This window comes from Heloderma suspectum, chromosome 2 (assembly GCF_057233095.1).
Source record: "Heloderma suspectum isolate Gila_16-S chromosome 2, 16-S_ref, whole genome shotgun sequence".
Classification (NCBI taxonomy): Eukaryota; Metazoa; Chordata; class Lepidosauria; order Squamata; family Helodermatidae; genus Heloderma; species Heloderma suspectum.
Genome location: NC_139459.1, coordinates 103,049,225 through 103,193,403, shown reverse-complemented (window position 1 = coordinate 103,193,403; position 144,179 = coordinate 103,049,225). Strand labels below are relative to the sequence as shown.

General features: G+C 44.8%; 2 protein-coding genes across 7 annotated transcripts; both read right to left on the bottom strand.

Annotated features, from left to right (window-relative positions):
• Positions 1–28,314: 28,314 nt before the first annotated feature.
• On the bottom strand, positions 28,315–45,780 carry DMRT3 (doublesex and mab-3 related transcription factor 3). The gene is made up of 2 exons (XM_084834396.1): positions 45,140–45,780; positions 28,315–29,999 (listed from the first exon to the last, which is right to left on the bottom strand). The coding sequence occupies exons 1-2, from the start codon at positions 45,612–45,614 to the stop codon at positions 29,035–29,037; spliced, it is 1,440 nt and encodes a 479-aa protein (XP_084690522.1). The 5' UTR covers positions 45,615–45,780; the 3' UTR covers positions 28,315–29,034.
• An 11,923-nt stretch (positions 45,781–57,703) lies between these two features.
• DMRT1 (doublesex and mab-3 related transcription factor 1) lies at positions 57,704–141,331 on the bottom strand. Of its 6 annotated transcripts, none has more exons than XM_084834392.1 (6): positions 141,099–141,331; positions 139,798–140,146; positions 131,774–131,960; positions 99,630–99,913; positions 88,444–88,606; positions 57,704–59,184 (listed from the first exon to the last, which is right to left on the bottom strand). In XM_084834392.1, exons 2-6 carry the CDS (start codon positions 140,122–140,124, stop codon positions 59,030–59,032), a joined length of 1,116 nt encoding a protein of 371 aa, XP_084690518.1. In that variant the 5' UTR covers positions 140,125–140,146; positions 141,099–141,331; the 3' UTR covers positions 57,704–59,029. The 6 variants fall into 6 exon arrangements, with proteins under 6 accessions (XP_084690518.1, XP_084690516.1, XP_084690517.1 ...); XM_084834390.1 differs by lacking the exon at positions 141,099–141,331 and adding an exon at positions 140,854–141,000; XM_084834391.1 differs by lacking the exon at positions 141,099–141,331 and adding an exon at positions 140,749–140,923.
• Positions 141,332–144,179: the final 2,848 nt, after the last annotated feature.

Here is a 144,179-nt window from a genome sequence, read left to right as displayed (position 1 = left end):
GAGTCTTCTCCAGCACCACAGTTCGAAAGCATCAATTCTTCGGGCCTCAGCCTTCCTTATAGTCCAGCTCTCACAGCCATACGTTACTACTGGGAAAACCATAGCTTTGATTAGACGGACCTTTGTCGGCAAGGTGATGTCTCTGCTTCTTAGTATGCTGTCTAGGTTGGCCATAGCTTTCCTCCCAAGGAGCAAGCGTCTTTTAATTTCATGGCTACAGTCACCGTCTGCGGTGATCTTGGAGCCCAAGAAAATAAAATCTGTCACTGCTTCTATTTCTTCCCCTTCTATATGCCAGGAAGTGATGGGGCCAGATGCCATGATCTTCGTTTTTTTAATGTTGAGTTTCAAACCAGCTCTGGCATTCCCATACTCTGGCGTTCCCCAATGTGGTGCCATCCAGACGTTTTGGACTACAAGTCCCATAACCCCCAGCCAACGTGGTCAGGGGCTATCAGAGTTGTAGTCCAAAGCATCTGGAGGGCACTGGGTTGGAGAAAGCTGGTTTACTTCCAATTATTTGCTCCATAGTCAGTGGCCACAGAAGGACTACATCCATACTTGAGAATATGAAATTACTGGACTCTATGCCCCCTCCCTGCTTCAGTTTGTCTCCTGCCAGCTTTTAACTTCAAACCACTTTTAATGTGTAGTGTAAACAAGTCCCTAAAAATGGAATGTGAATTTAGTTTTCCAGAAAATAAATTATTGCCTATTCTATGAAACACAGCTACAGTCATTAAATTGCTATAAAATATTATCAAATTGAGAGCCAGTGATAGATGATTGATAGAGGTAGAGGAAGGAAGGAAGGAAGGAAGGAAGGAGGGAGGGAGGGAGGGAAGGAAGGAAGGAAGGAAGGAAATTATGCTACTGTTTGAAAATAAGGCATATAGTCTATATAACAGCCCTCATCTGACACATTGTAATCTGCCTCCTGTAATATCTCCATGTAAACCATATGTTATTAAAACTGCTTATATAGCAGGCTTCCAAATAAAATTAAATACACATGCCACACACTTTGTGGGAGTTCATGTCTTTGTATTGCAAACAGCAAATGACATTTCATTGCAGCATAGAAACTGGAGGCTGAGAACCAGCTGAATTATCATTCTTATGAGTCCTATGCTTAAACCTTTGGAGGGGATGGTTGTTGCAGGGGTGGGGGAATAGACTGGGACTGCGGGAATCAGGGATGTGGTCTCAGTTTTCTATATCTTTTCAGCTATTTGGGAAATGGAGCCTAGGTAATTTCAACTCCCCCCGCCCCCCTGACAGGCTCAGAAACTAGCTGAGCTTTTGTCCAGAATAGGTCCCCAAGGAAAAGGCTACAGGAACAGTCTTGGAGTTCACACACACACACACACACATTCATAGCATTATGGAGTTCTGAAGATATGACTGACAACTACACAGGTGATGAATCACCATCCACTACCCAACAAGCTTTCTGGATTCCAGTACCGACAGTGAGCATGTTATTGCAGGCCAAGGTAAGAAGGCTGAGTGAGCATGTTGGCACTGTGGAATTTTGAAGGGTGACATTACCCTGACGAGAAAACAGTGCCAGCTTCAGGTTTATGAAGGCCCTTGGGCAAGACACCCTCACTGGTCCCTCTCCCTCGGTGAGTCTCATTGCCATGGTCACACATGGCTATTCCTCTTCATCCTCTTTCTCATCCCTAGCTTGCTTAAGCCAGTAAGCAAGTGGGCAGTGGCTTCTGCTGCTCCTTCTCCTTACCACCCCCATTGTTTGGGCCAGACTAAGAGGCAGGTGAACAAGCAGGTTGCAATGGTGAAAAGGAGAAGCAACTCCAGGGGGCTTTTATCAGTGGGCCCTTGCTGGGCTACAGGACCTCGGCAGGTGCCCAACCGTGCCTACCCAGAAAAGATGAGCAAGAATTATTGTCATTGTCCTCTGCGTCTTCAATCTCCCTGTTGCTTGCTCCTCTGACCTACATTGGTGAAACAAAGGCCAGTTTAACTTGGCTAGAAGAAGCAGGGGAGGTTATAAGCGAGGAGCCGAGAAGCAGCCAAATGGCTCTACTTTTACCATTTGTAGCTGTGTTTGGGAAAGGGATGAGCCAAGGAGTTCCTCAAAGATAAAAGAGCTGCATCTCTTTCAAATGGCCCAGTGGGAAAAGTCCACTTTGAAAATGTTGACCCTGGCATGTCACAGTCCAGGCCGGTAAAGAGTGGGGCAGAGATGACCCGCTCCACATTGATTTAACATGTGGCAAGACTGGCAGGCCTGCAGGTGCAGGGGCCACTGCTGCCGTCCCCATCTTCAACTGGCCTTCCCTCAACCCCCCTCCCCCTTTCCTGGAAAATTTATTAGAAAGGTTAACTAAACGGCAACCCCGGGTGCAATTTCCAGAGGAAGAATGCTTTGATCCCGTCCTCTCTTCTCGCTGTGGGAGGGAGATTACATTGCCAAACGCTGGCCTTCCCCCTGCCGCTTGTTTTGGCAGAGATGTTACCAGTTAATCTGAAACAAACCTTTCCCAGGTCCTCACACCTGGGGTGTATTTCTGCCTCTCCCGCTCCTCTCATTATGGATTGTGCAGGGGGATGCAACTCCCCAAGGCCTCCCTGCCTGACAGAGCCAGGTGGGAGCATCAAGCAGATTTGGAGAAACAGGGAGCATCATCAGTTCTCCACACATTACTTCAGTCCGTGGAATGGCTAAAGCTGGCCTCTCTCTCCTATGCGTTTGCATGGGTGATTCAAAGGCAGCAGGAAGTGTAGTTACTGGAACGCCATCTCAGGGTCAAGGTAAAAATTGCCTTGCTGGAGCAGGCCTATATAAGACCAGCATCCTGGGTTGAATCCAGTGTTCCTCCTACTTAGAGTAGGCCCATTGAAATGAATTGGATTTAACACCCGATGCAGCCCATTGGATACAAGGACACAGCTAGCTAGATGCCTCTGAGCACTTCCCCTGTTGTCCATCCTTAGCCTCTATGGTATTCAAAGGCATACTGCCCCTATATATTGAAGTTCCATTAATTTATCATGGTTAATGGCCCATTGATAGATCTTTCCTCCATGACTTCCTTCTCCTTTCAAAAAACCATTAAACTAATGATTATCACCACATCTTGTTATAATGAATTCCATAGGTCAGGGGTGAGGAAGCTTTTCCTATCAAGATGCCTATTACCTCCTTCAAGATCTATCAGGATCTGCATTCCAGAAGTGGTGTGGCCAGATCCCCGAGAGGGAGGGGTCACAGATGTGATTCTTACATTGTTCAGTATGCAAATGGGGGGGGACTCATCCAGGCAATCTCCTTCCCCAGCTTGTGCAAGGTTCCTTCCATCAGCTTTGCAACTGAGGGACAGAGCAGGACACAGTAAAGGACATCCATAACCCAGAGTGGGACTGATGAGGAGGGGCATGGCCTGGGGGAAGTCTGGAGGTCCAGAATGAGAGGTCTGGAGGCCAGCATTTGGCCCACCTCTGCCACAAGTTAATACATGTTGGAGTTAATGCTAAGTTGGAGATGGCAGTCTATGAGCAGGACCAGTTAATGTGCCTGCCCCCTAAGAGCCATTCCCAGTGTCCCTTTTTTGTTTCCTGTGGGACCTCACCATCTTTGGGGCCCAGTTACTTCCTCCTCTGGAAGCAACATCCCTCCCTTCAAACCCTGGTGCCCCCATCCCTGACCCACAAGGCCTACAGGCTGCCCCAAAGCTCTGGAACTCCCTTCCCAGGGAGGCGAGACTGGCACCCTCCTTGATATGTTTTCGCAGGCATGCAAAAACTTTTTTGTTCCAGTAGGCCTTTGGGGATAACTAGTCTGGACCTGGGAAAATGCGACGTAGGGATACAATTTTTGTTGTTTTGGTTGTCTTATAATGTTTTAATATCTTTACAATTTTAATATTGATGATTTAATTATATTTTTTAACTTTTATACAGTTGTATTATATTTCTATTTATAGGTTTTAATTGTAGCAGTTTTAACATTGTAAGGCCGCCTTGAGTCCCAGTATTGGGAAAAAGGCGGGATATAATAATAATAATAATAATAATAATAATAATAATAATAATACAGGCAATGGAGGCTGGTGGCTCTGATTTGGTGGGGCTGCGAATCCCTTCTGTGTTTCAGCCAGAACTCTACAGGAGCTATCCAAGGTGCTGGATCATATCCCCAAAATAGCTTCAGCACCTTGGATAGCTCCTTTGGAGTTCTGGCTAGTTCTGACTGAACCGTGGAGTGGATTCACAGCCCCACCAGAATCAGAGCCACCAGCCTCCACTGCCTACAGGCTATTAAACTTGAACAACTTCCCTCCCGCAGGACACTATGACAGTTTGTCCTTGTGGAGGGCATGAAAGAAGTGCCCCCCCCCCCCGCCCGCAGTTAACTGCTAAAAGCTACTGCCTGCCCCAGCGGCTTATGGAGCTGGCTGTTCTTCCTGTCTGGAAAGGCCCAGGTCAAACCGGGCATTTAGAACCCCACACTGTTCAAGACATGTCAATTGTCCTCTTATCATATGACAGGGAAGCCGTTGTTTGCATAGTTCTTAATGGTAGTGCAATCCCACTACTGGCACCCCACCAAGGGTGAAGGAGCAGCGTGGCCTTTCCTTCACTGCGCAGCGCCAAGGAATACTAAGCACTTTATAAATAAAATATAATGGTGATGGTGGTGGCAGTGCTGATGGATGACTGTGCCTGCTCTACCAAGGGTAGGATTAGTGGGGTGAAAGAAGAGTGGCGGAAGGATAGCCTGGAATCTTTCTGAATGTAGGCGCGAGAGGACATGTGGACCTGTGGAACCCAAGAGTGCGCATGAACACAAGACATCCATGTCCAGCATTGCTATGCACAGAGAAAGTTGAAACCCATCTCCACTTTAATGCAGGGAAATACTCCAAACAATCAGTAACGGAATATATGAATATGTGTACTGTACCATTGCAGCACGGCCTGCTCTACCGTTAGGCAGAGTGAGGTGGTCACAGATGATGGGTGTTGTGGAGGCGGCAGCAGTGGCAGCCTCCTGACCATTCCCCTCTGTTGGAGCACAGAGCTGTGTGTATTGCACAGCCTTCCCTGCACCCCCATCCCTAAGCTAGTCTGCTATTCTGCCTTTTATGTGTTCAGAGATTTATCTATTTTTTAATCTAGGGAAGCATTCAAACATGCGATCTCTCGCCCACCACCTGAAATTGAATCATCCAGCAAGAGCAGCAGCACATGATTCTTCTGGTCATGTAGCTCTGCTCCAACGGTTGACTCAGTTCCACTGTCATCAACGAAACCAATCTTTTATTTGCTCACATTTAATGTCAGCTGATCCTTTGCCAACCTCTCACCAAGGCCCAGTCAGCTCTCAATGTGAGTATCAAAACTCCAGTATCCAAGCAGTGAACCGAGCAATATGTAAAGTCAGCAATAAATGTAGTTCTCCATAATCTCCACAAATGTTTTAAGTAGTTTGGCAAGTCTCTGGTGCAATAAATTTTAGCGAAGCCATTTGGCTTTTAAAGGTGACTCTGTCGAGCGTATTTGTAGAGACTGTGCTGAGTTTGTTCAACATGTAGCCTTAAGAACTCTGGACAAGATGAGGTAAAGGTTGCAAAGCCATTACATGGTGTGTTTAAGGCACAGTCCACTGAGAAGTTCTGCCACAGAAGCATCCGTGAAGTGAACAGGAGCTGTACAATAACATAGTCATTCGTTCGTTCGTTCATTCATTCATCATGCATTCATTCATTCATTCATTCATCATGCATGCATGCATTCAAAACATTTGTATCCTGCCTCTCCCTGTGCTTGAGGTGGCTTAGAGCAGTCCAAATCATAAAATGAATGGACCTTGGCTCTATTATTCATGCTTCAGTTACATCCAGACTGGACTATTGTAACATGCTCTATGTGGGGCTGTCTTTAAAAATGGTTCAGAAGCTGGTACAAAATGCAATGGCCCAGATGCTTGTTGAGGCCAGATATTTGGAACACATTACATCAATTTTATATCAGCTACACTGGTTACTGATTTACATATTTCCAGACCCAGTTTAAAGTGCTAGCATTGACCTTTAGAGCTCTAAATACTTTGGGTTCCGGTTGTCTGAAGGACCACCTTCAAACATATAAACCTGCCTGGGCCTTAAGAATGGCCATAGAGGCTCTGCTCAGAAGCACACCATTAAGATCAGTTAGGCTGGCGGGCACAAGAAATGGGGTCTTCAGTGGTGGCCCCACATTTATGGAATTCCCTCCCAGAAGAGATATATTTGACTCCCTCTGTGTCTGCTTTTAAGTGAGATTTAAATACCTTTTTATTATTTCAATCCCCTTTTAACTGAAATAATGAGCTGGATTTTCAGTGTTATTCATTTCTCTTTTTAATGTTAATATGGCTTTGGTCTGATTAGAAATTGTCTAATGCTGTTGCTTTTTGTTAAATGTTCTCAGATACTGATTTTAAATGTTTCTGTGATATTAACTGCATGCTGCCTTGAGAAAACATTTGTTTTGAAAGGTGCCATATGAATGCCTAAATAAAATAAAATCTAAATAATTCACATTTTAAAAAAACAAACAAACAAACCTGTAACAACCTGGTTTTGGTTCCAGTATGTTTTCCACTGTGGGGGGTAATACCATCTTTGAGGTGAGGTTGAAAGGGGCGGGATGGTTAAACGAAACCTCACCTCAATGTAACACTGTTGGTCCAATCAAATTCAAAGCCCCCACTAAATGAAAACATTGGGATATTCAGGGTGCAATCCTATGCATGTTTAGACAGAAGACAGTCCTACAACACCCGGCCTTCCCCAGCCAGCTGTCTAAACATGCATAGGATTGCACCCTCAATCGCAGATTTCCAGTACCTGGAAAGAAAAGTTGAAGTGCAGCAGCAAAAAAAATGCCAATGCTCACTGATGCGTGCATTCACCGCGGGCATTTAAACTATGTATAGGTGTGCAATGCAAAGCCGGTCACTAGAGTGCAGAAAACAAACTGGAGCAACCCGCTCCGAACGAACCTTTCCACAATGTCTGCCCACGGGGCTCGGTGATCCGGATTCTGCAGGCTGGTCTGGGGGCGGGGCGGGGAATGGCAGGTGGGTGGACAATTCTGCTTCGCAGCGGGGGCTGCGGGGGGGTGCGGATGAGATGGCCTTCTGGTTCTTTCCCATTTGACGGTGGGTTGGATGACCGTGTTTTATGGGTGCCCATGAGGGAGGGAGGCTACACTCAGGCCCAGCAGGCGTGTAGACCGAGGGTGTCCTGCTGATGGCTCTTGAAAGGTGGCTTCGATCAACAGGAAACCAATCGCGTATTAACGGCGGTACGAAGATTTCTTTTGCGTCTTCCTCCCAATGGCGCGGGGAGGCCGGGGAGGCGCCGGCGCCCGCTGCCCTGGTGGACTTTCTGTTGCGGTCAGCCGAGCTGCATCCAGCAGCGGCCTCCCCTGCTCCTTTCTTGCGCCCCTGCTATGCTAATCAGTCGCGGGAGCTTGACGGACGGCCAACACGTGCAGCTTCGGAGGCTCAAAGCAGGCCGGAGAGCGCGCATCCCACTCGTTACGCTGGCCCAGGAGCCCGCGGGGGGCGTTTATTCGAAAAAATGTATCACTTGCCTGGAAGGGAACACTCCCACTGCAGCCCCGCGCCCGCCCGGGATGCCCCGCGGGGAAGGCGGCGGCTGCCGCGCCGCGCAAAAGGCCGAGCGGAGGCGTGTGCGAGACTCCCAGGCTAGAGGGTGAAAACAGATGAGCTCGACAGTGGGCTCCCGTCCCGCCGCTCTAGAATAACCATTGGCCTGTGGCGGCCTTCCCCAAGCGGGCGCCCTCCAGATGTATTGGGCAACTCCCAGCTGGCCGGGGGTGGTGGGAGTTGTAGTCCCACACATCTGGAGGGCGCCCGGTTGGGGAAGGCGCGATTAAGCTGTCTGTGCTGTGCTCCTGCCGTGGTCGTATTCACGAAAAGGGAAGGCAACGTTTCGCCTGCAAGCAACGCCCGGTGCGGTGATGAAAGGCACAGCCCTGTAATGCGCCAGCCCTTCCTGGCATTGCCGACTTGTTTTACTGGCCCTGCTCCTGTGTCTTTAACAATGTGCTGAGATGAAGAAATTAAGCCCATGATTTTTCTTCTCCCCACCAGTTTAGGCCAAGAGAAGCTTCAGCTGTCCAATTTCTGCACGTCAAGGCGAAGTTAAAAAAAAAAAAAAAAAAAAAAAAGTCAAAAGGCCAGCAGAAAAGGCTTACAACTCCATTCCTAGCTCTTTTATTTATATGTCCAGGTATTTCTTTTTACTCCACCTTTTGGCCTAAACCTCCAGGGTGGCTTACAGCCTTTAAAATACAACAATAAAAATGTCTGTATTCCCCAGTCCCTCTGTCCTGTCCTGCATTGCATCCTCCGTACTTCCCACACTCCAGCAGCATCACTACAATTCCCAGCTCTCCACTGCTTGTGGGCTCTTAACATTGGAAGTGTCAGCCATTCCTAACTAAACAATACCTCCTATTATTTGGATTGCATTTTAGTATGGCTGTTCACTGCTTTAAGACAGTTAAAGATTGTTGTCGATCACAAGCTGAATATGAGTCAACAATGTGATGTGGCTGCAAAAAAGGCAAATGCTATTTTGGGCTGCATTAATAGAAGCATAGCTTCCAAATCCCGGGAAGTACTCGTTCCCCTCTACTCAGCACTGGTTAGGCCTCATCTGGAGTACTGTGTCCAGTTCTGGGCACCACACTTTAAGAAGGATGCAGACAAACTGGAGAGGGTTCAGAGGAGGGCAACAAAGATGATCAGAGGACTGGAAACAAAGCCCTATGAGGAGAGACTGAAAGAACTGGGCATGTTTAGCCTTGAGAAGAGAAGACTGAGGGGAGATATGATAGCACTCTTCAAGTATTTGAAAGGTTGTCACAGAGAAGAAGGCTAGGATCTCTTCTCGATCATCCCAGAGTGCAGGACACGGAAAAATGGGCTCAAGTTACAGGAAGCCAGATTCCAGCTGAACATCAGGAAAAACTTCCTGACTGTTAGAGCAATACGACAATGGAACCAATGACCTAGGAAGGTGGTGGGCTCTCCCACACTGGAGGCGTTCAAGACGAGGCTGGACAGCCATCTGTCAGGGATGCTCTGACTTGGATTCCTGCATTGAGCAGGGGATTGGACTAGATGGCCTTGTAGGACCCTTCCAACCCTACTATACTATTCTATGATTCTATAAGAACCCTTTGGGTCAAAAAGCAGCCTATGCATTTTAATATCAATAAAACAAATGCAAGGGACCTACCTTAAGTAATGGCAAGTGTGTTTTTTTGGCAATGTCTCTGGGCCTTTAACAGCTGCCCAAGAGGCAGAAACATATTTATTTATTTATTTTCTATCCCACTTCCTGCCCAAAAAATGGTGTTCAAGTTGGGAACAATAACATCCAGATTAAAAACAAAATCTAAATTAAACACAGCATAAAAACAAATAAATTAGGTTAAAACCACAACAATAAAATAAATAAACAGCACCAACCAATTAAAAACCCCTTCTGCAACAGACTAGCTTATATGCCAAAAGATTGCCTGAATAAAAACATCTCTGCCTGCCAGTGGAAGAGCAACAAAGACGGGGCCAACCACCCCACCCCCACTCCACCCTTGGCAGGGAGTTCCAGAGCCCAGGAGCAGCCCACAAGAAGAAATCCAGCAGAGGGAACATTTTCCATCATTGCATCTCCATGTTGGGAAGCTGCATCTCTTAAGGCTGATAGGAAAACAAAAAATGTGGCAAACCTAGTAACTTCGACCTTGCCTGGTTTGGTAATTCAGGGGTGGGCAACCTATGGCCCTAGAGCTACACCAGGCACTCGGCCTGAGTTCATGTTGTCCTGGAGCCAATTTCAGGAGCCCTCTGCAAGCAACCAGTGTAGACCTCTAGCAAGAGTGATCTGTCCTTCCCTCAGCTGCCTGCTGGGTGGGGAAGGAGGGGGACACGGGAGGGGGGGCAGAAACACAGAGAGAGAGAGAGAGAGGGTGTCAGAAAGAGAAACGAGGTGGTCCTGCCCACTTTTGGCTCTGGCCACACCTACCACCAGCTTTGGTCCACCACTGCTGGCATGCAGCCCTCAAGAAATTACCTCTGAGTAGTGGAGGCTGGTGGCTTCGATGTCAGTGCGGTGGTGAATCTGTTCTGGGTTTCAGTCAGAACTCTAAAGGAGCCTCCACTGCCCCTGAGGAAATGTAGCCCTTTACACTCCCCCTGTGCCAATAGATAATACAAGCCCGATCTTGCAAAAATGAACCACATTCTATGGCTCTTGCTATTTGAGCTTCCCTTTTCATTCCATCACCTTGCCAAAAACCCAGTCCCTAAGGAGGGACTCTTATTATCCCCCCCCCCATTTTGCAGGTGCTGGTGGGTTTTGCAGCCCTTCTTAAAGATGGCTCAAGAGGAAGAGGGGAGAACCCAGACTCACGAAGAATACACTTGAGCATCTATTTTATTGTCATGTTGAAGGAAAGAAAATAACAAATGAACGAGTCATCAAAAGATGTCTCCTGTGAGGAACAGGTTCTCGAAAGCCGAGAGAGAACTATGGATGGCGTCACTGCACCAGTGGTATATGGCAAAGAACTGAGGCTAACTCTCACGGCCATGACTCAAAGAGACAGGCTACCTGTGATCATTCAAAAGAAATGGCTTTTAAAGGCATATCCACTGACAGAACCTGCAGTATATTACTCACCATGTGGCACATCTACCTCCCTCAGCTGTTGCACTGAGTCAACATCTGAGCTGTCATAAATAACACATAGGCAAAACCAGATGTGATCCTATGTGCATTTCATGGGGGACACATTTTTTATTGCTACAGAGATGATGGGTCAGCAAGTGACTGTGATAAACTGCAAGCTGGTGTATCTCCTCAAGCTATGATGGGGTCTCAGCTGAAAAAGGAGTCAAGATGAAGAGTTACAATGGAAGACTCACTTCTCCGTCCCACGGCAACCCCCCACCTCACCACTATGTTGCATATAGGTAGGAATGTGAGAATCAGCAAAACCTGCGCTGTGAGGTTCTCTGAATTCCACCTTGAAGCTCATTCTGACTCATGTCTATATCAGATGGTGAGCTTTGTTTTTTTGTCTTTTCATACAAAAATTCATGCTTATTTTGGGGTGTATTCTTTCAAATGTACATAACAATTTGACTCATTTTTGAAATGTGCACCCTTTTTCTCCCATTGATTAAAGTGTGTTTGTGCACATTTTTCAAAAGTACATATTTTTCAAATGCTTTTTGCCGGGGGTGGGTGGGGTGTACAAACTGCATCACAAGGTCAGAAATGTATGGACTTCATCCACAGATTGTATCCAGGTCTGAGTTTGGTTCCGGGAGGTGCACACTGGATAAATTGCCCTCAAAAATGGACCAAAATGAATTTTTCATTCAACCCTAGATAAATGCTACTTACTTATTTCCAGAGAGCAACAGTGACATCAAGTGTTCAGTTTTCTTTTGCCTTTAAGGGGTATCCATTTGCACTGCCAGTGGTGTAAAGGCAGAAAATGAAGTTCTGCTGCTGAAAGTAAGGAAGGGTGTCCCTATAAACTATATGGATTGGAGACTGAGACCTGGTCTCCATGTGCAGCAGAATAGGGGTGGTTGAGGGGGCTGGAAGACCGAGCTGGTAGAATGAACTGCACCACTTCAGACAGTAGGTAGCGGGGATCACATTTGTGAATGCTTCCCCACATATAGGGATGTACGAAAGTCACTTACCTTTTCGCAGCTTGGCTTCGCGGTGGGGGGAGGCACTTCGCTTTTCCCCCCGAAGTTCAGGTGAAGGGGGGGAGGCTTCCTGCCTCGCCCGGCCAAAATTCAGGCCGGGGAGAAGTGCCCTGTCTCCCCGGCCGCGAAACAAAAAGTAAAAAAAAGAAAAGACCCCGTGATAGACTACGTGATGATTTACGTAGCCTATCACGGCTAGATTCCCAAAGTCAGCCGTGATAGGCTACGTAAATCGTCACGTAGCCTATCACGGGTGACTTTGAAAAAAAAAAAGTGCGTACGCAAATGGCGGCGGCCCATGGGTGCTGCCATTTGCGTTCCTTATTTTGGCACATCTAGTCTACGTAAAGATTTACGTAGACTACGGCGAAAATAAGGGCAACGCAAATAGCGTGCCCTTATTTTCGCCATGGTCTACGTAAATCTTTACGTAGACTAGACGTGCCAAAATAAGGAATGCAAATGGCGGCGCCCATGGGCCGCCGCCATTTGCGTACGCACTTTTTTTTTTTCAAAGTCACCCGTGATAGGCTACGTGACGATTAATGTAGCCTATCATGGCTGACTTTGGGAATCTAGCCGTGATAGGCTACGTAAATCGTTATGTAGCCTATCACGGGTGGTTTGTGTTTTTTTACTTGTTTTTTTTTTGCAATGGCGGCAGCCGGTCGGGAGACCGGCCGCTGCCCCTGCCCACGACGAAATGCCACCGAACTGCCGCCAGGACCCGCCACCCAGAGGGACATTCACTGAAGGTAAGTCCCGTCCCGGGGGGGGCGGGGGGCCAGCAGAGAATTTCCCAACCAGCTTCGGGGGGCCGAATGCGTCGGCGCTCGGCCTCCCGAAGATTCAGGGAGAAATTCTCCACCATCCCTACCCACATAATGCCTTACAAATAGAAGACCAGCACTGCAGGCAAAGGCCTAGGCTAGAATCATTCTCCCTGGTGTGCTAGTTTTCTACTGGCAACAAGCTTTTTATCTGAGGGAGCATTCAGAAGTGGCATTCTCCACCTGTGGTCAGAAGTGGTATAGCCCATTTTACCACCTCAGGACTCCTCCATCTTGTTCTGCTGCATGAAGAGACCAGGTCTAGGAAAGGCATCCTTAACCATGTACAACAAATAACCTTGTGACAACTTAAACACTTGTTATGGCTATAATCTTTCATGGACTTGAACCCCCTTCATTAGATGCATGGAGTGTTAAGCTTTAGCCATATTTAAGGCAGTCTTAGGTTGCAATCCTTTGCACACTTTCCTGCGAGAAATTCCCATTGAACACAGTGGGTCTTACTTGTGTAGGGTTGCACTGTTAGGGATACTAGGTTGCAACCCAGAGACTTTACCTCTGATGCTGCTGAGCCAATGGCAATAACACAGAACTGCACGTGTTGAAGGTCAAACTTTGGCAGGCCACCTATGGCCTGCAGACCGTACTGCTGCCTGTCCTTGGAAGATCAGGATTCAATAGGGCAGAGTGTAAATGGGCAAGGAAAAAGGCAGCTGGTGGGCAGAGCGCCCTCTTGTTCCAGGCCTACAGTTACACAGATGGGGCAGGGGCGGGGCAGGAACACTGGCATGTTTTGAAGTCCCCAAGAGACCCAGGAAGAGAGAATGGTTCCATTCCTACTCAGCCCTGTCCATCATACACAGCCACTCAAGTTACACCAGCAGGGTTAGAGGTCGTGGTCTGTACCTGGTCTTCTGGCTGATTTCAAATGTGCACTGTCACCCAGATATTTAATTGGGAGTTCTGGTTCCAGAAAGTTTCCCCCCATTTTTACTACAGACTTCTTGGGTCTTACTGCATCTATTCACATGATACCAACTACTGAGGCATATGCCCACTAACAGCACTATATTAATCATGAGAGCAACCCAATGGGATAGCCTCCTGCATAGGCCCTGCTGGAATGAATGGGAGTAGGAGAACAGTGCTTGAGCAGAAGAGCACTCTGGGGGATTATGCCCTTGGTCACAAATCTTACGTATGCGGCCTGGCTTATGACACCTCTATGGCTATAACAGCATCACCATTATACCTAGCATTTATTTAGGACTTTTGAACATTCAAAGCACATCACATACATTAGTTTAATCATCCTCAATGAACGCCTGTAAGGTAGGCCAGTGTTATCATCCCCAACTTGCAGTCGAGGGTCTGAGGCTAAGAGAAAGTGGCTTGCCTAAGGGTGCCTAATGGATTAATGGCAGAGGTGAGATTTGAATCAGGGACCTCCCAGTCACATTGATAACTACTACATTATAGATGCTATTGGCATAACAATTGCAATTATTATTATATCTAATCACTTCATCTAATGGCTGCAACTACTGCTAGATCTTCTGCATACACTCAAGTTTTATATTTTTATTTTTATTTCTCTGGATACTGCAAATGGTTTTTAAACTAACAAATGAAACTGAATATTTGCATGTGCATAATTCTGTCACATGCATATTATTTGCATGTGTGTAATTCTATTATGTGCATAATAAGATATACAATTACTCAAAGTTTTAGCAATGTGGATAAAGCTAAAAGCTCAGCTTAGCAGAATTGGTTCTGTAAACAGAAATAGTATTCCAAGACATCTATTGAGTTAAGTTATAATATTATGCAAAGAGAGATTGTTTCTGGAGGAAGAAAATGTACCAACTATTTAAAAGTACTATTTTACATTTCATCTAGTTACTTTAAAATGTTGGCTTAAAAGATCCTTTCTCATTTCCTTTCATTTGATTTTTAATATACATACCACCTTTCTACATTGTTGTACTCCACGAGCTTAACAACCCATAAAAATGACAAAAGATACATCAGAATCATATCCTATAACAATTTGATCAAATGAAAATAAACTACAATGAACAGCATAACTAAAAAAAACTATTAAAATGTATTAAAATAAAATATCAAAAAAATTGTAATGGGTATCACTGGGAGGAGTAGAGTTGCCATTGTTCGAACTGACCCCTATAGCTATCCCTTTTAGCAGGAAAGGCACCCTTTTATGCCCTTTTAGCAGGGCATATGAGCAACAACAATGACAAAGGACAATACATTCTCTGGAACGCCTTCCAGACATATACAGATAAAACATCCAAAGACCTCAAACCCACCAAGGCATTAACATTTAAGGCGAGGTTGGGAGCCCTCCATCCCTGCTTGCTTGTATGGGTAAGCAAGAAAGAGGGGAGAGAATCCACTTTTCTCCCACTAGATGGAGTTTGAAATTCAACATTTACTATTCTAAAGGATAGGAGCAGCAGGAGAAGGAAGGGAGCTGGACTATAATTCCTTCAGTGTCCAGTTGTCCTGTGAAATGCTAGATCAGGGGAGGGCAACTTCCTTTGACTCAAGGACCTCATGCGGTGTTGGGTGGGTGGGCGTTGTGCACACACTGTTTAGCAGCTAGATGGCAAGCAGAGCACAAGAACCAAAATTTTGTTAATAAATTGCTCCTATGCTATGGCACCCTTTGTTTTAAGGCAGGCTTTCCCAACCTGGTGCCTTCCAGATGTTTTTGGACTTCAACTCCCATTTGGAGTTGTAGTCCAAATGGTCAGGAATGCTGGGAGTTATAGTCCAAAACATCTGGAGGGCACCAGGTTGGGAAAGGCTGTTTTAAGGTAATATCACTGATTAGGTCTGTCAACCCTGTTATGATTGCCCCGTGCACTGCCCATTCCCCTTGGCATCCCCTGCCACTGGCTGTCCTGCCCTCCTTCCCGCCAGCCACAACAGACACCAGCTGTGACCGAGTGTTCCTGTACCTTTAAGAGCTGCATGTCAGGTGGAAATGTACCAACTGATACTTGTCCCAGTACAGGATGGCCACCTGCAAGAGAGCACAGGACTCCTGCATCTTTAACAATTGTGTGGAAGATCAATTGTATCAGCAATTGTTGCTGGCCTGGCTGAAATTCTCCATTCTGCACTACTATTACAGATGCAGGACTCAGAGCCTTGTCCTCTTTTGCATCTGGCCACCCTAGGTGAGAGTCAACTTCACTGATGAATTGCTGCAAGTCACTCAGCTGTTAAGGGCACAGGAGCCCTGTCACAAAAGAAGGTGGCGACTCTAGAAGCTACAGTTCCAGAGAGTATATTGCATTTCCCTTTTTTCAGAATGACACCTCCACTTCAGAGTATTGCACAAAATAAAACTGAGAGGAGGAGCAATTTATGTCCTATGGAGTAAGTGTGAAAATACGGAACATGCTTCTCTTAAGTAGGATGGCCAGATACAAAAGAGTACAAGGCTCCTGCGCCATTGATAGCTGGGCCATGCAAGCTACACCTGCTGAAATTCCGTCTTCTACACAATTATTAAAGGTGCAGGGGTCCTGCCCGCTTTTGCATCTGGCCACCCTACAGAGAGATGCAGAGAACAAGATGCCTGGGTCCCTTGAACTTCCTGTCCCCCTCCAAACATCTAAAGATAGTGTCCATCTGAAAACACTCCCAGAACATTCCAACTTCTCTATCAATCTCTCTCATTTACAGGGTGAAGGGTAACAGGTTCCAGATGAGCTGAATAACTTCTGTTGTACTTTCTTTGAATGAGAATTTCCCTTCTGGAAAGCTGGCCTGTGACATTTCAAAAGAACCTCCTCAGATTTATGTCTGATTTTCCCAGAGGTTCTCTAGGACAGCAGTATACCTTTCCATAAAACAGCTTCTCCTTTTGCCTGGTTCAGGAGAGGAGGGCAGAGAGATTATTTCAAATTGCTCTTAGCCTTTAAGGAAAAGGATAGGTGTGCTTTTTTAAGTTGGGAAAGACAGTATTGAGAGATGCTATTAACAAAGACATCAGAAAAGAGCCATAATATACTGGATCTGCTTCTATGACTTTCATAGCCACCAATAATATCATCCTTTAGGAGGGGAAACTTTTCTTGTCACTTTATCTCCATGCCAGAAAAAGCTTCACCTGATAAATTCCTGCATATAAGGCAGTTGTTAAGGGCACTGCGGTAGTGCTAGTACAAAACATTGGCAACCCTTCCAATATATACTTGGAACAATCACAGCCTTTAAGTATCTTGCTAGCAATGGACAGTGATGGGCTTGATCCCAGATGAGAGCAGATGCCAAAGTTAGCTTTACCAGAACAGTAGTCTATATCCAATCTTTCATCCATGATGGAACACAAGGGGGCATACATAGGATGCTTAAGTTGTCCCCCAAGCTGGGTACTGACTGCATTTCATTCTCCTCTCTTTCTTCTGTTGCCTCCCTTGAGCCATTTTTAGACAGACAGACAGACAGATCTTATAGGACTTCTCAACACCACATGCTCTTCTGAGGATCTCACTCTGCTAGAACATATCTTTAGAGAGAAAGTAGAGTGTCGAGGTTTTTATTCTGTCCCTGCTTCTCTCACTGTAACAGCAGCCTGGCACGCAGGCATTTCACAGGTGATGCTTTTCTGGCAAACAGATAAGCGAGGGGGAAAGCGTCACAGGCTTCATTTCAGCACGTTAGTCCATGAGGAGCCTGGCCTGTAGAGAAGGAAAGGAAAGGTTCCTCCTGTGCAAGCACCAGGTCATTACTGACCCCTAGAGGGATGCTGCTTTCGCTGGCGTTTTCATGGCAGACTATAGCGGGGTGGTTTGCCATTGCCTTCCCCAGTCGCGACTACCTTTCCCCCAGCAAGCTGGGTACTCATTTTACCGACCTCGGAAGGATGGAAGGCTGAGTCGACCTGAGCCGGCTACCCGAGACCCGGCTTCCGCTGGGATCGAACTCAGGTCATGGGGAGAGTTTGGGTTGCAATACTGCCGCCTACCACTCTGCGCCACACGAGGCTCGTAGAGAAGGAATCAGACCCTATACAGTTGGGTCCGCCTGACATTTTCCCCATCCACAGTTGCACGCTGATTGATAAGTCATCAACCTGCTACAGGGAAGACATTGGTCTGGACTGCAGAAACTGAAACCAAGATCAAAATTCTAAACATCTCAACTGTGTATGATTTGCAGACATATCATGCAGATGGCTACAGATCACCTCTTAAGCTGAGACTACTCCTAGGAGCTTCAGTGAAATTAGCAGAATGATATGCCACCCCACATCCAAATCATCACCTTGCCCATTTTGTCACACTGTGGTTACATGTCACTTTATCCTATAAGGAAAACGCCAGGGTCCCAGGAATACACAGATGACTTCATAGAATCATGGAATAGTAGGGTTGGAAGGGGCCTACAAGGCCATCGAGTCCAACCCCCTGCTCAAAGCAGGAATCCAAGTCAGAGCATCCCTAGCAGATGGCTGTGCAGCCTCGTCTTGAACGCCTCCAGTGTGGGAGAGCCCACCACCTTCCTAGGTCATTGGTTCCATTGTCGTATTGCTCTAACAGTCAGGAAGTTTTTCCTGATGTTCAGCTGGAATCTGGCTTCCTGTAACTTGAGCCCATTTTTCCGTGTCCTGCACTCTGGGATGATCGAGAAGAGATGCTGGCCTTCCTCTCTGTGACAACCTTTCCAGTACTTGAAGAGTGCTATCATATCTCCCCTCAGTCTTCTCTTCTCAAGGCTAAACATGCCCAGTTCTTTCAGTCTCTCCTCATAGGGCTTTGTTTCCAGTCCCCTGATCATCTTTGTTGCCCTCCTCTGAACCTTCTCCAGTTTGTCTGCATCCTTCTTGAAATGTGGTGCCCAGAACTGGACACAGTACTCCAGATGAGGCCTAACCAGTGCTGAGTAGAGGGGAACAAGTACTTCCCGGGATTTGGAAGCTATGCTTCTATTAATGCAGCCCAAAACAGCATTTGCCTTTTTTGCAGCCACATCACATTGTTGGCTCCTGAGCATTGTTGTCTCCTTGCTTCTGAGCAATCCATTTGGAAGGTTGTGATTGTTCTTTTACAATTCCACAGAGATATTCAAGGACTTTTCCAGAAATCAGTTTGTGGGCTCCACATTTGCATATAAAAAGCAAGGCATGCAAGTTGTGTCCAACGTATCTGTGAAGCTGTTTCCTCTTACCAAACAGCCTTCCCTTCTTTGTGACTGCAGTGGCGCTCATGAAATCATTGCAGAGAAATCCATGCTGTATTTATACGATCACTAGGTGGAGCCATTGTCTCAACATTATTCCTATGCAATTATGCTCTGGTTTCTCTCGCTTGCTCTCTCTCTCTCAAAGAACAAAATGTTGCCATTCCCAGGCCTTTTTAGCCTGTTGCTGAAGGCTTTTCAGTTTGCCACCACTCTTGCCCATGCCAAGGTGATTTAATCTACCCAAGCTGGAATGTATTTTAGATCCATGTTAAACCATGTTGCATTCATTTGTGGTCATTACTTCATTAAACTTAATCAGGGACAGAGTGGTAGTCGATCATTGCTATTCCAGAAAGGAAATGCCTAACCAAATTTTACCAGACGTTCTCTAACACACTAACTCAGCCTGTATTTTTCAGTGTCAAAAAGAGTTTTAAACTTTTCAATCTTACATCGTATTTTATGCTGTATTTTGTGGTTTTAATTGTAGTGAACTGCCCAGTGATCTCCAGCTATTAGGCAGTATAGAACTGTAATAAATAAATAAAGCCAGTTTGGGGGCACTAAATCATCTCAATACTGCACATTTGCGGGGGGGTTAAAAAAAACTTTTAAAAAATCTAACATAAATTGTGAAACAAGGATTGTATCAGGCACATCTTTAAGGATAGCACTCATAAGGATCTCAAAGCGATTTGTTCTTGATAATCACCCATGCCTAATTTTGGGGTGTGGAGGGATATGTCTGGAAATAGCATCCTCTGGTCTAGAAAACCATCCTCCTAATCCCTGCTATGTGTGAAGTTTCACTGTAGTTATCCAAGGGTGAAGGAAATTGAATTCTGCACCTGCTCTCATCTTTCCTAACTTGTTATGATCCAGGTTCAGCCCTGACCTGGTAAACAAAGTCTAGTACTTCTCCACATCACGTGTCATAGGTTCTCCTGGTGAGCCCTGGCACAAATTCAGCCCCGCTAATCATAAAAATGTGCCTGATCCACAAGGGCAACATCTCCCTAGAGGCAGGCTTCTACCCATGGACTGCTTTCCTGGAGGAGATTCTGAGGGTTAAAGAACCTGCATGCAGAAGACAAGGCTGCTCATGTTATGCTCCCAACTTGACATATTCTAGCACATGCACCCCCTAACACTGGGGTCTCCAACGTGGTGCCCGCAGCCATCTCTCTTGGCACCCTCCAGGCTCCTTGCCCAACTCAATTCTTATTTCATTTCTTAAGTTTTTTTTTTAAAGCACGTTGTTTTTAACTTGGAAGGAGGCATGCTGCAAAGCAACATGCTGCCCGCCATACCATCCTCATTTGGGTCCAAAAGAGTGGTTTTGTGTTTTTGTGCCCAGCAACTCAAAAACATTGGGGACCCCTTTGAGAGCATCTGTCAGCTTTCAGTGGGTGGGGGACCTTAACCCAGGTTTTCCCTTCTCTCCCAAATTGGTGATCTGCTGTAACCATGACGTTGGCTATTATTGCTAAGCATGGTGATTTCGTGATCAGGGACACTACCCAGAAAAGCAGAATTAGAAAGAAAGGTGTCTACATATCTGCACTAAATAATATCCAGATCCTAGAAAGTTAAGGCTATAAACAGAATAAATATATTTCAGTCCTATCTACCTAACAGTGAACTGATTCTCCTAGTGTAGATCCTTGTGTAACCCAGAAAGCACCCTCCATACACAAGGAGCTGGTATCAGTAGGCTTAGGGAACCCAAGGTTTGCAGAAGTGTATACACACACACACACACACTTTAGAAAAAATCCTAAGGGGGCACCAAAAACATCCCTGTGAGGACTTGAACATGCTCAGTAGCCACAGAATGCTGGCTGACAGTTGGGGGCTGAAAACTGTTGCGGGGGAGGGAGGAGGATAATCCTGGTGGAGGGTGTAGCTGGCTGACTAGAAACTTGAACAAGAGGTTCCACACAGCAACATTATCATTTTTTGCAGCATCTACTGATTAGACCTAGCTGCATTTCTCTAATTTGTCTTGGTTATAAAAACTGGGTTTCTCCATATATTTTAGGATTTTTAATTATTTCACCTTATTTATCTTGCAGGACGTGGTGTAGTAAATGGCCCAAGTGAAGTGGGAGTTGGTGGAAGGGGATATAATTTTCAGAGGCACAGAAAAGAAGCTAAAAAGGCCCTGTTTATCGGCAACTACAAAAAGCAATTTTTAGTGCAATTAATGGAGTACGTTAGAAAAAGATGCACTAGGGGGCATCATCATTATATGCATAACAGACTTTGAGAGGGGAGCTGCCCAACACCGAGAGACACAACTGAGCCCCAGCCCACCAGAGGCGGGTGTAACCTCGTCTTACTTATCAGAGAGTTCTCCTGCCATCAAATGTCTGCTTATGTAAAGATGGACAAAGGACAGTGATGGGCATTCCTCCCACTCCCCAGCAGAAGTGGAAAGGAGGAGGAGACCATACTGAACTGGTTTTGCGAGGGCTTAGCAGCAGAAAGAAAGGGGCAAAGAATCATATTGTAAGGCTCAGCGAGACGGTGGAACAGAGCTTATAATTCAGTGTGCCCACCAACTTGGGAGCAAGTCCAGCTGAAGTCTAAGGTGACTTACTGCTGAGTAAGATGGCACAAGTTCGTGCTGCTGGTGGAGGTAGAATAGCAAATGGCTCCTCTCTCCCCAAGTCAAGGTGTTTGGTAACCAAGGCTGGCCAAATTATTTTGCCAACTGAGGCAGAAAATCCTATAAGCGCCTCTCCATGGGAGTCAAAGTACAATCATAGTAAATTAAGGGCCCAATCTTATGCCTGTTTAGACAGAAAGAAGTCCTACAACTCCCAGCATGCCCCAGCTAGCCATGGCTGACTGAGGCATGCTGGGAGTTGTAGGACTTTTCTCTATCTAAACAGGCATAGGATTGTGTCCTAAATACCTAACCATTTGCTGCCTTTACATGTCACCCCAAATGGGCTGCCTGAGGCAGCTGCTCTCACTCTGGCTAATGCTGGGGCCAGCCCTGAATGTGGAACTTTCTCAGGTTTGTTGCTGTTTCCATCTTGGATAATCATAAGGCAAGGGCTCAGATCAAAAGGGAGAAGAACCCAACTCTCCAGGAACAGACACACCACAACTTATCCCTCTACATTAGTCGTACCCTGGAAGCTTGACATTCCAGTTCTTTTTACTGTGTAATTCTTTTCCATGTTCTTCCTTTAGCTTTGACTGTTCTGTCTTTGATTCATTATAACTGGTCATGATAAGATGTTGTGTCCTTAAAGAGGAGCTGAGGTGAACTTGGAAGGCAGTAGCCCCATTATGTCATTTCTTCATAATTTAATTTAACTCTAGTCCTTCTTTTCAATGGGTCTACTCTAAGTAGGACTAACATTGGATACAACTCTTCATATTTACTCTGGGGCAAGGGAAGGCAAGGAACTGAGGTATTTTCTGAGCAACTCAAAGGCCAGGGTAGTCAAAATCTGAGAGGAGCTCATTCACTTCTCCTTTGCTGCTAGGATCATAGTGATGATGCATGGAAGGAAGCAAATGGAAGTTCATCTCACCTGGACCCAGGATAACGAAGTCATATGTATGGTATGTTTGCATCTATCCGAAAGAGACAAGAGGAGTGGGATTTAGAAGGATAAAAAGTATGACGTGTTTTATGGACCAGTTAGTGGTCCACCAACCAGTTAACATAGACTAAACTGAACACAAAGAAACTGGGTTCCATCCATTCAAAGTTCCCTGCAAACTGTTTTGTGGATTGCGCTCTTGAACTGTAGCCCAAGGGCACTCTTCACTGACAGGCTCTCCCACTGAAACGAACAGGAGTGCTCTTTTGTGTTCATTTCAGGGTGGTTGTGCAAAAGAACTCCCCAACGGATGGTGTGCCAAGAAAACACAAATCCATATACTGCAGGGTTGATCCAGTTAGAATAAGTAGGACATTTACATAGAAGCCATAAGACCCAGCTCCTGTTATGTTGAGAGTAGAATAAGGCACAGACAGAAGCAAAGACAATGGTGTTCTGCAGCCAGCAAGGATAAATAAGAGGAATCTTCTAGCTGCTCAGACCAGAAAGCAATCTTGACTTGGAAGACTCTAGTCCCCTGCCAGCCCAGTCTCCACTATTATCTCAGATCAGAGATAACAGTGGGGATTCCCCTGCATACTGCTCCCTTTCCCAATTAGGAGGGAGAGTAGCACACAAGGGAATACCCACTGTTATCTTCAGTCTCAGACTGGAGATAACAGCAGGGATTTCCTCCAGGGGAGGGATTCTTCCAGGGGCTAGGGCATGGAAGCCAAGCCCCACCCCCTGGAGGAACCCAGGAGGTTCCTCAGGCCAGATTGGGAGCCCAGCAGGCTGTATTAGGCCTGCAGACTGGGGGTTCTGCACCCCTGCTTTAGGTGGGTCAGACAGTACCACCTGACTCACTCTGGACTATTGGCATAAAGAGGCTTCCTTGCGGGTATGGCTGATCCCCCTGCAGTTCCCTCCTTTGATTAGAGTTGGATAGTGGCACAAAAGCCGAATCCCCACCTGACATCCCTCAGACCACCAGTTTGACCCATTGCCAATTTGAGGCTTGACTGTATATGTCTTCAGAATGGAAGGGTGCCAGAAAGGGAGCTGTAGGCCACCTGTAACCTTAGGCCATGTTGGCCATCAACCATATATACATTCAAGTAAACATTCGACCGATGTCTAGAAAAATGTCACTCTGCTGAACAATAAGAAGAACCAAGCACTCACAACTCAAGATCAAGGCATAAAACTTTCAGGGCCAAGCAATAAGCACATCAGTTTGTGGATATAGCTTCTAGGCTCCATGGCTATTCTGAAAACAATTGACATTCATTTCTAATAGCATTTGGCAGTGACTCTTAACCCAGGATTGCTGTTCCACTGCCTTTGGTCTGCAATCCTTCAAGCAGGTGTCAAGTCCTCATGGCCCTTGCCAAGCCACATGCAACAAACTTCTTCCCCAAAAAGAAATTAACAAATAAGTAATATGCCATTATAAAGATCGAAGTACCAAACACAATAAATTCCAGTGGCCATGAGTCCTGGGATAATGTTAACAGGCCATATCAAGTGAGCTCCTTATAAGGAAGGGGAATGAATGATGTTCAGGGAAGTTATATGTCCACTAGAATTGGAGTTTGGGATGGTGTGCATTCAGAAATAATTTTATTTCCCCGTAATGACAATCTCCAGCACCCCATAAGGAATGAAGTTGAAGAATTGATCTTATTTTTCAAACACAGGATAGCTTCAATATTAAAATTAACATATAAATTTAACATCAATCTTATTTCTCTACTTGCGTCTGCCAAGCAAAGGCACATAAGGTATGAATCACTGAAACAGTATAACGGGATGGAGGAATCAAACTCATTTTTCAGCTCTGTCGAGGCAAATGTGAACTGAACCTGTTTACCATGCACCCAACAGATGTTCTGGAGGTGCCCGTGCAGACCTTTGGCGAGGACCAGCTTAGAGGCTCGGTCAAATACAAAAGCAGAAGGGGCCGTAGCTCAGTGGTGGAGTGCCTGCTTTGCATGCAGAGGGTCCCAGGTTCAATCCCCAGCATCTCCAGGTAGGGTTGGAAAAATGACTGCCTGAATCCCTGGACAGCTGCTGCCAGTCAGTGTCGACAATGCAGGGCTAGACGGACCAATGGTCTCAGTTTAAGGCAGCTTCCTATGTTCCTATATTAGAATCCATCTAGTATGAGGTGACAGATGCTGAACCATGAGGCATAACTCTTGTCAGCAACTAGGGATGTAGGAAGGTGCCTTAGTCCAGGTCAGATTATTTCTCCATCTCAGTTTTGTCTACTGGGAGTAGCTCTTCGAGGTCTCATGCCCCAGAGGTTTGCCACATCAATGGCTACCTGGTCCTTTTAAAGTGAAGATGCTGAGGGGAGAATCTGAGATCTGTAAAGTGTGTGCTCTGCCAAGCGAACTTTTAAAGGGCTTATCCTGAACTGAGCAAGGGCTCTGACTTTGCCGACGCACTCCCATCAGAGCTGAGAAACAAGCAAAGGGCTGTTTAGACTCTGCCTCCCCAGTGTTGAGCATCTCAGCCACTCAGCTACAAGACAATAGGAAAGAGCTCTTTTATTTCCTTCCCCTGGGTGAGAATGGCAACAGAGGCTCTCCCTGCAACCCTGTATGCACCTGGTAGTAAGTGCTATTGAACTCCAGGGGGCTCACTTCTGAATAAGCATGTATTGGATTGCAGTGTCCACCAGCGCTGCTTGAGCAGCTCTCATGCATGAGGCACATGAGAGGGAGGAGCTGAGATGCATAAGGGAAGGACTCAGAGTACGGCCAGCCCTATCATTAGGCAGAGTGAGGCAATCACACCAGGTGGCAGATGCTGGGAGGTGGAAACAAGGTATTGGAGTAGAGAGCTATGGGCCAAGGAGCTTTCCCTGTGCCCCCTAAGCCAGCCTGCTGATGTAAGTGTGGTAGAAGATCACCAGTGTTGAAGAAAGATTCCGCTGCCAGTCCAGTCAGCTTTTGTGCATGGAATGGGAAACATCTTGTTCTTCACTTCAGGTGGCAAAAAGTCTTGTGTCAGCCCTGACTCTGAAAGCCAAACATATTATTATAAACACACTTTTTAAAAGTATGCTTAAGCTGGACACTTTTTATTGGAAGTGCAGGGGGTGGGGGACAATACGACAATGGAACCAATGACCTAGGGAACTAGCAGGCTCTCCCACACTGGAGGTATCCAAGATGAAGCTGGACAGCCATCTGTCTGGGATGCTTTGACTTAGATTCCTGCACTGAGCAGGGGGTTGGACTTAATGGTCTTGTAGGCCTCTTCCAACCCTGCTATTCTCTGATTCTATTGTTCTGGTTTCAAGGTGTCCCATACAGGAGTTGAGCATGTGCTACTGTAGGATATCAGCATTTAGGCTGTGATCCTGTCCATCAGGATAAATCTATGGAAAGGAATTGGACTCTTTTTTTGTATGCAACTGTAGGAAGGGTTATAGCACAGATGGGGAATGTGTGGCCTTTCAGATGTAGTTGGATTGCAACTCCCATCTTCCCTCACCATTAGCTATGTTGGCTAGAGCTGATAGGAGATGCAGTCCAAAAAGGTTTTCCGTCCCTGAGTTATAGCCTTAGGACCTGGTTCATTACTCTGCTGTGGCAGACAGTGTTGCAGGGCACTGCACTATTTTTTCCTGGAAAATGCCAGGCATATCTGGAGTCCAGACCATATAGCCCAGCTAATCTGCTCCTTACAGCAGCACGTCTGTATCTCTTGCCAAAAAGGTGGTCCACACTGGTCTCCTGCAGCAAAATCGCAGCATCCTGGTGCAGTAGGCTTTTGCCGACAGAAGCTCAGCTGCAACGGTCACAAGCTAGGACCTGCTGGAGCCTAATCCTGCCTGTGCTCACCACTTGCAATAGTGCCAGTGGCACAGACTGCAGGCCACAGAAGCACAGGCCACTGTGCCCTGCAGTCTCCAGGCACAAGGGAAGGGGACTGCCTGCCAGCAACAGCATGGGAGTTTTAGGGCTTGTGCCCTTCAAATAAAAAAAAAAGGAAAGCTGGCAAAGTCAAATCTTCCCCCAGCTATGTAACACCTAAAGGTTTTTGACAGCTTTTGAATGTGCACATTTGTTGGATGCTATGCAAAGGATTTTGTTGAATCGCAGACAAACATTTTCAGTTATATTTTGCATCATCAATCAAGGGTGGTTCCTGAGGAATTTGCCATCAGCCAGACGCTCCCAAGAAGCAAACATCCAATGGAAAATAGGGGGTTATTTCTAGGGCTGTGCCAAAAATTTATCCCACCATTCTCATTCAATTTCACAGAAAATAAACTGCTTTTGAAAAGAAATTCAAAGGAGGAGAAATTTTGGACAAATTCTCATGGGTTGGGTTTGGGGTTCTTGGGCTTTACCTTACTTATGAAGTGGCTACAACTGTGCATGAATGTCCTGTCTGTCATTGTACAGTAATCTCTGTGGCAGCCTGTAGCCTCCTCCTTTTCCCGCACTTCAGTTAAAGCCATCATGAGGAAGACATAATGAGGCAATTCTTCCCATGGGGCTTTTTCAGGAAGGGCAGGTGGCCTGGGAGGCTGCAGAACAATGGAAAGATGTGTAAGAGAGAGAGAAAACACACACAGCACCCTTGCGCACCTCGCAATGATTAGGTAAGCTCAAAAATACCACCAAAAGAAATTCAAAATTCTGCCTCAGAAAAGTGGAAGCCTCAACACAGTTGATGCTGTTGCCACCTACAGAAGCAGTGCAATAAACCAAAAACCCTTAGGAAAAAGGAAAGAACCTGTGCTAAACCCCTGCCAGTTGTGAGCCCTTTCTGTTAGAAACTGTTGGAGAATTTCTCATCCCCTAGGACAAATTCGGTGAAATTGTCCCCACAATTTCTCTGCCCAGAAATAGGCTGAAGAATTTTGAGAGGCCATTTGTACACAGCTCTAGTTGCCAAATGCTCCAGATGGAAGAGTACCAAGTCTACAGACCCTCCACTTCCCAGTCCCCTGACCCCACATACGGAGGAGGAATTAACTCACCTCAATGAAAGTGTACCTGAACCATTTTATATTAGGGAAGGACATCTTACCTTTCAAATGCTATGGTGTGCTGGGACAGTCTGTTGAACCAATTAATAAGAATCACCTTTGTGGATCATCCTCACCCAGTCACCAGTAGTGTCCCGCCAGGTGCCATCAGGAAGCCCAGAGGCAGGACATGATTGCGATAACTGTCTCCTATTGTTTTTTCCCCATCATTTGGCAACCAGAGATATACTGCTTCTAAACTATTCTGTTCAGGGGGAGGGGTGTATGGCCTATGAAGGTCTGGGACATTATGACAGCAAAATAAAGGAATATAGAAATTGGCTATTTTCCCGTGTATTCTGAGTATTCTGTTTTCTTTTTTACATTGCAGCTGTATGGCCATCTGCACAATTTGGGCTTGTGGTTCAATAGAAGCCCCCACCCCTGCCCTGCTCATCCACCCTCTGCCCAACTCTGATCAGTTTTACAGCATTTTCTCTGATGTCTTATTAGATGACTTCAGCATGGGAGGAGGGGATCATTTCAGATAGAGCCCCACAAGAAAATATTAATATAATTTACACAAGGAGTTTATGGACTCGGACAGACACATATGAAGCAGCCCTTAGAAGCCTTGAATGGCTTTAAAAACAGTTACTGCAAACACTTACTGGTATTAAAAGCCATCAAGATATTTAACTGTACTTGTGTGAACAGATTGCCAACAGGGAATTCTCTACCATACTCAGCTAAGCTCCAATAGTTCTGCACCACATCTCTCAAATACTCATTTGACCCCATCAGTTATGTTCACACCTGCTCTTCAGTTAAGAGAGTCTAAACTTCAGCTCAGAACACCTGTCCTCGCTCCAGTGTGGCAATAAAACCAGGTGCATTTATTCTCCCTGGGGAACTGGTTTCTATGTATAGAGGCAGTCTTTCTCCCAAACATAAATGAGATGTGAAAATCAAGATCATCATCTGAGTTTATTTTTTTTTTCTCCCCTAGAGTCCTTAGCATGCTACATTAACCTGACAATGTTTAATCATGTGTTCATTTTTCACAAGACATTTTCATGCAACTCACAGCTGTAATTGACTTTACACTGACATTATACATGTTTCCATCTAGCCATGTGAAAATAATAGCATTTAAGGTGTCTCCAAAAAGTGTCCAAGCTTGAACAGCATGGGGGACGGCTCACTCTTTGTCAGTCTTTTGCGGTTCTTGGTTTTAACACCAGGATGATAATGGTATATAAAGTCAACATGGGCCCTGTTTAGTCCATTCACCACTGAATTATTTGCTTTCTAATTCCCTATATCCTGAGGAGTCCTCTCTTTGAACACTGCATTCAAGTACAATATCAACATTCCCAATTGTCTAAAAGGCAAGACTTATTTGCTCCACTTTAAATGTTCCACAGCCCCAGGTTTTTCACAACTATGCTTAAAATTGACCTTTTCCTTTCCTTTTCTTTCTGTAATAAACATTCAGCACTAAAGCCATAAAACAGTAGCTATTTGGCATTTTCCAGTGAAGTGCAAGAAATTAAATAAGTTATGTCTTTATTGCTAAAGGATAGTAACAAGCAGAGTCACTTTTTTATACAGTTACAAGGGCCATAATTCCTGCCTCAGTGCCCAGTAGTTCTGCCTCATTGCAACACCGCATGGTAAATCTTCATTCTAGGAAGATGTGTTTAGTATTCTAGAGTCTGAGGAGTCAGATCTTTCATCATAATCATCTTCTGCATAAATAGGCTGTTTAGACACAACTGGACATCCATCATCAGGGACTGAGATCCTAGGATCTTCTGACGGGCGCGTAGGAAGGACAGGAGAACTTCGGAAGACGCTGGTTGAATTAGTGGAGAAAGGGCTGACATACTGAGACCTCAGCTGGTACTGCTGCTGGAGCGTCATGGTGTTCCACAAAGTAACATCGTTGGGTAGAAATGGACTGGACTGGTTTCTGGCCAAAGTATTCCTCAACATCAGGGGATAGCGGGGTGGCTGTGGGAATGGATGCTGCAAGGGGACCGCCAGTGGATTTGGCACAACATTACTAGTATCAGAAGAAAACCTCAGTGTGTCTGGGACTCTAAAGGCAGAGCCTACAGACCACTTTGAGGAAGAAATGGGATAGGAACTCAGAGTGTGTTCAAAGAGGTGCCCATTTGAAGGCAAAACCAGACCTTCTGATTCTGCAGAAGTTCTGTCCCCACCAGCTATGGAGGACCTGCTCGACAGAAGGACCTCGACAGCACTCACCAGGTCGCCCCCGCAGCCTTTCAGGATTAATTCAAGCACAGTTGGCTTTTGGTTGGGGAAGATTTTTTTTAGCACTTCAAGGGGTGGGCGGTTCGCTTTCAAGCCGAAAGGCAGAGAAACTGTCCCTGATGGACCTTCAATCAGGAGGTGATTTTGCTCTGGTTGGTACTTGGGGGTCTCAGGTTGGCTGTCAGTGCTCCCACTGTTTTTCTGGACAGCATAACCACCCTCGTCGACAGAAACTATTTCAGGGCTCTCAGGAGCAAAGCTGCTCTTCGTCTTTGTCACGTCTGGGGAACTCCTTTGGTCTGTGTCTTTGTCACTGTAGGTCTCAGCACTGTCGGCTCCGCTGATATCACCCAATCGCTCTTCGGTCATGTCTATAAAATAGAGGGCAGCTTTGTTATGCCAGTGAGGACAAGGACACAGGAATGGCAGAGCACATTTCTCTTAGTAAGACAAGCATGGAATTAAAAGTTCTAGATTTCAACAAGTATTAAATGTGTTGCTTTATAAGAGAGTCAAACCACTGCCCCATCTAACCAAGCCCTATTTTCTACCCTGACTACCAACAGCTCTTCAGTTCTTTCCCAGATCTGCTTTCTTGAAGGTTGAAACTACCTTCAGTGACAACAAAGGAAGAGATGGAAATGAGAAAACGGTTTTCTTCATCTGCTACTCCCTGTATCCATTATTACAGGCTGCCAGCTCTTGCACTATCACAACAGTATATTTTTATATAATCATAGGGGCAGGAAGTGCCCAACTGGATAATCTAAAACCTAACAGGTCATTCCATAATCCCTAAATCATCCCTGAGATGCAAACTTTTTAAAAAATACTCTTCATAACAAATAGGACCTTCCTATTCATAAACACTAAAAACCAGTCTGGCTACAGTCTGCAAGTCAGTGACACCAGAAGACAAGTTTAATCAGATTATGGTTCAGTTCTTCAATGGATCTAAATTAGCTGAGATCCAAGAATGATTGGTTTGTGGATCAAGGTATCAGCGGGATGAAATATCCCTTTATCAGCCAGCCATCATTGACATCCGAATTAGCCATTTTGGCATCTAAACATAGATCAGAGCTCAGATGGATGCACCCAGTTTGGAAAACATGCATGCCATTGACTCCATTCTATACTGTTGTACCGTCCTTATTCTAGAGACAGTTTAAATATCTCCTTGGCTCTTTTCCTGCTCCCTTCAACCTCACCTACTGTCAACAACAACAACCCACTCACAATATAATACTTACATAAATTACTATTATGTGCTAATCCTAAACTTTGCATTTGTTTGATTTCTCTGTTCAGCTCATCAAACCACACCTTTCCATGACAAAACCACAGACAATATGAATGAGCTTTGACAAAGGGAGTTTTCTCTTGGGTGTCTGCCCAGACATTCCTTCATTTAGCCTAAAGCCTCCAGGCTTACCTCTTGATGCATGTGCAATAGACTGTCAGTAGCGCATCCTAAATAGCCAGGTAGTGGTGGCAAAGAAATACCATGGGCAGTATCCTATTCGACATTACCACTAATGTAAATTACATGATGCCAGCAAACACTATTGGTATTGTACTAGAGGTTGCTTAAACTAGCACAATGTAACTTATTTTAGCGGTAGTGTCGAGTACGGAACACTATATATATACACACCTGCAAATGCTTTATCAACAACCTCCGATATGCAGACGATACCACCCTAATGGCAGAAAGCGAAGAGGATCTAAAGAGCCTCTTCTTGAGGGTGAAAGAGGAGAGTGCAAAAGCTGGTTTGAAACTCAACATTAAAAAAACTAAGATCATGGCATCTGGCCCCATCACTTCCTGGCAGATAGAAGGGGAAGAAATGGAAGCAGTGACAGATTTTACTTTCTTGGGCTCCAAGATCACCGCAGACGGTGACTGCAGCCATGAAATTAAAAGACGCTTGCTCCTTGGGAGGAAAGCTATGGCAAACCTAGACAGCATAGTAAGAAGCAGAGACATCACCTTGCCGACAAAGGTCCGTCTAATCAAAGCTATGGTTTTCCCAGTAGTAATGTATGGCTGTGAGAGCTGGACTATAAGGAAGGCTGAGCGCCGAAGAATTGATGCTTTCGAACTGTGGTGCTGGAGAAGACTCTTACGAGTCCCCTGGACTGCAAGGAGGTCAAATCAGTCCATCCTAAAGGAAATCAACCCTGACTGCTCATTGGAAGGACAGATAATGAAGCTGAAGCTCCAATATTTTGGCCACCTAATGCGAAGAGAAAACTCCCTGGAAAAGACCCTGATGCTGGGAAAGACTGAAGGCCAAAGGAGAAGGGGATGGCAGAGGATGAGATGGCTAGATAGCATCACGGATGCAATGAATATGAACTTGAGCACGCTCCGGGAGAGAGCGCAGGACAGGAAGGCCTGGCGTGCTATGGTCCATGGGGTCACGAAGAGTCGGACACGACTGAACGACTGAACAACAACAAATACTCTTGCCTTCCACCAGCCTCAGCCCAAGGTCTCTCACTGCTGAGGTGGGAGAGAACATGTGCTGCCACATCACACTCCTCCGTTCCTGCCACATCGTGCAACTCCTCTCCCTTACTGCTATGTCTCCTTTGCTGCTGCTATGTCAGCTCTTCTGGCTGTGGGGCTCTCATGAGAACTCAGTCACCCAGGTCTCATGAGAACCCCGCAGCTGCTTCTTCTGGCTGCACAGCTCTCCAGAGAGCAGATGCAGCAGCAGTGGCAAAGGTTAAGGTGCACGATGAGGGAACCAGAGGGTGGACAGCTGCACCAGAGAGCCCCGCCAGCCCCTCTTTCACTGTGGCAAATATTGCAGTGGGAGGGCACCCTCTGGAGGCGGTGGGGCAGCAATGGTGGGCCCTCCTGGCGGGGGTGGGGATGAGTGGCACAATTCACTTCTCCCACTCCACCTCATTCTGCTTTATGGCAGGGCTTGGCTCTGTCTTACACTCTAGACCAGGGGTGAGTACTACATGGCATGCAGGCTACAAGTGGCCCACATCAGCCCCTGCTGTTTGAATACACAGTCGTGTCCCCTCTGGGATTCAACATCTAGAGTCTAGACATTGAACTAAACTGTAACAACACAAAACTACCTGGTATGCTCATCCTGTTTTACTCTCAAGTTGGTAAAGGATGCTCTCTATTACAATGCATGTACATTTGGTACTTTCCCCCCACAGATTTAACTGAAACATTTATTACTATTGGGATGAGGGATTCATAAAAATATGAACTACACAGGAGAAACATTAGGCTTAGAACACTTTCAGTGTGGTTTCAGTGACATCCATCATATGAACAATTGGGTTAATCTTCTTGCTGTTTTGAAGTTACAGATCCAATTCTTTTATACTCCATTGAGGAATACAATCCCGTTTATGTGTAAGACACCAGTGTAATATCATTTACAAAGTTCCTGGATCCATCTTTGTTACTTGAGGCCCAGGTAACCTCAAGTGGCTAGGAGCACCTTTTACCAGCTTTGGCTGGTGCGACAGCTACAGCCATTCCTAGACCAGGATAACTTGACCATGGTAGTCCAGGCATGTGTAAACTCAAGACTAGACTGCTGCAATGCACTCGACATGGGGCTTCCCTTAGAATTGGTCCAGAAACGGCAGCTGGTACAGAATGCAGCTGCGAGACTGTCGACTTGAGCATCTTTTCAACAACATGTAACACCATAGTTACGCAAGCCCCTTCGCCACAACAAGGCAGTGATCCATGAAGGGGGAAAGAACCACACTGGCTGACAATATGCTACCAACACAACTTCAAACTTTTATTATTGGTATATAATGCCCTAAACAACTAGGGTCCAGAATACCCCAAGGATCGTTTGGCCCTCATTACCCCTGTCTGGTCACTATGGTATTCAGGACTGGCACTCATGGTGGTAACACATGCTCCAGACATCCATCTTACGGCTTCCAAGAACAGAGCTTTCAGTAGTGCAGCTCCTGTGGAACTCCTTCTCCATTAATATTAATATTAATATGAATATGTATTAATATTAATATCCTTCTCCATTAATATTAGGCAGTTTTGCACTTTAGACATCTGCTTAAGACAGTCTCAGACGTTCCCTGTAATGTGACCCAGCTATGTATGTTGGTGTTACTGATTATGTGATTGTTTTATCTTTATCCTGTATTTTTACTGTTGTGATTTTAATGTTGTACACCACTGTGGTATTTTTTATGTTTAGCAGTTTATACAGTTGTACAAATAAATAAGTTACTAAAATAATCATTTTTATTAGAAACATAATGCACCATCCAAGTTTTTGAATTACGTAGAACTCTTTCTCACATTAGTTGCTGAACAAAAATATTTTTAAAATATTATTATTTAATCCATTTCTTAGCTGCCTTTTAAGACCACAGACTTCCCAAGACAGTTTACAGATTAAAAGTACCCCCCAAAATAATTACATCATATTAAATATAAACAATTTTAAATAAAACTAGTCCCAATCAAGTTATATACTAATTAGTTAATCCTTAATTGAAACTGGAGGTTATCCAAAATGTTGGTCCAAATCTAACTTTGTTTACAAGTCACACTGATGAAAAAAATCTCTTGGTTTTTCATTTATGAAATTTCTTTTCATCCTGGATTCTACACGTGTCTTTAATTATCACACTCACTCACTTCTATTTTATGTTTTCTAATACTCAGAAAGTGAAAAATACAATTTTTGTTCTAGAAAATGACCTGGTTCCCATATAAAACTAACTCATGGTTAACCCATGGTTTGTTGCCTTACCCAAACAAAACTGTGTTTTGTTTTCTCAATCCCTGGGTTGTTTGTTTCCCTCCTCCTTCACCCACTTCCTCGCTGTATCCCAAATGCCTTTGCAGTGCTGACATGTAAAGTGGCTGGGTTTCTTGGACCACTCTTGCCTTCCCACCGTTAAACCTATGGTTAAAACAATGCAGAGTTTACATCCCAACAACAAACCATGGGTTCTCTTTCTGGGTTGTTCGTGGTTTGTAAGTGCAGCTGGGTTGGCACATCATGATAACCCAGAATTCAGTGCGTTAAATAAACATTCCCGTTCCTCTGTGCTGGCTTTGCCTGGCACAGGGGGTGTTTTTGTGGACATAGGGGAGTGACAGTTCTCTGACATAATGCGCACTACTCAATATACCAAGGGAATTTTTTCCTCTTGCAAAGAATCTCACAACAACCCTGTGAGGTAGGTTAGGCTGAGAGATAATGACTGGCCCAAAGTTTCCCAGTGAGCTTCATGACCAAGTGGTGGCTCCAGCTAACCACTACACCATACTGGCTCTCAGTAACAATGACAAACATTTGTTTGCTTGATGCATCGGCATCGGTTTCTCTGATAAACAATTTGCAACCTTCATCGCCTTCCACTGTCCAAGTTATAACCTGCTATGCTGCTTCTTGTTCCAGAGCTGAAGACAGCCTGCAAGAGGGGCTCCTCTTGTTGAGAAGCAGCAGCCTAGCCAAAGGGAGCAATTGGGGGGGGGGGGAATTTGATGGATGAAGATTTAGTCCTCCCCTCACCTCAAGCTGTTAAGCAGAAAGTGCTGACTAGCTGGCAGGGAAGAATTTCTCATCAATGCTCTTTGATTGTATTTTGCAAACAAAATGCCTGTTGCCTGGTAACATTTCACTTGAGCCTGACCTTCCCCAAAAGTTATTGCTATCAGATTCGATTTACACTGTCCTCCCGTGATTACTGTAATCTTTTAAACTGGGAAGTTCATAGATCAGTGGGGGGCGGGGAGGGGGAGTGTGCGAGTCAATAGGACTTCTCTCCATCGGATTTATACACTTCTACAGTGTTAGTTTTGGTTTGGGGGCCATGTTACTCCCAATGCAGCTTGAAATCTTTAGATGCCCCTGGCCTTTAGCAGCACCTTTCCCAAAGTGATGGAGGGGCCAATGCATCCCTCAAGGATTTTACTGTCTGGAATGTGAGACACACACATGCTGCAGGATAAATTGGTGAATCTCATATGATAGTAAAGAACTCACTAATGAAAGTCACCAGAACCTTATGGATGAATCAAGCAGCAGGTACTAAGAGTAGTGTGGCAAAGACAACTGAGGCTACACGTCTACTCAGAAGTGAGACCCATTTGGTTCAATACAACATACTCCTGAGTAAGGATTATAGGATTGCTGCATAAATGGTTTTCAGGACTAACACACAGAGAGAAATTGGCAGGAGCAGAAACTGGAGAGAGATTAAGCCTCACCAAGGAAAAGTAGGTATGAGACCCTAGGCATGTTTAAATTCCACCAATTTTAACAGAGAATTAAGCCTCTGCTTACATTTCTCCCACGCTGAAACACACAGGGGACTAACCTCTGGCTGAATGTTGGCCAGTGTGATTAAGATGTTAATTGACTTCACTCGGACTAAGAAAGGAAGTTGCTAAGGTTTCCTTTAACTGTAGAGCATATGATAATTATTCGCCAGAGCAATTATAATGAATTTTCCCTGGAGTAAGATATGATCATAGTACAAGCTAGTTAAGGCCCACTGCTTTGATTTCAGCAGATGTTTGCATGACATCTCACTAATTATATCCTGCTAATTCGAATTCTCCGGGGGCAATGTTCTCAAGATGCTGTAGGAACAGTCTAAAGGAACTCTCATGACTTGCCAATGGAGGCATTCCAACCTTCATGCAATTGAAATCCATTAAATGGAATCAACACCCACACCAACACCTATTGTCAAGAGGGCTTACTTCATAAATATGTTTCGGTTCAGCTTTAGCGTGCTGGGTTACAACTTCCTTTTCAAGAAATTTCTGCAGGACAAGATTCGTTTAAATCTAAGTGCTTTGTCTGATCTGGCTTGTGCATTGCACTATTCAAAGAGCCTCATATACGACAAGAATAATTCCTGTTAGGACACCGACGTTTCTTGTAAAACAAGATATTGAACAAACAAGAACATGCGAGATTGCAACTTTCTTTCACTCATTCCCTTTAAGCCCCTTGCAAAGACATTGGGGAGAGCATAGGTGTACTTTGCTAAGATTAATATGTTTTGCTTTAAAAGCCTCACCTGTAAAAGAGAGGACTCCCTCCCTCAAATGAATTTCTAATACAGTTTAGAATCTTTGGTTCTGAACAACAAGATAACCAATACATAACCTCAGAGCAGTGAAAGATTCTTAAGTATAATTCTTCCATTCATTTCAGCTGGGTAAAATAGGAGAGAAATCACAAACACATCTTTTCTCTGCAGGGAGATGCAAGCAATTTATAGGGCTGTGGCACTCCTGTGGGATCCCCCTCCCCTCTAGCTATGGGATTGAACCTTCTTAAATGTTAAAGTGAGGCCTCCTTTTTAAGGGAGAGTGAACTCAATACATTCACATGGCTGTACCAAGCCCAGCCATTATCAGTTGTGATTAATTTAATTGCTCCTTCCATTAAAATCAGTGGCAAAATCTTCAACAAATGCAAAAAAAGGGGAGAGGAGACTAGGGTTTGCCCCCAAGGAAGAAAGGAAGGCAATCAATAGATTCTAGACCCTAAAATCCTCGGTGGAGGATTTGAAGGCAGGAATTACATGCTAGTGGTGGCTAACTTAGTAGTAGTAATGATTTCAATGGGTCTACTCTCAGTATGAGTAAATCGGGATCCAACCCCACATCAAGTATGGAAAGAAGACTTTTTAAAGAAAATATATACTTTGGTTCTGTACAGGTAGCTTTCTATTCCAGATTTTTATACATACCTTTGCCAAAGTTAGGAAAACATTTGGCGCACAAGGGAGTTTTCTAAAGACCAGAACCTGCTGTTAGCGGGCGGCCTTTTGCCTTCCTTTTTGCCTTTCTATCTACAAGTCGTCTCGTTCTTATCCTCTGTGGAAGAGACAACCACCAAACACCTTTAAGATAAATATGCATCCTGATGGGACTTAGTCCCAAGTAAACCGACAGCCTTACAAAGCAATCCTAAATATGCCTCTACTCAGGCGTAAGTCCCACTGAGTCCAGTGAGACTACAGCGTAAGGAGTCTTACTGGGTTCAATGAGGTTTACTCCCCGGTCAGTGCGTTAAGGACTACAACCTTAGTTTACCAGGTGCTTACTGAAGGCTTAAGAGAACCCCAAGAACAGTTGCTTGGAAGTGGGGGTCGGTGTGTAACTAATTCGAATATGTAACCCCCAAACACACTTGAAACACCACTTTCCTAAAGGCCTCTTCTCTGCAATCGAAATGCTCACAGTGGCCCGCTGAAGAACGAAGGGCTCCCCAGGCTTTCAGTTCCTGCTTATTAGGCCAAGTGGGATTCCATAGGGTGCGAAGTGGTAGAATCAAGGAGAAGTCGTTATTCCGGATTAATAGGGATGGGTGGCTGGCTGGTTGGTTTTGGTTCTGAAGGTTGCAGACAGCAAGACGCCTTCCAAAGCAGCGTTTTGGTCTCACCTAGGTAGACCACGTATGTAAACTTGCAATCTGATTCAGACCGATTCAGAGTTATGCTTCAACCCATTCATCGGGATTCACAGGAAAATAAAAATTTAAAAATCCCCACCGATCAAGGAGACGTCTTCCTAATGCGCCGTGTATCGCGCCATCGACAGAAAAGGTAGGAAGTGAAAACTGAAGACGAAGAACCCCGTGGGTTCCTATCCACGAGGAGGCGGAAAAGAAGAATCCTTCGAAAGAGGGCCGCTGGCCCTGGCCGGGTGTTTCGTTGCTGTCGTTTGCCGAGATGGTTTTCCTGTGCAGGAAAGTCGAATCCTCTTTCAAACGCCCAGTCGGCCACGCCGCTTTCGCCAAAGCCTCTGTACTGAGCCCGCCCCGCTCTGTGTTGGAGGTGAAACTGGGAAGGCGACCAGTGGCCAGCATAAGCCTCGTTCGCCAAGCTCTTCCTGATCCCAATTCATCTTGCTGCTTTTGCGCAGCGCCCGACCTCGAACCACGATGGCTCCCAACATGCCACCTTGATTTCAGTGGGGCTCCCTTCCAAGTAATTACAGCGAACATTTTATCTTGCCTTCCCCAGGGAAGACGGCTTCGTCCCCTGAAAAAGACCTCCGGCGTTTTTCTTTTGAGGCGGAGCGTCCACACGCCCATTCCTTTATATGCCATCCATACTTTTCAGCAGAACTCCACACGTGCACACACAAGGCCTTTTAGGGTCAGCCCCGCATGGTCAGGGGCGCATCAAACTCTCCCTGCTCGTTCACTAGCGTTTCCCGAGAGATTAATGCGGGTTTGTCCCTAGCCCCTTCCTCCAGCCTTCAAAAGTCATGAATGGGGATTTCCAAGTGGCTTGTCCTAGACATCCAGCCACACTTGCGCTCTTCTGTAAAGCTGGCACTAGCTTTTTTCGGGGGACCAGGCTAAATAGTCACAGAGAGAAAACATTCCTGACTTGTTTCCCAGGGTACTAGACGTCATCATATTCCCTCTGCTAACTACACACACACACACACACACACACACACAGAGAGAGAGAGAGAGAGAGAGAGAGAGCGCGACTCCAGCCAACTCTACTTGGGAATAAAGTAAATCCGGCCATCCCACCCATCCTAAACAGTTACCCCAAACCAAAGTAACCTCCGTTCATTTCAAAGAGACTACACGGAAGAGGCTTAGAACTGGAGGAAAAGTGCGAGGAAAAGAGGTCACGCTGGCTTAAGCTGAAGCAGATCCTGATATTCACAAACCCGAATCCAGTTCAGGCTCCAGGCAACACAGATTTTTCTGGAAGCCAAAAGGTGGCCATTTCCCAGGAAACACGTTTAGTGCCGAGGTGCAAACTGGCTTTAATCTGGGCAACCTGAACTGCGTCGCAACAGATTTGGCGGTGCGCCTGCAGCCCTGGGGACGAGCGTATTTTCACCAAAATAGATCCAGCGCATCGTATGTAATGTTAGTCCTATAATTAGAGGAGACCCATTGAAATGAATGGGACTTAACTTAGACTAACGTTGGATACAGCCCAGAGGACGCAAGCGCAGCGGATCTCCGAAGAAGCCCAGCATGTGACTCCAGCGATAAATGAGCCGGAATCAGGGGTGCAGGCAGCGTAACCTCGCTCCCTGGCCGGATCAGCCACAGGTCTCTTGCTGAGCAGCAGACACTGGCCGAACAGAAGAGCAGCCCTGACGCCTCCTTCGCGAATGGACACCGGTCCCCACCCCTGCCGCAGTCACAAGCGCGCTGCTTGCTCCGGAAGGGCTCGGGTGCTAAGCGAGACCTTTCTTTGATTACATTTCTATACCGCCCAATAGCCGAAGCTCTCTGGGCGGTGCACAACAATTGATACTCACTTTAAACTCACCCTCCCCGTCGCTCGCGGGACGGGCTCTGCGATCTACAGGTTGCATCCCATCATGTTAGCCCTAGTTAGAGTAGACCCATTGAAATGCAGGGGGCTCAAGTTGCAGGCGACCCAGCACTATCCCGCGCTCCCAGCATTCAGGGGTGGCCCGAAGAGCGTTGCGGGGAGGTGCGAGGCGTCTGCTGCCAACGCGCGAACCCGGCCCCTCTCCGCTGCCTCACCCCAACCCAACTCCGGCAGCATCTTCCAGGGATCCGGCGGCAAACGCTTCCTGGGGGGGCGCGGCGCGTCTCCAGCCAAGAATGGGGGCCTTGGAAGCGAGGGGACGGGGCTCGCTTTGCTCGCTGGAGGGTAACCCAGAGGGGCGCACGGCTTGCTGCGGAAAGCGTCTCCACGCAGCGATCTTGGGCAGGACAGGAGGGCCACCTGAGGCTTCGCACCTCGGGCGTCGTCCTGCTGCAGAGGGGAAACCGCGCAGCTCCGAGCTGGCTCCAGCCACGCCTCGCCTGGGCTCCTGCGGCCCCTTCTCCCCATTTCTCTCGTTTGGCGCAGGATCCGAGTGCGGCTGAAACTCGAGAGAGAATGAGAGAGAGAGAGGCCGCCTCCCGCCCGGGGGCAGGGCGCGCTCAGCGCAAACACGAACTCGCCCGGGATGATCGAAATGGCGTTTCCACGCCCTGGATTTGGAAATATTAATCTTCATAATGAATCTTGGTTTTCCGCAGTAGACCAACACAGCTGCCCCTTCAGAAGAAAAACTGGTCAGTTACTTTAGTCAGGTGCCTGAGTTTAACTGGATTGTGAAGCGTGGCTAGAAACTCATTTCGTGGCTCAGTTGTGTACCCCGTTCATAGGCAGCTCTACTCGGAAGTAATTTCCACTGATTCCCCATAAAGCTTTCTCTCCCGTTAATACATTTTTTTAATGCTCTTAAATACATTTTTTTAACCCCTTGCCCATCCCATGAAAACGAATAAATACAGGATTGCAGCGCCTGATTGTTTTGAAAGGAAAGACCAGCAGAGAGGGAAAAAAGATGTTTTGTTTTTTAAACTGTATCAACCCCACAAGTCACCTATTTGATGGGGGAGGGGGAAGCCTTAAATTCTCAGTTTTAGAAGCCGAAAGCTCCAATCAGGCCAGAATGCAGCATATGGTTGTATGACCGTATTAAGACCATTTCAGAACAGCTGCATTGACTACCAGTACTTTCAGGGCTCAATTCCAAGTGATGCTTATTACCTATAAGCCTGTATGGCTTGGGTCCAGGGTACCATGCTGTCCAGCCCTAAGATCCAGTGACTAGGCCCTTCTCTGCCTCCCTCCATGACCTGATGTTAGGCTAGCCCAGGTGTGTGAGAGGGCCTTCTCTGTGCCTGCGCCCCAGCTGTGGAATTATTTCCTGTGGAGGAGGTTCTTTGCCCCCCTCCCTTTTTAGCTCCAACTGTGGACTTTTCATTATCCTTGTTTTTTATGCCAACAATGGACTGCCCTACTATCTCTTTTTCCTATTCTAAATGGTTATAATTCTTTTAACATTGTTACGAATGTTGCTTTTTTTTTTTAATTAACCTTGAGCACCATTTTATAGTGGAAAGGCAGTAAAATAACTATAAGTTATTTTAATAAATAAATACAAACTATTTATTTTGAACTATTATTATATCATAAGGAAGTCAAGTGTGAAGACAAACATCCGCACTAGATCTACAATAAATATACTTCAGAATACAGACTTTCCCCACCTTTTCTTGCCTATTTTCTCTTCCCTTCCAACTGAGCAGCAATTTATTTCTGCTAGCAGTACACTCCTATGCATGTCTACTGAGTTCAATGGGACTTACTCACAGGCAAGCACATGTATAGGATGGCAGGCTAGATCTTTCGCAGCTAAGAGGGATAGTTTTTGTACCCTCTATCATGAGGGGATGTTTTAAAAAAAGTTCTTAGCATTATGCAAGTATAGGTGGCAGCCAGGACCCTATTAAGGGCTCTAAACAACACCCATTTGGAAAAAAAAAAAACTGGGAGTAGTTTGCAAGAATAAACTGATAGGGTAAGGATAACTGAACTGAGATATTCTCTCCTGATATGAGTGTGTCTCCTGGCTACATTGATATTCCAATTACCAGAACATGTATTATTATTACTATTATTATTGCTACTACTACAGAATGTGGGTTAGGAAGAGGAGGTGATCACACAGAGCCGGTGAGAAACAGCTATTGAGATGGAAAAGGAACTTCATAATGTTCTCTCAGGGCACTGTTAGGTCCTGGTGAATTTTCCATCCTGCCCTTAGTTCGTTATAGACGAGTAAATCAGCAACATTTCTGTGAGACTGCAGGTGAGACCACTTCATCTTTTAGTATCCGATGTATGCCCATTTTACAAGTCGCTGCAACAGAAAAAAAATCTCTCTTTTTTTTTTAGTCTACTCCAGTTGGAGTCCTTTTAAATGCTTTAAAAGGAAGGTCCGTGAGGAGGCTTCCATTAACTGTAGTGGGATTTACAGTGCAGTCCTATACCCGTCTACTCAGAAGCAAGCCCCATTGAGTTAAATGGGGCTTATTCCCAGGTAACTGGGTCCAGGTTTGCATCATGCAATCCTATGCATACTTACCTCCTGGGCTTTCAAGTAAATCAATGTGGATAAGATTGAGCAGTTACCACAGCTAACAGCCCGAGAAGCTTTGTGCAGTTAGGCCAGCCTAATGCTGCGTAAGACTCAGCTGCACAGCACCAACAATCCTAGGCACACTCAAGCACAACAGCAGCGTAAATCCAAATGGCCCTAATTATTTGACAAGAGGGCTTTCTTATTGGAATCCTTTCTAAAGACTGAGCCTCCTCATACGAGCCTTTATTTCTGATCTCAGTCACTACAAAAAACAAGCCAACAGGAATCCTCCCACTCTCAAGCGAAAAATAGCTGGATGACACCCTTTCAAGAACTGCTCAATCCCCCATGAGAAAACCCACTTTCTAAAAATTTCAGGGTCTGGCCATAGATGCCCCATTTCACTGAAGCAACTGCTGGCTGCTGCCTTCCACATGATTGCTCATTCTTCTCCCTATGATAGCCCCTGGGCCAATAAGAATTACACTCTCCCTGCCCCCCAAAGAACCTATAGGAATCTGGAAGCATCAAAGTGGCCCAGCATCAGGGGATGTAAAGGGCCCAGATGGGTTTCCTGGCACCAACTAGAAAAGATTTTGTCATACATACATAGGAGCCGCTTCGCCACTGAGGACCAGCCAAGGTACCTACCCCGGGCTGGACCGTCCAAGTCCACCTCTGAAGGGACTGGGCATCTCCACCTACGAAAATCCTTCGATCCTCACGCTTGTCCCCTGCGCTTTGGCCTGCGATCTTCCACCCATCGCTTATTATGTGAAAGCCCCTTGACTGTTCCCAGGCACTTTGCTTGGCAACAACGGGACAGACCAGCTGCAGTCAAAAACTACAATATGGAGCGGATCCTACAGGTGTTTCAGCAGAAGCAAGTCCCAGCTATTTCAATTGGACTTATTCCCAAGTAAGTCTACATAAGATCACACCCTTAAACGGATACATTCACATTCACACACACAGAGGGAGAAAGGGAGAGATTTATACGTTTTAAACTGGGCTTCCCCAACCTGGTGCCCAGACGTGTTGGAATGCAACTCCCATTGTCCCATGCCAGCTAGGAATGATGGGAGTTGTGATCCAACCCAACCTGAAGGCACCAGGTTGGGGAAGTCTGTTGTAAACATTAGGTGATGTGTCTCAGCAATATACTGAAGCATTGGAAAAATTTAATTATTCTATAAGATTTCAAATCGGCTGAGGGAGATGGTCCTGGAACCTTGACGTGACAAATGCAGGGTGCCTAACATCTATAGTTTATGGGTGGCGAAGAAGGCGACATCCCCAGGCGCTGTCCAGCTAAGGGGTGGGTGGGTGAGTGGATTTAAAGCCAGTTGCGCATTGGGAGGGATCGCCTATTTCTCTGTGGTGCATTAAAGATATATTCCTCGGGGGCGTTTGGGGGGGGGGTCTCCCGACTCAGCTTTGAATTGAGCCTGAGTCCGAGGAGATGGGGTCGTTCCCACGCCATCCGCGAAACAGAAGGAGGAGGGAAGCGAGCTTCCCCAGGGCTGTTCCAAACCCCTGCTAGATGCCAAACTTTGCTCTTGGGGAAGATGCATGAAGAGATGATGTCGATGCAGCCGCCAAATAGGATCTCAAAGCTGCTGCCTCTCTCGGTTCTGTCCTCGCTCTGTTTCAAAGGGTGCCAGGGGTCCAGCCTACCGGGAGGAGTTTGAAAGAGCAGCGAGCCGAGCCCCTCCGGACTCTCCATCCTGGAGATGCCAGGGACTCTCTTTCTAAGCTGGGAGTCTCCGGGCGCTCTCGCTCTCACGCCTTGGGAAGCCAGACAGAAAAGACTCTGTTTGTGCTCCAGTGCGCCTTGGAGATTCCAGTTCCCCAAGCCCCTATATTCCATGGGGGGGGGGGGGAGAGAAAACACTGATTTCCTCCAGTGAATCCAGCTCCTTACGTTAGTGGCGGCGCTTGCTTGCTTTCTCCCCCTTTTCTTACCAGTGTCAGGAGGGCGCGTCTGAGTCGCCAGTCCCGCCATTTAGGAATCACCCGAGAAATCTCCCATCACCCACGTCAACCCGATCGTAGGGAGAGTTAGGCGCGCCTAAGCCCATTCGTTCATTTCAATGGGCTTTGTTTCGGCACAGGACCGGCCCCTAGCCTGTAGAGCTCCTTGCATCCTTACAGCGTGCGCCCAAGGGCTACTCACGAGTAAGCCTCACTGAATTTTCAGTGGGACTTACTTCTAAGTACGTACCGCGGCCGGGATAACAACTTCTCCAACGAGAGGCGTCAGGGCTCAAAGTCTGAAAGCGCCTGTCCGCAATCCAGGCACCCGAGAGCTGGCTGCAGTCGCTCAGCGGCGAACTCTGCGGATGCTCGGGGGCACTGCCGTGTTCCTCCTCGCCTTCCGAGTTCCAGGACTGCGCCCTGGCTCCCCCGTACACACAAGCGTAAGGCAAACGCCTTACGCTCCCCGGAAGATTCACAGCCCCCGTTCTCCGCGGGGTCGTGGCACCCGAGGCCTCGCCTAGGGAAACCCGGAGCCGGGGATCGCCTCGGGCGGCCTCCCAGGGCAGCCACACCCCCCCTCCGCCGCCCGCCTCCCCGCCCACCTACCTGCTTTGGGCAGCTGGGGCGGCAGGCCCGCGGCGGGCTGCTCGGAAGCCCATCGCAGGGCGGCGGCGGCGGCCAGCTCCACGGGCGGGCGATGCGGGGCGGCGGCGGGCCCCTCCGGCGGGGCGGCGGCGGCGGCGCCGGGGAGGGCCGGCGGCGGGGCGGCGGCCGAGGCGGGCGGCGGGGCGCCGGCGGGCAGGGCGCGCAGCGGGTCGGGCAGGAGGCTCTCGAGGCTCTCGTTGGCCTGCTGGCGGCGCAGCGCCACCTGGGCGGCCATGACGCGCTGCCGCTCGATGATGAGGATGCACTTCTCGCACGCGCAGTCCTTGAAGCGGCAGTAGCGCTTGTGGCCCTTCAGCCACGACAGCACGCCGTGGTTGCGGCAGCGCGCGCACTTGGGCGTCCGCTGCAGGGGCGCCCGGGCCGGCGGAGCCACCGGGCCGCCCACGTACAGGTACGGCGAGCCGTAGCCGTTCATGGCGGGCGCGCCGCCGCTCCGCTGCGCTGCCCGCGCCGCTACGGCCGCCGCCGCCGCCCGCGCCACATCGCCCGCCCGGGCAGAGCAGCGCTGCGGCGCCTCGCCGTCGCCGGACGCTCTGTGCGCGCCCGCCCGCCGCGCGCGAGGGCACCCCGGCCGGCGCGCCCCGCCCCGCCTCGCCCCGCCCCCCGGCGCGCCCCGCCCCCTCTGCGGGCTCGGCGCCTCGCCCCGCCCCCGGGCGCCGACTCCCGCCCTTCCCAGCCGCGCGGGCTGCTTCCTTCAGGAGCGAGAGCAACCGAAGGGGCCGAGGGGGGCGCCGTTCCGCGCCTCCTCCCCCTCCGCGAGGCGGATGGACTCGCCCGGCGCGCTCCTCCCCTCCCTCCGAAGCCGGGCGCCCGGGCTTCCTCGGAGGCCCTGGACGGGAAGAGCGCGCTTCGAGCGGGGCAGCGGACTAGGAAGTCGGCCAAAGTGTGTTTCGTCCTCCACAGCGCGCGGATATCGCAGCGGGGAGAGGCAGCGCGCAGCTCCCGTCACGCCTCGCCCTCGTTTGCTGTTCTGAGTAAGGCTGACGGGAGTTGCGCGCCAAAACATCTGGAGGGCCGCAGTTTGCGCACCCCCTTCCTGGCTCGCTAATCGCTAGGAGGCAGCGGTTGGGCTGGGGTTCCCCGACGACGCACACGCTCTCGGCCATTGCGAGGGAGCGCGCAACGCATACGCCAACCAGCCGCTTCAGCCAAAGCAAGGCTCTCCGGTCCGAGACAGCTTGACATGCGTTTAAGGCTCCTTCCACCTGGGAAGGGTTTACACAGCCCGACCCCAGGCATTTTTATTTTACTCCCCCATTATGGCACTTAACCCCAGCCAGGTACGCGTGAACAGGACTGCGCACTTACACGCCTCCTGCACCTGTGCCCACTAAAAGGATCGGGGCTTGAAAACAACCGAGGATGCCCCTTACAAGGCTCCGGTAGATGAGGTGCTGGAAAGCGATTGGCTCTATTTCCCACTCCTGTAAAACTTCGGGGATCAGGGATTGGCCTAGAAGCCGCATAAAGCCGTCGGGCACCTTCGAGGGGCCTTAACCCGTTCCCTCCCTAGTTCTACCAGCAATCGCCTTGTTACAAACGTCCCCGCCGTGTACGCTAAGAAGCTGCCCTATGTAGGCAAATGCCGCAGAGGCCCACGCTTGGTTGGCGTTGTCTGGCATAGCCCTGCGGACCCCAGAGCATTTGCGGGCTGAATGTGTAAGCATATTTTTAAATGCTAACGAACGGGAAGTGAAGGCTCGCTTCTTTAAACGGCCCCATGGACTGTTCCTAAGGGATACCGTTGTATAGAAATTCCTGTTCAGAGTTATTTTTTATTTTTAAATGGCTGCTAATCGATTTCTCAAAATAGGCGGTAGGAAAGACTGTGAAATTTTGCAGAATGTACATACAATAACCACACATACGTGCCACCAACAAAACCTACAGTCTGTAGAACAATATTTAATTTGGTTGCATGTTTTACAGATCTTTCAGTGGGGATATAAAATTATATCCCATTATCCGGTTTTTTAAAATTGTGTTATTACTAAAACGTTTGATTTCTTCAGGGGAAGAAACCAATCACTTCTCTAAACAAATGGCGGACCGAACTTCCCCCCAACCCCTGTCTTTTGTACTGGTTGGTTCCTGCTGTTGGGATTTTGCTCAGGCGTTCTCATTACCTCACTGTATGTAACCTTCACAGTTTTCTCCAAACACCTCTAGAATGGAAGTAGACGGGTTAAGAGTCGTTGTTCCTAATTTGCAAACTTAAAATTGGTGTTTTTTTTTTTTTTTTTTGCATTTAAACTTTTATTTGGAAATACAAAATTAGGGTAGGATAACAAGATTTGGTAAAACGATTTACCACAAGGGTTGTGGAATGGGATGGGAGAGGCGAGCAGGCTAGGAATAAAAAGAGAGAAATTTAAGAGACCAGAAACAAAAAGCCTTGCCAAATAAAAGATGATCTTAATTTTTAAGTTAATTTGTAATTTTCAATACTACTACTACTAATAATAATAATAATGTTTTGAAATGGGCAGATAAAGGGCTCAGACCACGGTAGTGTAAATCCTATTATAAAATTATGTTACTGTGAGGAAATAAATACAGGAACTGCCCCCTTGGTACTTCACAAATCAAAATGGGTGTCCAACATAAATTTTAAAAACAACACTCCACCCAAACGATCCGAACTATATATCGGCCCTTAAAAAAAAAAAAAGTCGATGGAAATAATTAGGCAAAGGAAAAAATATTACCTACAGATGTAATATAAGGGTGCTGTGACGAGAGAAAGAGAGAGAACGAATGAGTCGGTGTGTTTCACAGGCTTTGAATTCCAAACGCCATTATCACCGTAATGCCTTTATTAGACCAACTCAAAGGTCACCAAAAATGTGCAAGCTTTCGAAATCTCCGGTTCTCTTCATCGGGCAAGATGTTACAAGAAATGGGGGCGGGGGAGCAGAGAGACCGACTTGATGTTGAAGTCATGATGTCTGCCTCGTCAGACTCTCTTACACTACTACACTAATATGGATTTTGGCATTCTTCTTATGGCCAGCGCGGCTACCTTTGCTGTTTGACCGGCACTGAATGCATCCCCAAATTAAACCCATCACCCTCTTAACACGCCCTCCTACCCTAATCTAAACACAATCCCGCTGGAACCCGCCGGTCTTTCTTCCAAGTACATGGCAGACCGGCTCTCGCAGATGTCCTTCCTCCATTGGACCCCAAGGTAAAGGGGAGGCAATCGCGCAGTCCCCGGAGAGCCTGGCTGGAGCTCACCTCCCTAATTCCCCACAGGCATTCAGAGTCATTCATTCTTCAGCGGGGACCCGCTAGCGGGTGGAGAATGCGGACACCCCCTCGCTCAAGTCCGTCCTGCAGCCCCCGGGCCGTTTGATATAGGGCGTCCTTCTCTGTGGAGGGGAATCGCCTTATTTTAATTTATTTTTTTTCCTTCTTCCTCCCGGCACCTCGTATTTGACAACATCTCCCTATAGGGCCAGGTTTGTATTTATGTTCGTCCCCTGCCTGAAAGTCTATTGTAACCCAACACCTGACAAGACCTAGTCCTATTGCTGTGGGCAGAAAGGGTTTAGTCAAGCACATAATGGGATCCCAGCAGAAAGCTTTTCAGCAGCGGGGCCTACGGTAAACTTCACCACATGAACTCCGTTTCCAGGGCTGTTAAGCTTTTAATTGGAAAAAAAATCATAATAAGAGAGGAGGAAATTTCAAGGTGACTAGAACGTGTTAGCAGTTAGCGCCCTGAAGAAAAGCTTGAAAGGGGATGAATGGGGCAAACATATGGTCCTCATCACGTCCAGGGGGGGAGACAGCCGATACGCTTGGGCATTGATGGGAAAAAACGCCGGCCACCAAATCCAGACGCCGAGGCGGGTGAAAAGACAAGGCAGCGCCGAATCCGCCCAGGGTCCCTTCGCTTCCAGTTGAGGCGCATTATTGTCTCGGCGCAGGTCGCCTCTCGTATGTAACGGAGCTCTTTAACCCGGGCAGTTTGATCCGAAAAGAAAACAACGGGTTTGTTCGTTGTTCGTTTGCTCCGGATGGTTTGTGGAGTTCCACAAACTCACACTCACATTTCAACGACGCTTTTGTTGTTGTTGTTGGTGGTGGTGGTGGTATTTCGACTAGGTATGAAAAATACACACGGTTTAGCCTGGAGCCCTCAGCTAAAGCTCCACCCAAACCGATCAAAGAATTTGAAACGTTGTGGGGGGGGGGGGGGAATCAACGCAGCAACCCTCCGTTCACAAGTCCCACGAATTTCAGTGACCGGACCCTAAACACATTCGCCCCATCCGAATGCACAATGTGGCGTGCTTGTAGACCCATCGAGTTCAATGGGCCTGAAAGCGCGCATTAGGCTTCAATCCTAAACACATTTAGCTGGAGTTAAGTCCCACTGAACTCCATGTCACTTACTTCTGAGTAGGCATGAAGAGGATCTCACCATAAGCCTGTGCTGTATCATGGCAATTATGTGGCAGTCACATCTTTCTTCCCAGTAATGCTGTCTAGATCGGGTCTGCGGCCTTTTGAAACACCACTTAGCAGCAGCAGCAGCAGCAGCAGCATCGATTTCTTAGACGCCTTTCTCAAAAGAGGCTCAAGGCGACTTAAAACCAAAACTAAACATGCAAAATTTAAAACAGTTGGCATAAACCTGCCAACACCTTTGCACTCCACTACACGACAGAGTCAATGAAGAGTAAATACCAACCTCCATAGTTCCTTTCTCACAATCACTAAACATATTTGAATTCTTATTTTCACCCATAAAATTGGCATTGTGGACTGGATCAAAATCCATCATTTTAAGAGTGTAAGAGTGCCAGGGTGATTAAAAGGAATGTGAAGCTGGTAAGGTTTAAGCATGCATGTTTCCTCTGGACTACATCCCGGCAAGTTAAATGGGGCTTGCATTCCTGTGCAAAATCAGGTGTAAGTCCCATTGACTTACTTCTGAGTAATCATACCTAGGATCGGGTTTCTTGGTAACCAGTCTGGGTCTTGGCTATGTGGTCTGACATCTCAGTCATCAAAATATATATAAGTTCCACTAAGATCCGCGGATTTTCCTTCCAAACAAATCCCTTTGGAATTTGGGAGTGTCAAATGTCAATCCGATTTGAACATTATCTACCATTTATCTGTTTATCAATCAGCAGGAAACTCAATCCTAACACATTTATTTGGGAGCAAGTTAATTTCAATGGAAATTATTTTCAAATAGGGGTGTTAGTATCGTAGGCTGAAGTCTGCAACCCTATCCACACTTACCTGGGAGCAAGTACCCCATTGAACTCATGAACAACCATGTATAGAATTCTGCTTTAAATCGTTATTAGTAACAACAGCGGCAGGCAGACGGATTAAAAGTTGTAGTTTTGCTTTTTTAAAAACCGGGTTATGAGTCTCTTGGTTTTAAACCGACTGATTACCGAAATGACTGAAATTTATCAAGCTCTACAGGTGATATTTTGAAAACACAGAGACGCCATCTTCCTGTAAAAGTTTGCAGAGAAGGTAAAGGAGATGCAAGTTAGTCCAGTTATGAACATAAGCAGACGCTTAGATCAGTTTGGCTAACAGTGGCCCTCTGGACTAGTGGGGCGCTAGTCCGCTGACTGACCGCTTTGACGGGCGTTCAGCATTCTCGTTCTTTTGACTTCGGGTGCAAGCACCATTCTCCCTTCTCAGGGGAGGGTCTCGACAGGATCGGACCACTCTGCGCTGGAAATGAGGCACGCACTGAAATCTAAAGGCAGAATTCCCCCCTTTTTATATTTTAACCCCCCCCCCCACACACACACACACACACACTGCAGAGTTTATATAATCTGGAGAACGAATGAACCTCAGCTGGATAGTAAACAGCCTTGGAAAACCGTTCGGAAAATGAATAGAATTAATAAAGGTCACTGATCACCAGCCATTCATAAATATTTGGTGACACGTTTCTTGTTCAGGTTAACTCGCCGCCCCCTTTACTACACAAGGAAAACAACTTGTTTCGAGGAGACAATCCCGGTTGGAGTCGTTTGTACAGAAGGCAGGATTCCCTTTTTTTTTTTTAATGCATTTTTGCTTGAGACTATTTAGATAAGTTATATCTCTGGAGTTGACTTCGGAAAGAGGCGAATCGAAACCACCGCAAGCGCGTTTACCCGAAAGTAAGTCCCACTGAGCGTGCGTACTAATCCTATGGGTGTTTCTTCAGAAATAAGTTCCACTGCGTCCGACAGGACTTGCTCTCGAATACGCGTGCATAGAAGCCTTAAATGATATAATGAAGTCGAGACTGTGCACTCCCCTTTCCAAAGCCAAATTCTTCTCACCAGCAGCCGCTGCCTCATCCTCATTTCTCATCTCGCTTCAAAGCGAAACTCGGGACACCCACCCCCACCCCCTCCCATTCAAACCCGCAGGACTTCGAAGAGTGGCTGACAGCGGCAGGATCGTGCCCCGGGGAAATTAATTCAGGGCGGTTATTTTCAGGGGCGCGAATAATTTGTGTTGCAGGAGTTGGAAGTATGCCCGGGTCGTTTTGCCTAGGCGTCTTTCCTAGCCTAGCCTAACTTTCCAAGTTAGGCAGACTAGATCGGAGCGTGCGTTAAGTTCGCTCTCACGCACCCACAGCCCCCTAGCCGGGCAAAACCCTTCAGCTCCCTCCCCACACCCTCCCCGCCGTCCTTGGGCGCTTCTCGAGGGGAACTTGCCTCTCCCTCCACGCCCCCAGCCTCTCCAGGCCCTCCGCTAAAGAGACAGTCTGCTAGCGGAGCGCGCCTCGTTATGCTTTTATAAACAGGCCGCGTGACTGATGAAGAGCTGGTTTGGGCTTGAGCGCTCATACGGAGCTGTAGATTTGCCCTGGAGGGCGGGGTGGAAAATAGACAGAGCTCTGGAGGCCCGGAGGAAAGGGGCGGTGGGGGGGGGATCTAACCCCTCCTCACCTCTGCAGTCACTTCAAGACGTATTGGCGCTAAGAAATCAATGAGGAGTTCAGGACGGATGAACCCCACGGAGAGGGCTGGAAGATTCGGCCTCTGGCGTTACATTCGGAGAGGCAGGAGGAGGTCAGGGCGCCTTTGTGAGGGGCACAAAGGGGGCGTTGCCTAGATCCCGGGACAGAAGGCGAAAGAAGGGAAGTTTCCCTTGCCCAGCCCCTCGGGATGTACCTGGGCTCCCCACCCCCACCCCCGCCTTCCTCAAGGCTAGGCCGTGTCTCCGCTGCCCTCCTTCAATGCCTGCAAGGGCGCTAAATGGAGAGCCAGAGGATAAAACGCCTCCTATAAAGCCTTGAACCCGGCGGAAAAAAAAGGCCAGCTGAGATTTGACAGCAGCGAACCGCCCCTTGTCGAATATGATGCGAAAGGGACGCACCCGCTCGGTTGGAGGGCGAGAGGAAATTGACAAAACTATGGCAGGCGCTGCGCCCCCCGCACTTGGCCTTGCCCAAACCTCAAAGGCCTGATCGGATGAAGTAGCGCTGCAGAAGGAAGGAAACGTGCAGAAGCCTCCTTTGGTGGCTGGTTGGCTTTTTCGCGTGTTCACACTCCGTCAGCTGCGGAGCAGCTCAGGCAGTAAACGAGTCGGCGTTTCAGTGCTTATGCATACGCCGCGTAATGCGGGGGTCGGGGGGGGGTGATCGGTAGGGTAGGAGGGGTGACAGCACGTCACTGCCTGCCCCTAATCTCAGACGTCTGGGGCTGTGGTTGCTCGGCACTCTGTGCATACTCAGAGGCACTCTAGTGTCACTTCACGGACATTATGCATAAAACAACGCATCAGGGGTTTGCACTGTTTTGCTGAAACATGACCATGGGAAGGAAGGATAAGATTTCCAGAGCGGGGGAAATCGTCTAGTCTGCACGTGAGAAAGTAGCCCGTTGAGGAGACATAGTCCGCTAAGATCCCTGTGTGCCAGTGAGCTCACAGCAACATTTTGCGAGCAGCATTTCTCTCTTTTTATGTATTTTTGCATCATACACGTGACTGATAAAAATGAACATTGACTTTGGAAATATGTGGTATGAATTATTCTTATTATTAACTTATTTGCACAATTTTCATTTTCTTAAAACTGATCCCCCTAAAAACAGCCGCTTAGAAGGGAGTTCCATTTAAATAGGACTTGATTTAAGCAAATGATATGGTATCAAGCTGTGATCCTGAAATTGGAAGTAAGGTAAACTAAAGCCAAATCAGATTTGTTTCCCACTGTAACAAAATTAGGCCCTTTGAATTAATGTCATTGAAAAGTAGCTACATTTACAGTATTGGTCATATAAGGTATATTTGCAAACGTTTATGCATCTTTTCTTCCAATGAGAAACCCATAAGAGTGGATTTTTTTTCTTTGCTAGTGAGGAGGATGAATTTGTACAGGTTGCACCCATGTTTAAACTTCCCTGAGAATATGCTTGTAACATTTTGGTTATAGTTCCACTGATGAAATTGCAAAAAATGTACCTCACTTTTCAAACTTCCATCTTACGACTTTGCAAAATTCCCACATAAAAGGTACATCATGTAGGAATTACTGTGTGTTGCATTCATGTAGGTTATAGCATGCCTGTTACTTGTGTCTAACATGGTATTACTTGCACAGAAACGCCCTACATAGCTGAGTCAGGGAGCGCCTGCTTTGCACACAGAAGGTCTCGGGTTCAATCCCTGGCATCTCCAGGAAGGGCTAGGAAGGAGTCCTGCCTGAAGGATTTTATGTCCTTTTTGCTATACCACATAACAAGTTAGGTCCTCTTCAAAAATACTGCCTTAATTTCCTGAATTACTGAAAACACCTACTAAAATGTGAACCCAATGTTAGAGGCAAACAAGCAATGATTGGTTTCCAAAACAGAGATGGTGGGACTCAATTTTTAAGTTGCACCTCTACCAGGAAGGGTTGCTTCATTAATGAAATTACTTAGAAAACAGGAAACAATGCCGAGTCAGATCACTTGGTCCTTTAAGCCCAGTACTGCCTACACTGACTGGCAGCTGCTCTCCAGGGTTTCAGGCAGGATTTTTTTCTAGCCTTACCTGGAGATGCCGGGATTGACCTGGGGCTTTCTGCATGCAAAGCAAGTACTCTGCCACTGAACTATGTAAGGCACTTCTGTGCAAGTAATAACATGTTAGACACAAGTAAGAAGCAGCCCTGGTTTTAGATTTTTGAGGCCAACTGTCACTAGCCATCATTTTGTACATGATCCCAAGCACTTTAATACTATTTAACAGACTTCCCTAGCCTGGTGCCCTTCAATGGCCACACTGGCTGGGGATGATGGGAGTAGTCCAACACATCTGGAGGGCATGAGGTTGGGGAAGGCTGCCTTAACATATTCCATGGCATGAAAAATCAGCCTGAAGCTGAGCCATACTGCAAATTTTGGTGCAGCTTCAAATGTCTATGCAAACCAATAACCTTACGGAAGAGAGTTCACACAGGAACGATGGGTTACAAATAGATTTGTGCTTGTTTTCCAGATCCTCACTTCTTGTGGCTTTGGGAATTCAACTGCCTTTTCAAAAAATAACAAGCATTACCAAATCAACCACTGTTTGGTAGAACCAATCTACAGGTGCTTGTCACCCAGTCCCTGAGGTGCTTGGGTGGCATGCCCCATCATCATCAGTGGTTGTATATGGAATTTAAAAAAGCCGGGTAGGATTGGCACAATGTACCACATAGCTCACAGGTTAATTCCAGAATGGAGGTTCCTTGTGCAATGTGTGAGGCATTACACGTAAAATATGAAGAGGCTCAAATCCTACCAAGAAGAAACCCTCTGCTAAACTCTGGTCTATTACAGGAGCTGAACTGACTCTCAAACTATATACAGTGCTTAATTTCTAATAAGATATATTTGAAAAAGGAGATCAGGTTTGTCTACTTAACTCTCTCCGGCCCCGTTCTCTAACCAGATTATGGTTGTTCATTAGTAACAGAAAAGCACTCTACATATGCTTCAATGTTAGTTTGTGGACTCCTCCCCCTCCCACACCAAAGATAAATATTTGCCTTTTCAACCACAACCGACAAATTAATTTTCATTCCATAAAAAGGTAGGATGTTTAAAAGTAACAAAAAAATGAGCAGAAGAGGACTACGATGTTAAGCAAATTTTTCATAGATCCCAATGGCAAACTAGAGTTCAAGCATTTTTTTAAGTTGGCCATAAAACTTGAGTTCTAGGTGCAAAATGACGGCCAGCAAAATTAACAATACACAGACTTGAAGACTGCACATTCGGTTTTTCAAGCTGTGAGATTTAGGCTGCAATCCTGGATCTACTCATAGCTCCAGGACTTCCTTTCCAGAACAACAGAAGCCCCATGGATTCATGTGGATACTAGCTCCTCCTCTGTTTTCCTCCAAGTATCTACAAGTTACCTTTTGAGTTGAATAGCTAGAAGCAGGGCTGAATGTTACATTGGTCTGTGTACAAATCGGTCTTTATTGTTTATTAAAACCTACATGGCCCAGAACGTGTCTTGATTCACACATGGCATGAGAAATGGTCCAAGATACATGTGTACAAAACATTAGTCGCATAAGGGAACAACAGCTGCTTTTCCTTTGAGTGTGCGAGTACACGCTTGCAGCTGTGCTACCACTACAGCTATACCTCCATATTCCATGACAACTTTGTACTTCCAGTGCAATCATTTCCTCTGTGCAAATAATTCATAGTTTACCACATGTTGGTAGATGTGCCAGAAAACTGGATAAACCAAAGTAACTATACTTGCCAATTGTTGTTTGAAGCAGGGCTCTTTTAATAGTTACGCGAGTGGAACAGATTTGGCGGATTATGATGTTTCCCATCCCCCCTTCTGTAGCACCTCATGGGAAAATCTGAATTTCTTCTAGTCATGCCACTGTTAAAAGCATAGGAGCACTGCCAGGAAAAAAGGTAGTACACCCTATCCCAGCCACTTGGGGGTTGTTGTTGTTTTTACATATAAAAGGGTGCCCCCAAAAAGGATAGCTGCCTCCTTTTTGCAAAGTTTCGGTATCCTTTTGTTACCTTGGCAGCAGTTCAATGTGTGTCAGGCTGGGAGTGTAAAGCACAGAAATACAAATCCAATAGTGTAACCTGTTCCCTCCAGGGTCAGCTCATAAAAGGTTCTTTACTAATTCACTTTCAGCCTGTTCCACAACGCAGGAAAGCTGACGTACGCTACGCAAGTATATCTTACTCTGTACAGCTACTTATGCTGGTCAGTGCCAATGACTGAGATACTGCTTGCATCAACCTGAGTGTATTTGCACCAGTGCATTCGAATTTAAGAGGATTTAATTATGTGTCATCCAGTGGTGGTTTTGAACATCCAAACATGCATGCCCCTTCAACGTCGTCTTTTATTCTTTCCTGTTGCTCCTTGTTTGCTGTTATATTGCTGTTCTTAATCATACACTGCTTTTCGCATTTCCCCTGGAAAAGCAGAATATACCTTTAAACAAAAACCCCTCTCATTTGGATAGCGCTGTATGTCGTTAGCCTCAGTTTCTCCATTTGTAAAATGGCAGCCTAATTACCTGCTTTACAGGTAATGACCACCTTAAGTAATATGTAGCAGTTTGCATATATACAAACAGATATAAAGAATAACTTGGTCTCCAATGGCTGGATTAGAGGGAGCTTTGCTAAAATAAAGAAGGGGCATCTTTGACAAAATGGGTTAAGAGAATAATAGTATCCTTGCTTAAGAGGCATTTATGTATTGGACTGGACAGAATTTCATGAGTTTGGAATGTATCTAAAACTTAATCTTTTCGAATTATGTAGAAACACCAAACATCTTGAGAAAACATACATTGGAAGGACTCCACACAGATTTACTTGGTGGTGAAGATATGTTGTGTACATTTCAATTCTCCCCTCCTGCCCATTCAATTTGTTACTAACAGCAAAATGGCCACCCTTCCAAGGCTAAGCCCAAGCTCACTTATGCAGCTGGGAAGCTCTGGAAATGTACTAAAGACCAGACACACAATCTCACCTAGACATGCAAAATCTTGCTGAGATAAAGAACACTGCCTGTTCAGTGCAGCGCAGGACATGTGTGTCAAGTTCCCCCTCCTACTCCTCGCTGATGTTCAACTGGCACACAGTAGACACAATCCCCCCCCCCCTCAAAATATCCATTGGTCTGCTACCTATTTTGGGGTGGGGAGAGAAGGAGAGGGCAGGAAACAAGTTGCAAGTCTCTTCAAGAAATTATATAACTATATTTCAACAACAATTTAGAAATTACGGGGTGGAGGGAGGAGTGAGTCCTATCCCTCTGGCCACAATTGCCTCTTTTACTGCACAGTACAGCGTCCTCATCCTGATATGATTCTTTACCTGCCCTCTGCTCCAACCATGCGCCTGTCACAATGGCAACAGCAGCAAGCAGCAGCAGAAGGACACCCAACTGCAGTAGCAGGGGCTGACAAGTGTGATAAAATGATCTTCCTTAACTAAACTCGTAAAGCACTGGGCAATAAAACTCAATCTTCTGTAAAATCCAATTAAGTCATTATCTGACTGATTGTATCTTTAATTGAAAACAGAAGTGACAGTAAATTTCTGTGATATATCAGGATCAATCGATACCACTATACGATTCAGCCCCAAGAAGTGATTTATAATGTCAAACCCATATAGGTAACTCCACATTATTCTCTCTAAAACCACTGGTGGATGAAATTAAGAGTAAGTGCATTTAATAAAAAACAAGATGGTCAGGTTATTGATTACAACAGATGGGGGCGAAATCAAATAGATGTTTTCAAAGCACAGAGTGAAGAAAATACAAGTAATTTCTTTTTTTCCTGTTTAATACAGCTCACCAACTATACACACAAGAAAATTTGGTCATCAATAACATTTTTATTTCAGGTACTGCTGCAACTACAGAGAACAATGAATTTTTTTAAGACTAGTTTCATTTCAGGTTGGTTTCTGTAACCCAAGGAAAAGTACATACTAAGCAATTTTTAACAAAATACTGAAAAGATCTGTAATAACTTTTAAAAGGCGGTCTTTACTTGAAACCAAGATTGTAGCAAATAGGTTAACGTGTAAAATACCAAATTTATGTTAATTTTATGCTGGTAGCTGAAGACATCTGGTCAAAATCTAGCATCTCGCATCTTGCATAAAAACAAAACCACCAAGGTAACCCATCACAGTTTAAAAAAATACAATTCTTGCTTAAACATTTTTCTATTTTTGCATACTATGAAAAGGGGGGGGGGAAGCAGCAGGGGGTTGTAAAAATGTAGAACCTTACATCTCATTAGCATTATTTATTCTGTTGTAGCACCTTTTTAAAAATGTGATTTTTTTGTGTTGCAACGAAGTTATAAACCTTTATGCCAATTTCTAAAATCTTTGTCACGCCAAAAGCTTTTAAAAAAATTATCTTGCTTTTGAACACTCCTAAAGAATTAACTAAACAAACTTGTGCTGTAGAAGTCTTATATAAGCAAATCCAAGTATCTTAGGCATTCATCTAACTTTGATTACATGTTATCTGCAAAGTATTTATTTAACTACATTTCTATACTGCCAAGAGTGTTATAGCGATATTTATACTAGGCTCATATCCAGTAATCCTCATTCAGTGGCCCCTCAGGGAAAACACTTAAAATAGTCAGAGCAGCCAGTATTGCTCTGGTCCTTAAACTAAGGTTGCAAGTTGTGGTGTGCTCAAGGGAATAACTCAAGGGAATAACTCAACATTTTCTCAACAGTTACTTCAGCATCAGTCATCACAAAACAGACCAACACAACTGAACAAGAAGGCACTTCTTCAAGGCTGGCACAAGAGGACTTTCTTTAACGTTGCTTATTCACCATCTTCCATGACAGAATGAACAGTGAATGAACCGGAATCAGAGGTTGACTCGCATTCCAAGACAGCTTTGGTGCTTTCATTGCTGATGGGAGAGCTGCTGGAAAGGGAAACCAAGCCAGAATCCTGACTACTGGGTGGTGAAAATACTGAGGAGGCAATGGATAAAAGGGGAGAAAGAAGAAAGGGAATACCAAGTTAAGTCATCTCGATTAGGCCCTACTTACACATATGCACCCAAAGGCATGGTGGCATCAGGCCACAGTACATAACCAGTTTTTCTCTTTGACCCATTGCATTCCCATATATGCTTCTATCCCCAGTGCATGCAAAAGAAACTGCTGCTGGCAAAAAGGGGAACTGTACATCATGCATCTCTAGTTGCACATTTGGTCCCCGTCTAGAGATCTACAAGTAACTGTTAATACACTCGTGGAATCTTCCCAATTGGACAGGGAGACATACATGAGATGCCCCCTTTTCAACTCCCATTGGAATATACATTTGGCAAGGGAGGCAGCCCATGACCGCTACTCATTGCCAGATCTCTGGATCAGGGAGCCAGTACGCAAACAATTGTAACTGAAGACTGGTGAAGTTTGGTGAAGGTGGGTCACCAAAAATCATTGTCTCAGGCACACACAACTGGTATTTCCCCCAGTACTCCTGGCAACAGGAGCAAATAGTTCTGCATAGCACCAGTGCCAGATCCAAAGGCATCAGTGTACAAGCAGTCAGTCTCTCATTGGGAGTCTAGTCTCCATCTTCTTCAGTGGCAGCAACCTACTGCCAATGTTTACAAGAAACCTTCATTTAGTCACTGCAGACGTCAGGCATGCAGACAAGAAGGAAGCTTGATACTGGGAGCTGGCTGCAAAACCTTTGTGAAAAACAAGTTCAAAAAGTGTGACTGTAACAAAATGTTACTGTGTGGAGTGTTCTGTTCTGGGTTCCAGCAGGCCTGCTATGCCTTCTTTCAGGATATTTATAGCTACCTTCTCCAACTGGACCCCAGTATGGGGAAGGCTGCTCCATTCCACTTCCCTGCCCCCCATGGTTTTCCGTTTCCCCCCTCTCCAACAGTCAGCTTGCATTAGGGTTTTAGGGTCCCCGCTTGTGCATGGCTGGTGTTGTTTTGGCTACATAATGACTACTTGGAGAATGTGTTTGCAATTAGTATATACAGAATTATCGGCCCATCCCCCCATCCTATCAACGAAGCCGGAAATATATTATATATACACACGTGTTGCCTCCTAGTCCAACTAATCCATCCATATTCATCCACAAACAATGAACTGAAGAGGGGAGGACCATCACTCCCCACCACCCCCAAGCAGGGCTCCTATGACTGTAACACTTGCATGACAGGAAGACATTCAGCAGATGAAGCTTTTGCCATCATTGCATGGGCAGGATAAGAAGGCCACACCTACTGAACTTTCCACTTCTCGCACAGTAGCTATTACAATTTACAAGTCACAGAAAAAAAAAACTGACAACATTTGGGAGATAATCTGACTCTCACCCAGTAACTGTCCACACCTCCCCTTCAAGGTGGTATGGGAACAATGAGTTGACTGAATTTTGTGCAAAACAAAACAAAACCTCTTCTCAAAGTTATAGCTGCAAGGCATATTTGAATAACGTAACCAAAAGCAAACTAATGTGATTCTTCCCACTAATATCAACAGGATTATTTGCATGCTTAAGGCTTAGAATTTTATTATTTACATTCTACCCTGCCCTTTTAATTTCAAAAGGAGGATTATTGAAAAACATAACGTAAAATACAAAATGGACAAATACAATTTTTTAAAATTAACTTATGCACAAGAACAGATGCATAACCAAACCCTGAAGAAAGCTATGGGAGTGTATACAGCAGCACCAGTGGCCACAGGTTTGAGCCCAGTGATCTGTTTTGCACATAACCCTGCTCATGAGGTGGCTGCCACAAAGCCATTCCCCAGAAGTCCTCACATCCAGTTGCCAGGGTCAACTCTCCCCCCACCCCCATATAACAACTGGCGCTTCCCCCGATGTCTAGCACAGAGGGCTGAATATTCAAAATGTCTGCCGGCAAACACCACAACCCACTGTGGCTTAAATAAGCCACAATAGGTTGTGGTGATCGTGTGAACCAGCTGTGGACCTAGGACCAAACCACTGTAGAACTGGTGCTAGGCAAAGGGTAGATTAACCAGAAGAAAAAATAAAGGAGGAATAAAACTACAATAAAAGGAAATGCTCAGTCTCCATAAAAATAAAAAGCAGAAGAGATCCTTTCTCCTCTTCTGAGCATCCTGCAAGCTGCAGAGAACTCAGAAGGGCGGAAGGGTCTCTCACACTGGGCCAGGTACAAGAGGGAAGACTCTGTCCCCTCAGGTTCTCTGTTTTTCACAGAGAACAGGGGGCGGGTTTTAGGGGCAGGGCTGGTCTCTCACTCTGTGCTGGCCTCTGGCAAAGAAGGAGCAGACAGAGGGACATGCACTGATTCTGCTTTCTCCAAAGCCCAGCGCAAAGCGAGATGAGACCCTGGTCCTCTCCCAAGTCCTCTGGAGTGTCAGCGAAGGAATCTTTTCTATCACTTTGCACTAGCCACTGGAGAGGAGGAGAAGCTGTTTAGGTTCCTCTTGCTTCCCCAACAGCTGGTGAAAAGTGATGGTCTGCGGGTATCAGAGGAAGGAGTCTGTGGCAGTCTTGTGTTATCTCGGTAATAGTAATAACTATAATAATGACAATAAATAAATACAATAACAGACCACCACCAATCATAGTTGACTAAGCAGCTATTGTCAGCTTCTGGACTCCTACCATTCTGCCATGGGTGGGACCAACAAGGAAATGTGGGAAAATTTCCACATGTCAGCAGCTGTCCGTACTGATATGGCAGGGATGTGGCCACACCCACTAATGCCATCTTGTCCACGGAGGGCTTGGTGGGGGGTAACTTGGCCTCCTACCTGATTCTGGTTCTGCATCCCTGCAAGATAGGAAGGACCGATGTGATGCAGGGTAGTCATGAGAGGATATCTGCACATATTACTGTGCTAGCGGAGGAGGCCCTGGTCAGCTTTGCTATGCAGCAGGGTGAAGCAACTTTTATTGAGGTACCATGCAGACAGTGACCTGGTTTACATGATCACCACAGCCCACCATGGCTTATTTATGTCACAATGAGCCACTGTGCCCACAGGCACCAGGTTGCCTATTCAAGCCCCAGCCACAGCTTGTCGTGTCATCCAAACCTGGGCGGCATGACTTGTTGGGAGGGGGAAACAACTCGCCAATAACCCCTTGCCTGTTATGGGGTTACTGGAAGATTGTTTCTGCCTCCAGCAAGCCATGCTGCCTGGGTTTGGACAACATGCAAATCGTGTCAACCCCCCACTGGGGACTGAATATTCAAAATGGCCAGCAGCACACACCACAACCCACCACGGCTTAAATAAACCGGCCGTGGACCTAGGACCAAACCACTGTAGAACATGCTAGGCAAAGGGTAGGTTAACTGAGAGGGAAAAAAAGCAGGAATAAAACTATAACAAAAATAAATGCTCAGTCACCATAAAAATAAAAAGCAGAAGATCAAAATGAAGTATTAAACAATTTAAAAACTAATATAGTGTGAGAAATATTTGCAACACTTCCATCTCCACTAGATACAAAGCACAAAGCAAAAGGGTCTCTGACCTTGTTCACCTTTGATGAGTCAAGATCCACTCACAGCACTCCCTTCCCGCCTAGCGTGGATGTAATTAAGGAGAAGCTGCAGTGGTAATTTCTCTCCTCATTAACTTCCTGATTGGTTTGAGGCTCAGATTTCCACCGGGCTGCCATTTGTCACCAAATCCAAATGGCCAATCGTTACGACTAATGTTTGTGTAACTAACTGCCAGCATCTGCCACGGCTTCTTGTACAACAATAATAGTGAAAGGGTAACATTAATGCTCCTGTGTTAATTCAGCATGTATTCATCAATGAGGAAATCTATGATGTAATTAGCAAAATGCATTGGTAGACAAGTGGGTTGCGAGTCATTTGTAGTAATCTAAATCACAGGAGAGGCTGCCAGAGTACTTAATGTACTTTAAACATCAGCACTGACTCCGTTTTGAATGTTCATAATTCAGTGGGGAGCAGTGCCAGGCTAAGATCTTTTAAAACCAGAATATAGAGCAATTCACCTCCCCTTGACTTCATTGATTTAAAGCAGGAGTATTATGCCTATTGGTTTAAAGCTATGGTGAACCTACTCCAATCACTTACGGACAGGGAACAGTGTTAATGACCTGAACTCCATGTTTGTTTTAGATTTTACTTTCATGTTGCATTTTTGTATTTCATGGATGTTGTTTTTCGTATCTGTAGGAAGGCCTGGCGTGCTATGGTCCATGGGGTCACGAAGAGTCGGACACGACTGAATGACTGAACAACAACAACAACAACAAAAGTGCCCTAAGGACTTTTGTTATTGGATGATATACAAATATTGAAAATAAAGAAATGAATAAACATTTACACCACCAGTAACTTCATGTTAAATATTAAAAGGTTAAATGTAGAACATATATCGACTGTTTTAGTTGTTCAGATATTTTAATAAATTTGCATGAGCTTTCATGCAGTGGGTTACAACCCAGTTCATCAGATGCTATATGTGGAACTGGACGCTTTGAGTCTGAAAAGACAGTTAAACAGGTACATCTGCAGCAAGCATTCCATTCTCTTAAACCAACAGTTACAAATCACAAAGTGTACGAAGAGCCTTTGTAATGTGTATAGAACCATGGTCCTTACTGAGTCCCTGATTAACCCAATCAAATTTCTTTATCATTTTTTGTTCTGTAATCTCACATTCCAAGTGAGCCCAATTTCAATTTCTTTAGAACTGTCACCCTGAGGTCCTTGATGGTATGTCCAGGGAGGTTAAAGTGTTCACTGACACGCTTATTGATGTTCTTATGCTTGACGACTGATTTGTGCCCATTTAATCTTTGTCTTAAAGATAGTCCTGTCAGGCTGATGTAAGTGGCTTTTGGGCACTTGATGCAGGAGATCAAATACACAGCATTTGATGGTGCACAGTATATATTTGCCCTGGATGTGGTGGATGCTTATGCTAATTTATTAACGTATCTGAACAGCTAAAAGCGTTAGTCTATATGTGTGCTACACTTAACCCTTGAATTTGTAAACAGAAGGCTAAGACAGTTATACTATAATTTCATATTAAATGAAAGTTATACTGACATCCAAGCTAAGAGTGCTGATTTCCACCTAAGAATGTACATATAGCCTTTAAAAACTACATTAAATGTAGTTGCCTGCGCCCTCCACTATGCTGGGTTTCACAAGCCCACAATGGCTGCCTCAATTCATCTAAATATAATATATTGAGATTCTTCCCTTCAACTGTGAGCTGCCTCAGCTGAGGAAAGGCAGCAATCAGAAGACAGACAACCTAAATTAGGCTTCTCTGAGGCAGAGAACTGTGAGGAAAAAGAGGGCTCTCAGTGGAGACAGAACAGAAACTAGGTGGAGCTCTTCTAATCACAGAGAAACAAGGTATGGTCTTGTCCTTCTCCACTGAGAGAATGAAGAATCTCTCGTTCGGGACATCTTCACACCATCTGCAGATGACTAGTGTCACTGAAGTCAAATGGGCATACTCTGGAGTTAAGTGCTTTGAGAATCAAAGCTACTATCAATCTTTAGAAGAAACATACTGTATTTATGACTTATGAACAAATAGAACTCTATTTGTTCTTCACATTATTGCTAGGTTCAGTTTCACCAGCTGGGATGCTGATGTCTCTGCCTGAACATATGCTAATATTCTTACTCTTTTTAGCTAATATGCAAACTGTTTTTTACAAGTATTGTGGCTGGTAGAGAGAGTGAAACCAGACAACCAACTTACCATACAAGCCAGATGTGGAAGCTTGTCCACTTCTTAAAAACATGGTAACTTCAGCAATATAGCCAACTGTAGTTAGATATGTAGTATTCTGTGATTGCTGTTCCTGTTACTGAGTGTTGCTATGGAGTGAAGATACTAGTTCTATCTATCCCATTAGTTTTATATATACTCCTCCATGCACTGCTGCAGTATTTTATCATTACTTGTGTGATCATCATTGAAGGCCCTGTTGTATGTCCCTCTATCTGGAGAGGCTAGCTTGATGGAGACTCAAGACAGGGCCTTCTCCATAGTGGCACCCCGATTTTGGAACTCCCTCGCTATGGAGGTTGCACTAGCACCCTCCTACTCAGCTTCAAATGAGCAATCACAATGGTTTTGTTCCGTTCAGCTTTTGATGGTGTTTAATGTTGCTCTCTAATTTTAATGTTGCTCTCTATTTTAATATTAATTTTATGATGCTGAAGGTATTTTCCCTGAGATTTTATGATGGTTTGAGTTTTATTACTGTTTTATTTGATTTGTATATCACCTTGGGCACCTATTAGGCAGGAGAGGCAGTTCATAAATATATGTTTTTTCCCTTTCTTTATAGATGTAGATATTTATGCTGTTTCCTTACTCTTGTAAGTTATTTGATATGGATAATGGTACTGTTTGAACTGGTTGCTAAATATGCAAGTCATTTTTTTGAAACATTTCCCCATTTTCTTTTCAAATAGATTGCCTTTTGTGCATACCATGTCCACAGAATGACTTAAAAAACCCTCCCCCATCTCTATGAACGTATTGAAAAGATGATTAATCTTATATACCCATACCCCACTCAACCCCTCCTCAACCCCACAGGTAGGGAACCAGTGGCCTGCCAGATGGTGTTGGACTGCAACACCCATCAGCCCTAGGCAGCAGACCCAAAGGTTCGGGATGATGGGAACTTAAAGTACCTATATGCTACCTCCAGTATCAGAGGTGGTGTGCCTATGTACCAGTGGTGGCTGGTGAGGTTTGGAGTTGGTGGGATCAATTTCTTTCTTCTCCTCGTACATAGCGCACATCACTACAACAGTTGTAGTGGCACACATGTATACCACACATGTACAGTTTTCTTGTGTGTATGCACACTTTTGGTTAAGCACTGTATGCCAAACAAAAACCCTTCACTGGCACTTCTCCCTCCAATGTATTTTTCAAAAGAATTAATCTGCCACTCCCCTAGCAAATGACACCTGATATTCTTGAGTCATTAGCACACTAGATCTGATACTTATGCTTTGTTTATTTATATTTTTGTAAATAAAAGTAGGTACCCTGAGACCAAGCTAAAATGTATCTTTGGGATTGTCAAATCCAAAAAAAGATGAAGAAGTGATGTCCCCTTACATTAAAGATTCGAAGCTACAGTGTCTGCATGAACTTAATATGCAGCCAACTTGATATTGCTTTACTCTATATCCCCAAGTAACCTATGTTACACTATTTTTATCATGGTTAGTGAAATTATGCCCGTGAACTACTTTGAGCAGTCAAAAATTATATAAATACTCATTTAATACTCCATACTGAATACCAGTTTCCATATTTCCCAAAGATGAAGTCTTTCCTACAAAACAAATATAACATACTGACACATTTCTACTGTACACTCTGCTCATGCCCAAAGCCTTGCAGTATGAGTGGAGTACAATGAACAACCGCCATATGGGGCGCTGTATGAGACAACATTACAAAGACAATACAGAACATAACCCAAATCTCCAGGATTGCTTTCAGTCATCTCTTGGAGATTAATGCTGATTCCTGGAGACTTCAGGCCAATCCTGGAGAGCTGGCAACCCTGGAGGACAGCTGCACAGATTTATACTCTAAGAACATTTATTTTTTTCCATCTATCAAGGAAGAATTAATATTAAACACTTCCGATCCATGCACAGATGTGTAGCTATATCAGGCCAGTCACTATCTCAATCAACCAATTGGAAGGAATTGGTATTCAAGAGGTATCTGGGGGGCAGGCCCTACTCAAGGCTCACTGGATTTATGTAATTGGCTCAAAATTGCCTTACAACTGCTGGTAGCCATTGGCTGAAAGTTTTGATAATTCCTGAGAAGGGGATCCCAATAGTGAAACTAATAATTGGGCCCTCTTTGTAATGGGAAGACCGGAGCAAGGGAGACTTGTCATGTGAAGCATCTCTAGAGGTCCTTCTCTGGGTGTCCCCACCAAATGAAATGAGTGGGGTGGCTAGTAAGGGCCTTTTCCCTTGTGGCATCCCAGGTATGAAATTATCTCTCCAGAGAGTCTCACCTGCAGCAGGATCCAACGGGGCTTTAATGCCAATCCCACTACACAAGTGGGACCCACCACTTATGCCAGAGCAATTTAGCACTTCTTGGGGGAAGTCCTGAAATGAGCGGAAATGCTCATTTCTGGAAGGAGGCAAGTCGGTGGAGCTCCCTGCCGACCGGCCTCCTTCCAGAAATGAGCATTTCCCCTCATTTTGGGTTGCCCTGGAAGAGTTAAATCACCTTTGCACAAGTGGGGGAATTGGCGAGGCATAAGAGAATCGGTGGGGCTGTAAGCTCCCCGTTGAATTCTGCCTCTGGTGCCTACACTGTCATCTTTTCAGCAGCAGGTGAAGACCTTATTTTCCCAGGCATTTTAAGTTTTTCATTTTCTGTTGTATTGAAATCTGTTATCGTATTTCTAAATCTTTACACTGCTGCTGGTTTTTACTTTGGTTTTATACTGTAGTTTTGAACTCTTAAAAGTGTTATATTATGTTTTATTTTGCTTATTTAACTTATATGCAGAGTACATCATGAGAAATGCCGGGTTGGATGAATCAGAGGTCGGAATTAAGATTGCTGGGAGAATTATCAACAACCTCCGATATGCAGACGATACCACCCTAATGGCAGAAAGCGAAGAGGATCTCAAGAGCCTCTTGTTGAGGGTGAAAGAGGAGAGTGCAAAAGCTGGTTTGAAACTCAACATTAAAAAAACTAAGATCATGGCATCTGGCCCCATCACTTCCTGGCATATAGAAGGGGAAGAAATGGAAGCAGTGACAGATTTTACTTTCTTGGGCTCCAAGATCACCGCAGACGGTGACTGTAGCCATGAAATTAAAAGACGCTTGCTCCTTGGGAGGAAAGCTATGGCCAACCTAGACAGCATAGTAAGAAGCAGAGACATCACCTTGCCGACAAAGGTCCGTCTAATCAAAGCTATGGTTTTCCCAGTAGTAATGTATGGCTGTGAGAGCTGGACTATAAGGAAGGCTGAGTGCCGAAGAATTGATGCTTTCGAATTGTGGTGCTGGAGAAGACTCTTACGAGTCCCCTGGACTGCAAGGAGGTCAAATCAGTCCATCCTAAAGGAAATCAACCCTGACTGCTCATTGGAAGGACAGATAATGAAGCTGAAGCTCCAATATTTTGGCCACCTAATGCGAAGAGAAAACTCCCTGGAAAAGACCCTGATGCTGGGAAAGACTGAAGGCAAAAGGAGAAGGGGACGGCAGAGGATGAGATGGCTAGATAGCATCACGGATGCAATGAATATGAACTTGAGCACGCTCCGGGAGAGAGCGCAGGACAGGAATGCCTGGCGTGCTATGGTCCATGGGGTCACGAAGAGTCGGACACGACTGAACGACTGAACAACAACAACAACATTTCATGGTTTTAATTGTGATGAACCACCCAGAAAGCTTTGGCTATTGGACGGTATAGAAATGTAGTAAATAAATAGTGAATAAACATTTAAATACATTTTTATTTTTTTCGGGGGCGGGGAGGTAGGTAAATCCATTTGGCCCTATGAAGGAACCTCCACTGCTATGTACACCAATTGCAGGGGAACACAAGCAAAAGGGTGCTGTTGTACTCATGTCCTACTTGTTAGGACCGCGGTGGCTTAGTGGTTAAGACGCTGAACTGCAGACTGGAAGGTCGGCAGGTCAGCAGTTCGAGGCCTGAGTGCTGCGTGACGGAGTGAGCTCCCGTCTTTAGTCCCAGCTCCTGCCAACCTAGCAGTTCGAAAGCAAGAAATTGCAAGTAGATAAATAGGTACCGCCTCGGCGGGAAAGGTAACAGCGTTCCGTGCACCTCGGTGTTCAGTCATGCCCGCCACATGACCACGGAAGCGTCTTCGGACAGCGCTGGCTCTTCGGCTTAGAAACGGGGATGAGCACCGCACCCTAGAGTCGGACACGACTGGTTGGGGACACCTTTACCTTTACCTTTTACCTACTTGTTAGTTTTCTCCAGGCATCTGGTTGGCCACTGTGTGAACAGAATGCAGGACTTGATGGATCCTTGGTCTCATCCAGCAGGACTCTTATGTTCTTATGAGTTTGAGGCCAACAACATCTGGAGGGTCACAGATTCCCCACCGCTGCATTACCCCAATGAACAAGACTTTGGAGATAGCAGTTCTTTGGTAAAGAAAAGGAAACCCTCAAACACACGAAAACAAAAATGCGAACAAAAAGCAAAATGCTTCATGAAAGTATTTAAGTCTTTCAAAGCACTCAAACACTTGGAATAGTAAAACATGAAAATCAAGGAGAAAAAGCAGGGCAGACAAGCCATGAAACTCCATAGCTCACAGGAATACTTTTCCTCATTTAACATCACCAGCCATGAGTTACTATAGAGCCATAGCTCAGTGGTACAGCATGTGCTTCGCATGAAAAAGATCCCGCATTCGATCTCCGGCATCTCCAGGTAGGGAAGGAAAAGCCCTTGGCTGAAACCCTGAAGAGCTGCTCCCAGTCAGTGCCAACAATACTGGGCTAGATGGACCAATGGTATAAGGCAGCTTCACACGTTCCTAATACAGAGGTCAGTTCAACTATATGGGAAATGTGGGGAAGTTTTCCCACTTGGTAAAGATCTCAGTCTTTACATAAATACGTATGACCGAAAAATTGTATGCCATGTTTGTAGTAATATGGAGGACCAAGCAACCATGTGATAGTAAACCTTCCCATACGGTAAGCTGGTCATTTTAGCGGCTCTTTATCATGCCAAATGTCAAAACTCCTGTCCTCCTTCTGCTTTCTATACAACTGTTCAAGGTCCTCCTCTGCTTCTGGTCATGCTATGACCAGACATAACTTGAACAGTTCAGGAAAGTCCTTTGCTATGTGTGGTGATTATCTAGAAAACCTAGGGAGGCAGTAATGCAGCCTTCCCCAACCTGGTGCCCTCCAGACGTGCTGGCTGGTTGGCTGGGCCATGCGGTGAGTTGTCGTCCAACACATCTGGAGGGCACCAGGTTGGGGAAGGCTGCAATAATGGATTTAGGAGTCAAGAGTGTTGGCAGCTGACCTGTGGAACAGGGCTCTGCCTCAAGATCATCCCAAATACAGCTCTGTTGCGACACACAGCTCTGTTCAATTATTTTCTCATTCTCCCAAGAATTCAAAGTGGTCATTATTTTTCTCATTTCATAGGGAATTAAGCTGAGAAGGCATCCCCCCCCCCCCCACCGCCATCCCGAGAGTCTGTGGCTGAGCTGAATTCTGAACACAGGTTTGCTTTGTGCTGCTGTCATACTTTTACTATGGCACAAGCATGCACGTTTTTATCTGGGCAAATACTATTTAACCGATACCATGCGGAAAAAAAACACAAAAGGAAAAATTCATAACCTCCAAAATAAAGTCATCAGTGGACTGATGCCATACAAAGAACTGACTAACCTGAGTGATCTGCTGGAAGTCAATGGCCTGGAAAACATAATATGCTTCTAGTGATGTGAGAAACCACTAGGATAGTCATGCTTGGAAGGCAAAATGTTCTTTGTGTTTACATTTAAAAACCATTAGATTCTTAATAAGAAGCAATTTTTTAAAGATTTAAGCTATCAAGTGGTACAGCTCATTTATTAAAGCTCTTTCACTTTCTTATTCAGGGAAGTGGGGAAAAACATCAGTTCTCTAGGTTTGCTCAGTATTAGGCTCTAAAGGCTCACTGCTACATTCAAACTGCAAACCTGCACCCACTTACCTGAACCCCACTGAACTTAATGGGACTTGCTTCTGAGTAGCCATGTATAGGAATGTGATGTAAGCAAATAAAACACCAACACGCCCAACGGAAGGTATATCAAAAGGGGTGACGAAAGGCTGGAAACTTCACAATGAAAAGATCCACACTGTGAACATACAGTGTGCTTGGCAATGTGCGGTTTCTGAGTGCAGACACATAAATGTGTCAGGGACCAGGACCCCAAACCCACATCTTCAGAAGATCTCAACCCCTTATCCTCAGAAGAAGAGGTTCCAGAGTTAATAGTGCCAGGAGAGGACTTGGTCACAGAAAGGCAATCAAAGTTTCCACCTCCCCAGACCCAGCTTTCCGGAAAGATCCCATAGATCACATTGCCATCTTTGGACTCTGGCCGTGAGGATGCTAGCATGCCACAATCACTCCCATGTCATTCCAACTAGAAACTGCTAAAACACCCCAGGCCCCTTTAGAGACAAAGCCTCACTCAGTGTGGAGACACAGGAAGCCAAACTCCTATTTAATGCTCAGTCTTGATCTGCTCCTTGTTGGAGCAACATGCAGACAACCCAGTCTGGCTTCCAGCCCCACCAGAAGCTTTCCATGGTGCTGATCTCTTCCCATCTTGCTTCCCTGTGAAACCTAACCTACCCAGACCCCTGCTAAAGATGTGACCCACAGTAGAACATTGCAACAGCAATGCCCAGCGATGTGATGCCATTGCCACAACTGAGCTAACTCAGGGCATCGACAGGACCCACTGTCTGAAACGGTACAAAATGGAAGACTAAATCCAATGTAGATCCGGTCTGGAAGTTAAATGTGAAAAAGTTGAGTGTTGCTAGGCACTTAAAAGATTTGGGGCCCAGGCCCATAAGATGCAAATCTGTATAAAATTTGCATATGCTAATTTATATAACTATATATGCAAATGTATAAATAATTACTAGGATTTATTCCAATTTCTCAGAAGGCAAAATCAGCCAATTAATTTCTCATCCAAATCACCTCAAATAAAATACATTCTGGCATTAATCTGCACCCTGTCCTAGATCATCCCAAATCAGTAGGGATGGGGGAGAATTTCTCCCCGAAACTTCGGGGGGCTGAGTGCCAACGCATTCGGTCCTCCGAAGGTTGTTCGGGGAGAAATTCTCTGCCCCCCCACCCCCCGCCCCCCCCTGGATGGGACTTACCTTTCACGAATGTCCCTCCCAGCGGCGGGTCCCGGCGGCGGTTCAGCAGGTCTTCGTCAGGGGCGGGGGCGGCAGCCGGTCTTTCGACCGGCTGCCACCGCCGCCATTACAAGAAAAGTAAAAAAAAACAAACAACGCCCCTGTGATAGGCTACGTAACGATTAACGTAGCCTATCACGGCTAGATTTGCAAAGTCAGCCGTGATAGGCTACGTTAATCGTCACGTAGCCTATCACAGGGGCGTGTTTTTTTTTTCTTTTGAAGTTCGCGGCCAGGGAGACGGGGCGCTTCTCCCCGGCCTGAATTTCAGCCGGGCGAGGCAGGAAGCCTCCCCCCCGGCCTGAATTTCGGCCAGGCGAGGCGGGAAGCCTCCCCCCCCCGGCCTGAACTTCGGGGGGAGCAGCAAACTGCCTCCCCCCCACCGCGAAGCAAGCTGCGAGACCAGGTAAGTGACTTTCGTGCATCCCTACAAATCAGTAGTTCCTCTTCGATTAAATTTTTTTTGCAATGTTGTGAAAAAATGCATATACCCACACATAAAAATGACAACTTTTGCACCAAAATAGAGTTTCAAAAATTTGTCAAGAGTGCAAATTGGAAAGCAAGCCAAGGGCAAATCAAGGGGTCACCCCCAATTAATTTCCCAATTCCCACCCAGAATTTCCTGCTCCAAATGTAATAAATTCCTCTTCAATTAATTACCCCATTCATCAATCATCATTACCTCCATAAATTACATTCAAAATAAAATATTGTTTGGGGGGAGGGGTTAAAAATGCTGAGCGGGTGGTAGGAGAAGTGAGGGCTGGAGAATGGGGCAGAGGTTGTAGAGGAAAGGGGGCAAGGAAGGTTAGGAAGGGAAGTATAGGGGAAGGTTCAAAGGAAGGAAGAGGCAGGTTTGGGGGTGGGGATCAGAAGAAGGGGAAGGATGGAGTTAAGACTGGACAGAATGGAGGAGATAGGGAGCCTAGAAAGAGAAAGCAGAGAAAGGGAGGAATCTCTCCTTTTCTCTCCTCTGCAGTTTCTGAGGCTGTCGCTCCATGTGGTGGGGGAGTCTGACTTTTCCACCAAACCCCAACACATACACACATATAGACACAAGCAGAGCAGGCCAGGAATCCATACCACATACACACACACACACACACACAGCTTCTAGCACACACTTGGGGTACATGGAGAAGAACTTCCTGTCCAGATTGTTTAACCTTTTAGGAGGGCAAAATGCTCTTTCTCACCCACTCATCTCACCACAACACACTTCTCCCCCACCGCCCTGCCCCCACCGCCAGACACAAACACTTCTCTCCCTCTTTCCTCTTTCTTTCTTTAATTTCTTTTATTTCAAGTAAAATTGCTCCCATCCCATAGTAGTAAACTTGGGGGAGGGGAGTTTCCATTGGCACCAATGGAAGGTTTTTTCCTAAGCTTCATTGCTATGAGGCAGTGGGGATTTGGGTGGGGGCAGAGCACACAGGGAGGGGAAAGTTAACCCTTCCCTCTCCAACTGCAACCCCTCTGTAAATCCCCCTCCTGCCACATAGAAGTGAAGCTTAGAAATAAGCCCCCCTGGCACCATGGAAATGTTTGTTCTAAGTTTAATTGACGTGGGGGGGGGGAGTGGGGGAGGGCTGTGTGTTGCAGCATGTGAGGAAGTTAGGGCTGACCCTTCCCTCCCCAGATGAAATCCCCCTTGAAAACTGCCTCCACCTATCAATTAAGCTGGGGGGGAAGTTGACACTTCAGGCTCTGGGGAATAGATCCAGGGATGCGGGAAACATACCCGTATCCTAATGTCACCACACTGTGCATTATCCCATTCTGCATGACTGAGAAACAAACACCATGACGACATCAGGACATGGATAGGTTTTACTAGAACTTACAGAGAAGAATCACTGGACACAGCGCTGCTGTTGTCAGCAACAACCCCGTGTTTATCACAACATGTCATTCTATACCTCATCTACCTCTATTATTTCACACTGGACTCCTTTGGCACTGCTGGCCTCCTGCCCTTCTAACTCACATTTAAAAAATTAGGATTATCCAAAATGCCCACAACTTGGCAGGTTCACTGTGTACTTTCCAACAGTGTTTCATTCTTGGTATTCAAAGCAAGGCAAGAGATAGGGATGGAGGGATTTGTTCAATCTGTTCTATCAGAGATTATAACATTCCTTCTCAATTCATGCTTGTATATGTAATTAGCCAGAAGGCTTGGTTGTAAATGACGGAGAGAGAAAATAGCTAAGAAAAACTGTAAACTCTTTCCACCTTGTCTATAAATTCCCTGAAACCTAATTTTTGAAACAAATATCTTTCTTGTTTCCCTTGTAAAAAAACAAAAATGGGCAGAGGGGGAACAGATGTACAGCTCAATCTATGCATAAGTAAGTAAGTAAGAAGTCCCACTATGTTCGATAGGGCTTCCTCCCTGTTAAGTGTGAATGGGACTGAAGCACTTTTACCTGGGAGTAAGTCCCATTGAACAAAATGGGACCTACTTCAGAGTAAACATGCATAGGCCTGAAATCCTATGTATAAAAATTAATGTATACTATGCAATCCATATAAAGCTGCAGTCTTTAGAGTAAACACAGAGGATTTGTACATCTGAGTAAACATGCATAGAATTGCACTATTAGGGCAAAAAAGCACCAGACTAGTTCTCCACAGAACTAGAGGCAACTCTAAGGTGCCTTTCAGTCCTCACTAGAGATGTGAAGGCCCAGAAAACTGGAAAAAATAAGGCAAAAAAGTTCCCCCCCGTTTTTCTGAGGCCTCTTTATGTTTTTTTTCCCAAAAAACTGATCAGCTTTGGATTACTCCCCCCAAAATGATTTCTAAAAATGATGTAATAAGAACACTTTTATAGAAAGACTAGAGATGTAAAATGTCTGGAAATAATGAAGCCATGGGGAATTTATTTTTAAATCCTCTCTGTAAGATTTCCATCGTAGTTAGTTCTTTCATGCCTTATTAAAATTATTGATCTAAAGTATATTTTACTGATAGACATTTATGCTCATTTCCCAATGTGTGAGTAGAGTCACTGCTCTGCACTCTTGACAGTAAATGTGTATTCTTGACAGCTTGGGTTTTGTTCTATACAGTCCTGTATTTCTGATGCTGTAGCAGTGATTTAATCTATTCAGACAATAGTACAAATTTACTAACTGAGTTTTCTTTTAAAAGTTTTAAAATTCCTGCATTGAGCAGGGGTTTGGACTCGATGGCCTTGTAGGCCCCTTCCAACCCCATTATTCTATGATTCTATGATTCTAAATATAACGATAATTTTATGAGCAAATGGGAAATTTTGAAAAAATAGAAAAATAAGCAATAGTTATTTTAGACTTCAGCTCCCATCAGCCTCAGGCAGCATGGCCAATCTTCAGGAATGCTGGGCGATATAGTCCAAAACATCCAGAGGGATGTACATATACATAAAATAACTCTAGGAACAGAAAGGCTGCTTTATGTTTTTAGAGCAGCCCGCCCCACCCTGGTGCCCTCTGGATGTTTTGGACTATATCACCCAGCATTCCTGAAGATTGGCGATGCTGCCTGAGGCTGATGGGAGCTGAAGTCTAAAATAACTATTGCTTATTTTTCTATTTTTTCAAAGTTTCCCATTTTTCCAAAAAACCCCAGAAAAAAACTGTTTCCTCCCCGGAAATTTTACATCTCTAGTCCTCTCCTAAGCCCTTCCCTACAACACATGACCAACTTCTTTTGAAACTCAGGGAACTTTTACACACAGATTGTGAGATGGCTTGGGAAGTCTATGTTCAAAGAGAGAAAAAAGTGTCAAAAATCCCTAGCTCTATGGATTGTGGCCTCAGGGCTGAACTGGAGACTCAGGAAGATCATAACATTTGCAAAAAAAACAAATACAAAGCCAAAAGAGCTCCAGTGGAGGCTGGTGGCTCCTATGTCAGTGGGGTGGTAAATCCATTCTGGCTTTCAGTCAGAACTCTAAGGGAGCTACCCAGTAGCTCCCTTAGAGTTCTGAACCCTATACAGCACCTTGGACAGCTCCTTTAGAGTTGTGACTGAAATCCAGAGTGGATTTACTGCCCTACCGACATAGGAGCCACCAGCATCCACTGAAGAATTCATTCCATAACACACTGGAGTTACAGTTTACAAGTGGGACCTGCAACAAAATGTTGCCCTGTTGACTGCTGCTGTGAAAGATTCCAGCCGGTCCATTCCATTCCCCCATCCTGGTTTTATGTCTCGCCCACCAACAGTCAGCAACATTCCACAGCCACTGAGCATGCTCAGTCCTCATCGGTTTTAGAGTACCCCCTTTTTGTACTTCTGCAAATCTTGGGGTACCCTAGCCCCGGTCTGTTAATACCTCCCCACTTGTGTGTGGGTGGTGCCGTTTTGGCAACATAAACAACAGCACTCACAGCCTGAACATTGGAAATAGAGAGAATGATATATGTCAAGAAGGTATCTTAAGGGTCAGTTTCCATCCTGCAAAACTGACTAAGGTTGGGTGTCTTCTATGTTCAGCAGATATCATCTGCCAAGTTTGCTTAATTTCATCTACACTAACAACATTTCATCTACACTAACAACATTAATTTCATCTACGTTAACAACTGTGTCTTTCCGTCCCTTTTTAGGTAAAAAGTGTTTTGTGCTCCTTCATTTCCACACCATCAGTTTGTCAGCTCCCCAGCCCGAGACTCTCGCAATGGTTCGCACTCACAAGTGTGAGCGCTACGCGCCTAGCCATCACTCCAAAATGGTGGCCGGAGCGATGTTGGTCCTTCCTGAAGACACCCCCCCCAGGCCCTTGGGTACTGAGTCCACAATCGTTGCACAGATACGAAGCTGCAAAACTGTGTGAAAGTGTGATTAAATAGATGAAAACACCCCTCTGTGCCTCTGTAACTGCGCAGCCACGAAGGGATGGGGGAGTAAAGGGGCATCACAGAGGGGATGGGGCAGTAAAGGGACGTCACAGAATGTAGGCACTACACACGCTTACAACTCGTCCACTGTAAAATGCAAAGTTGGTTCGGGGAAGGAACAGATGGCCTGCAACCATTGGGGAACCTGCAGCAAACCCAAAAAATCACAGTAAAACTACTCTTTGGAACTCCGCATTTTCCGGGTGAAAACCACAGATGGCTGCGAAGTCGTGACTACGTCATCTATCATGAGGGACCTCGACTCGCACCCGCCCCGGAGTAAAAGCCCAGTGTAGATGGGGCCCTAGACAGTATTTAAATAAATGAAGACCAAAACAAAGTACTAGGTATTTAGGTTGCACTTGGAGAGGTACACCATACTTTGTTCTTGTTCTCACACACATCAGCATACAAGGGTTAATGCCTCACTTCCTTCCCCCGCCACCTTCATGGAAACTGAGTTTGGTAAAATCAGAAAGCAGCTAATAAGAGCAGTTATTTCAGCACAAATAAATCAAACCTGTTCAACTTGTCGTTTAAATAACAAAGAGCATTATAAACTGTACAATAAGTTCTGACATAAGTTTCAATTACAGACACTGAGGGTAGTGTCACCATAAATATATATAAGGCTATACACACATATCGAATGAATGTATTTTACCTAAAAATGTCACTGGCATATCCCCCACCTGCTCAAAAAGTAAACAGAACTTATTCTCTAGAGCATGAGGAATTACGTATTTGGCTTCATACCAGCTAGGCAAGTTCGTTTTAAAGGTCTTCAGGGTGCAGGTTTTCAAGCTGAAAACCTTTTCAGTTATACTAGAATATCCTGGTATGAGAAGCAGTCACAAAATTACTTACAAGATTAAGAAAATAGCAGTTTTGGCATTTGCATGCCTGATCTACTTCAACAGGTCTAGGAGGAGGGGGGGAGAAATATAATTTATTATAGCTCATTTGGCTCAGCAACAATTGCTTTCTCAAAAAGGAAAAGAGAACAATGTAATTGAACATAAGTGCCCTCTTTAGTGGATAAGCCTCCAACAGCCTGAGGCGAGACCTAGTACTGATGTAGTACAAGGCATTACAGGAGTGCTGGGTGATATAGCTAGCAATTATCCTGGTATTTAACCAAATCTATCGCTCATCAGCAAAGCGTTTAGTGCAGTAGTCGGAGCGAGACTGGCTGACATGGAGCACAGTTACTTAACTGTCCCCTGCAGCGATTATGCCTTTCCACAGCTCAAGAGTCATGTCAAATTAAACAACACCACATTGACTTTTCACTTCTAGAAACATTATGGTGTGATTGACAACTCTGGGATGCTGCAAGTCCATCCCTATAATCAACTAGTGAAGGCTCCTTATTTGTGAGGCAGCTTTCCTCCTCTTCCCACACCTCTGCCCTACTTCTAGGGTATTTCCTCTTGCCCTGTTTTACAGCCCTCTTCAGTTTGATTTTATCCCTCATGAGCTCTTTGCAACCAAGGGATATTTTCATTGCTGGGACAGGGGGATGGGGAAGAGAAGAAGCAAAAGTGACAATTTGCTTTCCAAACCACAGGTTATTTCCTTTTCCAGCCAAACCCAGGTTGCACTTCTTTTAAAAACCTACTGCAGTGGCTATAGCAGCAACACTCTCAAAGAAAAGTGGAACTTAAGAAGTTACAACATAAGAGCTACAGCCATTGGTTAATCTTTTCAGAGCGTTCCCCCAGACTTGTTTCTTGTGCGTGGATTCTATCAGCCATGCTGCCCTCCTAATTTCCAGAGGTTTGCCATGAGGATAAATGCAGGTAGAGCACAGGTGCCACATGGTCTGCAGGTCTCAGGTGTACTCTCTGTGAAACACGCACATATACCTGAATCATTAAGCACCAGCAGGCAGGCAACATATATGTGCCTGTGTGCATATATGTGAAGCAAATGTTGAGGACTCTGCTCCTAGGGGAACCCCCCATAATGTATAACATAATCCATCCACCACCTGCCCACCACTGATGAGCATTTTACTGGTCATATTTATATAAGCCGGTTCTTGGCTTTCAACGTCACACTGGCCTTCTGGTGTAGTGAACCTCTTGCTCTCTGGCTTGTACACACACAACAGAAGGCCAGGACATCTAAGCAAATCAGCCAATGCCCTTTTCCAAATACCACGTAATTTGGGAATTGTTACACGGGAGACGGCTTTTTCGGTAGTTGTATCCCAGCTGTAGTATGGCCTTTCCAAGGAGGTATGCCTGACACCAACTATGTTGTTCTTGGTGCCAGGCAATTAAAAAAACAAATTAAGACATTTTAATTACCTTACGTATTTTAAACACTCATTTGTGCTTTTATCTGCTGTTCGTATTTATTGTAGGTTTACTTGCTGTTTAGATTTGTGTTAATTGCCTTGAAATAAATAAATAAATAAATAAATAAGCCAGCCCTGAACCTAGAACTCCGTATCCAACAACAGTCCCCTAGACAGGGTAAACGCTACTGGGTCAGATGGACCAATCATCTATGATCTATCAGTGCTCCCCACATGCTTACTGTTCTCTGTCAGTGAGGTGCAGGCATATCCCTACGCAGGACAGAGAATTCAAGGCTTGCCATGTTGCTTAGCAACAGTCCTAGGCCCAGTAGCAGAGATCAGCACTGTCAGGGATCTGCTGAGGCCTATGGTCTGGCAGAGGGGGCTCACCACTTACTCCCCCCCTATTACTGCTGGGTGATAGTGGCTGCTCCTCTCCCACCTCATCACCACCAGCTCCCTCCTGCCCTCTTCCTCTCCACTTAGTTCTTCAGTCCAATTCAGCAGTGACAAAGGGGAGTAGGCGGAGCTGCCACTCTTTACTCACTCACCTGCCAGACCGCGGTGGCAGTGGCAACAGCATTCTCCTCATCCTTGCTACTAGCTGCCACACTTCTACCGGTTACAGAAGGAGTAAGTAGGCAGGACAACAGTGGCAGCTCCTCCTCGCCATCAGCAGATTGGGCCCAAAGAGAAAGCGGAAGTGAATGGAGAGCTGGCAATGGCAGGGGAGGCCCACTGCACCAAGGGCGAGACAAGTAAACTCACGATCAGCCAAGCTGCTCCTGGAGTATGAAGGAGGGGAAACTGTGGCTCAATTGCTTGGGCTTTAAGGGAACCTGGAGCTGGGCCTGTTACATTGACCACCTCCAGGGGTGGAGGCTGGAAATATTAGGTCTCCTTTTCATCTTCCCAGCCTATCTCCTTCTCTTGCTACCCCCCCCCTCCACTTCCTTCAAATGTGGAATGGGAATGCAAGAACAAGCAGCAAATCTCACCAGGGGTCTGGATCTGGTTCAAACGCCACCAGTAGCTGACCCCTAGTCTTCTACCGCCGACTGATAGTGATCCCGTTTTAACCATTGCTCCTTAATGGTCTGAGGGCAGGTGGATGAGGAGACGATCTTTTACACATTCAGAACACAATACTATTTCCACACTTGACAATTCTGAATGTCCCATAAATCCAGTACTTGCAACAAGGTGTTGGATATACTTTGTTAACTAATGGGGTACAAATCTCCTGAATAAATTATGCTTCCAGACAGATGCTTCTAGCACTACCGTAAGACACTGACCTGGTTCAGACAACACAGCACAGCTCAGTGTGGGTTATTTAACCCATGACAAGCCACAGCGCCCTTGGACGCCACTTTGCATATCCAACCCCAGCTCATGGGTTGTCTTATAGAATCATAGAATAGTAGGGTTGGAAGGGGCCTAACAGACCATTGAGTCCAACATGAGGGTTGTCTTGTTAAACAACCCTCACTTAACCCATGTTCACCAGGTTTGCAAGACACGACAACACCCCAAGTGGGGGCTGGATATACAAACTGCATGTGCCGCAGCTGCACCATGAGTTAAGTAACCCACAGTGAGCGGATGTGTACTGGGAACCAGCCCATTGTAGTTATTCTGGCTTTCCCTCCTTAATGGATTTTCTGTGGTAAGAAAAAAGAAAAGTCCCAGTATTGGGGGAAAAGGCGGGATATACATAATAATAATAGGGAAAAGCAGTGGGAAAACAGGTAAAGGTAAAGGTAAAAGTAAAGGTGTCCCCAACCAGTCGTGTCCGACTCTAGGGTGTGGTGCTCATCTCCATTTCTAAGCCCAAGAGCCAGCGCTGTCCGAAGACGCTTCCGTGGTCATGTGGCCAGCATGACTGAACACCGAGGTGCACGGAACGCTGTTACCTTTCCCGCCGAAGCGATACCTATTTATCTACTTGCAATTTCTTGCTTTCGAACTGCTAGGTTGGCAGAAGCTGGGACTGAAGACGGGAGCTCACTCCATCATGCAGCACTCGGGTCTCAAACTGCTGTCCTGCCGACCTTCCGGTCTGCAGTTCAGCGTCTTAACCACTAAGCCACCGCGGCCCCTTGGGAAAACAGAGGAGGATTACAAATGGTAGATAATGTATGGAACACATACCCTGACTGGTAAAATTCCCTGAATGAGGCAGGGCAACTGCACAATAAAAAGTGGCTCTAGAAGAATCCACCATCTACTTTCCCTGACTTTTATATTCTACATGTAGAGCTGCTAGAGAAAGCAAGGGCTGGAATGTAACTTCCCAATTTGATTTTAACTAACTACTGTATAGTACAATGTGACAATTAGAAAGACGAGTACTTCAAAACAACTGAATTAGTTTATTTGAACTCTTGGATGGGGGCTATAAAGCTGACATTGTGCAAGAACTGCCCCCCCCATCCCAAAGGCTTGTGTTTAAAAGTAACATGTCTTAATCCCAAGAGCTCCTGTGGCAAATAATTTCTTAGGTGAGGTTGCACCAGCAGAGCACTGCAAGATGTGGGGTTATGGCATTGTAACAGTTGGGAGTGCCAACTGCAGTTTTGATCATTGAAAGCTCTTTAGGTATTTTTGATCATGGATCTTTTAAGTTAATGCATTTTGGGCAGCAGCCAACATGGCTTGAGAACATTTCAGATTAAATATAATTAAATATATAATGAAAAGCTGATAATAGATATACAGGCAACATATAAAACAAACACAGCCAAAGGTATATATACTTGGACACTATGAAGATTGTCAACTTCGTGTATCACATAGAAAAGGTAGGTGCACACAAACCTATAGGCATGCTATTGCTTACAGACACGTATGAGCAAGGACAACTATGTAGGTACCCCCACCCACATCCAAATATATAGAGAAACTAAAGCACATTATATATTATCTAAATATATATAAAGCTAACTTTTCAGTCTTGAGAAAACAAAAGCTATCCTCATATAACAGCCAAATTCCTACATAACTCAATTTCGACATCTCATCTGGTGTGAACTGCACTCATTCCTAGTGTAAACCCCACCGCGCTGTGCAATGATATACTGTAATGTCACATCGCAATCTGGATTTACTATAAAGGGCTTCTGACGAGTTTCAGAGCAGTAAACATTGCAGCGAGGTGTATTTCACACTGAGCTGGTTTTTATGAAGAACACTTCACCGCCCAGCCACGGCACCCAGATGATGAATGGTGAAAGATGCATGACAAGCTTCATCATTGTTTGTAAATCTTAACTGTTCCTGCTCACTAACTCTGCAGGCAATTTTCAAAGACAGCGGCCGACAGAAGGACAGCACAGCTTTCCTGAAGGTTATTCAACTTGTACTTGGCCTAAGCTCTGCCTCTGAGGAGCTATGCACTGGAAAATAAACTTGCTGGTTACCAGAACCCCAGCATTAAAAGGCATGTTAACGAGAGCAAACTTAAGAAATCACACCTCTCAGCATACTTCCCACTGACATCTTAAATGATTAGATCCACAGAGTGAATGTGATATAAAGTGTTACCTAGCAGGCACATGGTGTTGAGGAGTATATCAACTTGTTTGAAAATGAGCAATGAAAATGATAGAATTAATGGCCTCATCACTTGGAAGTAAGCCTCGCTGAGTTATATGGATCTTACTCCCAAGTAGGTGTACACAGGATTGCAGCCTATGCAACTTAACACAAACTTTTAAATTTCATCCAGATGCAATGCAATGTCACACACACACACACACACAAACACACACAGTATGTACTCCACAGTCATGAATTAAGGACAACTAACTACTGGCTCTTAACTCACAATCACAACAGCAGAATATAATTCCCCATACATCCATACCTATATGTACACTTAACAGATAGAAAACCTTTGGCCTTTTAAATACTCTTTTAATCACCTATCCCACAAGTATGACAGAGTGTTTAAAATGTGTTAAGATTTTTAGCTCAGGATAAGTGATCTTGGATATTAGCCTTAAACTATCTGCATACTGTGCACAGCTGTCCCAACCTACTTCAATTACCACTCTCGACATTAGTTATCCTGAGACAACCACCCCTTTAATGTTCTTTCAATCTTTCATTCTTTACATCACCAGGAACACTTAAGATTAATTCAGCTTTGTTATCTTGAATCAACAACCCTTCTATCCACACATGCCAGAAATCTGAGGGCGTTTTAGCCTCTCCTCTTTGTATATTCCCTTGGGTTAACAGAGGTGCTAAACCAAGTTGACAGCCAAGGGGGAGGCGGAAACCTAGATAATTAGAAGGTTCTGACTCACCACTATTCTATATTGATAGAAGTAGCAGCATGATTGGCAGCATCTCAGGTATGAAGCAGTAGGCAGAGTTCATAAGTCACAGCAAGAACATAGTGACCCAAGCTACTGAGCTTGGGAAGGTAGCCTGAAAATTGTCAGCTTCCCTATCCAGGAAGGGTTGCCAATTCTCGGATTAAAAGAAGTCAAGGCAACAATCTCATACCAAGGCTAGCGTGCCGATGACATGCAGCTCTATGTCTCTTTTCCATGTCAGTCTGTGGTGGCGAGGGAGATCTCTGAAACTGTTAATGGGCTGCAAGTGAGCTAACAAACTGAAGCTTAATCCCACGACAAGACATACAGTACATGGTCCTAGTCAGTAGGCCCAGCAATTAGGGTCAGGCTGTTTTGGATGTGACTGCTCTTCCCTCAAAGAATCAGGTTCACAGTTTGGGATTCCCAGGCAGCAGTGGCAATGAGCGCTTTTGCCCAGCTTCACCTGGTGGTCCAACTACACCCATTTCTGGAGAAGGTGTAGAAACGTCAGCTGTTACAAAATGCAGTGGCAAAACATTTGAACCAAGCTGGATTTTTGGAGCATGCAACTCCTCTTTTATACCAACTTCATTGGCTGTTGGTCTGTTTCTAAGTGCAAGTCAAAGTGCTGGTCAGGATCTTTAAAGTCCTACATAGCTTAGGACCAGGATACCTAGAAGATCACCTCCTCCCATACAAGCCTGTCCATGCAGGTCCAGGTGAGGCCCTTTCTGTGCATCCCACCCCCACCTAAAATTGGTAGGGAGTGTGAGAAAGGGTTTCCTCTGCAGTGTCCAGGATACAGAACTCCTTGCCCTAGGAGATCATCGTTTTATTGGTCGTACCAGTAGCTCAATTTCTGCTCCCTCCTGATACCACTGACCGGTTACTACTTTTGTGTGTGTATGTTTTAAATGGTTTTATCTTTTGTGTGCGTGATTTTTTAAATGAATGATGTTAGCTACCTTTATTTGGAGTTGAAAGGCAAGATAAAAGCCTTGTAACGAGCAAAACAAACACACAATTCAGCACTACAGGCCACCACAGGGGGTCAAGAGTGGACAAGTGCCCACCCAGGAAATGGCCTTCTCCAGCCTTCCTCTTCCCCCAGCAGACCTCTGGCACAGACTCATTCCCAGCTTGTCTTGGCAGATGTCTGGAACTCAGGATTAAGGCAGAATGAACACAGAATGGCTTCTAAGGATGTGGTTCAATAAGCAAGTGTTCACTAATTAAATGCAATTAATATAAGCAAGGGGGAGGGAGCTTGTGAACACAAGGCCTTCTTCTGTACCCACTCTGCCTCCAGGATTGTTCCCATGGTATCATCTGACTTAGCCCATAGTTATGACTTGCTTTGTCAACACAGTTCAGAATTGGAGGGCAGGGAGAAGCATCAGGAATTACCTACCCTGTTTTGGAATGCCTGATCCGACTTTAATCCAACTCTTCAGGAGTTCAGGCTCATTCCAGAATGGGCTTACCCTGTTGCTAGCTCCCGCCATGGCCATCCCCCTTCTTTTCCACACAACTTGCTGTAGCAATATCAACAGGAAACTCTCATAACAAGCATGCATGGCAGTGACCCAGGTGTCACAGATCTTGGGAAATGTAGTTCCCAGGGCTTCTAGTGTCCTAAAAACTACATTTCCCAAGACCCTTTCCATTTACATTTGGGGGGGAGGGGAGAAAGTGGCTGAGGGGACTCAGGAGGCTTATGGAAGATTCCTGGGCTCTGGTGCATTCCTCATAATGTGACCAGGAATACAACAGGCCCTGAACTTTCAGGTGGGGTCGGGAAAAATGATTTAAAATACTTAGTAATTAAACAATCCCAAAATCGAGCTCAGAGGGATGGAGGTGTTGTCGGACTTCTTCAGGATTGCAGCCTTTGTGATTAACTCTTTACCAGTTCTTTATTTCTCAACCCCAACCCCCTCTAAAAAGGTGCACTAGAAAATTCCTTCTCTTAGAAACTACAATATTCAATAATGACACAGTGTAACATCGTGTTTAAAAAAAGTATATCAAACAGAACAAACTTCTCGCTATTCATAAAGCAAAAATTTAAGTCAGAGGGCAACATCTCTCCGCTCTATCAGCACACATGCATACAGACACATACACACCATAAATAGGCAGTTAACTTAGCAGAACAATGTTAATGAAAAGGTAGGTCTAAAACAGTGCTAATATATGACTGGTAAGGCCTCCGTAAAACCAAAATTACACCTCAAGGTTCTGAGGTGAGTAACAGAATTCATGACTTATAAAGAAGACACCATATGCCTTGGTTATTAACCGTAGTTTAGAAGACATTCCTCCCTCTTGTCTCCTTCTGTCTGATGAGAAATCTTGCTGCCTAATAGCCAGTGTGGCACTCTCCAAACATCTGAAGGATAACAGCGCTGCTAAGAAATATTTCTGCTTTTCAACTATTGCTTTTACAGTTTGTCTGACTATATTTCTGCCCCATGCTGTTGTAACAAACAGATCTTACCCACCAACTTGTTTATTTTAAGGCAAAAAAGGGGACAGGGTGAATTTAAAAAAATAAATATGCCCCCAGAAGAGGAAAAACCACTTTCCTGCCATTGCCTGTTCATCTGCCCCTTTTAAGTGAGCAGGCAGCAACAGGAGCAAGGAGAAGGAGCAGCAGCCCCCGCCACCTCTGCTAACCTTGCCCTCTCCTTCCGGGTAGTGGGGCAGGCTGGGCCCAGAGGGACAGGGCACACCAGTGGGCAGCTGCAACTGCAATGAGGAGGAGGTGGGGCTACGGCCCCTGAGGGCATCCTGCTCAGTCCCAAACCCGGAGTCAACACTGTGCAGGAGCCAGGGAAGGAATACTGAAGGAAGCGGGGTTGGAAGAAGAAGTGGTCTACAGAAGGGTGGGGGGAGAAGAACATTCCAAAATGAGGTGTTCAGGAGACAGAATGGGCAGAAAGGAGAGGAGCATATGAGATGAAGAGGTAAAAAGCCACATACTGCTTTGAAATAACCAGTCAATTTGTTTGGCTACAGGCCTGGAGTGTGTATGTGTGCGCTTATTTTCCTTCCCCAATCATGCAAACTCGGTTACTTGCATTCAATGCTTGCATTGTGCAACTACAGAACTCACACTAATGCAACTAGGACCCTCTTCGGATGTAACAGTGGCATCCAATGGCAATGTATGGAATTTGGGGTTGTTCATGGGTTAAACAACCCCAAGTTAACCCAAGAACAAGCCATAGGTTAAATTGGGGTTTTTAACATCATAAACAATCCCAAGTTCCCAGGTTCTGATGTCACAGTAACAACCCTTGAATGTGGCATTCGAGGGTTGTTACTGGAAACAAGCAGCAGCTTAGGTGCAGCCTGCATCCCCACAATTCATGGGTTAATTAACCAACGAATTGCCACCGGATGCTGCTGTTATATCCGACAACAAGGCCAACGTCTATACTAAGTAGAAAGTATTTAAACTTCATTCTGGCATCCAGCAAGGGAGCACGAGAGAAAGGGGGAGGGAGGACAGGTGTATTTTGATCACTGCCATTTTGGTAAGATTTGCACATGTCTCCACTGCCCACACCCACCCACCTGAACTGGAACACACTGTGATGTGGCAGTTTTTAGGGAGCAAAGCAAACAGAGCTTGGGATGAAGACATTTTCTGCCTCCGGACTGAAAAATGTACTGAATGTGTTTGAAATGATCAATGTGTTAGGAAAAACGGGGGACTATTAGCAGGCCCATCAAAAAAGTGTGCCATGTGTTTTTATTCACACCCTTCATAATTGTACCTGTGCTTTTCATGCCAGCAGGTTCCCCTGCTATGGAAAAACACTTCGTCAGAGCTTGGAAAACATGGCTTGAGCTCAGTAAATTACATCTCCCTGCTTGTCCATTGCTGATTGATGAGCTAACTTAGGGAACAATATCAGTATGTGGAATATCGTCTGGATGAGGAGTCAATAATGATTGAAAATGCAGCATTTTCTGCAGTTTGAATACACTCCCCTCCCCAAAACCCCTTAGAATTATGAACACATCTGGGGATACATTTTTGTAAAGCCCTCCCCCCCCCCCTCTAGTTTTAAAAACACCAAACTAGAGAAGGAATTTAAAATGTTAGTGACGAAGGGAAAGAAAGAAACATTATCGGGCTGGATCCAACAGCAGTATGAGCAGAAGTCCACTGGCACAATGGAGCTTCCCCTTGCTCTGCTCCCCCCACACATCCCCTAAATTTGTTCCGGAAGGTCCTCCAACGTTCTGGAGATTTCGGGGGGGGTACACGGGGCAGCTGCAGAGGGAGGGGAAATCCATTCCACTAGTGGTTTCCTTTCCAACAGCGGATGGACCAGCGCCAGAGCCAACCCATGGAGTCTTTTGCAGGCTCTGAAACCAATTGGTTGGACCACTAAAGAAACAGAAAGGCCTTCAGGTGGAAAAGCAGCCTATAAATACAAATCTAAACAAAAACAAACACACAATCGTTGCTAGCCATTAGCGGTTGGGGTGAGAATAAGGCTGAAGAAAAAACAGAAGGCAAGTGACAATTTCTGGAGTAATTTTCAAAGCTTTAATAAAACCTTTGACTATTTTACTCAGCTCCAATGCTACATGTTTCCGTCTAGTCCTGCCACAAACGTTTAAATGGAAACCCCCCACTCGCTCTCCCCGTTAGGTCTGGATGATGATACACTTACCATTTGCTTTTGTTTCAGGGTAAGAGGGGCTCTCCTCAAAAGTGAAAATTTGGGGGACGCAGGTAGGGGCTCCAACACTCTGTCCCAAGTAGGAGGTGGAGGGATAGTAAGAATGCATCCTGTACTGGGAACTCATGCCATGGCGATTCTCTGGGCTTTTCACCTGTTTGGAGAAACAGCAGGAAGAAGCAACATTTTACACACAACTGAGACAGGTAAACAAAAATGGATTTACATTTATTGAAAGGGTAGGTATTTCCCACACCCCAACACTTAGTCTTTAGCTTATATCACTAATTCTCCACCACACTTCATAACTATAACTGTCAGCCTGAGAATCCCTTGAGCTGGAAATACTCAGTTTGTTCCCGAACAGGCAGAATCAGGGCCAAACTAAACATTTGTCTAATTACACAGTGGAGTGACGTGTGATAGTTTTACCTTTGTGTAAGCACATGTGGCCCTAATTCAGACTGGGCCCACAGCGTTCTGGAGGGAGGGGTTTAAACCTTTCCCTCGACCCATTTTTGTCCCAAAATTCCACACACACACACCCAGCCCCACAAGGGGCTTTAAAAAAAGAAAGAAAAAAAGCCACCATTGACATTCCTCAGTGGGTGTGCAATTTGGGGGCTAAAAATGGTGGGAGTGGGTGGTATTTTTAATCCTCCTCCTACAGTTACATGGTCCCAATCCGAATCAGGGCTATGCACGCTTACACAAAGCTAAAATAGAACTATCGCACATAGCTCCACTATGTGTGATTAGACAAGTGTTTAGTATGGTCCCCAGCATTAACGTTCTAATCTACTGAAAGGCCTTTCAAGCTAGAAATAGATGCTCATTTGGGGGGAGGAGTTGAAGGTGGTTTGACAGAAGCTCCTCTGCTTATGGGGTTTACATCCTCCACAAAGATTCTGCAGGTTATGGTAGTGTGTAAAAAACCTGGGCATCTGTTTGACCAGATAATGATTGGGAGACAAAAGAAAGGAGTGTGTACACAAAGCTGTCCTCGAGCCACTTTCAGTCCTCTTAAAAAATCACCCCATCTCCAGCTTCAAAGTCATACAGAAATCACACAAGGAAGGCTGTATCCTCAACCAAAAGGAAGCCAGACCAGCATTATAATGAACTTGTCTGATTCTTTTGCACTCTCCACACACCAGATAACAAATCAGAGCCTTATTGCAGGATTCTCAAGCATGCAAATTAGTTATACTGGGATCAAAGAACCTTCTGCTGATGAGATAAGGCACTTACAAATGTGCTCATACACCAAAAAGTACAGAAATGGCAAGTTAAGGCACATGCCTTAACTTCCGCACCACATTATCGTAAGCCCTTTCTAGACTTCCTCGTATTCTGGTCACTTTCACCTTAGCCTCCATGCATCCACACTTTTCCTTAGTCTTCCAACCCCAATCCCCTTTTGCCTACCAAGGGCAAGTATGGGTGTATAGAAGCTAAGATGTAAGTGAGCACAATGTGCGAGACTGTAGAATATGTCATGGATGTTGTTGTTGTTCAGTCATTAAATCATGTCCGACTCTTCGTGACCCCACAAACCATAGCACGCCAGGCCTTCCTGTCCTCTGCTCTTTCCCGGAGTGTGCTCAAATTCATATTCATTGCATCAGTGATGCTATCTAGCCATCTCATCCTCTGCTCTCCCCTTCTCCTTTTGCCTTCAATCTTTCCCAGCATCAGGGTCTTTTCCAGGGAGTTTTCTCTTCACATTAGGTGGCCAAAATATTTCAGCTTCAGTATCTGTCCTTCCAATGAGCACTCAGGGTTGATTTCCTTTAGGATGGACTGATTTGACCTCCTTGCAGTCCAGGGGACTCCTAAGAGTCTTCTCCAGCACCACAGTTGGAATGCATCAATTCTTCGGCGCTCAGCCTTCCTTATAGTCCAGCTCTCACAGCCATACGTTACTACTGGGAAAACCATAGCTTTGATTATACGAATCTTTGTCAGCAAGGTGATGTCTCTGCTTCTTACTATGCTGTCTAGGTTTGCCATAGCTTTCCTCCCAAGGAGCAAGCATCTTTTAATTTCATGGCTACAGTCACCGCCTGCGGTGATCTTGGAGCCCAAGAAAATAAAATCTGTCACTGCTTCCATTTCTTCCCCTTCTATCTGCCAGGAAGTGATGGGGCCAGATGCCATGATCTTCGTTTTTTTAATGTTGAGTTTCAAACCAGCTTTTGCACTCTCCACTTTCACCCTCAACAAGAGGCTCTCTATATCCTCTTCGCTTTCTGCCATTAGGGTGGTATCGTCTGCGTATCTGAGGTTGTTAATTCTCCCGGCAATCTTAATTCCGTCCTGTGATTCATCCAACCCGGCGTTTCTCATGATGTACTCTGCATATAAGTTAAATAAGCAGGGCGACAGTATACAGCCTTGTCGTACTCCTTTCCCCATTTTGAACCAATCGGTTGTTCCATGTCCTTACTGTTGCTTGCTGTCCCTTGTACAGGTTTCTCAGGAGACAGGTAAGGTAGTCTGGTAGTCCCATCTCTTTAAGAAATTGCCACAGTTTGTTGTGATCCACACAATCAAAGGCTTTAGTGTAGTCAGTGAAGCAGAAATAGACGTTTTTCTGGAATTCTCTTGCTTTCTCCATGATCCAGCGAATGTTGGTGATTTGATCTCTAGTTCCTCTGCCTCTTTGAAACCCAGCTTGTACTTCCAGTAGTTCTCGGTTCACATGCTGCTGAAGCCTAGCTTGTAGGATTTTGAGCATAACTTTTCTGGCATGTGAAATGAGCACAATTGTACGGTAGTTTGAACACTCTTTGGCATTGCCCTTCTTTGGAATTGGAATGTAAACTGACCTTTTCCAGTCTTGTGGCCACTGCTGAGTGTTCCAAATGTGTTGGCATATTGAGTGCAGCACTTTAACAGCATCATCTTCTAGGATTTTAAATAGCTCAGCTGGAATACTGTCATCTCCGCTAGCTTTGTTCTTAGTAATGCTTCCTAAGGCCCACTTGACTTCACTCTCCAGGATGTCCGGCTCAAGTTCAGCGACAGCACTATCATGGCTATCAGGGACGTTAAGATCTTTCCTGTATAGTTCTTCTGTGTATTCTTTCCACCTCTTCTTAATCTCATCTGCTTCTGTTAGGTCCCTGCCTTCTTTGTCCTTTATCATGCCCGTCTTTGTACAAAATGTTCCCTTGAGATCTCCGATTTTCTTGAAAAGATCTCTAGTCTTCCTCGATTTCTTTGCATTTTTCATTTAAGAAGGCCTTCTTGTCTCTCCTTGCTATTCTCTGGAACTCTGCATTCAGTTGAGTTTCTGCCTTGCTTTTCGCTTCCCTTCTTTCCTCAGCTACTTGTAAAGCCTCATCAGACAGCCACTTTGCTTTCTTGCATTTCTTTTTCTCATGGATAGATAAGTCTATTTCTGGTCCATGTCACTTTTCCATGTGTTCATTCACAAGCCTGCACCATCTCATTTTCTGATAATTTATTTTTAAAGATGCACTTAAATTATATTCATTTCCCACTAAAATATACATCTTTATATACATTCTCCCTCCCCATATGCATTTTTGTATGTATTTTTGTGTGAAGAACTGCATCGCAAGGTTCAAAGGAGCACACAATCTGAAAAGTTACTTATGTGTTTATTGCGTTCGTGGTGCAGAAGTTATGGAGATACCTTAACTTACCATTTCCATGCATTTGGGGGCATGACTGTATTTGTAAGTTCCTTAATTTTTTTTAAAGGGTTTTGATTCAAGAATTTCACTCTTTTTTGAAAAGTAAATTCAGTTACATGAGTCTTCTCATGGAGGGCTATGTGCACAAAATGTTGCAATATGGTTTGTCCTTCCTTATTTTGCCCATTTAAAATCAGTTATTTAACACTTCATATTTTTATGAATACAGATCTTCACCAAACCAAGAAGAACAAGACCCCTTCAATTTTATCGATGTCATGAGAGCATTTAAACCCAAAAAATGAAAAGAAGGATGGTATGTTATGGGTGTACAAAAAACGGTTACAAAACAGGAGAAATTTGTATTTCAAGGTGAATTCTTTACATTGCAGTAAATTGTTAAGGTATTTTTAAACTGATTTTTTAAAAGCCAGCAAAACATGTGAGCCTTACCATATATATTTGCTGTGCCAAATTTCATATGGAGACAAATCATTTTGATTTTATAATGATTAGAATATACAGGTTTTATAACTGTTTCTGTAACAGAAACTAGCCTTGCTGGTGGATTTGTACTCCTCCTATATACTATGAACTCATTTGGATACTTTGGCCTTGTCTTGTTTTCCTCCCCTGTTATAAATGCTATAGGCCAGAAACGCCATCTAGAACTTAGCAATATGTAGCAAGCCTATGATATTTCCATCAGTTTCCTCCAGATTCTCAGAAAAGCAAAGCCCAAGGGGAACTCACAGAGTTATTTGGGATGCTTGCAATTTACGGAACTTTGAATCCTAACACGGCAAGTTCATTCTCCATCCACATATGTATACAGTGTTCACTATTGTTATACACTGTTCTCTGTTGTGATGCTGACACATTTTAGGACAACGTTTTGCACAGGCTGCTTTTTTAGAAGCCCTATTCATGCCATGATCCTTTTTTTGGCTTTTGTTTTTCCATGCATCTGATAAAAATAATCATGGGACAAGGACAATATAATTTTAGCAGCTATAAAATGGCACCACAACCCACTGGTGCTGAAAGGATATCTAGTTTGTTTTCCTTCTCCAGAGGATGTGGGCAATGACCTGTTTCCTTTCAAGCCTTCTTGTGTTCCCCCTTCTCCTCCTCCTCCTCCCTATTCCGTCAAAAAACCAACCCACCTAAAATCCCAGGATCCAATGAATTATTACAACTATTATTAGTAGTATGTGGTTGCTGGGCTAGCAAGAGACATGTTTTATAATCTTATTACCCGCACCAAGTCTGTGAACCACGGTACGACCAACAGATGGAGGCTAGGCTCTGCAAACAATATGCGTTGGATTAACCACTGAAGAAAATCTAGAAAGCTTTAGGCTTTGTTTTATTAAACTGTTTAGAATATATAACACAGTAAATCTGAGCCACAAGGTTTCCTTTTTATAGAGCTTAGCTACCCCGTTTTATAGTAACACTAAAGAACCAGCCAAACATAAAAATGCTTGACCTTAGCGCTGTATTATAGAGGGGACCTAGAAGATCATTTACCCAACGATGATGCTGAGAGTTGTGCATTAAGTCTTTTAGCTCAAAAGATGTTGAAAATTCTTGCCTCAATGTACCGTAGGTGTGTCAAAAATACACAATTAATTCTGCGTATGAGGGAAGGAGGGAAAAAAAGATTCCATAGGGAACAAATAGCAGCTTAGTCCTCATGGGTTTCATAATGAAAACCTGTGAACTGAGGTAAATCTTCCAGGCTCCAGGCAGAAAAACAAATGTATTCCAAGCAGCTATAGCAAAGTTAAGTTTGCCACTGTTAAGTTTGGTCCTGTTCCAGGGCCACAATGGACATGAGCCTTCTGCACTCTGGTCAGCATCAAAATACATGTGCATGCACAACACATACTAAGGGTGCATTGGACCTGTCAACACACTGTTTCAGGCTGGTCTCTTAACGGAAATGTATCCCTGTTCAGAATACATGTTCCTCTCACTGGAGTGGAGGGAACGGCTAATCTCCACATTCATTCTGCAATGGTAGGGCAGGTTGTAAGGCTGCTGTGGCTCCTTTGTTTGCATCCAGAAAAATCCTCTGAATTTCAACTCCCTGGTACATTGAGTTCACAGGATTATCATGGGTTTAACACAGTGAATGGGTGGCAGCATTCCCACACCACAATAAGTACCTCCTCTTATAGGCTAACCACAAGGATCATCTAGAACCACAAAAGGAATTGACTGTTCTACATAATGTTGTATTGTATGTGCAATTTATATTTAAAAAGAGTAAAAAAAAACCCAACGAATCTCCAGGTCACATGAAAAGCAAAGGCAGTCACCTTGGGCATAAGAAATTTCCAAGATCCATAGCACCGTAACACCTTCATTAGGCCAACTCAAAGGTCACAAAATACTGCACAAGCTTTCCATTCTCCGGAACTCTTCATCTGGTAAGATGGTCATCAAACCAACAACAAAAAAGGGAGGGGGAAGGAAAAATGGCTAATGCTCAAGCCGTGGAGTCTGCATTTGGTTACAGTCTTAAAGACAGAAGTGGGAGGAGGTTGCAGACATTCAAGTTAGGCTCTGCCAAGTACGTGGATGCAACTGGGACCCTCCTAAAGGCTGCTGGGAAGAATTCCCCATCTCCCAATTTTGCTTTGTTTACCATCTTACTGGATGAAAAGTTCTGGATAATTCAAAAGCTTGCACAGTATTTTGTGACATTTGAATTGGCCTAATAAAGTTACTACATTGATAGGGATTTTGGACATTTTTAAAAGGAAGTATAATTTTCAGTATTACCATGTTAAGTGTATCGTTAAGCATTACCACTTTAGAACTGTCTGGAGTAACTGAGTTCCAGTTCTAAAACCTGCTCAGTGACTTTTCCACCATGAAGAAAAATATGGTGACACCACCATGGTTTGCCTCTCTTGGATTCTAGGATGGAAAATACAAGCGCCATCTATATCTGTCCCACCTTGATAGACAAACTTAATTAACCTTTGCTATTCTGTTCCAACCTACTGTTTTAGACAAAAGCAGTGACCCACAAACAATATGTTACCATCAGAATCTCAACCACTGTGACATCAAGAGATATAGCCCTATCAGCAGTATCGGAAAATAAACAGCTTAGATTAGCTTCTCCAAGAAATATGGGTTATATTCATGTCACACTTGAGCTGTCAGAAACATTAGGTTACTTTTAGCATAAATCTGTATTGTGAAGGGTATCTTATAAATGCAGTGTATGATATACGCCCTGCATGGAAAACTAGAACTGTTTTAAGCTGCAGAGAGGATCCAACAATATGTTAATATGGACCCCCAATACGTAAAATTCCAACTGGCCTATTTTCTAGATTTGTCAGGACTAGATTTAAAAAACTCTGTGTGGGATTCAATCAGTAAATTGGTCTCTGACAACTGCCTATTATCATTACTTCATATAGATAAACAGTCAGGGCCAGAAATATTGGAACAAGGATAACTGTTTTGGCAGTTGGCCTCTGTACACCACCACACTGAAGTTGAAAGGAAACACACCCAGAAAGGAAACACACCCACTGTTGTCAAACCCCCTGAATTACAGCTGAAAGTCCTGACTTCGCTCCCATCTGGGTGTGTGTTTCCTTTCAACTTCAATGTGGTGGTGTACAGAGGCCAACTGCCAAAACAGTTATCCTTGTTCCAATATTTCTGGCCCTGACTGTACATAAATTTTTTGTGCTTGCTTATTCAGGACAACACTGTCTCCCCCCACTCTCTTATTCAGGATGCAATCCTATGCATGTTTAGACCGAAGAAAGTCCTGCAACTCGCAGCATTCCCCAGCTAGCGCTTTTTCGGTCTAAACATGCATAGGATTGCACCTTTAATTTGCTTTACATATATACACCTGGGCTCTTTCCTTGATCTTCATTCTTTTCATTTCCCTCCAGTCATATCTTGGACAAGTCCACCATTTCTATGAAAACTTCTATATACAAGCTAATAAAATATTCCAAATTTATCTTTGGAGATAAAACAAAAGTTGAACAGTGAGAACTGTAAGAAGCAAAGATAACTAGACACTAGCATCAACTATTTAGGAGCCAAATAAACTATGGAATGGAGGTGTTCCAACTCTGGATGAAGGCCAGTTCAGATCTTATGGCTTCCAACTGCTGAAAAATATTTTCATGTGACAACATTCCTCACAGACACTCTAACCTCTGATAATGGTTCACCATGTGGATTTCCACAAATCCTGTGAAGAGCCCCTGGACCCGCACCAGCAGCCACTAGAACTGTGTGGCACTGAAATGAAGATGCCCAATGTGGTCAGCTGTTTTCAGACATTACCACCCTCATGTGGATCACAGCCATCAAAAATATTTTTGGTGACTCCCACCTGAGGACTGTAATGAGGGTAAAGGTGATGAGGGTAACATTTTTCTTAGTTGAGGAGGCAACTACTTTCAGAGTTCATATTCTAAGGTGCTTAAATTACATCTGTGTTTTTTTAAATCCTTCACACACAAGTTGTTTAGGTCAACAAGCTCAACACCTCTCATAATTAACACTGTAATATATCTCTTGGTACAGCCAATTAATTTTCCTTTTAGCATTCCGTGGCAGTTATTTTATATTTTCTTTCTAATCATTGCCACAGGAAGGAAATAAAACAAGAGGTACCCAAAAGGGAACATGGCAATTTTTTGCCAAGCTTTAAATTATACAGCTTCAGGATCTTAGTTCATATGCAGGTAATAATTCAAGGTTTAATATGTGAAGCTTTTCTCTGACCATTGTGGCCTTGGCTAGAAGGGAAACTTATTACAGTACCAACAACAAAGGTCAATTGGTCCTCAGATATAAGCTTTCTGCAGAAGGTTCTAGAATTCCTATTTGGACAAGCTTTTTCAAACTTTTTTTGTTTAGATAGATTCCTGACTGTAGGAAGTGAAATGCTAACTTAAAGTGGAGAGACTACGGTTGCAATCCTATATGCACTTACCAGGCACAAAGTCTTATTAATGAACTCAATGGGGCTTATTTCTGAGTATAGGATTGTAGCATGAGAAAAGGACACACTGAAGTGAGCCACTGATGCGAGCCACAAATTAAATGACCAGAGACAGCTGAAACTCTTAAACTGGAGAGTGCCTGATGATTTAACAAAGCCAAGATGGTGAGACACTGTTCAAAAATTGTGACGTTCTCTCCAGTGCTACCATGGTCCATTCTTCTACCTTATGAAGCAGAACTGGAGCGCTGCTTGTTACATCAAGTGGTGTAGGAAGGCAAGCAAAGTAAGAGCTGGCACCGTACCTCACAATTAGGGTTAATCTGTTTTCAAGAAGATTAACCAAATGGGTAAGGTAGTATGTTTTCACTGAATCGATTTGACAGTGGAAGAATATATCTTTGAGTTACACTGAAGTCTTCCAAGTCCTTTCTGTAAAATGGTCTGTGTGAAACAGCAACCTTTCTGTTCTGCTTGACTGAAAACTCAAAAGTCTGCACTCTTCCATATCAACAAAAGTTGCCCCCCAAAAAAGACACTGAAAATTATTCCATGACACCCATTTACCAGCATCTTTGAAAAGCTGCTAAACATATTTGAGTTACAGTAAAACACTGAAAAGAGACAACCTTCCAAGCATACAACTTTAGTTTTTGAAAAATCAAGTAAGGTCTAATCATTGGAAAGTCAGCACAGCAGAAGCCCAAATATATAAAAAGAAAAGCCACTCCCTATAAATATAGGAATTACTCCTTGCCTTTGGTGAAAGGAGTTCAACACCAGCTACTAAGCCAATATGGAATCCTACTGTTTATAAATATTAGTGTTGATTTAACACTTTGACATAACGTTCCTATTATGGTTATACTATTGTGTCCTTTTTTAAACACATATAATCCTATTATATTTTCACTCCCCTATTTACTTCATACTTATTGGTTTTAATCAGTTGCCCAGTAAGTAATTCTAAACATTATTTATCCATTTTATACTGTAATAAATAAAATAGGTATTTTTATGCCCTGTGTATTATGGTTTCTATCAGCCTTCCCCAACCTGGTGCCCTCCAGATGTTTGCCAATGGCCATGCTGGCCGGGGATGATAGGGGTTGTAGACCAACACACCTGGAGATGGCTAACACATCTGGGGATGGCTGTTTTATGTGAGTCTTCTTGTATGTGGTTATGGGTTATCAACTGATTATTTATATTTTTCAATGTTACCTGTACCAATTCCTCTTTAGTTATTTAGTACATTTATACCCTGTCATTCCTCCATGGAATTCAGGGCCACCTACACACACAGCCTCACTTTATCCTCACAACAAGCATGCGAGGTAGCTTAGGTGGAGAACGAAAGTGACTGGCACAAGATCACCCAGGGAACTCCATGGCTGAGTGGGCACTTGAACCTTGGGCCTCCCCTGTCCTGGTCTGACATTCTTAACTGCTACACCACACTGGCTACTAAAAACCCCAACAATGAAAAGCAAGTAACTCCTGCCATATTAAGCTGCCAGAGGTGCTGAACACATTTATTTATTTTATTTATTAAATTTATTAATCGCCCATCTGGCTGGTCACCCAGCCACTCTGGGCAATGTACAACAATAAAAACAGTTCATACAATAAAATTCAACATTAAAAACATCACATTTCTAAAATTACTCTAGCCCACCCCAAATGCCTGCCTGAACAAGCACGTTTTTAATGTGTGGCGGAAGCTCATTAAAGAGAGGGCATGGCGGAGTTCCCTAGGGAGGGAGTTCCACAGAATGGAGGCCACCATGGAGAAGGCCCTCTCCCTCGTCCTCACCAACCTAGCTGTCCTGGCTGATGGGACAGAGAGAAGGCCACCCGAGGCTGATCTTGTTGAGTGGCCTGTCTGGTGTTGCTGGAGACGCTCCTTGAAACCCTATAAGACTTGAAACCCTATAAACCAAGGAGTATAATGTGAACCCTAAAAACCCTTTTCTCATTGGAGAAAAGGTGCAGTGGGAGGCTCCACACTTTGATGTGCATGATGTTTTCTGTATCATACACAACAAATACACCCTGGTCTCAAATTACTGTGACACAATCCTGCATGTAGTCCAAGGATGCAAAAAAGAAGTTAAAGCAACCTAAGCGCTCTCCAGACAAGACAAAGGCCTAGCACGCAAATACCCCAAAGGAGGTACTTCATACAGCACCTAGTTAAACAAGGGAATTTGCTGCCACAAGCTGTAGCAACAGCCATCAACTTGGGCGGCTGTAAAGCAGGACTAGGGAAATTCATGGAGGATAAAGCTATCAATGGCCTACTAGTCATCCTCCAGTATGCCTCTGCACGCCAGTTGCTGGGGAACATGAGCAGGAGGGTGCTGTTACTCTCATGTCCTGTTGTGGGCTTCCCGTGGGCATCTAGTTGGCCACTGCAGGAACAGAATGTGGGACTAGGCAGGCCTCTGGTCTGATCCAGCAGGGCTCTTCTTATGTTCTTACCCTGACATTACTAATTTACACAGTACCTGCCACTGATTTCCTGATTGGCTTGACATATAGGTTGCTGGGCGGCTTAGAAGGCTGTTTTTAACAGGGGACCCTACCAGTGGGCTCCCCATATCTCCAGAGGTGGTTTCACTGGCCACAGCCATCTGGTACTGGGAGTAGTTGTACAGGTTGTTGTAGTAAGGATACAGGGACGGCTGGTAAAAACTGCTGTAGTAGGTGGAGTCCACAACTAAATCAGACGTGCTCTCCAGATGCCCTCTGCTGGCCAGGGAAGGAATGTCCTGAATCAGCATCCGCCCCTCTGAAATGAAGAGAACACACAAGCCGTTAGGGAACAGCAGAAGCAGCTTGTAAAAGGCAACTTATCTTTCAGGACATTTCAAGCTTGAGTTGCAGAGTGCAAAGCAAAGGAGTGGCAGATGGGAGGGAGTGACAACTGAGAAGACAGCACAAGATGAACTTCAATCCTTTCTGTGCCACCCCAGACGTCACAAAGAAAAAGAAGGCCTTTCCGCAAAATAAAAGCATTATTATCTTTTGTTATCTTCCTGCACAACTCGATATAATATCACTGGTGCAATATCCTACCACAGTGTAATGGAAGCTGGAGAGTGCGCTCGCCCAATTTATTTATTTTTATTTTACAATTCACTGTTTTTCAACTGTAATGATTCTCAAAATTCTGGTCACAGTCATAACTTGGATTTATAGGCAGATGATACTGCCCTCACAATGCCAGAGCTGGAATAGCAAGTGCTGGTGGATGGTATGAAACAGTGTTATTATGTGGCTCCTGGCTGTGCTCCACTGATGGGTGGTGGCAGCAAAGAGGGGGTACTGAGGGCGGGAGATGTTGTTCAGAGTCCTCTCTGCAACCCACCAGGTGTTCTTGCTGCCACTATTTATTTATTAAGCTTATATCCTGCCTTTCCACCACAAATAATACTCAAATAGCACTAACAAACATCTAACACTAAAATACAAGATGAAATAGGAAGTTATAATTCAAAACATAAAAGCTTAAAAAGTCTTCAATAAAAAAAGAAATAAATAGCACCCACCATTTAAAGCCTACTTCAGCAAACAGCTTAAATGCCAAAAGCTGGTCTGAATAAAACTGTCTTTTCCTATTGGCAGAAACACAATGAAGATGGCACTAGCCTGGCCTCCTTTGGCCTTCCAACTGCAGCCACTGCTGGGCTGGCCAGATCATTTCTTGTATGCACAGATATTTATTTAAGCTGCTTTTATACCGTTTGAATCCCAGGATCTCCAAGTCATTTACATAAAAGGACATAAAATACAATGTAAAAACCAATATAAAAGAAATATAAAACAACAAATACCTTAAAAACGTTACAACAAAAGCAGTAAAACAGAGCAGTGTCATGATCGATTACAAGTCAGGGAAAGCCCGAGTGAAAAAATGTGTTTTCAAGAGGTGTTTAAAGCTTGCCATAGTTTCCGCCTCTTGAACCACACATGGGAGAGTGTTCCAGAGGGTGGATGCCACTACCGAGAAGGTCCACTTATGTGCCACTACCTGACAACACACTGTTGGTCATGGAATGACCAACAAGACCTCCTCAGAAAATCTCAGGGGTCGATTTGGTATTGATAAGGGAAGGTGAGCTAGGTATGCACTCACCATAGCACTAGGAAAGCTCAAGGCCTGCAATGAACTTCTTTAAAAAAAACACCAAGGTCAGGCATAGGGAACCAGTTTTAGGTTGGGAGACAGCCAGATGATGTCAGATAGGCATAGCAATGCCCGCTACTGTTCTGTGCCTCTCTTACCACGGAGAAAGGGACTTGGCTGGTGCTGGGAGGAGCAACTGCTCCGCAGTGCCTGCTGAGTCCCAGGGCCTAGATGTTCACCAAATGGTAGAGTAACAGGAGTGGGCACTGACCTTCCTGTTCTTGAACTTTCCCTATTTTTTTTTTTAAAAGCAGTAAGATTTGATGAGCACTCCATTGGTGGCAGGGCAGATTGTGGCCACTGGAGGAAATAAACAAACAATTTTTTAAAGGAGTTCACAAGATGGTGCAGCATAGGGAAGAGATGTTGAGTCACTTGAATCAGTGCCATCACAGACAACATCTCATAGGTGAAGACAGCTCTTGCATTAATACATTTCACATCGCAATCACAACTGAAGGGATTCACTGTTTGGGGCAATAATTGTATTCTCCCAGGTACTGCAGTTTGGCTGTTGAGACAATGCTGGGATCTGGAGGAAGATGTGTAGATTGTGCACGCATAACCAACACAAACTGTTTTACTGCTTGGGCAAAGAGAAGAAAGGAGTTTGCATGGAAAGGCCATGCAAGGCTAGTTCAATGAAGCACATCCCTCTGCTTATGTTGTTGTTGTTGTTGTTATTAATTATATTTATATCCCGCCTTTTTTCCTCTTTAAGGAACCCTTTAAGCTGGATTTTCAAGCATGACACCATCTAACCATATCTGGCGGGAAATGCATTGTGCGAATACAGCAAGCCTTGCACGTTGATCCTGGAAATTAGAGTGACAATTGAATTCAGGTGAATCATAGAATCACAGAACAGTAGGACTGGAAGGGGCCTATGAGACCATCGAGTCCAACCGCCCGCTCAATGCAGGAATCCAAGTCAAAGCATCCCTGACAGATGGCTCTCCAGCCTCATCTTCAATGCCTCCAGTGTGGGAGAGCCCACCACTTCCCTAGGTAATTGGTTCCATTGTGGACAGTTTGCTTCCCTTCTCTCTCTGCTTGTGTGTTCAGGCATCACACAACTAACCTCTAATATGATTTAATGATGCCTGAAAGTCAACTGAGAAAACATGGAGGGGGGGGGGGTACTTCTTCTTGCCACAAGGCTCCTCTTTGAATCAAATTGCATTACCATATGAGCAATGCCACAGCTCCTAAACTGTCAATAGTGCAATGTATTAAAGATTACAACAAAAATGCCACAGTTGAAATTAAAGGGCCTCTACAATCAATATACAAAATAATTCCCAAGCAACTTGTGGCTAATTCACTTGCTATAAATCAAGACAGCATATGTGCTCTGAGTGCAATATAGTATTCCAAGGACAGCCCAGGAGTCAGAAGAAAATGCACAGCAAGGCAACAGAATTTTATTAGCTACACAGGCCAGTGGTGGGCAGACTTCAAGCATGCGCTTCATTTTTTACTTGAATCCCAAGATCCAGCAACCAAAGTCAGGCGCAAAACAAGGGGGAGATCATGCACTGGCATAGGCAGCTTGGTACCTTCCAGATGTTTTAGACTACAACTCCCATAATCCCTGATAATCGCCCGTGCTGATTTGGGCAGACAGGAGTAGTTGTCCAAAACACCTGGAGGGAACTGCATTGTCTGCCCCTTACTTAGATTTAAGGAACAGGTTGCCTTTCCGTTTTCAGCACCAGAAACAATTTCAGAGTTCTCACTCACAAATTCCACGCTTGGTGGTGTTTTTTTTAGCAGCCTCATTTTGGGAGGTGGAGGTGGGAAGCCTTATTTTTGTTGCTATTGTTAATCAGCATGGACAATGATCAGGTACTATGGGCCATCTTCCATTCCAGAATAAACTAGTCAAGTAACCTCAGTTTAGGAAAGGAACAGTCAGGAAGGATAAACATAAAGATATATAAAATCACAAATAATTTGAACAAGGCAAGGAGGGAGGAAAAAAGTTGTTCCACAAAATGTAGTTAGCTGAAACGAATGCGTACATTTAAAAAGAACAAGCTCCTAGAAATATCACAAATGTGAAGAAACCCTTAAACAGACGAAGGCCGAAAAGATTCCAAGACTTAGAAGGGGACCTTGAAACTTACACAAAGAGTGGTGAGAGACCTGTGTTGTTGTTTTAAATAATAAAAGTAAGTTAAATAAGGGATGGAGTTTCTAGCAGTCATGGGGAAGGATGTTCTAAAATCATTACATTTCAATTTCTGCCCCGTGTTTTAAAATCCTTAGACAGCATCTTTGCTACCTTCCCTACTCTACTTTCACTGTGTGAAATGCAGCTCTTCTTTTAATTCCAGATCAATGTGCCATACAATAAATACTGTTATTGATCTTCCGTGTTGTACAAGAGGCTTCAGCCATACAGCACATTAACTGCAGTTAGTAATAATTCTTTTCTGAAGAGGGTGGTATATTTCTAAAGAAAGTATAGCTGTGGGGCCAGCTATACCATACACTTATGTATGCCCACGTTATACATACACTTATGTATGCCCACGTGCCCACTTATGCCCACGTTATCTGATGCAGCCAGCGAGACCAGTAACCGCTGGCTCCTGTTAGGGCACAGGGAGTGCCCAGGGGGCAGCTGTCTGGTTACAGTATTTAGTAACCAGATGCACATAAAACAAAAGATGTACAAAGTTTTCTGCAACAGTCCCTTATGACCATTTGGAAGTATTTTATACAGGGTCAAACCACTGGTCAACCGAGCCTAGTAACAGTATGGTCTATTCTGACTGGCAGTGGCTCTCCAAAGTCTCAAGAAAAGGCGGGGCTTCACAAAATATGTTTAGGCTTAGTAGCCAATAATTATTTCTACTAGCCAGTAGCAATATACTAAGTATGCTTCTGAACATACACAGAGTACCTTTCCCTTTCCACCCAGCAAGTGGCATCATGTGTCCCCCACTCCCCGAAGGAGACAGTCTAATGGCACAGATGGCATTGTTCCCTGTAAGCCTGAGTCCCCCGTAGGTCTCTTTCTAAAAATTAAACATTGCCCCACACACTGTAGCAAGCCCCAGCAAGCATCTGTTTTCAGGTCAAGGGTTTTAAAAAGCTAGGTGATACTATTTTGTCTCTCCTACAGAAATCCACTCCAGATTTTTCTTCCTTCCCTGCAGCAGCTCTCTTTCACAAGCCAGTCTTTTTGTTTGTTAATCAGCCTCTGCAGTTGGTGCAAAACTTCTGGTTTTCTCTTCTTTTTTTCTTCTGATTTGGAATGTGAGAATGAGACAAACCAATTGCAAGTAAGGCTGGAGAAAGGAGAAGTGCTCCTCACCACTGCAGGGGTAGAGGCACAGAAGGAAGAAAGTAGGCGCTAAAGCAGGAGTGGGCATAAGGTAGGAGTGGGCATAAGGCATAAGGACCTACTGGTAGATCACAAAGTGATTTGCGTCAGCAATAATTTCTGACTCCCAACTTTTTAAACCACAGCAACAACAAAACAACTCCCCGCCCCTGCAAATTATACTGCAGAAAAGAAGAAAGCTTGGGGTCACTAGCAGTGAATTTTTGGTTGGAAAGAGGACTAAGAGCTCCATTTAGTTCTGGAACTCAATAAAAACTCCTGGGCTCAGTATTCCTTAATTCTAAGTAGGTGTCTTTTGCACCAGGGCCCAATAAATGGATTTATATATATGGGCCCTTTATTAAAAAATATAATAACTCCCAAAGTAAGGAAGTAAGCTGAAATTGCTCACTACTTTTCCCAGCTAGTCAGCCAATTTACAAAGCAAACCTTCCATGTTCTTAAAATATCTTCCTCCAATTGGAATGAAGTAGCACCTTCACTTCTGGGGGAGAGGGGCATTTGCTGCTCCTCCTGAGCAGCAAAATATCTTGGGCTGACCCTGCAGGAGGTTGTTGACTGGGATCATAGGATAGAATCACAGAATCATGGGGTTTGAAGGGGCCTACAAGACCATCGAGTCCAAACCCCTGCTCAATGAAGGAAGCCCGATTCCCAGAGTCTCCCATCCAAGTATTAACTAGGACTGACCCTGCTTAGCTTGGAGGAGGACCTCTGATGATCACAGTGTATGGGTAGGTTCATACCAGGAAAGGTGCTCTGTCAAGTATTGCAATCCCAAGCTGTGTTAAGGCTTTATAGGTCAAAACCATCACCTTGAATTAGTCTCGGAAAAGTACAGGCAGCCAGTGGAAGCGCGCCAGAACTGGTGTTATATGTTCAAACTTTCTGGTCTGTGCTATCAGTCAGACATCATAGAATTACAGAATCATAGAATAGTAGGGTTGGAAGGGGCTTACAAGACCATCGAGTCCAACCCCCCGCTCAATGCAGGAAGCCTGATTCCTGGGCGGTCTCCCATCCAAGTACTTACCAGGGCTGACCCTGCTTAGCTTCCGAGATCAGACGCATCCAGCCCTTTGCTCGGATGTATTTGGAAGGAATATATTCTCACGATGAGGGGTGACGATGAGGCTGCAAAGGTTCTTTAGCAGCAGCTTCTGTTGCTGAGTTCCAAGAGGAGGATTGTTTGTTGTTTATTATATTTCTATATCACCCAATGGCTGAAGCTCTCTGGGCAGTATAGTGGTGGGGTAAGGAAGCTGCACTAGGGCAAAAGCCTGTGGTTCAGTGGTAAAGAACCTGCTTTTCATGCAGAAAGTCCCAGGTTCAATCCCCAGCATCTCCAGGTAAAGCTGGAAATACTGGAAAGCTGCTGCCGGTGTCAAGAATACTGGGCTAAGATGGATCAATGGTCAAGATAAGAGAGGTCCCTACGTTCCTAAGCAAGATGCACCACATGGAGGAATCAGCTTTGCACAGAGAGAGTGAGGCTGCTCCCAGATAGGCAGCTCCTTGAGCCACCAATCATTGCTCTTCTATTGTAAAGAACAAGCAGAATTGCAATTGACTTCCCACAAATTCCCGTTTCAGAGGTGGGCAGCTTTCAAGGGAATTACAACGTTGGGCAAAGGGTGACCCACCTCTCCACGATTCCAATCCCAATTGCTTTCCTCTCAGCTATTTAAAATCTAAAAACAAAATATGCTGAATTGCAATCACACAGTTAACGTCACATCTAGTTTGGCTCAGTGCACAATGCCAAAACAAGGACTTCGTCCTGTGTCTTCCTTCTTGTTATGCGACGCTTCCCAACCTGGTGCCCTCCAGATGTGTTGGATTGCAACCAGTGGCAGCTTTGTTGGCAGGGCAGCCCGCATCCCCTCTCCCCCCATCTATACCCCCAGGCCAACAATTTACTTGCATGAGTCTAAACATGATATAAGCACTGCAACACTTGTTCTCTTTAGGGCAGGGGTTTACAACCCAAAGCCCATGGGCCACAGGCAGCCCCCAAAGCCTTAACTGGAGGCCCCTGGCTTCCCTGCCACCAAATTCTGCCCCCTCCCCTCTGATCATACAGATTGTTCTTTTACTGCTACTGCAAGCAGCAATGAATGAGTAATTTGTGTCAGGATCCCTGGGGGAAGGGGTGAAAAGAAGAGACTCCGCTCCTTGTCCAACCAATCATGCAGATCGTTCTTTTCCTGATTCCACACACACACCCTGCCCCCCACTGTCAGGATCACTGGGAGAGGTGATCTGGGCAACAGAGGAAGAGAGCTGGTGTTTTCATCCACTGCCCGGGTCACTCTTGGATTAGTTGTGTGTGTGTGGAGGGGGGATTGATGTGTGACTGTATACTTACAGATCTTTATCACTGACCCTGTGTCCATCTTTTTCTTTCAGCCACTTACCCCAGAGGCTTTGAGCCATTCTTAGGTCTCCTGTGCATTCCAAATCCCACCCACACCCTCAATTTAGCTCACATGGGAGAAACGTTAGTACATCCTCTAGGCACAAAAGATCCAGGCAGTCACGGTCACAGAGTCACTTCCCACATTTTATATGAGAAAGAAGACACTGGTGCAGCCATTCCCATGTGTTCCATGACACCTATGTGGATACGTTTGTCATATGGGATTTGGAGGCTGCTGAGATGTACTGTACAAGGGACGATTTTCAAATTGAAGTGCATGATTACTGAGAGGGAGGGAGGGTGGGGATGGAAAATGTTGGAAGCCTGGCTGATGGGCAAGAGGAAGATAGGCGATGATTTAAGGAAACTAACAGTGTCAAATATTTATGGATAGTGCAGACAGCAGCAGAATAGGAGGCAGATGACCTAAGTAGCTCCCTTGATGGGCAAAGTCAACTGCTAACTGGAATTGTACTTTTTAATCCCCCAAATCCCCCCTGAGGTGTGTGGCCCAGTATATTATGGAAAATGTTCACGTGAAAGCCCTATGTCAGATTACTGCATCGTGGCAACTGAGGAGGATGGTTGCCTTTATCCCCGGCCTCTGGACTTCCCTGAAGGATCTGGTGGGCCACTGTTGGTAGACCCACTGAACTGGAGGGGGCCTTGTGGGCCGTGTTTCCCAATCCCTCTGGTCAATAAAGAAAATCCAGAGCCAGAGCATCCTTGACAGGTGGCTCTTGTCCAGACCTCCAGTGAGGGGAAGCCCACCACCTCTCTAGGTAATTAGTTTGACTGCCGAACTGCTATCAGGAGGTTTCTCTTAGAGTTCAAATTAAATCTACCCTCCTGTAACTTAAGCCCATCAGATTTGGTCCTGCCCTCTGGGGGAGGAGGGAACAAGCCTTTGCACTCTTCTATCAAAGCCCTTCAAGGATGTGAAGAATGTCTCCCCTCTGTCTTTTCTTCTCCAAGCTAAATATACCCAGTTCCTTCAAACTTTCCTCATGGAAATGATGCTGGACTGGACGGAACTGTGGTCTGATCCTGCAGGTCTCCTCTTCTGCAGGGATGCCAGTGTTAAAGTACTCCTCTTGTTTGTCTGGGAATTCATGGAATCCCAAATTTGAGTTTTAAGTCTCTCAATTCAGATCAGTGCTCCCAAGTGACGAGACACAAAGATCAGTATAGTGGTAAAATGTAATCCAGCCTTCCCCAACCTTGCACTCTCAAGATGTGTTGGACTACAATATCCAGCACCCCCTGCCAGAAGATGGGAGTTGTAGTGCCACACATCTGGAGGGCACTGGGTTGGAGAAGGCTGATGTAACCTGACTTGAGTAGCTGAAAACTTTTCTCCATTTAGCATATCCTGAAGTTTAGGACTAGGCTTCAAACAGCATCATGGCTCCCTATTACCTTAAATGTTATAATGATAGTATTCAAAACAAGTGAGTCCACCCATTCCCCCACCCCCCAAGAAGACCAGGTTCTGGCACTGGCCAACTTCGATAAAAAACAAACAAGAAGCTGCAATGATCTCTTAACTAGGAATAATTATTCATGCTTGCAGCGCTTCTTTTCAGATCACAAAAGAAGTTTAGATCCCGACTCAGCAATTTCCAGATCCCCCCTGCTCCCTCCCCACAGCTGAATGCATCCTCCCTCCCTCATTAACAGACCTGGCTTTAAGGCTGCAACGAATGGGCTGCCTTTGAGGTCAGACAAGAGCCTTGAATGAGGCCGGTGTGAAATCACTCCCTAAAGCCATAATCAGAAACCGGTGGAACAATATGTTTCTCCCACCAGACCTATCATGACAGAGCAATTCCTGTGTCCAGCACTCACCTCTCTGTTAGCCAGCTTTTCTAAGGCATCAAGTTTGTTTTTTGAACTGAGTGGGAAAAGAGGGACCAGAGAAGCCTGAAGTTCCACCTGTTTCCCCCCCAAAAATCACGCCTTTAAAAAAAAATCTTGCAACTTCTGCTGTTTCAGTGCTGGACTTGTAGCTTACCATAAAGTTAATGTGCTACGCAATATTCATTCCAGACAAGGCTGTGTTTTTTCTGCCACCCCCAAAAAGAGCCATTATCTGTAATTACCCATTACCAAGCATAATTATTTCTCCTAGGCTGCTCTACAACCCCCAGGATTTGATGCAGTTACAGCTCACTGCATTATGTTATCAAGGAAGCTTTTCTTGACCTTTAGAGCACTACTCTCCATACATACAAAAGCAGGCAGTAAATTGTTTAAGCATGTGATTTATCATACGAGTCCCCACTCAGATGTGCTGTATTTGCTTAGAAGTCAGAAAATGTTACTTGTACCCACTGCCAAATGCTAGGAATGGTGTAATACTCACCGGAACGGTTGATGTCCAGTGCTCACAATCCTACTGCACCCATGTGATCCCTGTGTGTTTTTCGGTAATAGAGGCTAACGAGGCGGGCCTTTTCAAATGTTTAATTTAAACACAGAATGAGTAGCCATGGTTCACAGCGCTGCAGGTGCTGCACACATCTTTCCCCCAGATAGGGTCCTCCCCTCCCTTCATGCACTAACGTCTCCCCACCCCACATATCCCACTCTAGCTAGTGGGTCAGTGGCAGGATGGTCAAAATGTATTTCCCTTCCCCAGCACTGAAATTTCAATTGGCTGGTGTTTGAAAATGGCTATCTTCAGCCCATCAGAACTAGCAGTTCCATGGCTATTGGTGTGCTGTATATAATGGGGCTACACAAGAGTCACAAGCATGTTTTGGACTACACCTCCCATAAGCCTCAGCCAGCATGGCCAATGGACAGGGATTACAGGAGATTTATTCCAGAACACCTGGAGGGCACCAGGGTGCCTACACCTGACCTATAAGTTAGTCTCAGTGAAAATGCTTCCTCCATCCCAAACATACAGCTTTGAACATATTATAAGAAGATTTACTTGGAGATTGGAAGGCCCGAGTACCGAAAAAGCCACCCTTTATAATCCCACATTTCTGCCCAAAGGCCCTTGTTGTTCATCATTACTAAAATGGAATAACACATAGACACTGAGTTGGGAATTTTCCACTTCAATATTCAAGGAAGTGTCTAGGACGGAAGGAAGGAATCTCCTCCAATTTACACCTCCCCACACCATGCTCATGTCCTCTTTCATCAGTGCATAGGTGCAACAAACTGAAACAGTCAAAATCTTACTGGATTGTATTCTTGTTTCTCTCCACCCAAAGTGTTCCTGATAAAAATAGCATGATTTAGGGAAATAGCATGTCTCCACTTTGCTGGATCAGGGAGTGCTGCTTGTCCTCACCCATGGAACCCAGCCTGTAAGCTGCTCTGAGATTTGAATTATCAGAAGGTTTATCAGAATTATCTGATAATTATCAGAATTATCACAGGTTTCCTGATGAGTAAGAGCTATCTAGTCGATTTTTCTGTTTTTTCCTCCAAATGCACATTTCCATTTTCTGCCACTCTTAGTCTATACTCCTTAATAAACCTAATTAAACTGGATCACTGGGAAATGCCATGGATGCACAACCCGGATCTTTGGCCACTCATTCGTCTAACTGCCCAGCTTTCTCCTAATGTTTCTAAGGCAGGAGTACTGAACTTCTTTCAGCCAGAGGGCCAAATTCCATTTTGGGGAAGCTCTCGGGGGCAGCATTCCACTGGTGATTGGGTCTAAAGGCAAAAGGGGAAAGGGACAGGGCCAAAACTCCCAGAATATTTTAGAAAAAATGCACCATCACACGAGACTTTTATTGTGCATTCGTGGTGGGTCACTCATGGAAGTCTGTGGGTCCTTTTCATGATGTCATCAACCTCTAGGGGGCCATCTACATGGCACCGCTTTCAACGTTCACTCCGTCGTAACTGTGCAGCATTGCAGCTGCAGATTAGCTTCTGCTGCGATACATCGGCGATTTACTGCGGACTTCTCCAACGGAAAAATCCACTGTGCCCTGACACATGGCTATTAAAGCGAAGTAAACTGAGGCAGTCACGCTGCTCTTTTTTTCAACCATTATATTTAAATGCGCAGCCACATGAGGATGGGGGTGCAACACTTTGGGTTTTTCGTGGCTGTTTTGTATTTTAGGGGTTCTTTTGTGTCTGTCCGTTCCACTTTGGTAAGATGTGGGTAGTCTGCTCCTTCGTTACCATGCCAACTGTTTGTACACAATCACAGTGGCAGTCCTCCAGACCCATACTCTCACGATGGTTTGCACATGCAAAGGGGCAAGCCCAGGAGAGAGGTACATGACTACCCTTCATTCCAAAATGCATCCCTCTGAGCTTCAGGTGTATGCAATCACTAAGCATGCACACCCACCGCAAACTGCGAAGTCAGTTCAAGGAAGGGACAAAGAGCTCAGGAACCGCAGTAAACCAGCAGCGAGCTAAAAAATCGCAGCAAAACGCCTCTGCATTCCCTGAGAAAACCACGATTTGGCCGCAAAGTGGCAACTGCGTCGTATGTCCCGAAGGTCCTCAGATCTCAGCAAACCCGGAGTAAACAGCTCGTGTAGATGGGACCTAGGACACATCCAGCGGTATTTCCCAGTTATTCCATGTTAAAAAGATCTGGAGATAATGAGCTAATAAAATACCCTGGATTTTCCTTACTGTGTATAGTTGTTATTGCGCTATTAAACAGTGAGTAGATGGCACTGTTTCACTGAGGTCTATGGAACACTGAAAATTGGAAACATCGCTTCTCACGAATCACATGGTCGCTGTCTGGAAGCCTGCAGTAAATGCAGAAACTGCTCTGTGAAAACACAACTTGTCATTGTACAATTCTAGCAGGAACTAACACACATACAAATCTAGCACACACAGTCTTTCAAATCTGAACCTCACCAGCCACATAACTGTGAATCCTAGAAAACGTATCCCCAAACCTTTAATTTAATGGAGTTTCATTCTTAAAGTTACATTTCACAGGTGGAGCATCTCTAACTTCACAAAATAACCAAGTCATGCTCATCACAGTAAATCCTTCTGCAACCTTTATATGCCAATTCAATTACTGAAAAGGATCTAGCAAATTTGAATATAAATACTGTTACGTACAAGATAACCAATCCCTCTAATAATTAACAAGATAAAACCTCTACAGGATTTTAGGTGCTTTTAAATTATTTGACATTCATATTTAGCCCCATTTTATTTACCTATGTACGTAGATCTAAAAATCAATCTAACATAAAACTGGTAGACAATGTACAAGCATCAAACCCACTTGTAAGGTAAATAATCCTCATCCATTGAAATAATTTCAATCCACCTGAAACTCACTTATTTTAAGTTAATGAAAAGATATCAAAGCCTTACATATCAGTAGTCTAATATGCTAGAAGCTATTTAATTAATCAAGGCTGCAATCCTAAATATACTAGTTTAGGGACTAAGTTCCGCTGGAATTTATTATGAATAAGCATGCACAGGATTGTACTACAAACCTAAGATTACTTGCTACAAAATAAACCTCACTGAGCTCAGTAGGATTTTCTTCTGAGTAAATTTGTTCAGGATTGCACTATGAATTATTTAAATTAAATTAAAATTAACTTTAAAGAACAGCTTAACTATCTTCCCAATGCATTTGTGCTTATTGGACAGAATGTTGAAAGCCAGGTAAGAAACGTACTTCTTAGGACTCAGTACTATGCATGTTAAGAAAGAAAAAAGTCCTACAACTCCCAGCGTGCCCCAGCCATGATTTGCATAGGCTTGTGCCCTTACTGAGCAACTGGGTAGAATGCTACTGGCACACTTCTCCTTTTATCTTCACATTCATAAGAATTAAAGATAGAGGGCATTGCTCCAGAGTTCTATCCTTAAAGGCAGACTAATAATAATTTAAAATAAATAATAAACAATAATACCTCCACAAACCTAAGAAGACATTGTCACGCGTGAGACTTACACTACCTTTGGGCCCCTCTTTTGCTATTTATATTAATACCTCTAGTTGTTCCTAATACTGAGGCAAAAGTGGAAGAAGGGTATTTTTAACGATTAGTGGATGGTCCTGTGAGAGAGAGCTTCCTCCTGGATCAGCCCAGAGTTGCCCCTTCTACTGTTCCCCTCCCCTCACGTTCTAAGTTTCTGGTTTTTGTTTTGGCTTAGAGTTCAACATCTTCAAATGTTATTTTTCAACCTCTTCTCTCTCCCACCACTCAATACCTTTCCTCATGGGTTCCATTTTTTGAATTGCTTTATTTTAATGAGAGGCTTTTAATGGGACGGTTGTATTTTATAAATGTTACAAGTCACTTTGGGGACTTCAGCCAAAAATCAAATCCTTCCTCCCTCAACTGTCACCTGGCAGCAGCCATTCATTCCATCAGGCTGCAGAAGAGGGAAAGAAAGGAAGCAGGGCCGTTCTATCAGTTCTGCCTGAGAAACCAACTCCTTTTGGCTCCTCCTCTCCCAGAACTGTTTCCATCCCAGCTAGTGGTTATATATATCTACAAACTGGTGCTTGAGTTTTCCAGTTTTGTTCTTCCCTCCCCATCCCTTTTTCCTTTTGTGTCACGCATTTTAGATTGTAGGCCTGACAGCAAGAACTGTCTTGCTTTTTATTCATTTGTACATTGCCCTGGGAACCTTTCTGGCTGAACAGTGGGATAAAAATACTTCAAATTATATACACGCACGCACGCGCACACACACGTGTTCAGGCCAGTATAGGTTAACTGAAAGCAAGAGTCGCTTCAAATCCTGTGTGAAAAATAGCGTTAATTTAAAAAAGAAATGAAACATGAAAGCTGAAAATTCTGGGAGGGGATCTGACTTCCCTGTTCCTGAAGGCTGCAAAAGCCACAGCCAACCCCTCCTCCCACAGCTATGACTCCGACCATGGGCACAATCCAGCCCAGGTTATGCCCTTTTTTCAGCCTATTTATATTCCTTTGCTTCATTAACCCTACCTCCACCTGACAGCAAGTACACTGTCAGGAATTGGGGAGGGGGGTTGCATGTGTGTTTTGGGGAATTTGGAAGCAGGGCTGGGGAAGTCATAGGCGCCCATAGCAGGCTGCAGAAAAAGCCTTCAAAGGCTATATACAACCAATAGGCTGCCCACATGTGCTCTTCTCCATACTGGTGCCACGTAAGTTTCTAGAATACTGCAGTTCATGAGGAAAAAACGATTTACAGTTCATTCTTAGTAGCCTAATATGAATACATTTTTGGATTACCACAATATAGAAATTCCATTAGTGAAGAAATAAAAAAGGAATGTTCAATATCCCATAAGCAGCAAATAAGATTGCTAGTTTTATACGGTCTTTGCTTACTGTAGCTATACATGCAATAAAGCTTCATGACTCCCCCTCCACCTATGTCCATATTTAGCAACACACTTATATACTGGCTAATTCTTATTCCATCGTCTTCATCTCTTCCCTCCACAACCTTGTCCCTTCAAACAAAACAAACAGTCATTGAGTAGTTCTCTGATACGGCTCGAGAAGAGCCGACAGGCCCTACAACATGTACAGTAGGCTTCAAGCTGTAACAGTGCTATTTCTGTAAATATTATCAAGCATCCACATAAGGCCTATCTGCAGGAGAGAAGAAAAACTCTGTGGGCAGGCACTGGCTTTATCTATAAAGACGTCAATGGCTAAGCTCATGTGTTTCTCAAGGTTTATGCTTTTTTTTTTCCAGAAACAACACTTGGTTGTCTTCTTAATATAGCAAAAAAAATGAATAGTATTTTCCTCATTGGTGATAAGTTGGCATGATTGCCAACTGCAGTCACTAGCTCTAGAAATGAGTTCACATTATATTATGCACAGTAATTTCATTCACCACTTGTACCAATTATGTTTGTGTGGGCAAGGTCTTCCATTAGTTATCATACAAATCAGGCACCACAGATGATGCGCTACCTTGATCACATTAAGCAATTGTCCAAAGCCACTTACAGTTCTTTTCACGTGGTGGCTCTTACATTAAGCTCTTCATGTACAGTGGCTCAACATACCATTTGGCACTTTTCTTCCAGGCAACACAAATATACATTAAAAAAAAAAGTTTTGTGATGTTATGGAGAAAAAGACACAGTTCACCAGTTTTTGACTTGACATAGACCAGGACATTGACAGAACGGGAAATTTAGGCAAAAATCACAGCAGAGCAATAGAATGTGTGGGAATTTAGTCTGACTTCGCCAGCAGCTATTAAACGCTCCTGTGCACTTCCACAAGAGTGACAGTAAAAATTTTTTTTTTAAGGACTGGTGAATGGAGCAGTTACTGCTGTGGCTACTGCAGTAACTGCTCCAAAAAGGAATCACCAACCCCCCGCCCCCCGGGGGGGGGGGAATATATCCCCTTTCTGGACTTACTAGAGACTCAAGGAAGTGGTGAATGGGAGGATGAGAAGTGTCAGTTCAACACTTAAAAGCAAGAGGATTACATTCCCAAGTCAGAGATATCACCCCCCGCCCCGCCCGGTGCACTTACTGCTCTTGTATTTTTTCCCCTTTTCGGGCTTTTCAACAACACAAATGGGTTTCTCCTGTCCCTTGTTATTATTTCCCCCCGATCTTTGTCAACTTTGCTCAAATTAGCTCATCTGCTGTCTTGTCTTCTCAGTTTCCTTGTATGTTTCCTACTCCACTTTGGTGTTCCAGTTGACAGCTGCAACATACAAGGACATTGACAAGGCAAGACTGCACATATTGGAAAGGCAAAAGTGTGTTCTTGCGCACTTGCGAAAGAACGGGGGGGGGGATAATAATAAAAAATTACAAACACATTTGCGTACTCCCAAAGCACCATTTTTTAAAAAAGGTGCCTGGGTACGTGGGATATGTGCCACAAGGTGCTTGGAATATGTGCCAGAGCCGGCTGGAGGACTACAGGGGAAGGATGGGAAGAACAAATCACAGCAAGCCCAACTGTCTGTTGGGCATACCCATTGTGACTTATTTGCAGAGTGGCTTAGTGTGACATGTGAACCCACCCAATGTATGGTGAGCTGTTGCATAAAAACATTTCATTAAGTGATCAACTGTCGCCATGTGGAATGATTTAAAGCCTTCCCAAGCTACTGCAGTATGTAGATCAGCCATGAAAATCAAGGCAGTGTCCATGGCCCAATGGGCATGCATCTTCCAGTTCTGGGTGAGCCTCTGTTCCAAAGGTTTCACTATGCTTAGCTCTAGAAGGTTCCAAAATGTGCTCTGTGCAGGCTCAGAACCCGTATATTAGTTTGCCCAAGTAGCTGGGGCAATGAGATCACTTTGTGTGGGTGATTTTTAAACTCATAAACTGTGCTTGAATGACACGTAGGAGCTGGGGCCATGCCCAGACCCCTTGTATTTGTGAAGGCCCCCTCAGCAATTATTTCATTTATTTATTTATTAAATTTATTAATCGCCCATCTGGCTGGTCACCCAGCCACTCTGGGCGATGTACAACATTAAAAACAGTTCAAAACAATAAAATTCAATATTAAAAACAGCACATTTCTAAAATTACCCTAACCAACCCCAAATGCCTGCCTGAACAACCACGTTTTTAGGGCATGGAGGAAGCTCATTAAAGAGGGGGCATGACGGAGTTCCCTAGGGTGGGAGTTCCACAGAATGGGGGCCACTACAGAGAAGGCTCTCTCCCTCATCCTCGCCAGTCTAGATGTCCTGGCTGGTGGGACAGAGAGAAGGCCATCCAAGGCTGATCTTGTTGAGCGGCCCATCTGGTGTTGCTGGAGGCACTCCTTGAGATAGGCTGGGCCAGAACGGTATAGGGTTTTAAAGGTCAAAACCAACACCTTGAATTTGGCCCAGAAAAAACTGGTAACCAGTGCAGCTCCTTCAGCACTGGAGTGATGTGATCTCGCTGGCGGCTGCCTTCCATCAGGCGAGCCGCCGTGTTCTGTACCAGCTGCAGCTTCCGAACCTTCTTCAAGGGTAACCCCACGTAGAGCGCATTACAGTAGTCTAAATGAGAGGAGACCAGGGCATGTACTACCGATGGGAGCAGATGGTCAGGAAGGTACGGGTGCAGCCGCCGTATCAGATGCAGTTGGTACAGCGCTGTCCGGCTCACAGCTGACACCTGAGCCTCCATGGACAGCTGGGAGTCTAAGATGAACCCCAAGCGGTGGACCTGGTCTTTCAAGGGTAGCCGTACCCATTCAACAGCAGGTCAACATCCCCCAGCCTCCTCTTGTCTCCCACCAAAAGTACCTCGGTCTTGTCAGGGTTCAGCTTCAGCTTATTCCTCCCCATCCAGCCACTCACCGTCTCCAGACATTTGGACAGGGATTCTATGGCCAACCTTGGTGAAGATTTGAAAGAGAGGTAGAGCTGCGTGTCATCCGCATACTGATGACACTGCACCCCAAATCTCCTGATGATAGCCCCCAGCGGCTTCACACAGATGTTAAATAGCATCGGGGAGAGGATGGAACCCTGTGGCACCGCACAAGTGAGCAGCCACGGGTCCGAAACCTCCTCTCCCAGTGATGAGAGGAACCTCCTCTCCTCTCCTCTGGAACCTGCTGGAGAGGAAGGACCGGAACCACCATAATACGGTGTCTCCAATGCCCAACCCCTCCAGGCGGTCGAGGAGGATACCGTGGTCAATGGTATCAAAAACCGCGGAGAGGTTGAGGAGAACAAGGAAGGTGCATTCGCCCCTATCCAGAGCCCTTTTAGAAGGCTATGGGGGCACAATTAGGCTAAAATTGGGGAAATCAGAAGGAAAAGCTTGTGGATTTCATTAGGGCCACTCCTACCTCTCCCCCCACCCCCACTTCAAGTCTTGCTTATCAACCTGGGTCTGGTCTAACTAAACCAGGATAGATTGTTTCTGGTGTTGTAAGTCTGGAGTAGTTTAAAGATCTGGTCTAAGAGCCACTGGACGCCTAAGGGGCCGACAAATTGAGCAGGATGAGTTGCTCTCTGAGATTATGTTGGTGTTGCCCTGGCTTCGTCTTGGGGATAAACCAGGGGCTGCTCTTCCTCAGGGATCAAAACTTCACACCCTCCCTAAAGACCAAGGACCTGCTTCAGACACAGACTGCTTCAGGCGTCTTGGCACAAGACATGAGATGCACTTTGATCTGAAGTGCTGCACTAACTGGGAAAACAGGCACTCCCAATTATTTGGGAGTGAGGTGAAAACCGGATTAGTGTCTTCTAAAGGTACAAATTCCCAGCCCATCAATGTCATGCTAAGGTTAATTTGATCCAACTTTAGATGCACGAAACCAGGAAGATTTCCAAACTCTAACATTCAGCTATATCCAGTGGAGGCCGGTGGCCAGTCTGACTGCTGGGGCAGAGGGCAGGTCAGAAGAGGAGGAGTCAAGGGGGTCAGTGGCCGTGGAGTGGTGAAGAGCTTTCTCTGTTAAACAGACAAGTAGGTACAGAGAGGGGGAGCACAGAAGCAGCAGCCCTAATAATTATTACAGCCCTAATAATAGGGCCGCCACTAGCTGTAACTTGGAAGGTATGGCCCCTGTCAGGCCTTTGCCAAAGAGGGCTTTGCTGTAAACACAGACGGAGCTGGGGGTGCATGTGTGCTCTGCCCCCCTTTCCACTCCCAACTGCCTCATGTTGACAGGGCAGGTGGGCAAGGTAACTGCTGTAACTGCATTCAGCTGAATGCATTTACACAGCCCCACACAACTGGAAACCCTGACATGCCAGGATTCCCAGTTGTGTGAAGCAGTGTAAGCCTGCTCAGCTGAACAGGCTTACACTGCCTTGGCAGTATACTGTGGAAAAGCACTTTTCACCTCAGACACCAAGGAAAAGACCAGGATGGTTTTGTCACTGCTATAGTCAAACAGTAAGAGGTTTCTTGCTGTTTGACCGATGTAAGAACAAAACAAGATGTTATTAGTAGTTCTGCAATTCTTTTCCCTCAGGCCTTCCTTTTACCATGTAAAAAAGCAAGGATGGGGAAAGTGCAGTCCTACAGATGTCATTTGACTTTCATTCCATAATCCTGCACCATTGGCTATGCTGGCTAGGGCTGATGGGAGTTGCAGTCCACCAGCATCTGGAAACACGCTCCCCATCCCTGATGTAAAGCAGCTAAAGGCTGATTCAGGTTTTGAGGAATACTGGTGTGTGTGTGTGTGTGTGTGTGTGTGTGGGGCGTGTTAACGCTTTCCTTCCTGGACAATTATCCACTCAAGGTCACAACCCACCCCATACTGTTTTTCTCCCCCAAAAGGAAAATATATGGGAAGAAAAGTAAATGGGAAGAAGGAGTTTGAACAGTCAGCTGGAAAGGAAAAGGTTAAATAGCCCCTCTCCCATCAGTCCTCAACCCCACAGCTGCTTTATAAGATAAAAGGAAAATGGAGGGGGGGGGTGGAATCACAGAGCTACACATAAAGTATAGTTTCACCCATAGTTTCACTGCTGTAATGGGAGGGTAGACTAATAGAATATAAATGGAGCTGAACATCTGACAAAGCCAGGAAACTCATACTACAGTACAAGACCATTCAGAAAACACTAGGAAAGTTGATTTGTGGGAAAGACAGCAGGAAAAGCCCATACAACAATAAGGCGCCCTACAATTCCAAAACAACAAACAAAAAGGCCATAAGGAGGAACAAACTTAGCACTGTTGCAATCAGAATGAAATACATTCATTAAGAGAATATCAAAGATAACACTAAGAGGGGAGGATGAGCTCTTCAGGTATCTGTGAGGAGAGGCCTTGGAGAAAATATGACTGGGATAAAATGATTATAGCTCAACACTAAAAATAAGCTAAGGGAGGCGGCAGCCGATAGGAATTCACCAGAGATCACTTCAATAGAAACAACGTGATGAAAGAAACCCAGGTGGTTTCTAAACACCAAAAAATGGCAATGCACAGAGGATTTGCTTAAGCGGAAATAAGGATTGCGCCCTTGGTGTTTTAACAACTTTCAGTATCTCTGCCTTTTTCTTAAATTTAGGAAATGTAAGGGAAGTACATGCTATTATCTTTAAATATTTAGAAGTATTCTAATTTTTCAAAAAAATGTACATAATGTAACATTTAAAGAACATTTAGGACGCAATCCTATGTATGTTTAGAGAGAAGAAAGGTCTACAACTCACAGCATTCTCCAGCCAGCATGACTGGCTGAGGCATGCTGGGAGTTATAGGACTTGTTTTCTGTCTAAAAATGCATAGGATTGTACCCTAAATATTCTTTAATTTCCCCCTCAAATATTTCCAGTCAAATACTTATGTTGCATTGGACAAAAAAAATGTTGTAACATGGGGCATGTTTTTTAGCTTTGTTTTTTGTTTTTTTTACTTAACACAAGTAAAATAAACATGCTAAATTAGATTACTCTCTAGGGCATCAGAAAACTTTCCAGTCCTATTTAACCTAATTCAATTTTACTCAATTTAATTCAACATTTTCTGGAAAAACCACATGACTAATTAAACTCCTCTCTGAGAAATGTCACAGTTAGGGCCGCAATGTTATTAATCAATTCAATGAATCAATTACAATTCTTGATTAAAATACTGAGCACAATTAGCTGCCCCTGGCCTCTACTCCCCATGTATCTCATAATTAGCTCGGGCCTGTTCCATGCTGCTTACTGGCTGGGGCTTCAACAGGCCCTGGGCAGCTTCTTTCCAGTCCTAACATCACTGGGGGTTGGGTGGAAGTGCCGGGAGGAGGCAGGAGGCGAACAGAAGGACCAAGCTCAGAATTACGTAGAAGCAGCCATGGTCTCTAAGGCAGGCTGCTGTCAAGAAGGGAAACACCATCACTGCAATTGCCCAAGTTACCTGTTCCTCAGGCACAAACCCAGCCAGCCAGCAAAGAGGAAACCAGGCTGGGGGGTAGAAGAGGAAGGGTTTCCCGCCAGCCCAGCCCACGACAGCCAGCCAAGGCACAAGCCCAACCAGTGGCCAGTGAACCTGGCTGCCAAAGGGAGGGAGGGCAGAAGCGCTTTCCAGGCGCCTTCTGCTGCAGCTCCTGCAAGTTCCTCCCTTCCAGCTCAGCCACAAAACTCTGTTCCAGGCTCAGATTTGTTCAATTTGGCCCTGGGGAGCAGGGAGTTGCTTAGGCTTAGCAACTCCCTGCTCCGTACAATGTATGGACTTTGAAACACCCACACTTGCCTAATATTGTATTTGCAATTGGCATCTATTCATTGCCACTAGGGATGCTACGGGCACCCAATTCAGTCTGGGAATCCAGCAGAACTGCCCTGGCCCACACCCCCAAGCCCCGCTTCCCAAGCCTTTGCCCACGTTCGGCAACTGGCCTGCACTCACCCTGGTGGCCTCGTCGAGCTTCGTGGTCACCATTTTTTGAGAAAGAAAATGTTGATCGTGAAAATGCACATATTTGCACACATGCAAAAATGTGCATTTTTTTAAAAAAAAGCATTTTTGCACAAACAAAAATGCACGCCTTCACAAAAATGTGCATTTCACACATGAGACTATGTGCATTTGCAAAAATTGAAACTTGAAATTGAAATGAATATGCGAATTTTTGTCAAGGCGCATATTTGTATGTGCGCGTGAAAATGCAAATTTTTGCAATTGCCATTTTATTTCTCAAAAAAATGGTGACCATGGAGTTCGATGAGGCCACTGGGATGAGTGCAGGAACTCGCTGAGCATGGGAGGGGCGCAACTGCAGTCCAGGGACCAGCGAGCAGAGGCAGGGGCTGGGCAGGCATCCAGAAAACCCAGATGGGGGTGAGTTCACACATCCCTAATTGTCACAAATGAACTTATGAAATGAAAAACTTTCCAAAGCGAATAAATCACTGGGAAATGTTCTGGTTTGGAACATTTTCTGCCCCACATGATTGGCAGCAATTTGAATTAGGAAAAAAGGTCTCACTGGCACGAATGGGAGCTTTCCCCCCAATGTGAATAGGGGTTGCTTGGGAATTTTCACCCATATTGTAACTGGGGGTGGAAGGCTTAAGCTTCCCCTCCCTGTGCACTGTGTTCCTGAGGACAACATCCCTCCCCTATGCATGGTATTTAAGTTTTTAAAACCCACAACATTCTTGCTAACCATATCATGAATGTAACATGTAGTTAGGCCCTTAGCCTTCTAATATAAATCACCTCAGCAGGGATAAAGTGTTGTCTTCAGTATGGTCCTAAGCAATTCTCTTAAATCCCTCTGTCAATGATGCTTGAAGAACTGCCTTCCGGCCATCCAACTGCCTAATTGCACTTCTAGTTAAGAAAGGAAGTGTCCCCTAATTTAATTATTTCCCTTGTATTTTTTAGTTTCAAGCCATCGCTCTTTGTTATGCTGCCTCAAGCACTGTAAATAATCCCTCCCCCACCTTCATATTATTACCTTTCAAATATTTATAGACTGTTATATCCACCCTTAGTCTCCTTTTCTACAAGCTGTACATCATTTTTGTCACCCGTCTCTTGATCTACTCAGATTTATCTTTGCCCCTTTTCATAATGAGAAACTCAAAAAGCTCTATGCTGTATTCCAAAGTAGGTTTTCAAGAATGCTAGAGGGAGACTAGGCAATGCCACCTCTCTGGTTTTGTCATTTATTTATTATAAACTTTACCCTGGCCTAGCCACCCTGTGGCTTTAAAGCTCAAGCCTAGCACATTTTGTCATCACTTGCCAGGAACTGTGAGACCAGTATCTTTGAGGAGCTGATTAAAAGACTGAGGAATGGAACAGCATGTACCAATTCAGAAGGTGCACAGGGTACCGCGCATCAGAGAGAAGGGGGCTGCGCTAAAAGCCTTCTACACTAGATATGCATGTGCCAGGGAAATTGTGATGCTGAAATGCTATATTATTTATTTATTTAACTAAAATAAATAAATAAAATGTATATTTATTTTATTATTGAAGTATTTTATACTGCTTTTCATGGCAAAAAGCGCTCTCAAGGCAGTTAAATACAATAATAAAACAGGCTAGAATATACAATACATTTTTAAAGCAGCATAAATTTTTTCACTCTATACCAGCAGTCCGTTAGACAAGTCAAGCAATATGACTTAACGTCATAAAATAACAATTAAAACTACAGCTTAAAAAACATAGACCAGCATCGTTATTCAGTTAAAAGCAGATTGAAATAACCAGGTCTTTAAGGCCTACTTAAAAAGTCAAAAGGGGAGTCAGACACACATCCAGTGGGAGGGAGAGTCATAGATTGGGCCACAACCAAAAAGGCCCTGCCTTTTGCACTCACCAACCTGATGGACGTTGATGGCAGACATGTGAGCAGGGCCTCTGCAGCCAATTTTTAAACTAGGGCAGGTTCATACAGGTGCAAGCTGTCCTTCAGAAACCTGAAGGTTATCAACCCACGGAGGGCTTTGAAGGTAACCACCAGCACTTTAAATTGGGCCCAGAAACACACTGGCAAGCCACTAAAGCATCAGTGTTATATGCTCCAATCACTTGGCCCCCACAGACAACCCAGCAGCTGTAATCTGCACCAGCTGAAGCTTCTGAACCATCTTCAAAGACAGCCCCATGTACAGTACATTGTAGTAGTGTAGCCTGGATGTAACCAGGGCAAAAATGGTTGTGGCAAGATCTGCTTTCTCTTTTCAAAACCAACAATTCCTCATATGCATATCTGAGGCAAGCCCCACAATGACTGTAACAATGTGCCCTTTCAATGCTCAACCCTTACATTAGTAAGAAAGCCCAACTATTCAGGAAGCTGGGTTTGGACCCTGGAGTAAACGGGACTGAGAACAATTCCAACAATAGCCAAGTCTGTATCAGTGATGCAAAGTGGAAATATTTCCTCAAATCCACGGAACATTTCCATGGAATTATTTACATTTCTAAAAATGTATTGTTTCCTAAAACAGAATAATTTTTTTTCCAAGACTTTGGATTCATCTGCATATATAATTTAAACCATTTAAATAGGGTGTACTTTATTGATTGTGTCCCTAATTCAGTATTTCAGTTTTGGCTACTAGAAGAACTTTTGAGATAATGGGCATTGGAAAATTTTCCAGAAAAAAAATCCAAAAAGTTGTCCAGGAAATTCTCTGATTCAACATTTTCTGGAAAAGACACATCATGATCTGTACACCCAATATGCGCATACACTCTAATTCTCCCATCCCCGCATTCTCAGTTCAAACAGCTCCTTCACCCCATAACAATTTTTTAAACTCAGAACATTTTAAAAAAGTAGTTTGCAAGATTTGACTATTGAAGCATAAGCTGCAGACAGCAAACAAACAATGAAAAAACCTACATGTGACTGGCATGTTGTCTCTTTACACATATATCATTCACATTTCCGATCAGAGCCAAAAAAACTAGATGGTAGAATTAAAGAAAACTATCCTGTACATAGGTCAGCATATAAATATTGGCTTGTTTCCATCAAACATGATTAATGTAGCCAAGGAGGAAATTAGCAATAAGCAAAACCTCTACTTTCTTAGTCACACATTAACAAAATGTCAATTCTTTGTTTCATTTAGTGCTTCAACCTTATGGGCTGGAATTATAGAAGTGCAGGCTTAAAACCTATGTTCCCACTGCATTAACATTCTGTAATAAGCTGGAAAAATTATACTCAGTGAAGTTACCCTAATATTTTGTTACTGTTATTAGAAGGGGGGTTGTATTTATAGGCCCTCATTTTCTTCAGTGCAGGCATTTCCTTTATCCAATTCATCCTTGCAACAATCATCTATGACAAATTGCTATTCTTTCCATTTTTTTCCAATAGTGAACTGAGCTAGAGAAAGCGACCAGCACCAGATCCACTTACTTGGTTCATGCCTGGGCTGAGGGCCAAACCAGAGCTTAAACACAAAATATGTCCCAGCCACAAAATGTGAGAGGGTGTAGGAGCAGCATACAAAAAATCAGTTAACAAGACGTTCCCTGCCCGCAAGCTTGCAATCTAAAAAGATGTGACACACAAGGAAAAAAGGATGAGTAGGGACGAGGAAAAAATGAAGTAGGCATTTAGCTAGACAGGTAGAACAGTCCTGCTTCCCCTCTCATCTCCTTCTGCAAAAGAGGCGTGTAGATGAGGCGTGTAGATCCCTCCCCTTAGTGTGACCTCCCCACACTCTGCACCTCGCCACACGTTTTCCTCCCTAGCCAACCTCTGATGCCAGATGTCTGCTCAGCTGGATAAAAGTGCTTGCAGAGAGGTAAGGAGCAGGCAGTGTGGTTCTGCAGTCCTCAGTTGTGCCCCCTTTTTGCTGTCAAAAGTAGACCCCCACTCCCCCATCTTCTATGCGACTAAGGGTGCAATCCTATGATGCTAAGACAGAAAAAAGTCCTACAACTCTCAGCATTCCCCAGCCAACCTTGGCTGGAGAATGCTGGGAGTTGTAGGACTTTTATCTGCCTAAATATCTATAGGATTGCGTCCTAAAGTGGATTCATATTTTATTTATTTTTAAATTTTTATTTGAAGTATTTTTATCCAGCTCCTCATCAAAAAAAGGCTCCTGGAGCAGCTTCCAAATTATCAGTTAACAAGACAGCTCCTGCCCGCACACTTACAATCTAAAAAGATGCAACACACAAAGAAAGAGGGATGGGTAGGGAAGAGGAAAAAAATGAAGTAGGCATTCAGCTAGACACGTGGAATGGTCCTGCTTCCCCTCTCATCTCCTTCTGTTACAGACTGCTGAAATGGTCGCTGGTGGTGGTGACAGCTGAGTGAGGAGGAACCTTTCTGAAGGAGGCCTTTCTGCAGGGCTAGTGGAATGTCTCTGTTTCCCTTCTCCCTCTCTCCCTCCGTCTCCCGCTCTCTCTCTCTCTCTCTCACACACACACACACAGCCACTGGCTCAGGCCCAGCAGTCTATCCACAGCAAATTGCTTGTGATAACATTTTCCTCTAAGATATCAGGAAGGTGGTGAGTAAGCACTACATCGCCATTACGTCCCCACCATTCAATAAAAATATTAATGCCCCCTGCCAACCTCCCCACGCTGTCAACAATTTAGCTATCCAAACATCCTGATCATCCAAATCTACCAAGCAACTTCTCCAGGCTGTCTTTATTTTGGCTAAATCTTCATGAACTGTGACACATCTAGGGTGCCGTCCTAAGCATATGTATTTGGAAGTAAACGTTTTCTGAAAAGCTCAGGTTCTGATACCACTTTTCCTATTCCTTCCCCGCACTCAAAATAATCCATGTGACAAAGACCTGCACTGAGGTGTGAGCATGCTGGCAAGCACAGCAGCTTTCCTCCCTTTTTTTCTTTCTTTTTTTGAAGAACGGCATGTCACCAGCGGTTTGAAAAATTGTCTCTGGCCTCTCAATGTGCCGTAATATTTCTGACCTGCCAATAAAATGGATACAGCGAGAAAAAGACTTTTCTGGTACCTTGTATGATTTGTGTGGCTCCATCACACCCTATTCCTCTCTCTGTAAACCATGTACAGTGCGATGAAGTTTGAAAGAAAAACTGCTATACCTCTGGGGGAGGGGGGAACCCTCACAAGGAAAAATGAACCTGCTACTCTATGGAGAAGTCAAAGAGGAAACCTGGCCCCATGGACCTCAACAGAACTTTCAGAACAATAATGATGGCTGCTTCAACTTGCTAGGCCAGGGTGAAGAATTAGGTACTAATTGTCTCCTTCCCATCAAATTCTGCAGTCTACAGAGGCTGCAATCCCTATGTGCAGATTTTTAGGGGAGTATCTCCCCTTGAATTCAGTGGGACTTACTTTAAAGGAAGCATGCACAAAATTGAACTGTACATCTGTTAACAGACACTTGCGAGAAATGTATTGTATAAAGCAGTTGGAAGGACTGCCTCCTCCCATACTATCTTGTCTTTCCAATAAGATCTTCAGAGGAGGGCCTTCTCCGAATACTATCAGTGGGTGACATACACAATGCATTTACAAAGGAGCGGGCCTTCTCTGTGGTGGCGCCCCAACTTTGGAATGCCCTCCCAAAACAGATACGACTGGCACCAACTTTGTGCATGTACTGTTAGCACCAAATTAAAACTTTCTTTTTCCTGAAGCACTTCAACATTTTAATATTGTACAATTTCATTTATTTTAAAACTGAATTGATGGTTGTGTTTAGTTTGACTTGCTGGCTGAATAGTTATTGTTTTCATTTGTCTTCTAATGTATAATTGTATGGTTTTTATATTGGGTTTATTTATTTACACATGTTGCTTGTATACTACCTAATATCCTAAAATTTCTAACTGGATCACAATGTACATTTGATACAAAATCAAACCAATATAAAAACAGCGTAAGAACAATACAAAATAACAAATTATTAACAATATTATAACAAAGACAATAACAAAATGGAGCAGTATCATAACCTAGGGAAAGCCTGTGTAAACAAATGTCTTCAAGGGCCGTTTATAGCTCATAATGGTTTCTGCCTCTCAAATGACACATGCGAGAGTGTTCCAGAGGGTAGGTGCCACTACCAATAAGGCCTGCTTGTGTGTCATTACCTGGTGAGACTCTGCTGGTCCCAGAACGAACCATAGTTATTTGTTTTAATGTTGTGTACACCACCCTAAGATCCCTTCTGGATGAAAGTTGGTTTATACATTTTAGAGATAGACAGACAGACAGACAGACAGACAGATGCCCTTGAAATACTACATGTGCAGCAGCCCCAAGGTCTCTGTACAGTAACACTTTGAAGTAAGCCATGGAGTATGGATTACATTCAGTGCAGTCCCTTAAAATGTCTATACATACCCACTTGCAATTAAAATGGCCTTAGGTTCTGACCCTTAACCACTTATTTGAAAGCAAGTTCTATTGAAATAAAAAGTGCTAAAGATCAGGGAAGGTGCAGACCAGTGAATTCCCTGTATGCTAACAAAAACGTTCACAAATTGCATTGCATTGCAGTATAAGCATGGTAGCCCAAGTCAAGGTGTGACATGCACTCATTTCTATTCTTGACTAATATTCTAGATATTTTTGCCTTATTATCTGCTAGAATTGAATCCCATCTGTAAAGGTCTATGCTTGGTACCAACCCATCCTGTAGCCTATGAATAATGATTGACTAAGCTACGGGGGGGGGGGGGGGGGGCTTTATTTGACCAGCTAAGGAATAATGTTCTATAAACCAATTGTCGAAAAATATTTACAGTTAAGCTTTTGCTGATTTTGAAAGTCACTACCTCAAAAAGGTTCCAGCAAAAGCTATTGTTCTTCATTGTTTAGTGTATTGTTTCAAAGACTGATAAAAAATATCTTGTCAATAAATGAAAAAGAATAGAGATGGGTCACAATATAAGTGGCAACTTTTTTGAGCAGAATTGGGTTCTTGTACACTGCAACCCTACACATGTTTACTCAGAAGCAAATTACACCATATGCAATGGAGATAGTTCCAGTGTGTGTAGGATTGCAGCCTATCTCTGGCGTCTCTGGCCTGCATCTTAAAACATACTCGGTTGTATCCAATAGGTTATATACAATGTTAGAGTAGACCCACTGAAGGTTAGACTAAGTAGGACTAACACTGGATACAACCCATTAATGTCTATTTTGCAAGAGGATACATGTATATAAAGCAAGGCTTGCCAAATACTTAAAGGACTTTTAAAGCACAATCCTATGCAAGTTTAGACAGAAAAAAAGGCCTACAACTCCCAGCATGCCTAGGCTTTTTTTTTGTCTAAATTTGCATAGGATTGTGCCCTTATTTAATTAATCATCTGCCTCTGAACAGATTAATTGATCAAATATAAATCAGTCTACCATACAGGTGTCAATTTCAGATGTTAACGGAAATGCAAGATAACTTACAATATATGGAACAAATATTTGGACTACTTATTTTTGTCACTTTGCGGGGTGAAACAGTCTCCAACTTTATTTTGGTATTTGGATACTGGACGAAACGCTACTAATTTTCAGCGGTGGTGGTGGCTTAATGTGATACAGAAGGCTGCAGAGGGATTTACTTGTTTCTTTTAGTAAAAAAAGAAAAGAGCTTTGGTGTTGCTGCAAATAACAGCAGAGCTGCAATAACCAATGGAGTTCTTCTTCACTGTCAACAGAATGGCTCACTGAGAACTATGCTACATCATGAATTGTGAGGACAGCCATCTCCCCCCCCCTTTTTTCCTTAACCAAGAATGCCCCTGGAAAGGACAGGATGTCATGACAGCCTGGTGAGATGTCATATTTTGCCATGTTGATACTTCAGCAATCTGTGCAATGTACTGACTTGCCACCTCAGCCTATGCATATTTACTCAAAAGGAAGTCCTACTGAGTTCAATGATTGTGAACCGTACATAGACTTGCAGACACTGAGTTGTATCCAGTGTTAGTCCTAGTTAGAATAGACTCATTAATGAGTCTACTCTAAGTAGTATTAACATTGGATACAACCCTTAGTTTCTCCGGGTTTAAGGTTAAACTATAAGTATACAATGCAGCTTCTTAAGATTAATTCAAGGCAGGGAGAGTTCTGGTACCGTCTGGCAAACTGAAAAACCATCGCAGCCCATTTTGCAAGTGTAAACAAAGCGAGTCTCAATGCATCTCACTTCTTAAACACACACCCCCCCCCCCCGGATTATACATGTTAAAGACCAATTTGCTTAGAAAAGCATTCTTTAAAACAGGACATTTTGATTTTGCTGTCATCTCCTTTTGTACTTCTAGCTTTGATCAATGGCTGTCACATGAGTCAATTTCATTTTCTTTCATACTGCATGTGCCCTCAGATTGTCAGGGTTAGAGCTGATCATCAGTTTGGGAAGCAAAGGGCTAGATTCAGTCACCATGTACAAACTTTCTCCTCTCAAAGTATCACTTCTACTGACCACAATCTGACTATGGCTGTGCGAATGCAATCCTGGTTCCTGTATGGAGCTTTTAAGTTTTGGGAAATGTGCATGCAGCATCTGTTGCTCTTCATACAGCTAAGGATATCTGCCAATTTTAGAATTTAAAGATCGAGACTGAAATTACCTCTGGGAACCTATAATTAGAAGGCCTGGAATCTCTGGCTGTTGTGATTACAAACACCATGGCCCTTATCCAGAGAAGAGCATCAAGACATATTGCACAGCATTTGTTCAGTTTTCAGGAGATCCCCCCTCACCACACATCCACAAGCTGCCAATTCAGCAATGGGGACCAGGCAACAGTTCAGTGGCAGACCAAATGAGCTGCATGCAGGAGGTCCCAGGTTCAATCCCTGGCAACTGCAGAGCCGGATCTACATGGCAATGAACGTGAAGCGCTTTCATCTTTAATGCGGATTTTCATGAAATCGACTTTTGTTCGTCAGGAGCATGCAGAGCAAAAAACGCGGAGTAAACACTACTTTAAGACCTGCTTTTCACAGGTCACACTGCACTTTAATCCGCCTGAGTTTGCGGTTGGATGGGCAGAGCCCCATTAGTAGAAGTGAATGTCATCAACCCCATAGATGCTGCTCAGCCAATGAGAGGTTTGCTCCCGCCCCTCTCCATGCTCCACTGCTCAAGGAAGTTTAATGGCAGAGATGAGTCATGCCTTTCCCCCTCGCATCAACCAACTGTGAACCAGCAATACTGAAGCCTAGGGACAGACCGACAGGCAGGCAGATAGGAGGTGCCTAGGTCCTGAACAGAGGGAAAGGGCTGGAAAGGCCCCCTCTGTTAGCACTCTGGAGTCAACAGTGGGGGCTACTGCCGCTGTTGCCTCTGCCTCCCAGACCTGAACTAAGCCTCCTCCTCCTCCCCACAAACGCGCAGCAAAATCACATACAGAGCAGACTATTCTGAAGGGAGACATGAATGAATCAGAGGCTGCTATTTGTGAATCGAAAAAGCAAACTGCTGCATTACTCTGAAAGGACAATCCAGCATGATTCCATGATTGGCTTGTTCCCAGCCCTGTCCATGCTCCCTTGCTGTACTGGCTGCCTTTCCTCCCCCCCCCCCGCTTAACTGTAGGTGTATCGCGCCACTGCGAAATAGTAGCTGGCTGCCCTTTCTCCTTCAGCTCTGTGTATTCTTTATCATGCACTACATATAAACTGGCTACTTCACTATTGTGAATGAAACAGGGCTATTGATGTTATGAATGGGAAAAAGAGGCTACTTACTGTGAAAGGAGCCCTACTGCAAATGGAGAAAATGGGGAATGGGGGGGGGAGCGGCCCCACCCCTTGACCACCTCACTGCCAGGTCACAGAGGCACGCCCAGGATTTAATGCAGAGGGACGGGGCATACTGCAGGGGAACCGCCTGGGAGCCGCTTTAAATCAAAAATACAGAGTAAAAGGACGTTCAGAAAATGCAGCTTTTCAAGAGGGATGCAGCTGGTTGGCTACGGATTGGCCACAATATCATGTGTCCCTAATGACTTTAAGCCACAGCAGCAGCAGAGAAAACCTCCCAGGTAGACGGGCCCCAGGTAAAGGGATCAGGTGGTGGGAAAGACTTCTGCAGGAGACCCTGAAGAAAAGCTGTCAGGCAATACCGGACTTGATGGACAAATAATATGAGCTTCCTCTGCTCCAGAACGTTAGACAAAAAGGCACTGTGCACATACAGAATTGTATTTTAGCCCCCCCTTTCTAGAAATTAAAGCAAGTCTGGTTTCAGCTATCATCTGAGTACTATCATCTTATGGGTTCCTTAGGACAAAGAAATTCATGACAGCCTGCTTCCTCCTCCTTCTCCCAGATGAAAAGGAGGTGTGGGTTGGCACGGCGTTACCTGTGGATGAGGCAGCCACTGCAGTTGCTGTGGTGGTGGATTGTGGTGGGCTGCTGCTTTCCAACAGTAAGCAGGAACCATTGGTGTTGTTCTCTTTCTTAACATACATTTCTGTGGCACTGGGCAGCGGGATGGGGTGGCTGATACCCAGCTCTTCCTCTTGAGCTTGCTGCCTTCTCAACGCAACCTGAGAACGAGAAGGTGGGACTGTGTTTGCTGTCTAATTCGAACACCAACATCAGCAGCAGCAGGAAGAACAACTTAACATCAAAATATGATGGAGCACTCGACGGAACTAATGCGTTCTTTTTAAAAAACAGTTTGTAAGTGTGTTAAGATAAGAACATGAAAAGGAACTGAAAGGTACACAGCCGTAAGAAACCTTTCCTAATTTATGATCGCCTAACCTTAGACAAGTTCAGGACTCTGATTAAAGAACAACACTGAAGACAAAGAAATACTTCCTTTGCTTCAGTGAATTGCAGGGGGTATCTTCACGACTACGGAATGAGAAGCGCTTTGGAGGGTTACCCTGATTTTCATGGAATCGGCTTTGGTCCATCAGGAACACACAAAGCAAGAAAAGCCGAGTGTACCATACCTTTAAAATCTGGTTTTCAGGGGTCACACAGTGCTTGAAAGGAACATACTTCCGAGTGGGGTGAGGGGAGTAGAATTGAACATTATAAGACTGGCAGGGGCTGCTCAGCCAATGAGAGAGGCCTGTTTGCGCCCCTGTCCAGGATCCCCCCAGCTACTACATTATTATGAATGGAGAGCAACTAATTCACAATTCTGACGGCTCCTTTATGCTACGATATTATCTCCCCCCCTTTTCCCCAATATTTACACTTTTGCCTTGAGAATCCAAAATCCCTGATTCTGGAGGCCAGCATCTGAAGGCTTCCCATGAAAGCAGCCCAGCCTCTCAATTTCACCCCATTCCAGCATCCTGCCACGGAATTATTGCTTCCAATCTCCCCTTTCTATCCCCACTTTCTCCTTCTCTCTGCTCACTACTGCAACTTTACATAAAAACAAACTATGGAACATCAAAGAAGCACAGAGAAGCGAAAGGGTGCTTTAGGTGAGTTACTAAAGTTAGCTTTTAACCCCTTAAAAACCTTAACGGTTTAGCGATATACCATGGCTCCGTATGCATTGAGATCTGTTAAAGATTTACTGTGGGGGAGCAAGATTTATTTCTTACTTATGAATAAACATGCACAGAAGGGGGATATGGGAAAAATTACTTTGATTGGAGAAACAAGAGGGAATGGGGCATCCTACCCCCATGACTATGTCACTGCCAGGTCAAAGAGGCATGCCCAAAATTTTATGCAGGGGTGGGGGACATTGCACACTGTCATAAAACTGCCAGGGAGCCGCTTTAAGTAAAAAAAGTCAGAGTAAAAGGAGTTTCACACAATATAGCTTTTCAAGAGGGAAGCAGCTGGTTGGCAGCAGATTGGTGACGATGATGTCATCTATCGTGAATGACCTCAGACTACTGTAACTTTGCACCAAATCGCTCATGAAGACAGCCCTCTGGATTGCACCTGAAACCGATGACAAATCCAGGTTCTTGCGGGAGGGGGTGGGGGGAAGAGATTCAAATACAGTGCAATAAGAGGTAAAACTAATATTGAAATCCCAAGATTTTGGAAATTGTTTTCAGATATTTGTGTGGTTCCTCCACGAGGGTCTGCTGGGGGAGGGGGAAGGGAATTGTTCTTTTTTTTTTTACAAAGGGCCTAATCCCGTGGGGCTTTGTTTTAAGGCTAAGGTCTATAAACAAACACGATCTAATTCACCGCTTTCAGACTCGAAGCACCTGACCCATGCTGGGGGGAGGGGGTGGAGAGAACCCTGGGAGATACAGCCCTGCAGTAGCAAGAACAAGCTGTACTTGATGTGATATTTTTGCAAGGCAGCTTGAGATTTATTTTTTAACATGCTGTGTTTTGTACAGCCTTTGGCCCCAGAACCAGGACTGCAGCTCAAATAAAGGACATTTATGCCTTGCTGGGCATTTTTGAGGAAAAGCGTAAAGAAATACAACATAAAGGCCTAATTTTGTTCCTATTGGTGGCAGCAAGATTAGTTTTTGCAAGACAATGGAAAAATAATACTATAGTTTCAATTGAAGTTTGATACCAAAAGGTGTGGCACACAGCCATTGCTGAGAAGCTGATAAACCAAAGGAGAAGATTCCCAAAACACAGTCCATACAAAAGATAAAGAAAGGAACTGTATAGTTATAAAGTGGATATAATTGTGATAGTACATATAAATATAGTGTGTTCATTATAAGACAAAGATTACAACTGTTGTAGTCACTGGAACAGTTGTTATGGTTTGCTGACGAGATCTCCAGATTACCCTGTTTCATTACTTCATCAAAACCAACTTGAAACCAAAACTTCCCCCATTAAACCAGTATTTCTTACCCATGGAGAGCAGCTGAATTCTTTCTCTGGCCTATAATATACCTCTTACAAACCACTCGTGAAACTTCCAAAAATCTCTAACCACAGAAACTACCAGGGGTTCTTTTGTTTTTCTTATTGCCCTGAGCAAAGCTGGAATGAAAAAATAAAAATATAATGCATCTGTGTTATAATGAACACACTATATTTATATTGTATTATCACAATTATACCCACTTAATAATGATACGGTTCCTTTCTTTATCTTTTGTACAGATTGCTGAGAAGCTAACATACCAACTTAGGCCTCTAAAAGAACAAACAAGCCCAGATGCATTTCATATGATTTGGCACCCTTTTATTTGTTTCACGAACATATCAGGAAACAGTTATACACCATCTGCCATTTATGCACAACTCTGAAAAACATAATCAGTGGTTTGATTCTCACTGGTGATCTAAGTACTCTGGTACTGCTGTTTTAGCTGTTCTGTAATAGCTATTTTATTACTGACATCTGTAAAAGAAAAATGAGAACTATAACGATGTGTAAGCTACTTTCTGGGGGGGGGGGTTGTACATTCAAACTTTTACAATAAAGTGAGTTTTAAAAAACAATGATAAAGAAAAATTTTCCCCACGGGAATCCCACTAAAGCTAATCTCGGAGGATCCCTCTTGAAAATGCAAGAATTACCTTGACCCAACGCTCCAGCTTTCTTGAGCTGTGCACTGCCACTGCAATGCAAGCAGAGGGGCAAACCTGGAGTAGGCCATGCATTAAAAGTAGGCATATGTAAAGCGCAGTGGTCCCCTCACTCGGAGTTCAGAGTTGTCACTTAGTGGTGGTGGTGGTGTTTAGACCTGGCAAGCCTCCTTTAACAACTGCACAAAAGGTATGGAGAAGCAGCTTTGGGGCAAACAAAAAGTTAATTTTCAGTCTGGCATGTTGCTGTTAAAGACATAGGAATCCCGCTGGAAGAATAAGTGACAACTAGACTTGGCTATGAAAATGAACTGAGAGAAAGAAGCTCAGTTGACAAACCAATGGGGCAGAATGCAAGAACCACGACAAAGGTCATGGCTGAAGAAGAGATAAATGTAAGATGCGAACATCATTAAGCCAACGTGTATTTTAGCATACAATGTATATGGAAGGAGGAAAGCATCCCCCCATATAAAGGTCCTGAATATCAATCTGTAAAAGCAGCTGAAGCTTAGTTTGGCTGCACAAGTGAGGCCACAATCCAAGAGAGACCCCGTCCTCACGACTATCAAGCAATATAATTCAGCTGCTCTCAGAGCTACAGAATTCTAGGAAATGGAGGTGAAAGCAGAAAGCCTTTTCCAGAAACAGGCACTGAAGTCTCGTTGCTTCTCCTACTTTCAAAGACAATATTCTTGTTCTCTTTAGCAAATCTAGTCACATAAACATCACTTGCACAAATTCATCTTGCTTGCTTCCCTGCTTTTATCACTTAGCTCTCCCCATTTTCAGTCCACTGCTCCTCTGCAATCCCTGTCCTTCCTTCATCCATCTATCCCAAAGCCGTAGCCATCTGAAGTAGCCTGAAGTAGCCCAGGGCAGATGCCACAATCCTCAGTTTTAGACAAAATACATATCCTGTTGTCAGCAAGATAATGATTTAAAATGGTAATCAAAGAGGGCAAGCTGAGGGATGGACAGACAATCAGCAGTTGGTGCTCCAGGACTGAAAACACATCTATGACTCCAATGCTGCAATCCTAAACATGCTCACTAGGGAGTGAGCCCCACTCAACACTTGCTTCTCAGTAAACATGCATAGGATTGCACTGTGAAGCTGCAACCCTATCTGTGCTCACCTGGATCATGAGTAAACATGCACAGGATCAGCCTTCATAGCTCTAGATTGCAAGCCCCTTCGTCCAAGCTTCCCTAGCCTTGTGCTCTCGGTGTGTTGGACTACAACTCCCATAATTCATGCTGGCTGAGGATAATGGGAGTTGTCTTTCAACACATTTGAAGGGCTTGGGAAGGACTGCCCTAGTCCTCCTTTCATTTACTTGCATAAGCTGAAGTTTTCCATAGGCCTGTGTTTCTTAATGGGACTCTGTAAAACACATTGGGGCTGTCTGCACGACACAACAGCCCACCAAGGGTTATTTAATTTATGGTGAGGCTGCGGTGCCTGTGGCTGCCATTTTGAATATGCAACCCCTGCTCAGAGGCTGTTGCGTCATGTCACCCTGACAAGCATGGGTTATGTGAGGTTTAAACAACCCTCACATAGCCCATGGTCTATTTTAGAGTTATGAGGGTTATTTATGCAAGGGTTATTTATTTATCTAACCCTCGCATAACCCACGCTCACAGGGTTCGCACGACATGCCAACTCCCAAGCAGCAGTTGCGTAATCAACTTGACACCCACCGTTTCAGGCACAGCATGGCGTCCAAATCCAGCCAATACTCAAGCAGGAGACCAGATTCAGACTGTATACTGTCAATATAACAAAGGACTTAAACTTAAAACTGCTTTAGAAGTGCCTTCCCAAAGTGCGGGTTTTAACAGGGCAAACTTTGAATCCTGAACCAGCCATATGTTGAAGCACTCGCAGCCAAAGGCAACAAGGAATTGAGTGCAGACCAGTGAGCAGGCTGGCAGAGAACAGACAAGTCCTCCATTCCTTTCCTCCTCTGTGCTTCTAGCATAGAAACCGTGCAAGCTTGCCCTGCATACATGCAGCAGGCTGCTAACTAGGGGCAAAGCTCCCTGTCCTTTTTGGCCAACTCCCAGCAGACCAGCACCTTTCCTTATGGGCTTCTTTTCAGGCCTGTCCCAATCACAGAACACAAGCTTTCAAAACCACTGAAAACGAGTGCTTTTGATTCTGACTGAGCCGTAACTTGCAAACCTCTGCCACTGAACTTACAATCGCAAAGGAATCTAAAACTGGAATTAGTTTTGCATTCACTGCTTATCCCCACAGAGGCAGATACACATTGCAACAGAAAAGTTTTGAGATGTTTGCTCAGTATTTTAGAAGATCCACTTCTACTGGCAACCTGTTGCTGACTTACTGCCGGAACATGTCCTTCCAGCTAACTAGGGTTTGCATTTGATGAGCAGGAGCCCAGTGTAAAATTGGTGTTCGACAATCCCGCTGTTTCCTTTGGAATGCTTGAAAGAAACCATACGGTTCTAGGCCAGAATTATTTGTTGGACAGCGTGCCCTTCTGAAAGACAGAATTCCGCCATTTCCCCTTACTCAATGCAAGGAAATATGGGGTAGTCACTATTTTTCTTCTTTCTTATCAAGGGAGCAAAGCAAAGAGAAACAGCAGTACTGTAGTCCCTACTGAGATAGTAATGCAAACAAGTATAGAGATAAACATGTAATGCTGCCTACTCAGAAGTCCCACTGAGTTCAGTAGAACTTACTTCCAGGTAAGTCTGTATAGGACTGCAGCCAAAGTAGTTAACAGTTGAAGAACAGCTGGTAGTAAATTAACATTGTTTGGAAAGGCAGGTACAAATGCACATTATGCTTACTTTCTGTGTCAGAAAGCAGCAAGCAACTATACAACCATTTATGCTGAAGAAACTGGCTGTTATGGTTGCAGACCACAATCCAGTTACTACAGAGTAGCCCTTCTGAGATCCAAAGACCAGCTGAATCACTTAGATCGATTGTGACAACTGCCTTTGCAAAGAAATCAGAAATGGCATATATGTATCCAGCAATAAAAATACTAAAATACTAGTGTTTAAAAAATGGTTCAGAATTACTTGTAACACACAGGGTAAAATCCAAGTCCTATTTAAAGTAGCAGATCCTACTTAAATGCCATTCACTTTCAATGGGTCTACTTTAAATTAGTCATGACTAAGTTAAGTCCCATTCATTTCAATGTTGGATTTTACCCACAGGAATCAAGCCTATTATAAGGTTAATGGGGAAAGGAAACCGGTTGAAATTAAAATATCTCTGCTTACTTGAAATATGAATGGGGGTTATTTGTTATCTGGTGATCGAAACTCTTGATATATTACCCTGTAAAATTTGGAACTTTGAAAATGTTTGTAACAGATCATTTGCAAACAATTCTGCATCACATCAAGACAAATGCAGAATGGGAAAAAGGGAGGGAAACTGAATTAATCCAATCACAGCTTTATAATGTGGCCATAAAAAGCCAGCTATGTATTGATTTGGGAAGTTTCACACACCAATTTGAAACTTAACATTTTGAGCTGTTATTTTGCAAGTAATTGTTTCACTCATTGAGTATTAAAAGTTGATAGACATTGGGCCTGTTCACATGTAACAACAACACATCTGTTAAAAAATGTAAATATTTTTGTGCATATATAACTATTAAAGCCAAGTTGGTTACAAGAATCCCAAATCCTAAAGTGTCTCTTGAATAAAATAATGCTGAGGTTCAGCAGTTTTTCATGTTTATTTGAATTCAATTGTTTCCAACCTGGAAAATGACATTTCCCACTTGACTAAAACATGAAGTAGCATTTGTACTATATAAACTATTATTTTATTTTCTAAACGCACTTTCCAGTGTAACTATATATACTAGTTCTAGAAGGTGAACTGTAAAATCTTCCCTTGGGCCAGGGTCAGATGTGAGTTTAGGGATTTCCCTCCACAACATTCAACTGTTTTTTCCCCTCCCTCTTTCTACTTTTAAGATTTAAAATACGTACATTTAGGGTGCAATCCTATGCACGTTTAGACAGAAAAAAATCCTACAACTCCCAGCATTCCCCAGACAGTCTGGGAGTTGTGGGGCTTTTGTGTGTTTAAACATACATAGGAACGCACCCTTAACTCTGATAAATAACATGCACACACCCCAGTAATGATATGAAAATAAGGAGGGCAGAAGTTGTTGAATATCGGTTTACAAAAAGGACCCATTCCTCAAAATCCTGATGAAATATACAAAGAGGGAAAGAAATGCTACAAGAAGACGGAGAGAAATTACACGAGCTCTCATTTTAACCTCACACACACCAGAAAAAAACTGGTTTGCACATCTTTGTTGAACCATTTCTTTTAAGAAGTGGTGCAATGCATATGTGGATATCCTCAATCTTAACACAGTCTGACAACATTCACCCCCTTTTTAAAAGAAAACTTCAACGAAAATGTGCATACCAGATTTTTTTCGGGATGTGTGTGTTGCAGTTAACATGATATCCAATGGGGCTTACTCCCAGGTAGTGCTGATTGTCGCCTTAGCCGCAATCCTATATACATTTACGGGGGAATAAGTCCCATTGACCTCAATGGGGGTTAATTCTGACTAGACATGCGCACGGCTGCGCTGTTGGTTCCTTAGCATTGGTTCCTTATCACTGGAACCAGACCATCCCCTTAAGGGGGTTAATAAGGAATCCAGAAGAAAGGTTCTCGAGTTTTAAATACAAGGGCGAACATGTCCACTTCTCTGGGACGCAACCTCAAAGTGATGGGGATGAACCTGCGACGTGTTTCGAACAAGTATCATGGCGCGGGAATCGGGCTCATCCGCATATTGTCCCCCCCGCCCCGCCCAGCCCATTTGTTGCTTGCTTTCCACCAGCGCTGCTCACCTGGGCGGCCATCACCCGTTGCCTTTCGGCGATCAGGCTGCATTTCTTGCACTGGCAATCTCTCCACCTGCAGAAGCGCTTGTGCCCTTTCAAAGGCGAGGAGTAGCCGTGGTTCCGACAGCGCGCGCACTTAGGGAGCCGCGGGGATTTTTTCCCCGAGGTAGCGGCGGCACCGCCACCGCCACCAGCAGGACTCTGGCTCAAGGCCCCCGCGTTGCTTCCAGCTCCTGCCAGCCCGGCGGATTTCCCAAAAGTGCCCATCTTACCCCCTGGGCCGTGATGCTCCGAGGAAGCCGAGGGCTTGTTGAAAGACGACTCGCTGGACATCGCGCCCCTCGGATCGGTTGACCTGATCGGGAAATGGGGGTTCGGATTCGCTGAGCGGGGGGAAAGGCGGGCAGTGGGTAGGGGGTGCGTGGGGCTGCCTTAGCAGGGAGGCAGTGCTGATTTCGACTTTGATGGGACGGGACGGGGCTGGCCCCGCTGCCCTCGGCCTGGAAGCGCTTGCTCGGATTTGCTCACGCTTCTGCAGCCGGATGCCAAAGTCCGGCACGGCAGTAGCGCTTTGCAAAGGGAGCCGCGGCGGCGACTTGCAGAACTTTAGTTGCTCCTTCTTGCGAAGGGCGCCCGCTGCACAAGAGGTTCCCGGGGGGCCGAGCCGGGGGCCAGGCCGAGCCAGGCTCCGCCCCCCACGTGCAAGGTCGAGCCCGCGGCCGGAGCCCGCCTGCTCCTGGGGAGGAAGGTCGACGGGCCTTCCTCCCGAGGAGCGCGCCTGCGGCATTGTGGCAGCCGACGCCGTCCACGCTTTGCACGGGGGACGTCAAGAGGGAAGGCGGCTGCGGCTCCCCCGCCTCGTGCGTTGCTGCAACGCCCCGTCCAGCCCGCTCAGTCTGAGGGAAAGACGGGGAGAAAGGCCGGTTAACCTGCCTCGCCGCCCCCCTTTCAACTTGCCTGGCCAGGGTGGGCGCGGGAGACAAGTCTCCTCCCGTCCGACTCCCGTTTCGGCCCTTAACCCAACGCCCTTTGCAGAGAATAACCGACGGCTCCTTTGCGCACCTTTCACGTCATGCACCCGCGGGGGACTTTGCCGAGACTTCCATGCCTTGGGGGTATGCCCCACGAGGCTGAATGGGGCTTCCGAGCAGATGTGCGGAGGGCCGGGCCGGACACCCCGCCCGTTCAAAGCTGTGGCTCTCGAAAGCCCGCGCCGCCCTTTCAGCGGTAGCATTAGCGGTGCTGGAAAGGGGGCTGCAGTTGTGGAGGGAAAAAAGAAACGCATCAGACGGTTTACGGAGACCTGCCTCAAGCACGTCAGCAACTTCCACCACGGTGCCGTCCAAGTCAGCTTCAAACCAGTTTGACCGCTCAGCCGCTCTATCACCACCCCCGCAACCAAGGGGCCTTCTTGTTTGGGATCACTTGGCCTTGGCCTGGCCTGGAGTAGACCTCTCCTGCAACAGCTATGGCTGCAGAGAGACGGGCGCTTGGCAGTGGTATCGCTTTCCACACAGGGCACTGGTACTCCTTAAGTCCCATTGTCACCTCTGGTCAAGTAGGTTTAAATTAATAATAATACAAAACCTTGTTTACTAGAGACAGAAGTGTGAGGAGCAAACAGTACTCTTTCCAACTGCCTTTAATTCCCTTGGTAGTGGTGGGAGGGGATATTTCCTGTCTCCAGCTTATGAATCAACTGTACCTTCACTGCACAGTGAAATAATTGCCTGGAAAGGAAGACTGTCTTTTAGCTTCTAATGTCGTTTTTTGTTTTAGAAAACATCTTGTGAATATGGTTAATGCAGCGTGGAACACAAGAAACAACCATTTTTAATTTGAATAATAATTCCTCGATGTGTGGCTATTTAATTCAAATGGTCTGAGGGATGCACACCGTCCTGTTCCACTGAAGAGATGCAGTTATTAAGGTTGCATGTTATCAACGGCTGATTGTCATTTCTTGTTATAGAAACCTCCTTTTGGGAAAGAGGCCTCTCCCACACCAGAAAATGGCGAGTAGGATAGAGGAATGGGGGAAAGTCAACGTTTCAACATGCGCAATATGTGTCACTATGGCATGGTTACAGATGCAGGAAATGCAAAACACAATTTAAGTGTGCCATTTGAAACAGACCTGCATTCAAAGAGAAACCAGATGTTGGTAGGATATATATAGATAGATAGATAGATAGATATGGCTCTAATGCAACAGGGTCCCCCTCCCCCGTGTCAAACAAGGTTTTAAAGAAGGATTGCTGCTTATGCTGTCATGTGTGGCCGTGGTGGCTCAGAGTGCCTTTTACCAGAAACGTCTGGTTCAGCAGCTATGGCCTCTCCTGTAGCTTGGCCACAGTGGTACAGACGCTAATAACCTCAAGGCTGGATTACTGAAATGCGTGTGGTATGTGGGGCTGCCCTTGAGGCTGCTTCCAAAGCTGGAGCTAGTGCAAAACACAGCAGCTCCACTGTTGTCAAGAGCTTCCTCTTTTCAGCATACAGGTCCTTTGCAGAGGGACCTGCACTGGTTGCCTAGCCACTACCAGGCCAGGTTTAAGGTTTTGGTACTAGTGTGCAAATCCCTACACAGCTTGGGACCTGAGAGAGCGCCTTCTCCCTTACCAACCTTCCCAGTCACTAAGGTCATCGGAAGGCATGCTCCTGGTGGTTCCACATGGACCTATGGCCCTACTGGAGTCCACCCGGAGCAGAGCTTTCAGTGTAGTGGCCCCCTTTCTTTGGAACTCCCTGCCCTTTGAGGTCAGGCAGGCACCAACACTGTTTTAATTCCTGTGCCTCCTAAAAACAGCACGGTTCCAGGAGGCATTTCTTAACTGATCAGCCACAATTTTATTGGCATTCTGTTTTTTAAAAGGATAATTTTAATACTGTGTTTTAATCTTTTCATCCTTTTACTATTTTACCTTTTATGTTCACTGCTCTGAAATCTATTTTAGATATGGGGCGGTATACAAATACTGTAAATATAATAATAATATTTCCCGCTTTTGCCTCTGGAAAATAGTTTTTGCAGGTTTTTGTATTGTTTTAAAAACATGTAAAACCTGTTTCACTAAAGCTGACAGTGAGACCAAAGAAATCTGTCTATAGGACATAAACAGCAAAGTCTGTCTCAAAACACCTTCAACCCTCTAAAAAATTAAGAACATTAGGAAGAGCCATGCTGGATCAAACCAAAGACCCATCTAGTCCACCCCCTTGTTCCCACAGTGGTAAAACGCAAGACATGAGTGCAACAGCACCCTCCAGCTTGTGCTCCTCAGCAACTCATATTCAGAGGCAGACTGCCTCTGATACTGGAGGTAACATATAGCCATGACGACTAGTAGCCATTGATACCAAAAAAAAAAAGTTCTCAAGTGCCAGAAAAAAGCTTTAATAAACCCAATGCATTTTGGAAAGATCCTTCCTTCCTTAGGGCCACACATCTTTCTATGTATATCTTGCCCTCTTGGTGGTTCTCTAGTAGCCACTGACATCCTTCTTCTCCATGAATTTGTCTAACCCCATTTTAAAGCCATCGAGGTTGGTAGCCGTCACATCATTTTGTGGTAGCAAATTCCATAGTTTAATTATGTTTTGTATTAAGAAGTGCTTCCTTTTATCTGTCCTCCCATTATCCCGTGACAGCTAAGTTTGCTCAGAAGTCTTTGATGAAGGACCTCATAAAAAAACTTCTGGAAGTCTAACCAAGCAGTGTCTACCAGATCGCCCCTGTCCACATACCTGTTGGCACTTTCAAACAACTTTAAAAGGTTAGGGAGACAGGACTTACCTTTGCAGAAGCCATGTTGATTCTTTTTCATCAGGACTTTTCTATGTGCTTGATAATTTTACTTTTAATAACACTTCCCACTAAGTTACCCAGAAGCAACATTAAGCTAATAGGCCTGTAATTTCACAGAACCCTTTCTAAAAACTGGCATTATATTGGCCATTTTCCAGTTTTCTAATACAAAGGCTGATCTTAGGGACATGTTACATATTATTGTTAAAGGGTCAGCAATTTCACATTTGAGTTCTTTAAAAAATCTCAGATAGATACCATCTGGACCTGTGATTTGTTTGTTTTCAGTTTGTCTGTAAGGACTAGAACTTCATCTTTCATCCTCCCGAAATAGCAGCATACCTTGAGCACCCTTTTTTCCCTGTTCTGATCTCCCCTGGCTGTAGAATATGGCTCTATCCAGAAGGCTCAGGCTTTTGTAGCTGCAGCTGTAACCTACCACCCAAAGCTCCACCCCAATTTTTTCCTTTTAAAAGCAGCTTGAAAAAACAGGTGTGTGTGTGGATAAAATAGCAGATTGACTCAGATGGCCTAGCAGCCTAAACACACCGAAAGAGATACCTTCAAACAAGCGACAAAA

Bases quoted from the DNA above. Each gene is read 5' to 3' on its own strand.
- DMRT3 (XM_084834396.1), bottom strand. From the start codon at position 45,614: ATGAACGGCTACGGCTCGCCGTACCTGTACGTGGGCGGCCCGGTGGCT. The intron at 30,000-45,139 runs GTAGGTGGGCGG...TCTATTTTATAG, and splicing joins GCCCCAGCTGCCCAAAGCAG to ACATGACCGAAGAGCGATTG.
- DMRT1 (XM_084834392.1), bottom strand. From the start codon at position 140,124: ATGTCCAGCGAGTCGTCTTTCAACAAGCCCTCGGCTTCCTCGGAGCAT. The intron at 88,607-99,629 runs GTACTGTGTAAA...TTCTCCAAACAG, and splicing joins AATCAGGAAATCAGTGGCAG to GTGAAAAGCCCAGAGAATCG. The intron at 59,185-88,443 runs GTAAGTGTATCA...TTGCCTCCTCAG, and splicing joins CCCTGAAACAAAAGCAAATG to TATTTTCACCACCCAGTAGT.